General features: G+C 45.3%; 1 protein-coding gene across 2 annotated transcripts; it reads left to right on the forward strand.

The window, feature by feature from the left end:
* Positions 1-9,324: 9,324 nt before the first annotated feature.
* LYN (LYN proto-oncogene, Src family tyrosine kinase) lies at positions 9,325-96,399 on the forward strand. 2 transcript variants are annotated; one of them, XM_083187110.1, is made up of 13 exons: positions 9,325-9,560; positions 59,478-59,551; positions 67,768-67,816; positions 69,447-69,552; positions 71,854-71,952; positions 72,036-72,139; positions 74,075-74,224; positions 76,309-76,461; positions 78,259-78,441; positions 78,993-79,069; positions 86,157-86,310; positions 88,894-89,025; positions 92,106-96,399. In XM_083187110.1, exons 2-13 carry the CDS (start codon positions 59,483-59,485, stop codon positions 92,306-92,308), a joined length of 1,479 nt encoding a protein of 492 aa, XP_083043236.1. In that variant the 5' UTR covers positions 9,325-9,560; positions 59,478-59,482; the 3' UTR covers positions 92,309-96,399. The 2 variants fall into 2 exon arrangements, with proteins under 2 accessions (XP_083043236.1, XP_083043235.1); XM_083187109.1 differs by having other exon boundaries at positions 9,326-9,560; positions 59,478-59,614.
* The last annotated feature ends 8,224 nt before the right edge of the window (positions 96,400-104,623 follow it).

The following is a 104,623-nucleotide window of genomic DNA, read 5'->3' on the forward strand; positions in this document are numbered from 1 at the left end:
ATGCTTCGGGCTCGGTGGCACGCTGCGCTCGCCACACTTTATAAAATCAACTCCACACCAATGTGGATAGTGGGGGTATGAACAGGTTGGGAGGACAAGTACCGCTGCGCTCACCACGCAGGGGGTTTGAAATGGAGGCATTTTCCAGTATGTAAAATGGAGCACTGGCAAATGCGTCCTTTATTGTGCATGAGAGGCACTTGCGCCCGCACCCCCCCCCTTTGTGCACAAGATGCACGCGCGACCGAACCCCTAACCCTGACCGTCTCCCTGAAGCGGACACAGGCAGGGTTGCCGTACCCTGTTGCACAAATTACTGAGAGGCACTTGCATATGAGACGCTCGTGCGTCCCAGGCAGATGGAGCACCTCGCTGTCAGAGCGCCTCTCCGCCAGCATCTGCCAGCGCAGGGGATCTGGTGGTTACCGGTGCTGTATGACAGGCGCTCACTAGGCTTGCCAGGGACACGCTGTATGAGGGGCACTCACTAGGCTTGCCAGGGACAGAGCTGCAGCTCGCGGGGACACGCTGTATGAGGGGCACTCACTAGGCTTGCCGGGGACAGGGCTGCAGCTCGCGGGGACACTTCACTGACTACGCTGGGCTGCCATTGGCCTATGCTGACAGTGTAGCATAACATGGTGCGTGAAACTACACAAGTACCCATTTTTTTTAGTAAACAATGAAAACATGCAAAAACTATTTTAAAAAGTCTCATGCAGGTTTAATATATTGAGAAAGAAAAAGATAGCAAAGGGAAAAAGAAAAGAGGAAGAAGAGTAAAATAGAGGGGAAGGACGATAGGGTCAAGGGGGCCAACCTGACCGGACACAACTATAGCAAGACAACATGATTCGCCAACAATTGGAAATGAGAAGGGAGCCTGTGTGTCGAAAAGCCAAGTTCTAGGCTAGTCAAGTACAAGAGATAAATTCAAGGGGTGATAAGGAGAGATAAAAGCCCAGCCAATCAGCTCCTTACTGACTTTTTTCAAACACAAACTGTAACATGGCAGTTAGCAGGTGATTGGCTGGACGTTTATCTCCTTCTCACCCTTGCATTTATCTCTTGTTAAGGCTTAATACATTTATCTCTTGTTAAGGCTGCCCATCATAGCTACCGATTCTGTGGGTGCTCAAGGGCCCGAGCACCCATGGAAATTGATGAGCAATTAACTTGCTAATTTGCAGCTGCAGCACCCACATCGCCAGCCCTGCCGCCTGGCAAACAGTATGCCGGGAAGAGTGTATTCTGTCCACTCCTTAGTGACCCGGCGGCTGCTGCATAAACGATGCTGCCCAGCGCCATTAACAGAGCTGACAGAAGCATCTTCCCGGCATTCCTGTGCATGGGGGTACGTACAGTTATCATAGAGAAACAGCTGCCGGTCCTCAAGTTATGTGTAAAAAGGTTAACTCTGTTGCCGTAATTTGAATATTGTAGACAACTGTGCTGCATATTGGTATTATTTTGTGGCCACACCCCTTCCCCTTGAAGCCACTCCCATATATATTTGGCTTGAGCACCCACAAGCAAAAACATAAATCGGCACCTATGTGCCCCATTGTATCATCTGTAAAACAGCTTATAAGGATTTTCTTTTATACGGACACAGATGGAACTGGAGGGAACAGTAGTATAGATATCCGTCCAGTCTTTATTGTCCACGTTTTCTCCCAAGTCGGTCTCCGAGGCTCTCTCATGAGAATCTCTATTATCCGGGGATGATGGTAAAAAGAAAGTATATAGGGTAGAAATAAGACCTTTTAGTAGAAGTCCCCTGTAGCGCTAGACCCTCTATAGTTGTGAGAGATCTATGGTTAAGCTATGAAATTATTTTAGAATGAAAATGATGAATTTGTAAATATTGAAATAAATGTTCATGCTGGGTTTGAAAATGTAGTGGGGATATAGAGTTATGGAGAATGTAGGGAATGACGCATTTTGCGTTCTATCGTAATATTGTTTGAAATTTGGAAACCCCAGGCCTCCACATGAGGTGTTTCTACATTACAGTGCGACCCTAGGTCGCATTTCGACCAAATGAATAGTTCAGTGGTGTGTTGAAGATGTTTTGAAAACAAAACGGTACACAAACAGGCAATGTTTGAAATAAATACAATAAACTAGCTAAGCGGTTCATTTTAACGACATTAACCCAGCTGATCCAAGAGATATGACAACCTCCCCAGGTGTTGAGATCTTTCTGGATCTGCACTAGCAATTTTGGTTAGTTGGCTTGGAAAAGTTGACAGTAGTGTTTGGTGATGGAGACTCCTAGGTATGTCAATTGGCGTCTATTTCACAGAAAGTGCAAAGATTGTTCTAAAGTACCTTTCACGTATTGTGGAATTTTAAAGTCAAGGACCTCTGTTTTTTGTGTGTTCATTTTATATCAGAAAGTGCACCAAAATCTTCTATCTCACAAAATAAAAGATTAGACAAAGAATGGGCGGGGTCTGATATCGTAAGCAAAATGTTGTCCGCATACAGTGCTATTTTATATTCTACGGACCCAACTTTAACGCCCTTAATCCCAATATAAACACCTCTATCCTATTATACTGGCTAGGTATAAAACCGACTTGATAAAGATGTACCAGTTTAGGAAGGGGCCCATTCTGCATGCTAAAATTTTTGCATATATTTTGATATCTATGTTTAAAAATTAGATGGGCCTTTAATTAGTAAAGAATTCTGTATTGTGGCCTGGTTTCTGAATTACAACTATACTAGCCAAGGAGGTCAATGGGTCCAAAGATGCACAATCTTAAGAACAGTGGCAATTTTTTTTTATAGTATTGGGGTGAGAACCCATCAAGGCCGAGGGTCATAGATGCCTTGAGTCCCTTAATGGCAGAAATAATATCTTTCTCTGAAATATCTGCATTTAAGTTCAACAGTTGTTTCTCAGTAAGACGGGAGCAAATTACCGTAGAAAGCAGACAAGGCAGGCACGTCCCTGGTGAGTCAAAGAGAGGGGCAGATTATATAAATTATGGTAGTATTTTTTTTTTAAATTGAGTATTTTTTTTATTGGTTTTTTAAACATAAACAAAACAAATTAGCATGGAAGTCCCGACAGAGGCACAATAGTTACATATCAATAAGCACAAACAGTAATTTGTACGTATACTGAGCATTAGGATTACAGCAGTCATGAAAGTGAAAAAATGACAAAGTCTTGGCTCCCTTCACCCATATAATTACAGCATAGTTGCCCGAAGGCGCCATCCAGACAACCAATAGAACAGGATCTATAGGAGCATATTTGTGCAGTGATAAGTTTAAAAAATGTACTGCAACTTCATGGTTCAAAATGAGCTGGCAATAAATTGCCTCCTGCCAAAACCTCCACACCAAATCCCAAATAAACCTATCTAATGCTACTGAAATAAAATCCCCAAAAGAACCCCAAAGCAACCCTCCCCATAAACCCCCACCCTGTATAACCTATCCCCAACTCAGGCATACCTGGAGCCCATCCCACTAACTCCTATCCCACTAACTACACTAACTAAACCAACCCATGACTTAAATTATGGTAGTAGGTCAGGGTTGCCGACTTTCTTATTCTCCTCTCCGGGAGAAGCCCGGAGAGGAGAGTTTCAGTAGCCGCTCAGGGGGTGGGGCTTAAGCGTGACATCACTAAGCCCCGCCCCCATGCTGGCAAACCAGCGAATTCAGGGATCTCCGTTAAGGGGGCGGGGCTAAAATGACGCAATTGTGTCATTTTAGCTCCGCCTCCTCCTCTGTGACCCGAGGATTGCAGCATTTTAATGCCGCGATCCGGGGGTCAACGGGGGTCCCCCCTAAATCCGGGAGGGTTGCCCACCCTTCCGGGCGGCCGGGAGGGGGACCCGATTTTCGGGAGACTCCCGGAAATTCCGGGAGGGTCGGCAACCCTGTAGTAGGTTTGATTCTCAGAGGCTATCTTTTCAGGATCGTAAGTAGTTGTCCGTGATCGTTGCACTCGAATTTTATTAATCAAGCCTGCCACCCACTTTTGCGTGAGCTTACTTGCTGAAACAGAGTCTGCTTTATCCATTTTAGCATAAGTTTTCTGTTTAAGATTTTTCAGAATGTAAGCAGATTTACGTGAAAGAATGGTATTGAGTCTGCCGATAAGGGTAGTTATCTGAGAGAGTAGAGCAGGCATTGGGCACTGTTTGTGTTGCTCTAATAATTGCGATATCTCAGTTTCCAATAGAATGATTTCTGATTGAGCTTGTTTCCTGCGATATGAGTCTACAGGTCCCCATACACGGTCCGTTTAAGGGATCCGTTCGGGACTTAAATAGTACACATCGCATCGCATGCCTTGCGATGTGTAGCTAGTACAAAAAGTATGTGCAGCACATACTTTTTGTACCGTACTATGTGATGCGTCGGAGCGCGCATCGCATAGTACAGAACGGAGCAGGACACAACGGAGGGTGTATGGGCTCCTTACCTCTAATGGTAGCTTTATGAGCTTCCCAGATTGTACCCATGTAAGCTCAAAATAATCAATTATAGCAGATTTGACATCCTGAATAGTGGATGGGTCAAGCAACAAGGTGTCATCAAGACGCCAGGTTCGAGGTCTATGGTGGAAGTGGAATAGGTTTAGAAAAAGATATGTGTCTGAGTGATCTGTCCATGAAAAGGGTGTTATGCCTGCCTGAGTGACCGTAGGTGCAAGTAATCGAGAACCTAACAGATCTATATGGGAGTAAATTTAGTGAGGGACAGAGAAGTTTGTATAATCTCTAGCATAAGATGCCAGGTATCCAATAAAGACCACCTATTCATACCGTCACCTAGAATTCTAGCAATTTGTAACACTTCTGGTGAGTTTTTTAACAGTGTCAGTGCAGTTTTATCAAGGGTGGGATCTAAAACGGCGTTAAAATCTCCACCGATGATAAGGTGACCTTCAAAGAGTCTTTCTATTCATCTAAATAAATCTGAAAAAAGGAGAATTGACCAGCTTTTTCTTAGGGGCAGGAAGCACATTAAAATAAAACAAACCGAAACTAACTACCTAACTGAAACAAAATAGCTAGAAATAGTAGCTAACCAGTCCTCACAGAGGACCTACCTGGGCAGCGGTACAGCGGATGGCAGAGGACTCCTCCATAATGCCGGCACCTGTGATCAGCAGCCTGCCATTGAACCTAACCAGGTTTTTATACCGCTCTGGCATCTATCCGCCGCACTGGAAGTGCGTAAGCGGAAGTGACATCAATGGAACGCACGCTGCACCGCTGTAGAACGCAGCACCATGCCGGTCCTGGAAGTAGCTGCACTAACCCGGCTTGTACAGGAGCACGGATCCCGCAAGTCCAACCTGCTTCTTTTAGGATGCCAGTCACCTTGCATGTCCATGTTAACCAGCCCGGACGCATATAGGGTATCGGTGCTGCCACCCTAGACCCGCTGCCCAGTCACAGCAGCGCACAGCACACCGTGAGTAACACAAAATAAATAAGCTGACCTAACTCAACCTGCTACTACTTAGAAGAGAAAGGAAAAAAGACTGAGGGTGCAAGGGTGAAGCGTACTTATATATGTGGTGTGGGTGGATCCTAGGGGAAAAAACCTGCCTGTCTATAAGGAGGAGGAGGGGTTAAAACCCAAAGTTATGGCTACCATGAAGTAGGAAGAAGTAAAAACTGTTTTTCATGAGAAAATGCATAGGTCTTGCAATAAGCTGAGATGGTCTTGGTGAGAAACCGTGCGAGATCCCAGCCAAACTTTGATGTCTTTTATATTATTTAGAGAGCATGGTTTTTCCCCTTTTAAAAAACGGAGGAGTTCAGCCGGCATCTCACTCGGTTTCCGAACTTGGATTCTATTACATGTGGCCCAAAGTATCTCTAAAAATCACTACAAATACCTACGTATTCAGCTCCCCCCCCCCCCCCAAACATTTTACATTGTGAATTGGAGTACTATGTTTAAAAATAAAACCTAATCATGGGTTGCCCTTTTATACATGAGATAATCTTTGCACTTTGGATCCTTGATTTATTTTTTATTTCCATTTGGCAAGATTTATTACTTCCTATTCAAAATCTCGCTCCTGTTTTTGATCCTAATTTTACACTTATGCACTAAATACATTGCAACATCAATATCACTGATTCTTTATGCAGTATCTGCAGAAATTATATTAATGTCAGTGTCGACAAGATGTATGCTGGTATTTTTAATGTCTACATAATGTTTATGTTGACATTACAGTATGAATATAAGTAACAAGACATTGGTTCCTCCAGCACACTGAGTGGTATTGGTAACCAATCTTGAACACTACATGATAATAGAATTCAGAGATATTGGTTACATATACCTGCGCAGGTGTATGCTATGCCCCCAAGCCACGTCAAGGCTTCTCTGTATATTGGGGGTCCCTAGCGCTATATCTAGGTGCAGGGTGTGGCACCCCAAAAACTATCATAAGCTAGGAAGCCCAGTGCGGCACGCCAGTGAGATACTATAGTGTTAATAATTAGTGATAGGAAGCCGAAGCTATATATAAAGAGAGAGAGAAAATAAAAAATGGAATGCAATTAAATAGGAGAGAGATAGTGTTAGTGAGGGAAAAGTGTTAATAGAATGTAAGGGCATGCCGCACTAAAGCCACCCAGCTCAACCAGTCCAGGGGCACCGCACCCCACACCACCGTTACCCTAAATTGGGTCTACGATTAACCAGCAAAGAGCCACATGATAATGGCTCCTTACTTGATATATCTGAACTAAGAGCTACCTACCTTGGAGCAACCCCAGACTACTCCATGTGGCATATCAGGACACACATCTTCGCCTAATACAAGCTCCCTTCTGTCTCTAACAATATACATACAGATAGTGGTAGATGCTCAAATTAGTTCAGTAATACCATTCAGGTGCATGCAAGGGAGGGGTTAATACTTAGTAAGTAACAAGACATTGGTTCCCCCGGCACACTGAATAGTTTTAGCAACCAATCTTGAACACTACATGATAGTAGAATTCAGAGATATTGGTTACATATACCTGCGCAGGTGTATGCTATGCCCCCAAGCCGCGTCAAGGCTTCTCTGTATATTGGGGGTCCCTGGCTTCCTATCACTAATTATTAACACTATAGTATCTCACTGGCGTGCAGCGCTGGGCCTCCTAGATATAGCGCTAGGGACCCCCAATATACAGAGAAGCCTTGACGTGGCTTGGGGGCATATCATACACCTGCGCAGGTATATGTAACCAATGTCTCTGAATTCTATTATCATGTAATGTTCAAGATTGGTTACTAATAGCACTCAGTGTGCTGGGGGAACCAATGTCTTGTTACTTACTTAGTATTAACCCCTCCCTTGCATGCACCTGAATGGTATTACTGAACTAATTTGAGCCTCAACCACTATCTGTATGTAGATTACAGTATGAATGTCAACAAAATATGCGGAATGAGTCAGTGCCAAGTTTACTAGCGTTTGGAAGCACAGCATTTTTCAGAAGCCATTGTCTTCTATTCAGTTGTTAACCACAGGTTATGCACAGTGGAGGATCACATTGCGGCTTTCACTGCTAATAAAAACATCAGCAACAAATGCATGTCAAACCAGTTTGCCTGTGACAGGGGTTTTGACGCGCAATGTAACTAGTGTAGTATACCCAGCCACAGTGTTTAGGAGCAGAAGACCAGTACTGCTGCAGTTGGACTTAATGTATAAGGCTGGCCATACACACGCAGATTTATCTTCAGATCTGGCTGGTTGGAACAAAAACATGGTTATGGAGGAGAGCAAATGACAGTTGATCATTTGCTTGGAAATGCTGGAAAACTCCCTTAAGAGTATCTATATGAATGGCTGACATTGACATAAGGTTGACATAGCTATGCCATCCATTTGGACTGTAATTGGGGATGGAAAAGAGGCCCAAAGCATGGAGAGCGAAGCGTGAAACTATTTGGGGTTACACTTATGTTGACCTATATGTTTGTTGACCATTGCAATGTCAATCTTTTTATTGTGTGGACTCTCTGTCTATTTCAACATTGACCTTTTGGTGTCGACCTTTTGATTCTCTATCTAGATTCTAGATACTGTTGATCCTTAATTTGGAACCATGTACAAGTAGCTAAACCTATCACTGCATGCGCAGAGTCAGTTTCTGGAATTGGAATAAGGTCGTCCGGGATTATTCCGGACAGTCTGGTAATGAAGACCGGAGTCCGGAGGGGTGGCATTCCCAAACTACACAATGTCCAGAAATAGGCAGCTTTTAACACTGGGCCTTATTCTGGTTGGTGCGGTTCTGTCCGCGTGCGGTCGGACGGCCGATGTTTGCGCATGTGCAGAGGCGTAACCGCGCATGTGCGAACGCCGCGCACGTCCGAATACGGCGTGAATTCTGTACAGAAAACGATCGGTTGGAACACTCCGAACAGGGGGTGGAGAGGGGCGTGAAGGGCTGTTTGGGCTCATTACCATATGCATACACTCCCATTCCCATGAAAACACTTGGCGTACGTATGGTAATGCGGCCCTGATGCACGTGTGGGGGGCGGACATATGACATAGCCGGATGCCAGCTGCCCGCCCATATCCCTGCTTTTGCATGGAGAAATGCCCGAGTGGTCTGGAGCACTCGGTGCTGCCTGACCACTCGGTCCTGCATTCATCTGCGACCATCGAATGATGGGGGAGGTTCCCACAGATGGAGGAGGTGTTCACATGAAAAATCCACTTGCGGTCCGTTCCGTCGGCGTCTTACCGCATTCGGACGATGTGAGCGATCCGTACGGAAGGCGGGGCTAAGAACGCTCGGTTCCTGTCTGAAAATATGCATCCGACCGAATCAACCAGAATAAGGCCCACAGTATCAGTGGGATGGATCAGGAATGAATCAGCCAAGTGACAATTGTCAGCATCATCAGTTGGGGATTTGCACCCACAAGTTAAATTCTCTTGGACAGCTATGTACGCTTGTTGCGGTGGGTACGCCAATGGTTAAACGCCACCTCTATATGTAACGAGGCTTCTGTCTTAACATAGTGATTGATTGATGAAATAATAATTCCCCACATAGTTTATACAAAAAAATACCCCTGAAAATACATACTTACTCCCAATGCTACAATAGCCCTGGGCCCAGAATGTTCCCTATGGTGGCCAGATACTGTATGTGCTTATACACAAAGGATCCCTCCCAAAACAGACAATAAGACAATAATGCCTCTCTTGCACCACCATCACAATTAACTTAATTTCCCTTGGTTAAGAACTTTCCTTGCCCCCTAGCCTGTAAAACCCTATGCAAATTCAGCAGTGCAGCTACACACCAGGAAGTGTAGCTGACAATCCCTACCAAGCCCTGTTCTTGTGATAGAGATAGTTCCTCATAGTGACCGGCTGCAGCAGGGGAAGGGGCGACCGCTGCTGCTCCCTCTCTGTGCCAGGCATTCTCGCTGCAGGACTACCGGACAGGGACACCTCGCCTTCCCATTCCATCCACACCTTGCTGCCTTCTATCCTGGCTGCTCCCGGCCGCTGCAGGGACTCGCTGTAACCAACAGATCGAGGAGTAAGTAGCTGGAGCTCTGCGCCCTCCCGCGTGGTTATTCTGTCTCTCGTTCTCTGCCTGGGCACCTGTTATGCGCCCCTGTGATTGTGCCATTGCTCTGCTGAATGGGAATCCACGTATAACGTGTGCTGCTGGGAGTTGCAGTGAGACGAAAGGGTTAAATGTTCTCTCTCTCCATGGTGGCCATTCGTAACAATTGTGTTGCTCTTTACAGTCTTTGATGCTAATTCGGATTATTCTGGTTGATGGTTGGGAATACACAGGATTTTGTGTAGAGAATGTAGTTGTTTTCCAAATATCTTCTTATACATTTGTGCTTCCATTAGTGCAAGCTGGGATATGTATGGGACAGTATGTAAAGATGGATGGAGGGGACTCCTGTTTGCCAAAAACTTTACTTATGCATGTCAATGACCAAAAGAAAGTCTGAAAAACACCTAACATTGATATATGAACAGTTCCTGGTATACACTTCTTCATGCTTAGTTATGTGTGAAAAGCAGAAGTACAGTCGAGCATAATTTGCCATTGTAAATGACATATAGCTGTACACTAGTACCATATGGCCCGTTTTTACACGATTTCAACCCATCGACTCGATAAATCGTGTGAAAAGTGCCATATCGTATGTGATTTGCCTCCTATTCTAATCCGATGCATCAGATTGGATTCCGAGACCTCCATGGCTGCCACAAGGATTTGTCGGATCCTGCAGCCATGGCTCTGATCACATATGGTACAACATACGTGAAATTACCATATACGGGGTATCGTATGGGATCCTAGCCGCCGGGGGCCCAGAGGGCTCCTGCCGAGGTATCACATGCGAGGTTGCATGCGATACCTCGGTGTAGTGTATGGTGGACATTGTTTAGTGGTCCCTATATTATATGCTTTGAAAACCCTTCAAAGTTTATCCATTGCCTACTCACAATGGAGGACATAATTGTTATTAAATAGAAGTAAGAGAGATGGTAGAGGTATGAGGTGCTGTGTGTCTCATGCATCACTGATAAAAATGGCTACCAGCACTTGTGGGAGCCTGGTTAGGAAGGCTTTCATATGGTAGAATGTGTTAATAAGATGGCTGTTAATAAATTGATTGTTTGAAAACAAAGGGGTTTATATATCTAACATCGCGGACGTGCTGTAGAATTTTTCAGTGACATTGCAGCAGAGATAATCATTTTGTGGGGAACGTTTTTCAACTCTTGGAGAGAGAGGGGAGAAGTTGCCCCATGGTTAAAGCAGCTAAACCCAACCAAAGTTATGGCCACAATATAAAAAGTCCAGTTTGAGCACTTTTTTCATTTCATTCACTGCCCCAGGGGGGTGCGAGCCAACATGCCGGCACTGACAGCGGATCATGTGCGAATGGAGAAACAATTGAATAGGTCTGTTAGGCACCGTCTATTGGCAGCCGGCGCCAACAACAATTGAATCTCGCCCTTGAATCTTAAGTACGCATCAATAACGAGTGCACATCAATAACGAGTGCACATCAATAACGAGTGCACATCAATAACGATCTAGTTTGCGCAATATAGTAAGTTTCATTCATATAGCGCACTTTCTCCAACAGGACTCAAGGCGCTTATACACAAAATTGTTATTCAAAATGTCTTCCAGTGTGTAGCCAGCTTCAGAGTTGCTAAATCCTCCCCTTTACACAATCCTTGCTATGTACTAACCTTCTACAGGAACAGCGCTTTCATAATCTCCATTATGTATTTACAGTTTCTGCAGGGACAGCATTGATTATCCCATGTACTAACAATTTCTACAGGGATAGGTCTGTCTCTCCCCCACACATTGGTAAAGTCTTTTGTTTTGAAAAGCCCCCTTTGCAGTGGGTGCCGGACGGGGTCCCGACAGTCATTTACCCAACGTCGGGATCCCGACTGTCAAAACACCCACAGCCGGGTTCCCGACGGCCACCTTCTATTTTCCCTCGTGGGGGTCCACGACCCCCATAGAGGGAGAATAGAATAGGTGGCGAGCGTAGTGAGCCACCGTGCCCACAGCGTGGCGAGCGCTGCAAGCCCGCAAGGGGCTTTGTTGCGCTCACCATGCTGTCTGAGTCCGGCCAATCGGGATCCCGACGTCGGGCTAATGACTGTCAGGTTCCCGACTGTCGGACCCCTATACCACACCCTTTGCAGTAACCGATACTGGGCATATGCATAGTGTTAGTTTGTGTAATGCCTCAGTGCTGGACAGAGGCTACGGGAGATGGATCCTATCAAAAATCTCCATAACCATATAGCTGATAAGCTTTTTTTGAGTTTGGTAAATAGGGATCAAGCTGAAGTCTCCATGGACAATAATAGTTCCTGTGATCTGTAGCGCTAGTTAGCCTTTTTTCTGTGAAACCTCTATGCTGTTGTTACATAGCAGGTATACATACAATGATGCACAGAATGTACTTCCTGCAAAGGTTTCTGAAAAATACAATAGGCCCAAAACTGATAGCTCATACCCCTTTCACATCGCACAAAATGACCGGGTTCATGTCGATTTCTTGCTGGTTCGACCTGGTAATTTGTGCGATGTGAAAGGGGTTACCAGTTACAGCTAACCGGTAGCAGCACAGCAAGACCAACCCGGGAAAAAAGAAGGGTTGTTACCGGCTCGTTGCTGTGCAGTGTGAACGGGTTAAAGGGGTCGAGCAACCCGTTTCCCGTTCACACAAAGGAGGAGGCAGGGCTTGGAGCACTGCCTCCTCCCCTGCCCCCGATGCCGCTCCCCCGCTCCCCCACATGACCTCAGCGAACTGCCAATATTGCCGGTTCACTTATGCAATTGGGACTGATCCGTTTCAAAGTCCCGGTGCGACCCTGCATTTGCGGTCTGAAAGCGGCATTAGTTGTCGACCTTAATAGGGTCTACCTAACGAATGCAGCCCAAAAGTGTGCCGTTGTCGTACTAATATCCTGCCGCAGTGGAAATTCCCACGCGGGAATTTAATACCTCCCTATATGTTATTTCCAGTATGCCCATTCTTATGTAAATAGTTAATATAACAGCACTATTATATACAACTTCCAGGAGTTTCTCTAGCTCCTACTTTACCTGTTTTACCACATTCTTATCAGGCATTATAAAGAGAAGTAGCTGTGTGTTACATATACGGTGGCACAGATGAAATAAAACTTTCTAAGGCCTTTCCTAAGAAACGTCATTGTCTCTTGGCCTCAATGAGAATCAGGTCTGAGTAAGCCTGTAATGGTAAAAAGGGCAAACAATGCAACGTTATACAAACGATGATGTATGTAAATATTTGCTCGCAGTGCATCAGCCAGTTTCATTTTGCCGAATTCTCTCATGATTGTTATTATTATTAATATTCTTTTCTGTGGATGTGTAAACAACTTTTAAGCAGTAAACTTAGGGGGGTATCAAAGTTTGTAGAGAGGTACATTTGTGAAAGATAAATGACTAGCCAATCAGCTTCTCTATTACATTTTGCAGCCTGTGTTTGACGTTGACAGTTAGGAATTATTTGGTTGGTACTTAAGCTCTTCTAATTTTATCTCTTTCCAAGCTTTGATAAATACCCCCCCCCCCCCCCTTAGTTGGGGTGAGTTGCATACTGACAGTGAGCTATCGGTGCTGCTTGCGCCGCCCCCCCCCCCCCCCCCCCCCAACACTGAATACACCTAATAGTTGTTGTTCCCACTATTTAAGTAATAACCCTATTACACCAAAATTCCAGATCTGACTCGGTATTTGGAACACGGTTCCAAGCCAGGTCGGATCCGGGATTTGCACCATTTACACTGTGGTACTGACCCGCAGTGTAAATGGGGGCGGTGCTTGGAGGATGACATCATCTCCATGCGCCTGGATTGCTGCACCGGAGCGCCGGACCACTGCGCTGGGGGCAAGCCCAACACCAAGGTAAGCTGCTGGGCTGCCCCCAGCCTCCATGCACCTCACTAGCCCCATCCGTAAGGTGATTGGATGCTGCCGCACACAGGCTGCACAGTACAGCAGACAGCAGTGGAGGCTGTGTGCACCTCCACCCAACCTTCATACTGACCGGTTGGGCATCCTCATTGCTGTAAACAGGAGCCGGGTCAAACCTGGCATACCCGATTATGCTGCCCACTACCCAGGTCCTGCCGTTTTCCACCCTGGACCTGGGTAGAAGTCCCATGTAAATGGACACGGGACACGGTGTAAAGAGGTATTAAATGCTTCCGAAATGTGCCTTGATTTCTGAAATTGATGTAACTAGTGCCCGTCTTTGTTATATACTCTAAATCAGGCATGTCCAACCTGCAGCCCTCCAGCTGTTGTAAAACTACACTACCCAGCATGCCTTGCCACCGTTTTGCTATTAGGGAATGCTAAAACTATGGCCAGGCATGCTGGGATGTGTAGTTTCACAACAGCTGGAGAGCCGCAGGTTGGACATTCCTGGTGTAGATGGACAGACAGACATTTGACAGCCGTGTTTTCTTTCATGAAAACATCCCACAATGAATCGAATCCTACAAGTCGGCAAATGTAGTTGGAAGATAGATACATATCAACACTCTCAGCCTGCGTGTTACTATTCTTTGCTAAAACGATGCACGTGTTTATACCTGATTAATATCAGACAATCATACTTATAAAAAGTTGGGGGGATGTGAGCGAGAGGAAAAGTGAGCCGAGCAGGGAGCCAAGCTGGAAGTTGCAAGAAAAAAAAAGCCCATTATAATGAATGGGGAGCCACTGATTGGCTGAGAGCTTTCAGCCAATCACTGACTGCCCATTCATTTTTTTTTTGCTCTCTGTATTCTTGCCGGCTCACTGGTTTCCCCCGCCGCCTCTGTGTCCGCCACCCAGCTGTCCAGCTTCCCTTGCACGCTTGCGGCGTCCACCGCCCGCTGCATCTCTGCGTCCGCCGCCCGGCTCCGGCTGCACATAATATTTAGCAAATCTTATGTGCAGCCGGTCTGACCTCCCGAATCTGATCCGATGCGCAAGGGACCACGCATCGGGTTGGACAGGATGTCTACACATGCGATTTTGGGTGAAATCGGGCTCAAATCATATAGTATATGGGGGCCTTTAGTTCCATAGGACTTGTAGTCAGGAGCTGTAAATGCTGTTGGACTAAGTAATGCCTGTCTGCTCACGCAGCTATGTATGTAGTGAAGCTGTTATTGCTCACATATACAATGGAAGTATGACTTACTTGCCCTGATTTATTGGCTGCACTGATTGGTAATTTTTTTTAGCTTTCGGCACTGGTGGGGGATTGCTGTATGTGGTATAAATGGGTCTCAGTCAAAGTTTACTATTACTAAACAACAAAACATCTCGGTCAAAAAAATAATGGAATGGGGTCCTGAAAATAGTGGCGTAACTAGATCTTTGTGGGCCCCATATCAAAAGTTAGTACTGGCCACTATGTACCACCCGATGGTGAAAAAAGGTATATAGGACGTTACTTTGACAGGGAAGGTGAGCCCCTTTCAGCTGTGGGCCCCATAGGAGCTTCCTTCCCTTCACCTTCACCTTGCCTGCAAATAAGCACTTAGTGCCGATGTACTAAGCTTGAAAAGTGATAAAATGGAGAGTTATAAACAATCAGCCAATCAGCTCCTACCTATCATGTTACAGTCTGTGTTTGAAAAATGGAAGGTAGGAGCTGATTGGTTGGTGGCTTATCACTCTCCATTGTATCACTTTTCACGGCTTAGTACATATCGCCATTAAAGAGCAGCTGTCATCCATATCCAGGGAAATAGCCATATTGTGGGATGGACATATACTCAGGAGAATGCAGCCTATTCATTAAGTTCCCATTGATGGGAATGGCTTCTAGTGTATGTTGCACGCCGTCCGGGTGTCCCTGCACCCGGACGGACGGCGAGCACAGCGTCATCTGACGCTGCAGACGCAGCGTCATCTGACACGGCGGGGGACGCTGCCGAGCAGCGTCCCAAGCCTCGCTCGGAGGCTAAGCGTCGGGGCGTTGCTAGGCAACGTCCCCGAGCTTCCGCCCGGCAGCCAGCAACGCGCGCGCCTGACGTCAGTCAGGCGGCGCGAGATTTGAATAAATAGCCGGCGTCTGCTGGGCACAGACGCCGGTTATAGCTTTATGCACCCTGTGCTACCTGCTATCACTCTCCGGTCCCCTGGGTCTTTGGTCCCAGTTCTCCTGGCTGCAGATCGCCATTGCAGCCTGCCTGGTCTCCCAGCCTGTCAGCTGTGTTTGCCTGTGGATCCCTTGATTCCAGTTCTTCACCAGACTCCTCTGCTGTATTTCATCGTCAGCCCGTGAGCCTGCAGTGGACCCACTATCTCCATCTTCCGTGGGTCACGTAAGTGCTCCAGTGGAGCTCTGGTCTTTATCTCCTTCGGTTCTCTGGCCCTCCGTGGCTAAGCCCCTCCGCGGGCCTGTCCTTGGTTATTCTCTTTTATATTCTTGTCCCCGTCTTCTTGTATATGTTCCCTGGCCCCCGTCTGTCATTAGTGTTCTGTTTAGGCAGGAGTGTCACCGTTGTTCCTGGTCCCTGCTTTGGGAGTCACAGTCCCTTTTGAGTATTCGTGGGGACTCCCTTCTATCCGCTGGTGTCTGCGACTAGGTCGCACTCCCCGTCTTGGCCTGGTGCCGGCAGTTAGGGGCCAGTTTCCAGTTAGGTCCAGTAGTCAGCTTGTCCTCTTGAGTGTTCCCCGTGGCGATCGCTTACCCCTTGTCATCACATAAGACCTGGCTGCATCGGGGTCGGAGCGGGCTTAACTCGCTCCTTCGAACGCGGCGGCCACAGGTGAAGCCTAGCTCCGCAGGGGTTTGCCCTCTGCCTCGGGGACTCAACAGAGAGAGTGTAGGACCCGCTGTGGCCGTCCTAACCAGGCGGTCCCGGCTGTGGGCTCACGCCTTATCATCTCACCGTCTGGAACCCGTATTGTCCCTGGTACCCAGGCCAGGGCACCGTAACATTATAACCGGCCATAAAATTTAAAGACAGACTATATTTGGTCTTATAAGTCCTCCTGTTGTTTTTTGGGTGATTTCGTATTATGAGTACCACTCCCCAGACTTTCTCGGATCAGCTCCAGGGGCTTACCCAGATGGTGCGGGAATTGTTGTTAAAGGTGGCTTCACAAGAGCAAAGGATGAGGCCCCCAGAAACAGGAGGTTCAGACCCCAAGATGAACCTTCCTGATCGGTTCTCTGGGGATCGCAAAACTTTCTTTAACTTCAGGGAGAGCTGCAAATTGTATTTTAAGCTCAAACCGCGCTCTTTCTCGTCCGAGGCCCAGCGTATCGGTTTAGTAATATCTTTACTGCAGGGTGACCCCCAGACCTGGGCCTTTGGACTGCCTTCTGACAGCCCAGCTTTGTCTTCGCTTGACAGTTTTTTCAGTTCCCTTGGGTTGTTATATGATGACCCCGACCGGGAAGCCTCAGCAGAGACTCATCTCAGGGCCCTTAAACAAGGGAAAGACCCAGCTGAGGCTTATTGTACTGAGTTCCGCCGATGGGCAAATGACTGCGGATGGAATGATCCCGCGTTACGCAGCCAATTTCATTGTGGTCTGGCTGACGAAATTAAGGATTGTCTCATTCAATACCCCGCTCCTAAAACTCTGGACAAATTAATGGAATTAGCCATTAAAATTGATCGTCGCCTCCGTGAGCGGAGGTCTGAACGGGGCTCTCTCACCCGGGTGGTTCCTTTTGTATCGGTAACCCCTGAGGAAAGTGAGGAGCCAATGCAACTTGGGGCAGCTCGCATTTCCCCGGAGGAAAGAGCTCGCCGACTGAGTTCAGGACTTTGCCTATACTGTGGGTGCAAGGGTCATATTCTAAAAAATTGTCCCAATAGGCCAGTAAAAGGCCGGGCCAAGTGAACGAAGAGAGGGTTCACTTCGGCCTTCAGCTATTTTCCTCTCTAGATTCGTTACTAGTTCCTGGCTACATATCCTTTCAAGGATGCAATTGGGCTGGGTCAGTTTTCATTGATAGTGGTGCGGCTGGTAACTTTCTCGATGCTGCCACCGCCCAGAATTTGGGGATTCCCCAACTTCGGCTTCCTGTGCCCATTACCCTACGGGGTTTAGATGGAGGGGTGCTCTCCAATGGGGCTATTTTATTCCAGACTCCTCCTCTGCAGTTGACCATTGGTATTTTTCACCAGGAGGAGATTACTTTCCTGATAACTTCTTGTCCTTCTGTGCCCATCGTGTTGGGCTTTCCATGGTTGAGAAAACACAATCCCACCATTGATTGGCATCTGGGGGAAATTACCCATTGGAGTCCCACTTGCCAGCAACAGTGCCTTCAGATCGCACTCCCTGCAAGATCCACCTCTTTAGCAGGGGTCCCTGTCCCTTACCAAGATTTTTTAGACGTTTTTTCTAAGGGCAAGGCCGACAGTTTGCCGCCACACCGTCCATACGACTGTGCCATCCAGTTGGTTCCCAACGCTTCATTACCCAAGTGCAGGCTTTATGCCTTATCAGTCCCGGAGACTAAGGCTATGGATGAATACATCAGAGAGAGTCTTTCAAAGGGTTTTATTCGGCCCTCTAAATCACCTCTCAGTGCCGGTTTCTTTTTTGTAGAAAAAAAAGACGGTTCCCTGCGGCCATGCATAGATTTCCGTGCTCTCAATAAGATTACGGTGAAAAACACCTATCCCCTTCCTTTGATTACAGTCCTTTTTGACCAACTTCGATCTGCTACCATCTTTTCCAAAATCGATCTTAGGGGGGCTTATAACCTCATTAGAATCAAGGAAGGGGACGAGTGGAAAACGGCGTTCAGTACTCAGACGGGGCACTATGAGTACCTGGTAATGCCGTTCGGCCTCTCCAATGCCCCAGCCGTTTTTCAGGATTTTATCAACGACGTCCTTCGGGAATTCTTGGGGAAATTTGTAGTGGTCTATTTGGACGATATTTTGATTTTTTCCCGAGACTTGGACTCGCATAGGACACAGGTACGCCAGGTTTTGCAGAAGCTGCGGGAAAATCAGCTTTTCGCTAAGCTTGAAAAATGCGAATTTGAGGTGACCCAGGTTTCTTTTTTGGGGTATATAATTTCTTCTCGTGGGTTCCAAATGGACCCCAAGAAATTACAAGCCATTGTGGATTGGGTTCGGCCCACTAATTTAAAAGCTATCCAGCGGTTCCTTGGGTTCGCAAATTATTATAGGCGTTTCATTCACGCCTTTTCGTCCATTGTGGCACCCTTGGTGGCTCTGACCAAAAAAGGGGCGGATCCATCATTGTGGAGTCCTCGAGTAGAACAGGCCTTTGAGACGTTGAAGCAGGCCTTCGTTTCTGCTCCAGTTCTTAAACACCCCAACCCCGATCTACCATTTGTGGTAGAAGTTGACGCCTCTGAAGTAGGGGCCGGGGCGGTCCTCTCGCAGAGAGATCCAGAAACACTACAGTTCCACCCTTGTGCATATATGTCCAGAAAATTTTCTCAAGCTGAGTCCAATTATGATGTGGGCAACAGGGAGTTACTTGCCATCAAGTGGGCCTTTGATGAATGGCGTCAGTTACTGGAAGGAGCTGTTCATCAGATTCTGGTCTTAACCGATCATAAGAATCTACAATACATTGAATCAGCCAAAAGACTGAACGCTCGCCAAGCCCGTTGGGCACTCTTCTTTATGAGATTTAATTTCATTATTTCTTATGTCCCTGGATCAAAAAACATTAAGGCAGATGCCCTTTCCAGATGTTTTGTTCCTCAACAAGAAGGTGGGATCAAGTCTGGATCCATCATTCCTTCATCCTGTATCCATGCCGGAGTTAGCCAGACCTTGGAGGGTCTTCTCCGGCAAGCTCAAGGGCAAGCTCCAGCCCAAACTCCGGAGAATAAACTGTTAGTTCCTCCTTCATTGAGACGCAGAGTGTTGGCAGAATGCCATGATACTAAGATTTCGGGTCACCCAGGAGTGTATAAAACCCTTGCTTTATTATCCCGAGTGGTCTGGTGGCCAGGGATGGCCAGGGACAGCAAGGACTTTGTCTTGTCTTGTCCTGAGTGTGCCCGACATAAAGTTCCACGTTCTCGACCATTGGGAGAGTTGTTGCCTTTGTCCGTCCCAGGCAGGCCTTGGTCCCATCTGGCCATGGATTTTATTGTGGGTCTTCCAGTCTCATCACACTGTCAAGTCATTTGGGTCGTCATCGATAGATTTTCTAAGATGGCGCACTTCGTGGCTTTAAGGCAGTTGCCCTCGGCTAAAGAGTTGGCCACGCTATTCCTTCAACACATTTTTCGCCTGCACGGATTTCCCAGTGATATTGTGTCCGACCGGGGTCCACAGTTTGTGGCTCAGTTTTGGAGAATGTTCTGTGCTGCCTTAAAGGTGAAGATCAGCCTAACTTCCGCATTCCATCCACAGGCCAATGGACAAACAGAACGCCTTAATCAGTCTCTTAAACAATATCTGAGGATTTTTGCTTCCAAACTTCAAAATGACTGGGTTAGTTTCTTGCCGTTGGCCGAATTTGCGTATAATAACGCACAGCATTCAGCCTCTAAGACGTCGCCCTTTTTTGCAGTCTACGGATTCCATCCACGGGCTAATTCTCTGGGACCGAATGCCTCTGGCTCTTCTTCGTCAGCTGCCTCTCGCCTCAAAGTCGTATGAAGGAAAGTCCACTTGGCCCTTAAAGAAGCTGCTTTCAGAGAGAAGGTATTCTCTGACAAATCCAGACGGCCTTGCTCTTTCAAAGTTGGTGACTGGGTGTGGCTATCCACCCGTAATATAAAGCTTCACCAACCATCAGCAAGGTTAGGGCCTCGGTTCATTGGGCCTTTTCGGATTGTCAGGAGGGTTAATCCGGTAGCATTCCGTCTTGCTTTACCTAAGTCCCTCAGGATTTCGAGTACCTTTCATGCTTCGCTTCTTAAGCCGGTGGTGTTTTCACAGAGATTTCCTCGCAGACTGAGGAATGGCTCCGCCCCAGTGATGGTGCAGGGGCAACAGGAGTTCCGCGTGGAAAAGATCCTCGATTCTAGACTTGTGAGAGGTTCCTTGCAGTTTCTGGTACACTGGAGGGGATTTGGTCCCGAAGAGAGGTCCTGGGTTTCCGATGTAGATTTGCATTCACCCAATCTTAGGAGGGCCTTTTTTCGGCAATTCCCCGATAAACCTGGTGGGAAAGGGTTGTTAACCCTTCCTCAAGGGGGGGGTACTGTTGCACGCCGTCCGGGTGTCCCTGCACACGGACGGACGGCGAGCACAGCGTCATCTGACGCTGCAGACGCAGCGTCATCTGACACGGCGGGGGACGCTGCCGAGCAGCGTCCCAAGCCTCGCTCGGAGGCTAAGCGTCGGGGCGTTGCTAGGCAACGTCCCCGAGCTTCCGCCCGGCAGCCAGCAACGCGCGCGCCTGACGTCAGTCAGGCGGCGCGAGATTTGAATAAATAGCCGGCGTCTGCTGGGCACAGACGCCGGTTATAGCTTTATGCACCCTGTGCTACCTGCTATCACTCTCCGGTCCCCTGGGTCTTTGGTCCCAGTTCTCCTGGCTGCAGATCGCCATTGCAGCCTGCCTGGTCTCCCAGCCTGTCAGCTGTGTTTGCCTGTGGATCCCTTGATTCCAGTTCTTCACCAGACTACTCTGCTGTATTTCATCGTCAGCCCGTGAGCCTGCAGTGGACCCACTATCTCCATCTTCCGTGGGTCACGTAAGTGCTCCAGTGGAGCTCTGGTCTTTATCTCCTTCGGTTCTCTGGCCCTCCATGGCTAAGCCCCTCCGCGGGCCTGTCCTTGGTTATTCTCTTTTATATTCTTGTCCCCGTCTTCTTGTATATGTTCCCTGGCCCCCGTCTGTCATTAGTGTTCTGTTTAGGCAGGAGTGTCACCGTTGTTCCTGGTCCCTGCTTTGGGAGTCACGGTCCCTTTTGAGTATTCGTGGGGACTCCCTTCTATCCGCTGGTGTCTGCGACTAGGTCGCACTCCCCGTCTTGGCCTGGTGCCGGCAGTTAGGGGCCAGTTTCCAGTTAGGTCCAGTAGTCAGCTTGTCCTCTTGAGTGTTCCCCGTGGCGATCGCTTACCCCTTGTCATCACATAAGACCTGGCTGCATCGGGGTCGGAGCGGGCTTAACTCGCTCCTTCGAACGCGGCGGCCACAGGTGAAGCCTAGCTCCGCAGGGGTTTGCCATCTGCCTCGGGGACTCAACAGAGAGAGTGTAGGACCCGCTGTGGCCGTCCTAACCGGCGGTCCCGGCTGTGGGCTCACGCCTTATCATCTCACCGTCTGGAACCCGTATTGTCCCTGGTACCCAGGCCAGGGCACCGTAACAGTGTATTGTTATGTTGGGTTCTCTTCACTGTTATTTAAACATACAAAATGACTATAGTGTAGGCAACAGCTGTAATAATATGTAAAATCATTTATTAATATTGTTTCTCGCAGTGATACAAACGTGGGCAGTGCCAATATTCATCAATACAGTAGTTGTCTTCCTGCTGCTCATCAACAGTATCTCATTTCACAGTGGTCTCTCGTCTCTTGGTCATGTGCAGTGGAATGCTGCTTGCAAAGAGTTAATATGAAATAGGCATGCTTGAAAGATGTCTGCCCATAGAGCCTGATTTAGGGATGGATAGTATTGCACAGTTGCTGTGTCTTTGTAAGCGGCAGCTGTGCTATAACATGCAAAAGCAGCAGGAGATTTGTAGTAGGGAGATGCTCACTCCAGGCATTTGTGATCCGGTGCTGCATACAAAGATGCAGCATTGGATTATTAACATCGGCCATGTGAGTTACCCTAAAGTTTCTCAGAATGAAAATGTGAAAAATGTGAATTAAAGGGTTTTGGGTATTTTTTTATGAAAACTGCACCACAATCCCTTTAATACATTTCAATAAAATGTGAAAAGGGTTTGAAAATACCCTTTTCCTTATTACTTTAGTAATAAGGCATACGATGGTATGCGCTGAGACGCGATATCGCGCGATATTGTACAATGCCATACAATTTTAAAATTGTATATGGCATACAATGCCATACAATGCAATGCGATGCGATTAAACATTGTATAAGCACCCTAATGGGTGGTTACAATGTTAAATGCACCCCCCCGCCACCCCCCCACTATAAACGTGAACCCGAAGCGTGGCGAGCCCGCGACGGGCGGCGGTACGTGTTTTCCGACCTTTTCATACCCCCACTATCCATCGGCGTGGAGTTGAGAATAGAAAGTGTGGCGAGCGCAGCGAGCCACCGAGCCCGAAGCGTGGCGAGGGGACGCAGATACCTGTGAAGGCCGCGAGGGGACTCCGCTTCGGGCTCCGCTTTGGGCTCGCCACACTTTCAATTCTCAACTCCACGCAACTCCACGCAGACGTGGATAGTGGGGGTATGAAAAGGTCAGAGGACGCGTACCGACGCCCCTCGCGGGCTCGCTGCGCTCGCCACGCTTCGGGTTCACGTTTATAGTGGGGTGGGGGTGCATTTAACATTGTAAGCACCCATTACGGTGCTTAAAAGCACCCTTAAGGGTGCTTATACAATCTTTCATCGTATAGGGGCAAAAATCGCGTCGCATGGCATGCGATGCGATTAAAAAATTGCGCGATGGAAATCGGGGGCGCCGCTATAATACACAAGTACCAAAAATAATGTTGATAAATAGCTCCCTAAAGGGGCATACACACATTGAGGTGTATTCTAAGCATTTTTGCTAAGCTATTTAGGGTAGGGGATTTCCCGGTGGGATCTACATTGCTCACAGAGAGCCCATACACATGCAGAGATGTGTGCTAAGCGATTATACTTAAGCATCGCTATTGCTCGGGTGTTACACACTGAGCGATCTGTGCTTACTTTCCAAGGGACAAAGGGTCAGATGTATCAAGCTTCAAAAGTGATAAAATGGAGAGTGATAAACAACCAGCCAATCAGCTCCTACTTGTCATGTCATAAGCTGGGTTTAAAAAATAACAGGTAGGAGATGATTGGCTGGAAGTTTATCACTCTTCACTTTATCACTTTTTGAAGATTGATACATCTGGCCCCTAGTCAGATCGCTTATAAAAGAGCACAAAATTACTGTGTGTGTATGCCCCCTTTAGTCTTTATTGAATAAATGTATTCAGCTTTTTGTATCTGTCTGGGACAAAGTATGAAGAAAAGTGTAGTGTTGAACTATGGGGTTGTATAGCTGTACTACATCGTCTTACATTTACAAACATCTCCCCAACTGTTTATTTTACTTACTTCTTATTTACTTAATAATGATACACTGAAGGCTTTTATTGTTTGTTTTTTTACATCCTCATTCGCCACAAAACATTTGTGAACCTTTTACACCATTTTCACACTGCAAGTGCAGTGGGAAAGCAGCATTAGATAGGTCTTCCTTCTTGCATTACTTTAACCTGAAGTGAAAGAAAATGAATCTGATACTGCTTTCACATTGCAGAAATGGGTAATGACACGGTATTCTTAAATGGGACTTTAAAACGGGTCTGAGCCTTGAGACCTTTCACATTGCAGGTGAAAACCGTTTTAAAAATCATTTAATACCATTAAAAATTCAACCCGTTTAACCCCCAAGGGACACGTTTCAAGCCATTGAAATAGAGCCATTCACACTGCCTAAAAAACGGCTTTAAAACATGTAGGACTCTGCTTTTTAACCGTGTTGAAATACCGGTTATCTTTAACCGGTAAATCAACTTTGGCACTTTCACATTGCAGCCTTAAACGTTTTAAAATGGGAAAAAAAAAACGGCAATATACCGTTTTAAAAGTGCAATGTGAAAGGGGTATTAGAGGAGATGGTTAAATATTTAACTTGTTTACATTTTTATCACATTGGGCTGTTGTAGGGGGCCAATGGTCTTTGTTATAGAAAAGGCTGAAATAAGGAAATCTTTAAACAGTATGAGAAGTATACAGGAATACAGGATGTTTTGCCCAGTCTCAGTGGAAGTATTAATCTCAGGAAAGCCACCATAAAGAACAATTGAGCCAGTGGTGTAAGTTTGTCCAAGTTGCCCGGAGACTAGATGCATTTTGGTGAAACCCCACCACACAACGTTATATAGCTATCCTGCAGAGGCTGGTCAATTTGTGCCCGGTCAGTCAGTCACTGCCTTTGGCACACCCGAAATCATTAGCAACACACCTGCATTTTCAACCGCCATTGCGAATGATTGGCAGTTAGCGACCCTTTCGCCATTTTCTTACATTCTAGCATGGGGAAATATTACTTTCTGGTAGGGTGATGTCTTTCTCTTGCAGTCCAATGCAAATTTTCACATTAGCGGTCAAGACTGAATTAGGCCCAATGTGTTTTTTGTTTTTTTTTGCAGATATGTTGTAGCAAATTTCATATGGCCATTTTTATCTGATTCCTGAAACTCAAAGTTTTATTACAGCTACACCACTGGGTGTGTAGCTTATATTACCAGTCTTGTGCCCCAGAATATTCTAGTTAAAACCACAAACTTGGGCCAGTACGGACGGTGTAATGGTTAGCATTACTGCCTCACAGCACTGTGCTCAGGGGTTCGATTCCCACCATGGCCCTGTGTTGAGTTTGTATATTCTCCCCATACTTGCGTGGGTTTCCTCTGGGTACTCCGGTTTCCTCCCACAATCCAAGAATATACTGGTAGGTTAATTGGCTCCCACCAATTAACCCTAGAATGTCTGTGCGCATGTACATGTGGTAAGGAATATAGATTGTAAGCTCCACTGGGGCAGGGACTGATGTGAGTGTTCAACTATACTCTGTAAAGCGCTGGGGTATATGTATGCGCTATATAAGAAACTTATAATAAATAAATAAAACCTATATTTTTATTATATTCAAACACACGTCAATGAGTTAGAACCTACTAATAATTTCTGTAGATGTTCGCTGTGGACAGTTACTGTGCTTAAAGTGGAATTGTGTGACATTACCACTTTGTTACTACTATGGTCCTGATTCAGACCTAACTGCTTGGCTGCGAATCTTCAGAGCCCAGCGATCAGGTAAACTCTTTGCGCCCCTGTGCACGGCATACATTTGCAGCTGTGCGCACAGGGGGAAAACCATTTGCAATCACTCACCATCAATGGCCTGGCAACACCAGCTTTTACTGGGGTACTCCCTGAAACCGCCAGTGTACCGCCCCAAGACGCCGGCCTCCTGTCACCCAACTTGTGAACGGCCAGCGGCGGCTAGCCTATACCCTAGCCAGGCTTCCTCCAACCTACATAGAGTGACCTGTAATGAAACCTGGTCTAGGAGTCAGCACTAGAAGACACAATGGGCCTGATTCAACATCAATCATGCGGGGACCAATGGTGCAGCTTTGTGCATGCGTATTGGTGACTATATGCATGTGCAAGGCCGCCGTGAAAACACCTTCGGGACTATGACAGTCGCCGAGGCATTTGTACAGAGGGGGGCGGACAGGGGATGTCAGCCTCTGCCCCGCTCTCGGCCATTTACGAGTCAAAAAAAACTCAACCATCAAATGTTTTTTTCCGGCCGTGCACTCGCATGGGAATGGATGTGTGAGTGGTTCAGGGGGTGGCGGGGGGTGGCCGTTCATTCACCCAGCATCGTTTATCTGCTCACCAAGTAGTGAAAGAAGGCTTCTTAGCGAGCGTACTTGAATCTGGCCCAATGACTGGTCTGCCTTATGAAGTCGAAATAAAAAGGCAATAGCTTGCTAAAGGCAATCTGTACAGTGACACGACTTTATATAGCAAATGGGTGGAAAACCCAATATTTGTCCTGGGCAGTACTGCTTAACTTGATAAGCACAACCTGGCGGCAGTACACATGCAGTGCCGAGAGCCGGTCAGTAGTCATGCACAGTACAGAGTATTAGACATTGCAAAAGTGTTTTTAACTTGCACTGTAGGAATTGAAATACATATGTAAGGGACTAGTTATCCGATTAAACTACATTATTGGTTACCCCCAATTTACTCTCAATATTAAAAAGTGATATCATTTGTGTGTGTCCCGGGAATTTTTTCATCTTTGTTTGGTAGACATGTAGACATGTCCTATTTTGTGGGGGTTTTGTTATACAGTTTGTGGAATGAGAGATTCAGGTCCTTCCGATTTCATAGATATCTTTGAATTTCATTATTGATAAATAAAAAAAAAAAACATCCTGATGATCTCTTATTTAGTTTTTAAGATGATGTAGTTTGGAGTCCAGAAAGTCCTTTATCATTAGCTTCCACTTACTGAAATGAAAATGTAACTTTATTGTAGGAAATATAAAAATTGTAATCAATCTCCTAAACAGAAAATGATTTAGTTGTGGATGAGTAATTTGACTTGGATTCTGCGTTAGAGCATAGGATCATTACAGTGGTACAGTATGATTGATGTGGAAGATAGGTGATGATCAGTCTTGGCAAGCAGCTTGTAGTATCCTACTCCTCTTACCATTCTCTAGTATTTCTGGACTTTGTACTGGACCTTTTCATCCACTTTCTTACTTCCTGGACACTTTTATCCAAGCTACTTCCTGGGGACTTTCATCCACCTTACTTCCTGGACAGTGGCCTTTCCATAGCGGTTTGCAGTGACTCTTGTTTATCTCTTTCAACAACTAGTTAGGATTATCCAATGGATGATTAACTTTTATATGTGAAAAAAGCCATGAATCGTTAATATAGGTCCGTTATATAATATATGGAGGTAATAGCATTGCCTGCGGATGGCTACGTTTCTGAGTGATTGCTGTATATGTGGAATGTACTCTGTCCATGTTCCTCATCTGCATCTCAATGCTTTTTTTTGTATTCCTGCCCTTCCATGCATGGTGCAGTCTAGTGTATAATGTGCTTTTTTTACATTCACCACAGTTTCGTAGACATCCAGAGTTAATTATTAATGTACAACAGACACTAGTTGCTAATTGATCACTACGCTGCTATGAGTAATCACTCTTTCCAGTTTGCTTGCTGTATAATGAAACCCGGCATTGTATTATTATACACTAAAGGGGGAGATGTTGCTGAGCGATTTTATGCACTGGGACCATTAATATACCTAGCAGGCCCTTGAACCCAAGACCAGGACAATTGAGCGCCAGTATTCCTCCCTAGATCTAGAGGAGGCCCCGGCCACATCTCATCGGCCCAGAGGACCGCAGCCAAAGAAGGGGTGAGATGGAGGAGGGAGGCTGATGGCCCAGCGGCATGGTGCGGCACCCCCCCCCCCCACCCTAATACAGACAGCAGGTACCCCCCACGGCCCGCGAACACCCAGTGCCCTGCTGGGGAAGCTCACGGGAGAAGAGGTATGGTTCTGCATCAGGCCAGTAATGTGGACTCCAGCCCAGGGAGGGCCCAAGCGCCATCCGCTGGCACCCCAGTCTCACAGCCTCATTGACTCTCTCTGACTACCCCCCTCTTCCTGCACGCTGGCTCTCCACACCCCCCCCCCCCCCCCCCCCCAGCTGCAGCCAGGGCCCTGACACACTACCTCCCCTACAGCCTTAGGATCCATCCTGCTGTGTGCTGTAGGGAAGATGCCTGTTGAGCCCTTCTGCTGCTGTGAGTAGCATGATCAAGATGGCGCTGCAAATGGCTGCCTAGGAACTTTGCATTCAGCCATATGTAACCCAGTGTCTCCCCTGTCTCGTCTCTGCTTGTATTGTTGCCTGCCTGACTGCTGCGGCGACCAGTGGGGCCGCTGATGGCTGCCTAGGCGCTGGGCTGCTTGGCGGGTATATGTTCCCTGTGTGATAACTGTACTGACTCTACTTGTATTGTTGCCTGCCTGTTGCTGATGGCTGCCTAGGCGCTGGGCTGCTTGGCGGGTATCTGTTCCCTGTGTGATACCTGTACTGTCTCTACTTGTATTGTTGCCTGCCTGACTGCTGAAGCGACCAGTGGGGCCGCTGATGCTGCCTAGGTGCTGGGCTGCTTGGCGGGTATCTGTTCCCTGTGTGATACCTGTACTGTCTCTACTTGTATTGTTGCCTGCCTGACTGCTGAAGCGACCAGTGGGGCCGCTGATGCTGCCTAGGCGCTGGGCTGCTTGGCGGGTATCTGTTCCCTGTGTGATACCTGTACTGTCTCTACTTGTATTGTTGCCTACCTGACTGCTGCGGCGACCAGTGGGGCCGCTGATGCTGCCTAGGCGCTTTGATGCCCAGCAAATATATGTTCCCCGCCTATATAATCCCCAGGATTAGCGTATATATGTATGTGGTTGCATATCTGTGCTGTCACTGTTTAACTGTTACCTACCGGTTGTTGCACAGCGATTCAAATCCAATTCCTAGTATACACAAGTACACCCAGCCAATAAAGCTGATTCTGATTCAGATTCTGATCATTGACAAACAGTTGTAATGAACATTAACAAAAGTTTGACAAGCAAAATGTTGACCTGAGAATGGTCGACACACGAAAAGGTCAACATGAGTTTTGTGGGGGTTTCTCTCTTCACTTTCCATACTTGGACTGTGAGAACAGTAATCTGTGTGAGCGCAGCAGTAGCGGACTGAGGTGCCGGGCCTGAAGCATGGGGAGCGAAGCGCTACACTAATTGGGAGTCCATGTGTTCATGTGTCGACAGACATCAAAAAGCTTGTGTCGACCTTGTCCGTGATGATATTTTGTCAATGTAGACCCTGTGCATGTCGACCACTTGCCACTGTTGACCTATTTGGTGTCATCCTAGTTACTGTCTACCTAGACACTGTAGAATTTATAATCCGGATCCGGAAACCCCTGGTGCTTTGTGACGTGCTAAATGTTGTAACTTTGTATTTCAGCTTTCCCAGTGTTGCATATTGTGAAACCTGTAAGACATAATGACCTCGTCCACTTCTAGTAAATGTCGCTCAGCCAGTAAAAGTACTTCTCTAATTGTTCCCCATCGAATACAGAATAATATGTTAATATGAGATTGTTCTATAAAACGCAATGATCAGCATGGGCCTTATTTTGGTTCATTCTTTCTGACAAAATCCTTCTTAGATGGGCAAAACCATGTGCACTGCAGGTGGGGCAGGTGTTAGTTGTACAGAGAGAATTAGATTTGGGTGGGGTTTTACTTCAAAGTGAGATCTATATTGCAGTGTAAAAATAAAGCAGTCAGTATTTTCCCTGCACAGAAACAAAATTACTCACCCAAATCTAATTCTCTCTGATCATGTTACATCTGCCCCCCCCTGCAGTGCACATGGTTTTGTCCATCTAAGAAGGATTTTGTCAGAAAGAATGAACCAAAATAAGGCCCCATGTTATGAGAGGAGGTTTTCCAATCATGGAGAAAGAGATAAAGTACCGACCAGTCCGTTTCTAGCTGCCAATATACAGGCTGTGCTAGAAAAATGACAGTGGGGGGGTAGCGGTGGTGGGTTTCCTACTGGATGCATGCCTAGAGTCGTTCATAGGGATTTGCCATGCAGGAAATGGGGGTCTGCCATCAATCTCATAAGTGTCCTGGACCCCGGAGGCATTATTCTCATCAGCCGGCACCTTCATGAAGTGGGTGGGGCCTGAGTTAGCAGTGACCCAATCATAAAGTTGTGGTCGGCTGAGGCGACGCAGCTTGCTGATACCTGTAACTGTTGGGTTGCTCTGCTGCTATTCTTGGATAGTACTTTATCTCTCCAAGAAGATGCATTAGCCATCACATTTATTAATATTTGGAAACACCGATCATAGCTCTTATTGTGTTTCTTTCCTCCTTCCTTCCATTATCCCAACATCTGTGTTCTTCTGCATGTGTCCTGTCCATCTCACTGTTCCGTACAACCCCTGTCCTCAATGTCTCCGACACAACAAGCGTACAACACTAAAATGATCACTTTATCTACAGATGGTTCTGTCCATATCCACAAACACGTGGGGGGATTCCAATTGGTTTTTCCCACCGCCGCAAGGTATTTCTATGCCACTGTGGGACTGATGTGAGACGCAGTGATTTCTATAGAAAGCACTGCATCTCTCTTCTCACATATCCAGAGAAAAATATATATCTCTCTGCACATGTTACATCTGCCCCCCTGCAGTGCACATGATTTTGTCCATTAGAGAGAGAATTTGCTCTTGCCATTGAACCAGAATCAGGCCCATTGTCCATAGCAGTTAATCAGCTTCCAGATATAATTTTTCTTTTACAATCATAAGTATAAGCTGAATTTGGTTTCAGTGGACGTCTTCTCTTGTCCTCCTTAGAAGGTTTACTACATCTCCCCATGGTGTGTTTTGCTGCTAGAAGTAGCAGTTAGGAGATGGGTAGTCACTTACCAATACCCAGAGCTACCAATATTGTTAAATACTGTATATCAGTGGTGCCGCAGGAGAATGATATTGTGCGTACACATTGACACCCTCACCAATGTGCCCTCTAATTTTACGAAGGCTGTGTGCGGCAAAAAATTTTGGCTGTGCAACTTTGGAAGGAAATTAAAAATTTTGTGCGTCACTGATATATAACTGGAAAACGACGTTCAGCATTTGTGTAAACTTTACTTCAAAATGATACTACATTTAAACATTCAAAACACAGCACACAATGTAGTTAATGGGTGAAACACACATTAATTGAGTCCAGAACTGCAAAAAGGGACCACTGCTGCTTTGTGCGCTCAGTTGTAATGTCTGTGCGCACACTCGTCGAGTTGTGTGCGCGCGCACGTGCGCACAGCTTAGAGGGAACACTGACCCCCACCCCCCACTCCGTGCATGCAGTCACTGAAGATATTGTCTGATTGAGCTTCCTGTACAGACGAGAGGGGGGGTCATTAATGGTGCGCAGGAGAGTGCGTCATTACAGATATAGTTGGACCACACTGAGCGGTTTGCACTATTTATCGTCAAGAATATCGATCAAGTCCATATTGTTAACAGTATATCGCCCAGTCTGTACCCAGCTGAAGGAGATGGCATCTTCTTCACCGCGCAGGGTATCGCCACCTTTGGGTGGCAATACCCTATAGAAGCCTATGGGCTTCTATCACCGCCCACCGCAGACTCCGACCCCACTAGTCCTGTCCTGTCCTCCAGTCAAACTCCTCCTCCCCCTAGCAGCATGTCACAGCCGGAGGTCCTTCCAGCTGCAGGAGGTAGGAGGAGGCACCGGGGACATCTGCAAGCTACCAAAGCCCAGGGATGTGATGGAAACCCTGCGCAAACCACATCACAGGTATTCTGGGGGCCTCCGTCACCACATTACGATGCTAGGCGCTTATGTAAGTACATATGCGCTAGCATCGCTGCATTGGCACCGCGAGGGGCCGTGATGTATTTTAATACATCCTGCCCTTTGTCATTTAAAAAAATTGATTAGTATTAAGGGGCCTAATGTGTGCCAATAAATCATTCTTCTCCCCATTGTACCGCCTCCAGCCTGAATCATTGACACAAGACAGGATGGTTACTTACATTTGTTCTATTTGCTCCAACCCCTTCCTCTGCATGTCACATCCGAAATCAGGATTTTGCCAGACAGGCATTCTTACAAGCTTCTGGTGCCCACTGTAGCCTCACACTTCTCTTCTTAGCTGTCAGCGGGGTAACCTGCTGTATCTCATATCCACTTCCATGTTCCATGTGCTGTGTGTTCCGAGATGCTTTTCCGCCTACCATTATTGTAAGGCATGCTTATTTGGATTACAGCTGCCATCTTGGTGGTAGCTTTAATCTCCCCTGCCATTAACCAGCCATTTTCACCCACAAAGCTGACACTCATTGGGGGGTGGTATGTACCAAGCAGATGTTCATCCCGCCACCGACCAACAACGCAATGCTCATATGTACTAACATATGGGATGAGTACTACAAAGGGCGACTCTTCCGATAAGAGCTAACCTTTGCGATCCCCGCAGCTGGCTGGACTTCTAGGCCTTGGACCCAGGAGTCCCCACGCTGGTGGCCACCGGGTATGCTGGGAGGGATCCTTGTCGGATCCCTCACACAACAGCACCGCGGAGGGAAGCCCATAGGCTTCTATGGGGTATTGCCAACTACAGCTGGTACAGGTCGAGTATCCCGTATCCGAATATCCGTTATCCGAATTATTCCGAAATACGGACATTCCAGAAAGTGAAACAAAATTTTTTTTTTGCTAAAAACTCACTGGGGACATATGTAACAGCATCACTGGGGACATGATATGTAACTGGCACTATATATGTGCAAGACAATGATTGCTTGGCATTCAAATTCAGTGCTGAGATAGTACACACATTTTGTTTCACGTTTTGAAACCTTGTTTTTTGAACAATTAAAATATGTTTGTGTGTATTTTATGTGGTAATAAAATATATTTGTGTGTATATTATGTGTTTGTGGCCGGAGAGCCCGGCACACGGGGTTAATGGCGGCTACAGCACTGAAGGGGTTAACTATCCGTGCTTGGCCGTTATTCAGAACAAGGGCACTTGACATGTTTTAAACTGTATGAGCAGCACTGAGCTGGGACAGGACCCCTTCTGCAGTGCTGATGTAAGTTGTAGCCTGCTGCTGGGCACCCGGCACACATATCATATGTATTTATGTAATATATGTTTGGCACTGAGCTAGGACTGCATCATATATTGTGTATTGAATATTGAATATTGAGGAATGCATTCTGGACTTACAATGCACTTTGTACATTTCTGGGGGGAAGGAATTTAGCAAATCTTGGTGATGAGGAAATGAAATGCTAATTGGCCCTTCTTGTCAGAAGGTCTGTGAGTGTCCAAAACACAGCAGGGAGTAGGCTCTGTGTCTGAAGCCCTGTGTAAAAGGTGATAAGGAAATTTATGTACTATAGGTGATGGGTCACTGAACCCAGGCCATCCTGTGTGCCAGGTGTTGGTAATGCAGACATTTGTGTTTCTTTATGTAAACATGTCCAGGAGATAAATATCTCCCCTGTTCCTGGAAGTTATATATGCTAAGGAAATTGGACTCATCCTTTGTAGTATGTAATCTTGGTTCGTTATGCACTGGAAGTAACATGTCAGATTGAGATGCAAATTGTAAATGTATGGGGGAGGATCTGACAATGTCAGTGTGTTTTCTGTCTTTATAAGCAGGGCCTGTGAGCCCAAGTTGTTGTACTTCTGCCTGTATCTGAATGCTGTAACAACATCTGTATGCTATATACCTCTGAAAGGAGAAGGGATCTTTTCAGATCCATTGGCAATAAACCATCTTTTGCCCAAGAAGTCTGCTTCATCTGCGACCAACAGAATTAATGCAATAATTCCGTTCTCCGGCTGTTCTGGGTATAGCATCCAGCGTCTCCGAGTCTCCGCTCTGCCAGCTACCAAAGCAGAGGTCTGGTCCGTGACCAGTGGGGGGACTAGTCGACACCAGCAGTGTGTCGACGCAGGTAGTACTCAGGTGCCAGCGATTGGGCCTGAGGAGGTATCCGTGGTTCCAGACGCCACGTAGGAGGAGTCTGGTGGTGGCAGCGATAACCCCGCCCACTGCGTAGTGGGTGGAGTCAGTAACAGGCGGTTACTGACGGTAACAGGGAATCCCCTATTGGCCAGGTCCCGTGAGACCAGGAACCGCTATCTGTGGACCCGAAGGGCGTAGCCAGAGCTAAGGGCAGGCGTCCGGTCACAGAAATTGGTGGCAAGCCGGTGGGATATCCCAGGCGGCTCTTCAGTCACCCGATTGGAGAAGCCGAGTTACTCAGGGAGGAGTAACTGCAGCCAGGAGAACGCGCAAGATGGCGGACTTCAATGGAATGTCGAAGGATGACCTCGAGATCGTGTGTCGGGGGAAGGGTGTGGAGATCCCTTCCAAAGCAACTGTAAACGAAATGAGGGCGGCGCTCAAGCGCTTGGAGGAGTCGAGTCGGGAGGAGGTGCAGCACGCTGATGGTGACCGTGTCCAGGAGGACAGCCACACAGAGGACCTTCATCTGGACCCGGTGAGACTCACAAGCCCCGCCCCCTCTAGCAGCAGCCATGTTTCCCAACATTCCCTAGCAGGGCCAGGATCCCCGCGTCCCAGGGTGGACGGCGCGGATAGCCTAGCGGATCGGCTAGCGGAATTAGGGGAGAGGGCAACGGAACAAGAACGCATGCTCATCATTCGGATGTGGCATGCGGAGCGGGCACCACAGGCTGTGGTACCCCGGGCGCCGTTGTCAGCTGCTACCCACCGAGTGAGACGGATTCAGTTTGCCAAGTTTGCCGACAGCGATGGGGACATTGATGGACATTTGCAAGTTTTTGAGAGGACTTGTAAACTACATGATTTGCCCAAACAGGAGTGGGTAAGACACCTTGTGCCCACCCTGCATGGAGAGGCCTTGGAGGCCTATCGAGGAGTGGCTAATGAGGACTGTGGGGACTATGATGTTGTCGCCAAGGCCCTCCTCCAACGGTTTTTTGTAACTCCTGAGTCCTACAGGAAAAAGTTTAGGGACTTGCCAAAGAATCCTGGCAGCACCCATGAGCAGTTTGCCACCCAGCTGCGGCAGTATTTGGTGAAGTGGGTGCAGGAATCAAAGGCCACAACCTGGGACACCCTGATTGATGTGATCTGCAGGGAGCAGTTCTACCGCAGGTGTGCCCAGGAAGTGAAGGAGTGGGTGCTAGATCGGGAGCCACCCAGTGTAAAGATGGCTGCCCAGCTAGCGGACAAGTATGTGGCAATTCGGTCACAGGGGCTGAAACGCCCAAGTAGCAGCCCACTACAAAGGACTGTACAACTAGGGGGACACCCCTCTTCAGCTCATCGCCCCCCAAAGCAAGCATCTTCCAACCCGGGTGCTCTTGGCCAGCAATCGCCCCGCAGCGTCCCTGCGAGTAATCAGGGATCATCGGAGCCCCACCTGGTCAAGAAGTGCTACAGCTGTGGGAAAATCGGACATCTGAGGATGAACTGTCCCACACTGCCGACACCCCAGATTCGCGCTACCAATCCGAATGCTGGATCCCGGCTTGCTTGCTTGACCCGTGGAGATGAGCCCACAGAGACTGTACCCCCTCCAGTCAGTCCGATGGAGTGTGGTGAGAAGCAGGCAGACTCTGCTGATAGAGTCACCTGCATGGCCATGCGGCCTCTACGGAATATGTGGCGGCACCTGCAGTCGGTCCAAGTGGGGCCCCTGCAGGGGGAAGGCCTGAGAGACTCTGGGGCCTCAATCACTGTGGTGAGCCCCAGACTGATTGATCCTGCTGCAATCTTGCAGGGTCGCACTGCCAAAGTTACAATGGCAGATGGAGCGGAGCGAGAGGTGCCCATGGCCAGAGTCTACCTGGATTGGGGGGCTGGACCAGAGTTGCGAGATGTTGCCGTCATGGATGGCCTCCCAACAGATGTAGTCCTGGGGAATGATCTTGGGGGTGGAATCGTTACTACATTTGCTAACGCCATCGCCTGGAGTCAAGCTGCCAGACTACAGTCCTTACCATCAACACCAGCACAGCCCAGCCCAGAGGAAAAGACCACAGCGGCCAGACAACCGCCAGCACAGCCAACCACAGCATCAACCAGCCCAGAGGAAAAGACTACAGCGGCTAGATCAGCGCATCTCCCCAGCATGCCTTTTGCCTCTGGTGTGCCTACATCCCCTAGCAACGCAGAGGATGTGTGTGCCAGCTTGTTGTATCCTGTGAGGGTGCCCAGCGATGCTCCTGTTCCTAGTGGTCTGCCAACTCCAGCGGTGAGTATGAGTGACCACACTGACCTTTACATGACTGACCCAAACCAGAATGACCCTAGACATCCCAACCTAGATGCCCCTGTAGAGTGTCCCCCTTTAGGAGAAAGTGAGGGGCACTGGCAGGGGGTTCAGGAGGCTCCGCTCTCTGACCCATCCCTGACAGGCATACGGTGCCAAGCTCGCAGCGGCCTTGATGGGGTGGGGGTAGGGAGTGTACCCGGGCAGGAAGGGTTCAGGCCCAGGGTAGTCAGGAAGGTAGAAGGGGATACACCAGAGAGAGTGGGTTCCCCAAGACGTAGGTCCTTTGAGGAGGACAGGAGGGCAGGTCTGACGGTTGTTGCAGACGGGTGCCCGAGAGAAGTGACAGGGGTGCAGTGCCTGGAGGATAGTGTGGGAGGAGACAGGGGTAGGCCCAGACCAGTGATGGTAGAGGCTACCATAGGCTGTCCCCGGCCCACAACCCCCAGACAGGTACTGACCTTAGAAACTGTAAGGCCCTACAGACCAGTTGTCCCTGACTCTAGTTTGGTAGTGACTTCCCTTACAGTAGTGACTAGGAAGGGTCTTCCCAAGACAGTGGACTGTACACCTGCTTGTGAGTTGGCATTCCAGTCGCTGAAGGAGGCTCTGGTACCAGCTCCAGTGCTGATGATGCATATTTATTACCAGGACATTGTGGTAGGGACTATTGCGTCACTGCACGGACTGGGAGCAGTACTGAGCCAGGAGGAGCCAGGTGGGCAGGAGCACCCTGTGGCTTGTGTGAGCAGAATACTGCTATGGTGGGAGGTGGGGTATGCCACAATTTGGACACACTGGGTGGCAATTGTGTATGCAGCCGACCAGCTTTGGCACAGATGGTGCCACTGGCACCCCACTGGGGTGAAGGAACACCCACCTGATGAAGGTTTGCTCCCTACCTTGGGGGAAACAGACAGACTGTTGTTGTGGGGCCTTGGACTTTGACACTGTGGTGACTGTGTGGACTTTCAGCACCAACCGGATATGGCCCACTGCAGTCTGGAGGAACTGTCTAGGCTGGGGGCCAACACCCCCAGGCACTCCCAGTAACCCCCAAATGGGCTGCGGGACCAGGAGCCAAGTCGTTGGGACATGGCCCTCTGGTTTCCCGCTTGAAGGGGGGGGGAGAAGTGTGGCCGGAGAGCCCGGCACACGGGGTTAATGGCGGCTACAGCACTGAAGGGGTTAACTATCCGTGCTTGGCCGTTATTCAGAACAAGGGCACTTGACATGTTTTAAACTGTATGAGCAGCACTGAGCTGGGACAGGACCCCTTCTGCAGTGCTGATGTAAGTTGTAGCCTGCTGCTGGGCACCCGGCACACATATCATATGTATTTATGTAATATATGTTTGGCACTGAGCTAGGACTGCATCATATATTGTGTATTGAATATTGAATATTGAGGAATGCATTCTGGACTTACAATGCACTTTGTACATTTCTGGGGGGAAGGAATTTAGCAAATCTTGGTGATGAGGAAATGAAATGCTAATTGGCCCTTCTTGTCAGAAGGTCTGTGAGTGTCCAAAACACAGCAGGGAGTAGGCTCTGTGTCTGAAGCCCTGTGTAAAAGGTGATAAGGAAATTTATGTACTATAGGTGATGGGTCACTGAACCCAGGCCATCCTGTGTGCCAGGTGTTGGTAATGCAGACATTTGTGTTTCTTTATGTAAACATGTCCAGGAGATAAATATCTCCCCTGTTCCTGGAAGTTATATATGCTAAGGAAATTGGACTCATCCTTTGTAGTATGTAATCTTGGTTCGTTATGCACTGGAAGTAACATGTCAGATTGAGATGCAAATTGTAAATGTATGGGGGAGGATCTGACAATGTCAGTGTGTTTTCTGTCTTTATAAGCAGGGCCTGTGAGCCCAAGTTGTTGTACTTCTGCCTGTATCTGAATGCTGTAACAACATCTGTATGCTATATACCTCTGAAAGGAGAAGGGATCTTTTCAGATCCATTGGCAATAAACCATCTTTTGCCCAAGAAGTCTGCTTCATCTGCGACCAACAGAATTAATGCAATAATTCCGTTCTCCGGCTGTTCTGGGTATAGCATCCAGCGTCTCCGAGTCTCCGCTCTGCCAGCTACCAAAGCAGAGGTCTGGTCCGTGACCAGTGGGGGGACTAGTCGACACCAGCAGTGTGTCGACGCAGGTAGTACTCAGGTGCCAGCGATTGGGCCTGAGGAGGTATCCGTGGTTCCAGACGCCACGTAGGAGGAGTCTGGTGGTGGCAGCGATAACCCCGCCCACTGCGTAGTGGGTGGAGTCAGTAACAGGCGGTTACTGACGGTAACAGGGAATCCCCTATTGGCCAGGTCCCGTGAGACCAGGAACCGCTATCTGTGGACCCGAAGGGCGTAGCCAGAGCTAAGGGCAGGCGTCCGGTCACAGTGTTTATACAGCATAAATGCAAGATACTTCAAAATACATCATTGAAATATTAAAATATTCCGAAATACGGAATAATCCGTTATCCAAAATTCTCCTGGTCCCGAGCATTTTGGATACGGGATACTCAACCTGTAATACCCTCGGCACTGGAGCCACACCAGAAGGGGCTTGAGTGCATTACAAATTGCCATAAAATCCCTGAAAACAGGGTTTTACTGCATTTCTACTTCAGTAGATCCCGGCCAGTATGTTTTTGTCCATGAGTTTCTGTATTTCTAGTGATTGATGTGCTGAACATAACAGGATGCTGTCAGTTTCTGAGATCCTAGTGTTGCGTAGCAGAATAGTGTTCTAAAGAACACTGAAAAATACTATTATGTAAATATAAGATAAAGACGATGAGAAAACAGAGTTTTACTTTTTTTATTGAGCGCGGAAAGGCTTAAAGGGCTTTTTAAACCAAAGTTATAAACAGCTAAACACATGTGGGTAGAGGCTTAACTCTGGGAGGCAATGGAGTTATCTGCCGCCGGGCTCCTGCTCCCAAGGGGTCACCTCTACTCCCCTGCAAGTCTGATTCAGTGAATTGAAAACCATTGACATAGCTTCTTTCCATAGCTCCCCCTCCTACCAGGACCATAGACATCACACTCTCTTTATTTTAAACATTAAAACCATAACATACATACAACAATTGGCCCTGTAATTTGGTAGCACTTTGGGTACATGAATTGTGCAAAGTCAGACATGTCCTATAAATAAAGACGTAATATTAGTAACTGTAAAGTCCATGGTGTTGTAAGTGAGGAAGGAATTATTTTTTAACTTACTGGAATAGTTTCATTTCCTTTAAAATGGTTCAAAGAAATCAATAAGCTTTTCTTATGCGTGTTTGTATTGCTTTGCTTACCTTTCACTTGTTGTACTGTGTGATGTCATAGTTATGCATATGTTATGGCCAAACGGAAATACACAGTGTGACTTGCTCCAATGGATAAGATGATGCCATTGAGCATGGGGGCCAGATGACTCACCGACAATCGGGATTCCGACGGATGATTCTCTGGCATTGAAATTCCGACTTAAATGGGTAGTTAAGGCTGGAATTCAATTACTGCTGGTGAAAAAGGGAGGTAAACTTGGACTTTAACACCCGTGGACTGCTACGCCGGTTCAAGTAGTGTGTTGAGTTGTGCGCCGGACTATTTTTGCTGGATTTATATTTGGCACTGATTTCTCCCCCGGTTTTAGATTGGGATTTGCCATGATTAGTTTGGGATTTGCATTTTTTTTTGGCAGTTTATAGCACATCTATCAAACATTGCCACAAAGTACCGAGGTACAGTGCATGGAACAGTACAAACAATACATCTATATATATTTTTTATTTTGTTAACTAACAGCTTGGCTCTCAAACTGCTGGAATCACAGGGCTTATAGGTGCACTTGAACAAAGCGGGCTAGGGTAAATCGCACCAAGCAGGACAAGCAAAAGAAGTTAACTGAATATATATTATTATAATTTACTATTCTTTAAAGTCGCAGCTCAATTCAAACTGAGTTAAGTGACAGGGCTTATAGTTGCACGTGAACACAGCGCACTAGGGTAAAGCGCACAAAACAGTATACTTTGCCCATATGCAGTCACTTTAGGGACCATAGCTTGTGAGTCTCAAGTCACAGCAGTGTCAATACATTCAGCAGTGTGCCAGGGAGTGACATGGTCCTGTCCGTGGCGCCTTATATAGAATCCAAATATAATAAGGCGCTGAAAAGTGCCTCGATCCAAGTGCAGGTCCAATGTACTCAATCCAAAGCAGATTTTACTCACCTATTCACATGTTTTAGATGAAAACTATTTTCCGCAGATGCCGATTCGATTTATAAAAAAAGTGGAACCTGCATTGGCAGAAAAGCCGTCTGAAAACGGCTGCATTGAATAGGTATGTCCAGATTGTTCGGCAAGCCGCTACAATCCGGACAACATTGAATACCCCCCCTAGTCTGCTTTCTAAGATATGGTTCCCCTATGGGGATTGTGGTGGGATCATGGCCGCCGAGAGGGGGGGGGGGAGGGTACATTTTACCTGGGCCCGGGCCTATCAGGGGGCCCGGGGCCCGAGAACACATAAAAAACATTTTTTTTTTTTTTTATCTCCAAGTGGTGCGGGTTCCTTGTAGCGGGAGTCGGGACTTGGAGCGTGGGCGGCGGTACATCAAAGGAGAGGCCGCGGTGAGCGGGGGGCTTCTTACTATCACACACTGCACTGTGTGTAGTGTGTTGTGCAGGCAGCGGCATTCCACCGCTGCGGAGCTTCCGTGCAGAGAGACTCTCGCGAGATGATGTCATCATCTCGCAGGTCTCCTGCCTGGATCTGCAGACTGCAGCAGCTGGGACCGGATGCTGCAGCCTGCTTGTGGGAGAGAGTCTGACAACAACAGGAAGGGGAAGGTGCAGTGTGGAGCCGGAGGAGCTCAGAGGCTGAGCTCACTGAACAAGTGCTGAGTCTGACACACTGACACAGAAAACACCCTGTGCACCCAGTCTAAAAACAAGTAGTAAGTACACTTGTCTCCTCTCCTCTGCCTGGCTTAATTTCTATGATGTATTTGTATATATATATATAAATATATATATATATATATATATAAAGACTGGGTGATGCGGCACTCCGCTTGTCTGTGCAGCTGTAGATTGGTAATGCGGTGCCCCCCGTGTTTAGCCCGGCAGGTGTCCGGGGTAGATAGGTTCTGGGTGACGGCGGCACTCGATGCAAATAAAGGACCAGACAACTGGATCGTGACCGTGTGGCATATGTATAATGGGCATCACGGTGTGGGGCATATGTTTAATGAGCATCACGGTGTGGGGCATATGTATAATGGGCATCACGGTGTGGGGCATATGTTTAATGAGCATCACGGTGTGTGGCATATGTATAATGGAGCATCACGGTGTGGGGCATATGTATAATGGGCATCACGGTGTGTGGCATATGTATAATGAGCATCACGGTGTGGGGCATATGTATAATGGGCATGACGGTGTGGGGCATATGTATAATGGGCATCACGGTGTGGCATATGTATAATGGGCATCACGGTGTGTGGCATATGTATAATGGACATCACGGTGTGGGGCATATGTATAATGGGCATCACGGTGTGTGGCATATGTATAATGGGCATCACGGTGTGTGGCATATGTATAATGGGCATCACGGTGTGTGGCATATGTATAATGGACATCACGGTGTGGGGCATATGTATAATGGACATCACGGTGTGGGGCATATGTATAATGGGCATCACGGTGTGGGGCATATGTATAATGGGCATCACGGTGTGGGGCATATGTATAATGGGCATCACGGTGTGTGGCATATGTATAATGGGCATCACGGTGTGTGGCATATGTATAATGGGCATCACGGTGTGGGGCATATGTATAATGGGCATCACGGTGTGGGGCATATGTATAATGGAGCATCACGGTGTGTGGCATATGTATAATGGGCATCACGGTGTGGGGCATATGTATAATGGACATCACGGTGTGGGGCATATGTATAATGGGCATCATGGTCTGTGGTATATGTATAATGGGCATCATGGTCTGTGGTATATGCATAATGGGCATCATGGTCTGTGGTATATGTATAATGGGCATCACGGTGTGGGGCATATGTATAATGGGCATCACGGTGTGGGGCATATGTATAATGGGCATCACGGTGTGCGTCATATGTATAATGGACATCACGGTGTGGGGCATATGTATAATGGGCATCACGGTGTGCGTCATATGTATAATGGAGCATCACGGTGTGTGGCATATGTATAATGGGCATCACGGTGTGGGGCATATGTATAATGGGCATCACGGTGTGGGGCATATGTATAATGGGCATCACGGTGTGGGGCATATGTATAATGGGCATCACGGTGTGTGGCATATGTATAATGGAGCATCAAGGTGTGTGGCATATGTATAATGGGCATCACGGTGTGGGGCATATGTATAATGGGCATCACGGTGTGGGGCATATGTATAATGGGCATCACGGTGTGGGGCATATGTATAATGGGCATCACCGTGTGGGGCATATGTATAATGGACATCACGGTGTGTGGCATATGTATAATGGGCTTGACGGTGTGGGGCATATGTATAATGGGCATCACGGTGTGTGGCATATGTATAATGGGCATCACGGTGTGTGGCACATATATAATCATCATCACACTGTGTGGTATATGTATAATGGGCATCACGGTGTGTGGCAAATATATCATCAGCATCACACTGTTTGGTATATGTATAACGGGCATCTCTGTGAGTGGCATATGTATAATGGGCATCACGGTGTGTGGCATATGTATAATGGGCATCACGGTGTGTGACATATGTATAATGGGCATCACGGTGTGGGGCATATGTATAATGGACATCACGGTGTGTGGCATATGTATAATGGAGCATCACGGTGTGGGGCATATGTATAATGGGCTTGACGGTGTGGGGCATATGTATAACGGGCATCTCTGTGAGTGGCATATGTATAATAAGCGTTACAGTGTGGGGCATATGTATAATAAGTGTGACAGAGTGAGGAATTATGTTTTTCTTTTTTTTGTCTCTCCTTTTTTTTAATGTAATGCCCCGCCCCTTTTGTAGCTCCTCCCACATCTCCTCCGCCCACTTTCTGCCCCCGCCCACAGTTCCTGAACCTATTTTCCTACAAAAATAGCACTGCTGTTTCACCCCCCCCCCCCCCTTCCCCCATGGGGGCCCTGGGAAGTTGTTGTACCGGGGCCCAGGATTTCTCTTTCTTCCTGGGTGGGATCACCCAAATGTAAAGAACAGGGCAGGAGTCTTGCAGAGTTATCAGTGCCCAGCTGTTCTATTAGTGGATCCAGCTAGAGCCACCCCTACTTAGGTTTAATAATAATTGAGGGCGGTAGAAAAAAATAAGAAGACTGAAATAGATCAAGCATTTGTTGCTATGGAATATACAACAATAGTGCAGTACTCCATAAGTGTCTATAATAAGAGGTGGTCCGAGAAAAGATTGAGCACATTCCTCTAGGATGCTCGGCCATAAAGAGGACTTTGTGGTGGGGTTAATTATTATAAGTTCTGTGGGTACAAAACAACTTGAAATCATCATCACGCCCTCACTGATGTGCGTAATTGTTGGTATGAGGCTGTTGTGGTGATATTTTGTGTGTGATTATCTTCAGACATAACATTTTTTTACTAAGCCAAAATTAAATTCACATTCATCTTGTGCGTCCATAGGGCACTGGGCCTAATTCGGACCTGATCGCAGGACAAATTTGTTTTCAAAATAGGCAAAACCGTGCTGCACTGCAGGTGATGTAATATGTGCAGAGAGAGAGTTGGATTTGGGTGAGGTGTGTTCAAACTGAAATTTAAAGTGCTGTGTAAAAATAAAGCAGCCAGTATTTACCCTGCACAGAAACATAATAACTTGCCCAAATCTAACTCTCTCTGCATATATTAACATTTTGCCATACCTGCAGTGCACATGGTTTTGCCCATTTTGAAAAGAAATTTGTCCTGCAATCAGGACTGATTTGTTTTTATTTATTTGCCATTTTGCAACCTAAAGGGGCATACACACGGGGCGATTTTCACAACATTTCTAAGAGATCTGACCAGATCGCTTAAAAATTAAGCATAGATCGCTGTTTGTATAGCCTCAGGCGACAGTGATGCACGGTCCCGCATGTCACCATCGCCCGCAGGAAAAGACAGTGCTTGCACTGGCTTTCCTGCTAGATTGCAGAGCTTTGCCTATAAACAATAGGCAAAGTCCCGCACTGCACAGATCACTCAGCACACATCGCAGGGGTGTGTGCTGACCGATCATGCTTAAGCATGTCACTCACTCTCCCTGCACCCGCCACCCCGTAAGAACGGGGCTTAAGGTGTATCACAACTTTTGTGTATTTATGAGACACTTGACCTTCTTCAGATTATACTACCATGAAAGACATGCTTGTTTAGACAATTTGATAGTACAGTGGGTACAGTTTTTGTGTTATTTGTGACTTCTTAGGGTATTATATGGTTTGGGTGAATTTACTGAGATTCCTACTCCTTAGGGATATTGACAACACTCTTCAAAATTCACAATTAGCTGCCTAAATAATATTGTAGTAATATTCAGTAGATAGATGGTCTTTAAATGCCTTGAAATCATTTTTTGTGTGAATTCATTGCAGCACCAACTTCTCAGATTATTACAGATGTCTATTCTTCTCTGCATGGCATTAGCGCAAACCGGACTGCGCAGGACACATTGCCAAGGGTTCTGCTTTTCTACAGACGTGGCGGCATTTGCGCTAAACATAAAAAAAAACTGTAAGGGCTGTGATAGACTTATTATTTTGTTGAGAAATATACTTCTATGGACTGTGAAGAAGAAAAATACATTCAGAATTTGTGTCTATTTGTTCAGACATCACGCAACAATTACTGAATGAATTAAGATGGCATTGTAACTAGATAGATTCTACCACTGGTCTTACCTGTTGATGTGTCTGGGATTTAGGGATCATACTTCTAGACCTTAAAATGAAACTCTTTAATTTGTTTTGTCATAGATCCATTATTACAATGGATCTACGAAATAGATCCATCATTGTGTCCAAGCAGACATTTCTTGGACAGTAGTCAGATTGTATCAGTGTTTCCACTTCATTGCCCACTGTTTAGCTTTCACTAATAATTTACTGCCTGTTTAACAATTAACTATGTTTCCGTCAAGCAATTTTATATCTCAGATATTGTACTTTGGTACTTATAAATTGCTCCAGATCATAAGATCAGTCTGAGGTTAGACACCTCCAGACTGTAAATCTCCCCTCCCATGGTAATTATTGTATTTATGATATCCTAGAATATATTCCAGCTGTTACGGCATATCCTCCAGGCTTACAGTGTGAGCAGCTACACACCGTTCTCACCACATGTATTGCATTAATTAAGTCATTTCGGATAAAGGGAACTTTTTTATTTAGGGTCTTAATTGAAATCACATCTTTTTTTTTTTTTAAATAGGATTCGGATTTATAACAACAGTGAGTACATAAATGACAATAGCAAGCTTGGGTTATACAATAAATTGTGATGCAAAAAACTGTAACATTGGAATCCACAATAATAAACGAATAAGTCATATGCTGCCCATACACTTGTGCGATTGCATTTGATGCGATCTCGGGTTCGATTTCCCTTGAAGCTCAGCATTCGATAAATGGCATGAAAAAAGCATTTTAGTGCATTCGATTTTGCATTCGAGAAAGGGCCAGGAAGTGACCAGAACTCTTCAAGAATCGCACGTCGCCGTTCCGAAAAATCGCATTCGACCGCACGTACAATTCGAGAAATATGTGCAGCACATAAGACCGTGAGACGCGACATTCGAGCGGCGTGCCCGCGCATCACGTCGAATGGTACACATTTTGTGCATACAATCATTCGATTTCTCAGCCAGATGAGGACGAAATCGAAGGATGGTATACAATATCTCACAAGTGACGTGGTTGCCGGGGGGACGGACAGCTGACATCACTGGATGTCAGCTGCCCGCCCACTTCCTTCCGAATGTCTGATCGTGGGCCTTCGACATCATAGCATAGCATGGGAATGGATGTTTATGTAAAATATACATTCGCAGCCCCTGCGAACGTACGTGGCGTGCGAGAGGGTGCGTATCAGCAATCGTAGGGCGGCGTCAACCAGAATAATCCCCAATGACTAGAACACATCTAAATATATTTCAGATTCTTATTCAAAATCATACGGAGATGTGTGACATCAGATCGGATCCCATGCGCTTTCCCATGCAGCACATAAGATAAATCGGAATTGGACAATCAGCAGCACATAGCGGGTGCTTGTTAGCCCCCCACGATGTATCACATCTGATTTCCCTTGATCTCCCCCGGCAGCTCAAATTTTTGCATGTAAGAAATGGCACATCAAGTGCCAAGGCGGACGGAGCCCTCCCGCGGAGCTGCCGGGAGAGTTCAAAGAAAAACAAGTCCGTCGGATCTGTGTATGGGCACCTTTAGAATGATATATCTTATATAATATTTCACTTTGCAATTAAAATGACTGAAATGATCACAAACATTAGGATTACTGGCAGGATGTACTAACAGAGCTCAGAAAACTGCAATCCCCATATGTATCATACTCCAAATAACATTGCCTATAGACGTCCGCCTCCCCCCCCCCCCCCCCTATCAATAAGCACTGGTGTGGCTCTATAATACCACTTTCAGACCGCACTCTAGACACGGGTTATTGCCGGGTAATGACCAGGGTTGAACACGGCTATGTCCCGTGTCAAGTGCAGTGTGAATGGGTGCCTGGGTCGAGCGACCTGTGTCCCGTTCACAGTATGGAGGAGGCAGCACTGTCAGCTCCAAGTACTGCCTCCTCCCGAGCCCCCCGATGACGCGCCGCCGCCCAGCTCCGCCCCATGTGACGTCACCGACTCGGCAATATGCCGTGTCGGTGTCGGAACTTTCAGACCGCATTGCCGTGTTGCTCTGGGGATGGGACCCGTGTCCTAATCCCGTGTGCGACACGGCATTTGCGGTCTGAAAGTAGTATAAGTGTCAGTGTAATGCATGGTACATCCTGTCACATGACCCCTTCAGAGCCTGTGTGATACATTCAGCATGGATTAGTTTATGTCCTATAAAGGATGAATGTGGTTCCTGGATTTTCAGTCGTGGTCATGTTCACAAATAGCTGTGTCAGAAGTTATCTTCCTCTGCAGCTTGTAACTATTTCCTTGGATTCACAAATTGTTAACTTATGTTGTCTTATTTGCCTTCACAATATACTGTAGGCCGGGTGATCCCTTGTCAGTAGAAAATATTTACTATTAGCCACCATGAGCCCTTTTATATTTTGTCAACTCTTCAGTTCTACTCGTATAGTGGGTAACTATCCCGCCCAACAGGATTATTTGCTGCAGCTGAGCTCTATGATATTGTAAGTATATTTTGTAGGTTAGCCTGTTGCCTAGTAACAGTGTATACAGTACGTCTGTTTTGAGCACTTGTTTGATGTACTTCAGAGTGCAGGTCATCAATTCACTAGAAATCAGTGAGAGGTGTAAGGAGGTGGTTCTCAATCTCGGTCCTTAGGACTAAAACCTGTTAGTGTGCCTTGGGGACCAAGGTTGGGAATAGGGATTGCCATTGCCCATCGATGGTTCATAATTATCAATGGTTTATGGCCAATGTAGAATACTTTTGCTAGCGATGAGGGGAGAACCAGATGGCTTCCCTACATCGGTGGCACATCATAGCCAAAAATGTTCTTTGTTCTTTTTTTTATTTTCTCCAAGGTCCCGGTACATGCAGCATTGATCTGCCCCAACACCTGTGAAGCCACGCTTCCAGGATCTAATTGGCCCGCAGGCCAGTTAGTCAAAGAAAGGAGATGATTGTCGATAAGCGAAACCATCAATGGTTATCCATTGCATATTATGTTGCAATATTGCCGTCGATGTTAACCATTGATGGTGACCATTGATGCCTGATATACACAAACATTCTTCATTCATGTCTACTTTCATAGACTAAGCAATGCTATACACACACACACACACACACAATCTCTATTTTCTATGTACATATGTCCAAACGTTTTGAGAAAGACACACAAAGTCTGTTGCCTCAGATGTGGGAGCGCACATCGTTAACAATTTTGATAATATTGAAAGATATCGCTCAGAAGCTCAGAATAGACGATAATATTGAAAGATAACGCTCAGAAGCCTCTTTCTTAGCTATATCTTTCACAATATCGTCTAGTGCGTATGGGACTCACATCCCTCTTTGCCACAGCAATGAACCTAGAGCCTGATTAAGACCTGATTATTGATAGCCTGTGCATGCATCTGTGCCGCAATGCATGTGTGCGGCGCCGTCCAGCAATGAAATACTGCTACTTTTTACTTTTTTTTTAACACTAGCAGTTCGCAAGGGATACAGTCGGTTGGTCGACATAAAGATGGTCGACAGTCATTAGGTCGACTCTGTTGGGTCGACATACTGCAAGGTCGATATGGGACAAGGTGACAGGTCATTATGTCGACATGGGACAAGGTCGACATGGGGTTTTTCACTGTTTTTGAGCCGACATGTGTCGACAGGTGGTATTTCATGCCCTACCATCCACTAGGGCATGGTGGGAGAATAAAATAGTCCACCGAGCATAGTAAGGCACTGTGCCTGAAGCATGGCGAGCGCAGCGAGCCATGCAAAGGGACGCAGTGCACTTAAAACGGTGTCCATGTCGACTGTGTCGACATTTGGGTAAAAAAAACAGTGAAAAACCCCATGTCGACCTTTTGACTGTCGACCTAATGACCTGTCAACCTTGTCCCATGTCGACCTAGACCCCTGTCGACCTTGCAGTATGTCAACCCAATGGTGTTGACCGTCAACCATCTTTAGGTCGACCCAATGATCCATACTTGTTCGCAAGGTGATTGACAGAAAGCTGGCATTTGAGGGAGGTAACTTGCCAGGTAAAAGCAGACGTGCCGAAACGTTTTAGGGAAGGGTGTGTGGCATCAGCTCCAGCCACGATCAGCCTGTTTACATTGCAGCCACCGTGTAAGTCCAGGGCTACACAGAGCCTGTACACACTGGGAAAATCATTACCTGATCACTGGGTGCTGCAAATTAGCAGCCGTGCCTTCTGGTCTGAATAAGGACCTTTTCAAATATTTTGAATCAGGCCCTGCCACAGAAGGACCAGCTGACATTATGTCAGTGATTCTCCAATGGTGCTGACAAGGATAAGGCTGGAGATCACTCTGTCATGCTGATTGAGTTAAGCTGGGTACACATATGTACAATCGTCGGGCCGTTCTTCCGATCTGCGGACGAACGGCCGTTCGATTGTATATATGTGTACGCTGTCCCGATCCCTTCGTTGCGATCGATAAACGGCCAAAAACGCTCTTGGCCGTCCACGGTCGGTCGGTCGCAGGTTCTTTGCTGCTTAATATTCTTCCGACAGGACGGCTCCATATCGAAAGAAAAGTGACATGTGTACGCACGTTCGATCGATATGCAGCCCGTTCCTGCGATCATTCCTCCCAAAAGCAGCACGCCCATGTGGGTGTTGACTAGCTGCGTCATCCCTCCATCAGCGCAGCATGTAAACAACAGGAAGTCTTCTCCCCCGTACTTTCCGCGCCATGCGGTTAAAGAATATTCGTTGTGTGTGCATTCCTTTTGAAATAAATAATCGTTGTGTGTGCATTCCTGACAGATATAGTTATAGATAGATAGATAGATAGATAGATAGATATGTGATGTTCATTGTTCTGCATAAACACTTAACATTTATTAAGAAATACTGACAAAAAATACTGTGAACACTTTGTTTATTTGGGTGGTCGGACCTGAACAGAGTATCACATACAGGTGCTTGCGTTAAGGTGTAGCAGGAACGCCCACCCACCCACCCACCGCCCACTCCTCAAGCTCATGATTAAAAAGGCCCAAATGCACCGATAGACGAACGAACGTACGTACGTATATCCAGTACAGCTAGCAATGATCTGAATAGTCACGGCTCTATTCACTGTACTACACGAACGATTCTTTGTTCCGTGATCACGCCTCGTTTTGGTATGCTCTTTTAAATCCAGCCCATTATGATAATGTTGTGTACATTTTTATCGTGCGAATAGCCAGAACGGGAGAGTGTGTACGGTGGTACAATCTTTTTCTTGCGATTGTTTGGACGGGAGTACATCGGACGTCGCAAGTAAAATTGTACATGTGTACGCGCAGATCGGTCGTATGTTTCGGACGGCCGAACGTGTATTCGGTCGATCGAACGGTCGCAAGAAAAATTAAATTGTACATATGTGTACCCAGCTTTAGAGTAACAGACTGGAAGATTTAATAGGAGGGTGGTGCTTGTGCATTGTTCTTCCTCTGTTATCCATATTTACCTGCAAGGAAACATGTGCAGTCATCATTGCTTTGCACAAAAAAGGCTTCACAGACAAGGGTATTTCTGTTTGTAAGATGACACCTCAATCAACCATTTATCGGATCATCAAGAACTTCAAGGAGAAAGGTGTAATAGTTGTGAAGAAGGCTTCAGGCCATCCAAGAACATCCAGCAAGTGCCTGGACTGTCTACAGCTGTGGGATTTAGGGCACCACCAGTGCAGATCTTGCTCAGGAATAGCAGCAGGCAGGTGTGATATGTGGAGTATGGTCTAAGAACACAGCCATGAATAAATAATGGTACCAAAACATCCTCCAAGAGGAATTTCTACCAACCATCCAAGAGCAGTTTGGCGATGAGCAATGTATTTTCCATTATGATGAAGCACCTTGCCATAAGGCACAAGTAATAACGAAGTAGCTCGGGGATCAAAACATTAGGTCCATGGCCAGGAAACTCCCCAGACCTTACTCCCATATAGAACTTGTGGCCAGTCCTCAAGAGGCAAGTGGGCAAACAAAAAACCCACAAATTCTGTCCAACTTCAAGCACTGATTAGGCAAGAATGGGCGGCCATCAGTCAGTATGTGGCCCAGAAGTTGATTGACGGCATAACAGGGCAAATTGCAGAGGTCTTGAAAAAGAAGAGTCAACACTGCAAATATTGACTCTTTGCATAAACTTAATGTAATTGTCACTGATGAAATGCATGTAATTTTAAAGCATAGTAAAATCTGGAAAAAAAAAAGGTCTAAAAACAATTAAGTACTTTGTGAAAACTAATACTTGTGTCGTTCTCTAAAGTTTTGGCCATGGCTGTACGCAATACAATAGTTTCTATAAGAACTGTAGTACCCATGCTTGTGTTGTGCTCACACCATGGTAAATCTCTATGAGGCTACAGTATATGTTATTTACACATTTGACTCATCCTGATCCTGTGAAGTGTCGGACCTTAATGTTCCTTTCTACTGAATCTTGTCTGACATATGGTTCATCAGCCAGGAGTTCCCTGGTCTTGCTTACAGTACATGTCTAAGAACTGGTTCCGCCTGTTTGATTGGTCTCAAATGACACCTGAGGCCTTCCAGTCTGGTAGTGTAAACCTAATACAGTATATAGGATAGGGAGATTTCCTTTCTTTCTTTGTACATGAAAATGTGGAAATGGAAATCAGACAGTTTGCCCAATAAATATATATGACTGTGTACGTCCTCTTAATTATGATTACCAGTGCAGTAACCAGACTTTCTGGTAACCCCCTTGTCTTTTTTGTCAAGCCTATACTGAACTTGCAGCTATTTCCAGCTATGAAGAGAACTATGAAGAGAAGACGGGGCTAGATTGAGCTTGCTTATTCAGACAATGCAATGTACAGTAAAGTCCCTCATAAAGTAGTCTGACTTGTCTGAAGGGCGAGTCGGACTCAATTTCCCTCCCCCCAGCAGCTCGGCAGAAGGGCTAGATGTGATATTTTTTACATGTGATAAATCGCATTGTGGAGCTGCCGGGGAGTTCAAGGGAAATCGGATGTGATACATCTCAGGTGTAAAATCCAATGTTCAAGTGAACACTCAACGGATCCGCTCAGATGTCAGACACCAGTTTGACCACTTCTTATCCGATTTCTGGGGCCGATCCATCGCAAATCGCACTAGTGTATGGGGGGCCTTGAGGTTGGTGTAAATTGCACACTGATGATGATTAAGTTGCTAATTGGTTAAAATTAGCCACACCCACAGTAATTATACAAACTCTTTAATACTGCGGCTGCGTTTAAAAGGTCACATTACAGTGCGGTGCACACTTCTTTCATACACAAGGGGGGGATTTAGTTGTAGTTTTTTGCACACTGCTAAGTGATAGGGGCATGACAAAGCTATTCAATTGTTTAGCTACATAAAGCTGCTAATGCTGCAAGTACACAGCACAATAAGGAAGATGCTGTTTGGGTGAAATCCCAGCACTTTGTCCCTCTGTGGGTGTCCATGACACCCATAGAGGGAGAATAAATTAGTGTGCCGAGTGTAGCGAGGAGGGGGGGGCGATCCACGTCCTCCCCTTGTCAGGATTTCGGCGGTCGGGATTCTGGCATCGGGGTTCCGACCGCCGGGATTCCGACCACCGGGATTCAATACCAATTCCACCTCAGGAGGGTGAGAAACTACTGAATAGCTGCCTGTACTTTGCGCAAAATAACAATTGTATTCCTTCCATAAAGACTATATATATACTCAGTTGGCAAAGGGGAATCTTGTATGTGTTGTCATACAAAATAATAATCATTTTTTGCTTCTGGTTATAGATGCTCCAAGTCACTTAGGTGATTATTATCCGAACTATCCAACCATTAACTGTAATGTGTTCCCATTTTGTACTGCAATTTGAGTTCTGAGTCTTTCTGAATTCTAGTGGTGATTCTAGTTGACTAAGCCTACCATCGAATGATCTCTCCTGCCGTCGCAAATATAAGTCCGTACAGACTGACATATTTGTCGGCAGCGGGATTAAGACAGTGGGGGCCGCTGACGTCATGTCATGGGAATAGCCAGCATTTTAATGGGGACGCCCATGAAATGCTGGGCGTTCCCATGGGCGACACCCGAGCCTGCCGCCACGCACCCCCCGGCCCACATCGCTCTGTGCTAATGGCTCGGCGATGTTGTAAATCACCGAAGCCGTTCGCAGTCAGGGGTTGCGCCTGCACAGAAATTCGCATGCGCAAACCCCAACCATCAGCGCAGGGGTCGAATTCGGTTCACTCTGTGTGAGCCAGCCTCGGACCCCTACTTTGCAAACATACAACTCAGAGTAGGATGCAGCTTTGAATACACGCCCATGACACGCCCATGACACACCCACAGAACAGAGTTTGTTTCCATTGCTGTAATCCAGAAACATACATTGAGCTGTCACAGAGGAGAGACTGTGATGCATATGACTCTGAATTGCTGGTTTGTATCCATGGATAAACACACAGCCGATGACACAATGCACAAAACAAGTAAACTACTTGCGCCCTGTAGCTATCCAGCCAGCTGGTCTCTACACAGCGGCTCCATCAGAGAAAAGGATTTTCCATCCATCCTTAGCAGAAGAATGACCTATTATTGAGAAACAGGATATAACATAGATGGAAATAAAATACTGCAGGATATATCTGTGTCATCATGCACACTGCCTGCATTACAGTCACCTCTATGTCGTGCTCTCGGGTTCCATTCATTGTCTGTTGGACTGTGATGTAAAATTGTGATGAATTCAAGGATGCATCATTAAAGGATAACTAGAAAGGGGGCTGGGTCTCTTTCGGGGGGAGGGACTAACACTAAGGGGTTACTAATGGTAAGGGGCCTAGTAATTAAATGTTTTAAAGAGCTTGTTCTGCAGTGGAATTGTTCTGTAAGTATAATTTTCTCATGTACAGAGCAAAACTTCCTGTTTCAGTGCTGTCAAGCTTATCTACCCAGCTAGACAAAAAGGGAATTGAAAATATTTTCTTATGAAATATTTGCATGCACGCAGAAGGGTAAGAGGGTAGGGTGTGGAGAAATTTGTGACCTATTTTGCAACGTCTTTGTCGTATTACTGACTAAAACGTGAAACGCAGACGGGATGTATTTTGTGGCTTTCTTCTAAGGCATTAATGCAGACTTGCCAACTCTCTCTCTGAATGTCAGTGAGGCTCCCCATGTCTCTGACTACCTGAAAAGTTGAACTTACTGCCTGTGTTGAGGATCCGATTCTGGTTCTGGCCATTTAGAAGGCTTTAGAGGTGGGAGTTTGGAAAGTGGCTGGCAAGATATACTGGGTCTGATTCAGGGCTGCTATAAAGTAGAACCCTGTGATCATTTAGCCGCCGCCCCGCAAGAGTGAGATCCCACCCATGTGCAAGGTTGCGTATGGCATCGCAGCCTTGCAAAAATTTGAGCATTCATTCGCAACCACTCAACATCGAATCATTGCACCTGTGTGTGCATTGGCTGAGAAACCAGTGGCCGCGATCAAACTGCCTAAACAGGGCCGGAGCTAACATCACAGGGCCTCCCCGATAATGGCTGGGCACACCTGCGTTTGTCATTGTTACTCCCAGGAAATGGCTGGGTGCCTCACACAAATGCCGGCCACCTATCAATTTCCCTGCATACGGCCAGCGATGAAAAGCATGCAGTGACTTTCATTGCAAGGAGAGCTTGCTCATGCACACTACGATCTGTGTGCATTTGTTCGATGATCACTCAGGCTGCAAATTAGCCCAGCGATGGGGTATAAATCGTACCCACTGTCTCTTCATATACTGGACTAGAATGAGTAGTTGACAAAGATCTCGGGACAGGGACGTAGAGTGTAACCTGCAAGCGGTCTTCCCCAGTGACCACCGCAATGAGGTTTACATTTTGCTGTGTCTGGCGAGCAGGTCATGGACCCCTGCCTTGAACACCCACTACAAATTCAGAGGATATACATGTAGTAGGCCAGGTAATGGCCAAATAGGTATCAATTAGAGAAACCGGTAAGTTAATGTAAGGCGGAAACAGGAATACTAAAAGCGAGGAAAACAATTGTGCTCCGGATTTCTTGGACTGTGAATACGGTGAAGCGCAGGAAACACGAACAGGGGATGCCGGTAATACTGGAATATTTGAACCTAGAATTCCGGTGGAGCATTGGATAAATTGACTCAAGGATAATGGTAGCACTGAAATACACAACTGGGGATGCAGTTGAAGCATTGGACTGGGGATTCCAGTGGAGTACTGGAATGACCAAACCACGGATGTCGGTAACACTGGAATAGTGCTGGATAACGTGAACCAGGGATACTGGTTGTACTGGAATGCAGGAACCGGGATGTCTGTAACATTAGACTGTTCGGACAGGAGATTTCAGTGAAGCACTGGATAACTTGAACCCAGGGATCCTGGTGAAGCAATGGAATACTTGATCCGGGAATACCGGTGAAACCCAAAGTAAACTATGATAACCTATGAACCAGGAATACCAGGATACACTCTGTGGACAAAACACCACCACATGCATTGGACATTGGAAGAAATGTTCCAGCACCTTGGACATCATGGAGTCCCCTTAAACACCTCTGGTGACTCAGCCATTGGCTGTAGAAGTCATAGAAAACAAGTGGTCAGGAATAGGCATCAGATTGGCTGTAGGTCTGATCATGGTACCTAAACAGTATGGCAGCACCCATCTCCGGGAGCCGTCAGAGAGGACCCTGCCGGACCTTGATGCTGGTTCTGTCAGATGCCCGCCTCCAACCTCTGCCTGACATATGTCGCCGAGAGAACTGGCGTGTCCAGACAGGAAAGTATCGGGGTTTCAACTTTGCTCTCTGTAACTCTGTGATGCCCTGATAGCCCCTTACCCCCATATGTAGCTTCACTTGCCATTGCTTCAGGCAATGTGTCTTTCTCCGCTGCACTCACCACAGGTTACAATCATAGTCCTGGTGGATAGTAACTCAATCAAATGTTGAAAAAACATGGAAAACCACCAAAAATCTTGTGTCAACCAATGATCATTTCGACCTTTATTACCTGTCAACCTTAAACGCTGTCATCCTAATTTGAAAATTGAGGACCAGTACCAACAAACATCCAGTGAGACCGGTGATTTTTGCCAACATTTGGACCAACCACTTGGACTCTCTCTGGACTTATCCCACAGCCTAACCCCCTAACCAGGGGCGGTAACTATCCACTATACAACTGCTACACTGTTTGGGAACCAATAGGAACAGACTCTCCATTATTGCTGCCTCATTGTGGAAGTAAGCATTTGTCACCCATTGTTTTTAATTATTCCTTTTTTATCATGGTCTCATACCCTGATGTATGATTTTATCTAGTGTTTATTAAATATATTGTGTACAGATCATCCAATTCTCATTGTCCCATTTTTCTATACATAAAAAAAAATTACCTCCCCCTTTTTTTCTCCACGGTCATCCTTTTACCTATTAACCTTTTGACACACCTTGCAGCTTGAGCATACACGTGCGCTTTAGAGCTGCGCTCATAGGTCTTGCTTTCACAGTCTTTCTGAAATGCTTTACCTGTAAGGAGGGTATTCAATGCTGGCAGCAGATATTTCCTATACTTGAAAGTATCGTCCAGGACCTATTCAATCCTGGTCGTTTTCGGACGGGACTCACCACGGCTCTTTGAAAAACCAAATCTCCATTCCCGGATATGGCTGCTAACTTTGAGAATTAGCGGCAGTTTCCGCAGAAAAAGACGTGGATTCGCTGATCTGACTTCTGAAATGTTTACAAAAGTTAACAAAAAGAACATTGATTAGACTGAATGAGAATTCCATCTATTCTACGAAAAAACAGACAATATTTCCCAGGATCGGATATATCTGCCGGTATTGAATACCCCCCTGAATGTCTAAAGATTCTTCAATTGTATGTAAGTACTGTAGTAGTAGTATACAGAAGATAAATAGGGATAATAAATATAATTTTGCAAGAACATGCCTTTCCCAGTTCGAGTCCACGTGGATTTTAAAGTATGAAAAAGATTTTTAAAAATGACGAACTTTTGCTTTTATTGACTTTTGACCTAGATACTGTAGACCAATGAAGTGGATACCGAATACTTTTTAGGTACACAAATTGGTTTTAATATACTGGTTAAAACTAGAGTTGTGTGAGTTCGGATTTACTCGGTTCTCAAATCCAGATCTTATTGGCTATCCAAAACATGTGACAGCTGATAGCCAATAAGGATCCGGATTTAAGAACCGATTAAATCTCTAGTTAAAAGTCCATCAAAATGACGGCTTCTGCAATGTACTTTCACTTTGAGTTGTGACATTTTTTAGCCCACAAACTCTCCACTCCACCCCCAGTCGCTATCTGCTACTACCTCCAATCTTTGTCTTCACAGTTCTGTCTCTCCATATGCAGCAAGTTTGAAAGAGAAAAGTGTCCCTGCAAAAATTGCTTTCACTTTCTGTTATGACATCTTTTTAGCACACAAAGGAGTAATTTGGTCTGTTGAGTGGCCTCAGTGGCAGTACTTCACCTCAAAAAGGCGAGGAGTAGTTAGTCATAGATAGATAGATAGATAGATAGATAGATAGATAGACACAGTGGCGTAAGTTCGTTCCAGTTGCCCGGAGGCAAGATATATATTGGTGCCCCCCTCCTCCCCCACACACACACACAATCCTATATAAACTTATATAAAATATATATTTCTGTTCAGAAATATAGATAGATAGATAAATAGATAGATAGAGATAATATTTCAGAACTCAGCCACAGTAGCAATATCTTTGGCTTTTAAATGACTAATTTAAACTTCCAGGGGGAGGAGAGGTGCCCCCTTGTGAGCAGGAGCCCGGCGGCAGATGACTCCATTGCCTCCCAGAGTTCTGCCTCTGGACAGACAGACAGACAGACAGACAGACAGACAGACAGACATATAGATAGATAGATAGATAGATAGATAGATAGATATCACACATTTTAAACAAAGATGCAAAAAAAAGCAGGTATTTATTACTGTAGGAGGTCAGTATGAGTCTAGGTTACAGGGCATTATCAGTTGCCCAGTCTGATACAGTTAGTAATGTATATGAATATATAATGTGTGAAATAGAGCAAGTGTAGTATTGCTGAAAGCAACACAAAAGACAGCTAGATGGAATGTCCAGGCAAACAGCAGGAGTAACTTTCCCTCAGGTGACAGCATTTTCCCCTTTGACACACCCACATTCTACTAACACAGAGGGCCTTATTCTGATCGGTGCGCCGGATCCGAATATGCGGCCAGGACCGTGCGTGCGAAACCCCGCCTTCCATACGGATCGCCAACTCCGTCCGTACGCGGTAAGAAGCTGGCCGAACGGACCGCACGTGTATTTTTCACGGAATACGCCTCCTCCAACTCAGGGAACCTCCCCCATCATTCGATGGTCGCAGACCATCGAATGCAGGACCGAGTGGTCCACCAGCTCCCGCAACCTCAGACCACACAGAGATTTTTCCATGCAAAAGCAGGGATCTGGGCGGGCAGCTGACATCCGGCGATGTCATATGTCCGCCCCCTACACGTGCGTCACGACTGCATTACCATACGTACGCCCAGCGTTTGCATGGGAACGCCCATGAAACGCGGGGCGTTTGCATATGGTAATGAGCCCAAATAGCCCTTCACGCCCCTCTCCACCCCCTGTTCGGAGTGTTCACATTTCATGCGGGATTTGGCCGTACGCCCCGCTCGCACATGCGCAGAGACGCCTCTGCACATGCGCAGACACAAAACATCGGCGGACCGACCGCACGCAGACATTACCGCACCAACCAGAATAAGGGCCAGAGAGAGATACAGCAAGCAAGTCCATGCGTCCAGAAGCAGTGCACAATGGCATACACACTGATTGCTAATCTGTGTTAATTTCCACTGGTGCGCCAAGATTCCCACCGAAAAGCATGGAAGTGTGGTGCAACATGGTAACTTGTGGAAGGGTTAGAATTAAGGGCAAGGAGTTTAAATGACCCATTAGCATCTGTCTGATGTTTGTCTTACAGTATGTCATCATGTGACTATGGCCAGGTATAATAATCGCTCTGACTCAGACACTTATAAGATTGGAAGTGTTCAGAACTATACTGTAAATCATTACCTGAATGACTGTGTGTAATGTCCAGAATAAATCGTTAAGCAGTCTTTGAAGATAAATACGTCATTGAACCACTTTCCATTGTGGTCACCTGCTTCTGATGTGCCCTTTACAGACCAGTTTGTACAGTACATGAGTATTTCCTGTTAGTAATGCTGCCTGCTATAATATATCCCAGCAAGTTTGTAGAATCCTTCTAACTGCTCTTCATTTTCTTATTTTGTTGCAGAAAATATGGGATGTATCAAATCAAAAACGAAAGACCGAGGACCGGGCTTAGAAAACGATTTGAAGAACTATCCAGTACGTAAACCTGACCGAACTATTTATGTACCAGATCCAACGTCCAATAAGCAGCAAAGGCCAGTAAGTAGATAGACAAGGAGAGAATACATTCAGTAGCGCGGTTTACACCTCACATTTCTCTTCCTCTGTGCAGTAGAATCTGGCAATTTCTGGCTCACCAGCGTTTGTTGATTGACTTTCGGGAGTTGGAATTGGCATAGTGTACCTCTCTGAATCAGGCCCAGTGGGGCTAATTCAGATGTGGTTGGCGTTGCTGTAACTGCTGCTGCTTTTATGGATGCAGCAGTGATAGCTGTATATGGTAATGCAGAAGAAGGAACTTATTACAAGCAGATAGCTCCTGCTGTATATGTGTCGGATCACTGACTCAAGATCGGATCACTGACCATCATTCAGCTTGCGGCACAGATGGTGACTCGAAAGCCACTCATCACAGAGGCAAGAAAACCTCTGTCCAATGACTGAGATCCCTGGCCTCTTCCCTCCCCCTAAATGGTGTCGATATGCCTCCGTTTTGAGTGGCGGAGGGTGTCGCCACCCCATCCACATAAACTGTGGCAGATTATTAATCTCTGTCAGTGCTGCCGCCCTTCTTCCTACAATGTAGCATCCATTGGCTTGTGTGCAATTTAGATACAATCTCGACCGATTGTATGTAAATCGGCCATGTTTTGGGCCATTTCGCTGCCCTTTTGATGCTATCCCGATCCGATGTGCGGGTCATTAGGTCTTTTCTGAGATCCTGCTGCAGGTAGGATCTCAGAAACGACTATTGTAGTGGGTGCGGGTCGCGATCGCGATCACATCAGGTTTTTTTCTGTGCGGGTCGGCGGCTCCTTCAGCTCGTGAGCGGGTGGTACGTTCCTGTGACGACCAGCTCACGAGCAGGATCGTGCTGGTGTGTACCCAGCATATCACTTGTACCATTGAAGATTGCAGGATGAGGAACATGAGGGAGGGAAATAGAATCTGTCACTGTGAAATCCTTACTGTGATAACAGCAGGTTATTTATATCATTCTTGGGGAAGTACTTTTTTTTTTCTCTAGAGAGCAACCTAAGAGTCATTTATAGAGGAAAAGCACATTGTGCATTTCTGAGTAAGTGTTCTGCGACTTGCATAATGTCAAACTGGAAAAAAAGTCTGAATTTAGAGGGTTATATGTTTTGTAATACAGCTTTACTTGTATGTTTTACACCTGTTATGGATATTGCACTATTTTTTTGCTGTGAAGGGGTTTGATCAAGTATAGAGGGTTTTTTACTCTATAGGTCAAATACATATACAGCGATATTTGGTCACGACGTACAGTTAGTTATACACATAAAACTCTAGGGTAGTGGTTCTCAGGACCCCCCAACAGTGCACGTTTTCCAGGTCTCCACACAGAATCATAGGTGAAATAATTAGCTCCACCTGTGATCTTTTAAAATGTGTCAGTGAGTAATGAGTGCACCAGTGCACCTGCCGGATGACCTGGAAAAGGTGCACTGTTGGGGGTCCTGAGGACCGAGGTTGAGAACCACTGCTCTAGGGGGTATGAAGTGGAAATGTTTGATGGTGGTGGATGCATGGTGTCAGAGTTCCAACAGTTTCTCCATCACTAATAATATAATTTCCTTAATATGTCCCTGATGTAGAGGAGCATCCTGGGCTCTACAGATTTGTGACTAAGGGGGGTATTCAATCTTTTTCCGACAGTGGGAAAGTCCATAGATCAGCACAAATGGATGCGAACAACTGCATGAAATAGAAGTGTGCCGATATTTCTGACTTTTGGAAATATTAGCACACATTGAATACCCCCATAGCCCCATACTCACTAGACAAGATATCGGTCAGAAGGGCCCTTCTGAGTAATATCTTGTACTTTCTTGTCTAGTGCGTGCACTCAACATCATTAACAATGCATACTCCAGCTCATCAATGATGAACCCCTCCCTCATATGTTCAGTACAGACGATGGAGGACCTCGTTGATGAGGACCATGCTGCAGCATGGTCCCCGCTCTCCCTGCCGGCATCTTCAAGTGTGTATACAATTGCTGATTTCAGGTCCCCACCCCCACCGCCGCCAATATCGCTTTGAACACACATACAGTTATTTAGTATTGTCTCCCTGTTTTTCCTTTAGTTGTGATTGCTTGCATATTACCAAAGAAAGTCATTTATATGTAGTGTTCATGTTATGCTGTTTAAGCGGTTTTAAAGGTCAAAATGCGCCCTGCCCCTCTAGCAGCGCCTTGCTAAAACAACCTGCTACCTGTCCCATCCAGTGTCCACCCAGCAACGCCGTAGATGCCCGGCAGTGACTTTGGCAGGGCCAGGTCCGCCCCCTTTTGTGACGGCGGCGGCCATGTCTGCCCCCTTTCAGGATGTCGTCGGACCGGGCCTACACACAATGGTGATGTCGGCGGGCCCGGTCCGCTTCCCTTATGCTGCCAGTGTTCAGCACCGCCCTGCCCAGTTCCTTGAAGGAAGGAACACTATATATATGTATTTAAAAGCCTGAGATTATATATATCTGAAAAAAAAAATTCTAATTCTTAATAAATCACCACCATCTTATGCTCCAAGTCCCTGGGTCAGATAAATTGTAGAAGGATATTGTATTACCGTCCACTTTGGTTGTAGACCATGGTGTTCTTGTTCCTCCCAGGGGCTCAAAGCCAGACATGTAAGACTGAGTTGTTGTCATGAAATGAGGGAGTGCACTGCGGCTGTGATCAAGCTAAGCGGAGGCTGAAGTCTTTTTCCAAATAGAGTGTAGGTCCAATGTTAGTTGATATCATCTGAGGCTAGTCTGGATCAGTCCAAATCATGCAATATGGGCAGGATAACTAACGCGTTTCACCATCTCATCGGCTTTCTGATGGCAGTTAGGAGCTGATTCGCTGGTACTTTATCCCTCTTTACTTTATCACTTTTAAAGGCTGGCAATTTTTTAGTAAGGGAATATGTAATTTTTAGGTGCAATTCTTTTTAATAAGGATATTTAGCAATTTTTTTTGCGCTATGTTAAAGGAAAAACAGCATGGGTATCCCCCTCACAAGCATTACCAGCCCCGCGCTCTTTCAGCCGATCCTTGGTTCCTTGTACTTTTAAAACCAGCATCGGGCTTTTGGACCGGTCCTGGTCCCAAAAAACGGGACAAAAGACGTAGGTGTCCCCCCCGTATTTTTTAAAACAGCAGCGGGCTTCACCAGTCAGTAAGGTAATGCCACAGCAGGGGGACACTTTTATATAGGTTCCTACAGCCATATGCTCCCAACTAGTCAGCCCTGGCCAGGGTCCCTGGGGGAGTTGGGACCCCTCCCCTCAGGTGGGGGAACTGAAGCTTAAGGTGTGCTATTTTTAAAAATTGCACCCTATTACATATGCAATTTTGCATGTTTTCCAATGGAGAACATCTGGATGCAATTTTCGATGTGTGATTTGTGGCGGTCAAGAGCTCACATTTTGCTTGATTCAACCGCCTTATGGATAAGCTCACTTATAGTATTTTTTCAACTCTAAATGTTCCCTGAACTAAATCCTTTCCTTCTTAATCTCATACCCCTTTTACACCAGAGGTTGGACCCGGGATATTGCCGCTCCAGTCCGGGGCAGGGCATGGTGTAAATGGGCTGAAAAAAAATAACACGGGTACTGTTCCCCGGGAATCTGACCTGGCAAATGTTCAGGGTCGGACACGGGGCTTATCCGGGGCTCAGGGTGGTGTAAATGGTCATTATCCGGGTTATTTGGTGGGTAGAGGGGCGCGAAGAGCTGAATGGTGCTTCTGCGGCTATGGCAGATGATGTCATCTGCTGGAGACCCGCACAGGGCGCATGTAGCAGCGCAGCAGCAGCAGCGTTACCACGCTCTCTCCTTCGGCACAAATATTGGTGTCGATATCTAGACCTCTCAGCCAAGAATTGTGCTCTGCTCCTCCAAGTGTGAAGCAAGTAGCACAGGGTGAGAAGCTGCTTCAAACTCTCAATTGCTGAAAAGTACAGCATAAACTGCAACACAGCCACTCTGTCTGCCATCTTTTCTGCAATGCTGGGAGCAGAACCCACTCCCTCCCTTTTCTCTTTCTTGTGACCTCATCTCAAACAGCCCAAAGGTCCATTTCTAATGACACCAGCAAGGAAAGACAGGGCTGATCCGTTTTCAGTGTGAAAGGGCCTTACCCGGGAATAACCCGGATTGAATTGCAGTGTAAATGGGGTCTGAGGCAGGGCATGCCCTGGCAATTTCCCGTGTTCGATTTCCCGGGTCCTACCCGGTATTCTGGTGTAAAAGTGGTATTAGTACTTTGCTTGGGGCCTGACCTAGCATTACTAACCCTATCAAAACCTGTTAAATAAAGCTAATTTCGATGAATCTATTATGGTACCACCAAAGTACTTCTAGTGTAAAAGGGAAAGGTCAATCCAATCATATGTTTGAACCCCGTTGATACAATTGAAATGTAGATCACAAATGCTGCCTCCAAATATACGTCTGCTCACTTTCTTCTGGAACTTGACATGAGAGAACATAGTTAGCACTGTAACTGATCTGAACAGAAGGCACAAACCAGCCCCAGCAGACCCGTTTTTTACAAAAACGCATAGGTCTGGGAACTTGTGCCAGATTTCATGTGTTTTCACCCAAAAACGGGATGTTTTTCAGCTGAAAAAGTGCTATCAATGGATAGCCCAATAGTGGCCATCAGGCTAAAATTGCTATATTAGCGATATCTAACCCCGCTGCAAATAAGATACACCACCACCCCCAGCCACCCCCATACTGTATGCTCCCTGGAAGAAACAGCTGTTTCATGACGGAAGGAAACCATGTCTTCATCCTGTTTTGGCTTTCATAGTAGCTGGGCCACATGGCCTAATTAAAGTGCTTGGAACTTAATCAACTGTTTAATATGACAAAGAGAAACCCTGCACTCTCAGGACCACCGGCCTTATCTATTTTAAAAAAGAATACCCATGCAGAAATATTTTTAGAAGAAATGTTTCAGATTTCCCCCTAAAAGAGGAACATGTTCCTCTCGTACAGAGGAAGTGTGATCATTTTATATTTGCTTTGCAGTAAATAATTGTAAAAAAAAAATTGCATTATTTACTGTATTTGAGAGCAATTATTTCCCTTGGTACACTGCTGGTCAATACACTAACTTCATGGGAACTTGAGAAGACAGTGGTTTTCTGACACCCATCCTGCTTATCCCCCCCCCCCCCCCCCCTTTCCCACATCCTAAAAACCTGACTTCCTGAATCATTTGCATTTACAAAAAAAACCTGTTGTCTCCAAGTAGCAGATTTCTATAGAAATGTCTGGAACGCATTTGGTTTGCTGTTTTTGTGTGGCCTTAAAAATGTTGCTGCATATTCACCATTACTGATGATTAATGTGGCTGGGGCAGCACAAAGCGATGCTTGTCTCCCTGGTGATGCTGACCATGCAGAGACAAACATAGTGTAACCTTAAGGATGACCAGTTGGGGAATGTCTGCGCACACCTTGCTATGTCGCACATTTACTGTACACTGAACTGAAGGCCCAGTAACTCTTTCCCAGGGCCATGCAGAATCCAGGGCTTTAGGTCTGTGGGGGCCACGGACAACAAAATTGTCGTCGTCCCCGTTCGGATGGAGGCAGCAACCCTGATACCTGGACAGCGTGGGATCTAGGCAGCAGGGATCTGGGCAGCAGGGATCCCTGCTGCGCCGCAGACGGGGTCTGTGCAGCGCTGGGGAGGCAGCAGGGTCCCTGCAGAGGATGGGCAGTCAGCAGCGTGTTCCCATCTGCCGCAGGGACCCCGCTGCTGACTTCCCACCTGCCGCAGGGACCCTGCCTCTGACTTCCCATCCTCCACACGGACCCCCTGCCTGCCCCCTGCTGCCCGACCCCACTGCCTGCCACCCACATGCCACCACCGCAGCAGTGACAGCCAGAAACAGTCAATATAACGTTTTTCTAAATCCTGCAAACATTTTTGCAGGATTTTTGCACCTTTCCTTTGTCTAAATCTTTCTGTAGCAAGTTAGAAGTCTGCTTTGGGTTTATACCCCTACAAAGCTTAGCATCATCATCAAGTATGGACACCTTACAGTCCAAAGCTTCCTACAATGTAATAAATAACCCTGATAGAAAAGAGTGGGCCATATGGTCCATCACTAATCATTTTATCTCGCCTTCAGTATTTTCCATATATATCTACCATATTCTACCTCTTACATTACTGACTAGTAATCTAATCATAGTTGCCATAGCATTTTATAGTGTTATATTCCTTATTTTGCCTTTTTATTTTAGGCTATATTTTCTGTATCTCTTAATTTTTTAAGACATCTGATGACATTTTTTTTAATCTTTTTTTTTTTATTCTGTTCTTATTATTTATATTTATTGCAGTCATATTTTTACTGAAACTGCTGACTAAATGTTACCAATATTTAGTTTACAATTAATTGTGGGTCTACGAATAAGAGCACTTACAGTATATCTCCAGGGCACCAAACGTGCCATTTTTGTTTTTTATAGCTTAAAAAAGCGCTACTATTCTTATGAAATCTGTATTATATTGACAATCTCATTTCATAGTGAATCTCATTTACTGAATACACTAAGGGCCTTATTCTAGTTCACTCTTTCTGACAAAATCCTTCTTAGATGGACAAAACTATGTGCACTGCAGGGGGGGGGGGGGGGGCAGATGTAACATGTGCAGAGAGAATTAGATTTGGGTGAGTTATTTTGTTTCTGTGCAGGGAAAATACTGACTGCTTTATTTTTACACTGCAATATAGATCTAACTTTGAAGTAAAACCCCACCCACATCTAACTATAGGGGCATACACACGTAGAGATCTGTGCTAAGCAATTTTACTAAGCAATTTTGCTAAGCAATTTTTCTGGTGTTAAGATCTCCCACGGAGAGCACATACACACGCAGAGATTTGTGCTAAGCAATTTTGTTAAGCAATTTTGCTTAAGCAAAAAAGGCAGGGTAGTGGTTCAGAATGAGAGATTGCGATCAGTATCTCTCATTCTGTACACACAGACAGATTTGCAGTCATTTGCTAAGCAATTTGACTAGATTGTGACTGCATGCACTGACTTAGTTAGCAAGAGATATTTAATCTCTCGGAGCATACACACAGAGAGATCTGTGCTTACTTTCTAAGCAATCTAGTCTGATTGCTTAGAAAATAGCACAGATTTGCTCCGTGTGTACACCCCTTAGCTCTGCAAAAGTAACATCTGCCCCACCTGCAGTGCACATGGTTTTGTCCATCTAAGAAGGATTTTGGCAGAAAGAGTGAACTAGAATAAGGTCCTAAGGTCCGATTGCACTATGGGATTTATTGGGAAGGTCATATTCTGGTTGCAAAAGCCATTTATACATCACATATCTAACACCTTTGTCAGTGCCAGTGTATAGGGACTTGTAGTATAGGTACTTTAAGAGGGTGCCGGATTTTTAAAGCATTCTAACTTTGCAGCACTTTTTCCAAATCTGCCTAAAATACTGTATAGTACTTACAAATACAAACACACAACTGTCTGTGCCTCTCCCACCTAAACAGGAAGTTTGTAGCGGCGGTGCAGAGACCCTGTTAGGTGCATGTAGCATACAGCAGCGTATACTGTAGGTAAATAAGGAAATCTAAAAAATACATTCATGAAACTCTTCTCAATACTATTTGTAATTTGATTTCAGTCACATACCAATTAGGATGCAGAAGTTTGTCTAGCATTCCGAAAAGCAAGAACCGCAGTATAAACTGGACACCGCACTAATTACATCAGTATGCTGTGACTCACATGTCTGTCCTTTGACTTATCTATTGATCCCCATTTATCTAATAGTTCATTTTCCTCTTTTGCATCATGAGTTACACAAGAATAGGTGTTGGGTTCGCATTATATGAGTGTATGTTAATAAAACAAACTTTGAAGATTGTAAATGCTGAGAATAGTTTTCACGATAAACTCGTGATCAATAAACAAGTCAAATGGCCCTTATCTGGTGTCAACTGTATACCAAATACCTTTGCCGATTCTGTCATAAGAGTAGATACCATTCTAATATCATGTATGTTCGTCATCTGGCCCTGTACTTATTGAATGTGGAGGCAAAATATTTGAGTCCATTCAGATTGTCTCCATTTGTATTAAACACAGCTCTTCCATTGTACTTACCCATGATGTTTTATTCTCTTGTAGCCACAAAATGCAGGAAATCTACTACCTGGGCAACGGATGCAGCCTGGAGGTACGGTATGCTCATATTATTTTGTCTTGAAATATAACATCTATATTAATGGTTCCCAAATGTTATGCTGTGGCACCCCAGGGCTTGTAAAGGTGCCTCGTTTTGGTGGTCCAGGACCAAATCAAGTTATTTATGGTCAACCTGATAGGTAAAACCAGTGGTGGTAAATGGCGGCGGCCTATCATAAAATATGTAGACAAACAGAAGTCCAACCCTGTCCACCATCATATAACAAGCTAGGATGACATGCTTAGGCAACCTGCGGACCTCCAGCTGTTGTGAAACTACACATCCCAACATGCCTTGCCAGAGTATTGCTAGTAGTAAATGCAAAAACTGTAGCAATGCATGCTGGGATGTGTAGTTTCACAACAGCAGCTGGAGGTCCGCAGGTTGCCTTTCACTGCTCTAGGGTGCCGTTATTTAAAAAAGTTTGCAAACAACTGATCGATACACAGGTAGAATGAAAATACCAATACAGAGTCACATACAGTAATAGATTTATCTGCCAGCACATGAACAGTACTTGCCCTGTTGCCCTGTATGGATTGTGACCTTGAGTGTTAACAATTGGGGCAATTCAGGCCTGATCGCTCAAGTCCCAATTGGCTCCCCCTGGGGGATGGTGAGAGTTTGCGCGAATATGCGCATTTACAAACCCCGGGAGCGAAGGGCTTTGGCAAGTTTCACGGTAATGCCCATTACGCCTCACACCATAATGCCCATTACATATTCCATCACACACCTTGATACCCATTACACTTTGTCTCTCACCGTAATGCCTATTACACATTATGCTGCACCCAGTAATGGCCATTACATATTATGCCACACACCATAATACCCATTACATATTACATCACACACCGTGATACCCATTACACATTGTCACTCACTGTAATGCCTATTACACATTATGCTGCACCCAGTAATGGCCAATACATATTATGCCGCACACCATAATGCCCCTTACACATTATTTTGCACTCAGTAATGCTCATTACACATGATGCCGCACACCATAATGCCCCCAGCAGTGCCCCTTACACAGTGCCCCCAGTAGTGACCCTTACACAGTGCCCACATTAGTGCTCACCGACGTGGCCCCGTGGAGAGGAGAGGGCAGCAGTGTGCCTGCCACCATGGCCCTGTGTAGTTCACACTCAGCTCCTATGCTGCTGATTGGCTCACACCAGTGCCAATTATTTTAATTTGAGACATGGCGCTGGCTCATAAACCAATCAGACCTCGTGCTCCAGCAGCCAATCGCTAACGGGGCTGCCAGTCCGTGAGCTGTAATAGGCTGGTGGGCCAGCGACATATTTAAAATGTCCGCCATTGCATGTGTGAGCAGCAAAGGAGCTGAGCACATGCCACACAGGACCTTGGAGGCATGCGGCGGTGAGTGGCCATGCACTGCGCCCACCCAGGACCCAGAACTTTAGGCTGCAGCCTGAGCAGCCTACTGGTTGATCAGGCCCTGCTGACCATGTTGAGATGTTATTTTCTTTGGGAGCTCTTGCTTTCATTAGGACTAGTTGACCTCATTTATGCAGGTGTTTCCACTTTGCTGATGCATGTATTTGATTTCTACATATTACAAAACCACCTTGTTTTGAATTGTTATCAGAAACAGAGGAGAAGGGGAATATTGTAGTCGCATTGTATCCATATCAAGGGATCCACCAAGATGACTTAACCTTCAAAAAAGGAGAAAAGTTGAAAGTTCTTGAAGAGTAAGTGTTGTTTATGATCGGAGTGTTGACTTGTTTTACTCTCATTTGTTATAAAGAGCAGTTAAGCCAGAATGTAAGTGTGGATCATAGTAGACCAGCATGGCCCCATCATTACGCTATACAGGATTTGACAAAATCGCATTTAACCCCCCCCCCTCCAAAAAAAACCCCAGAGGTTGTCCAAAAAGGTGTATATTATTATTTTCAAAGTTGCAGGTGCTATTAGATGAGCAACTGTTGTCAGAGTTAGGCTGCGTACATGTTTGCTATTTTATTGTTTCTATAGCCAACAAATTATATATCAGCTGTACTATTGCCCGTTCTGTACACCCAATATATCCAGGAACCACACCACTCACAGATATCACGTCCGCTGAGAGTACGGCTGATATAGAGATATCTTGCAGATATATCGTTACACCTGCGGGTGTACAAGGCTTTGAACCAATCAAACCATATATTAGCCATAGACTCCATTACCGTGTCCAGCAAAAAGAGCAGGGTTCGTACCGGTTCATTGCCGGGTTGCTGTGCAGTGTGAAAGGGTTAATCGGGTTGATCGACCCGGTTCCCATTCACACTGATGGAGGAGGCATTGCTTGGGGCAGCGTCAGCTCCAAGCACTGCCTGCTCCCCCCCATCCCTGATAATGCTCTGCCCTGACCCCTCATTAAGTCAGCGAACCAGCAATATTGCTGGGTCGCTGAAGGGGCCAGAGAGCAAAGTGCAGGGTCGCTTCGGGACTGAACCATTTCCCAGTGGGACCCTGCATTTGCAATCTAAAAATTGAGTCTAATTTGTAATTTAAGAATTGACCTCTAGTTCAGTATATAACCTCATTAGATAGCTTCAAATTACATTACGTTGTTCTCCCTATTAATAAAATCTTCTTGTGACTCATTTTGTTTGTGAATCACTGATAAAACATCAGTAGTAGTATTATTAGAAGTAGTATTATTATCTTTTTTTTATTATTTTTTTTTTTTTATGAAGAACATAATTACTGCTGTTCCAAAGAGGGAAAGTACAAGCACCAAGGGAAACTGAGCGATCAGTGGTGCTGTAACTGCAGGTTGACAAATCTTTGAAACAGTATAAACAAACCAACAAAGTAGGTAGACAAAGGAGAGGGTTAGGTAACGTGTGTTGATGGAAAACATGGAGGTGAGTCACGGGGAAGGCAGGCAGTTCAGCATTCAGTGAGACTGTAAGATTGCGTCAGAGTCACTGAAAGTGGCTTCTGAATAAGTGCTACATCTCCCCCAGGATGACTAGAAGCAAGGCTATAGCTAAGGATAATGATGAGGAAGCATAAATAATTTATTCCAAATATGTATTTATTATAGTAAATGTTTATTTGTAGTATTTTCAATTCTAAAAATAACCATGGATGATTTTGGCGTTCTGCGTCTCGCCTTCATTGCTTTTCCCTTGTTACTGTTTATATCCTCCATTCCAATGTATTTCTGTAGTTTTCCCAATGAAATGTAATTCAGTTTGATGCATTCAGCATCCAAGGGATGGGATGGCGGCAGACACAATACCGTCACCGGCATCCCAACTACCGCCAGGAGACTGATACCTAAATGTCAACATGGAAGAGGTTGCCTGCATCCCGAACATAGGTATACGGGAGCGATAGCAGTAGGTCGGGAGTAGGGGTTATGTTTACTCGGCGGGGAACAAGGGGGACGGTTAGCGACTGGGAAGCAGGGTTAGGCTGTGTGGGTGGGTTAGGGTTACGCTGTGACAAAGGAATGGGGCACGGGGAAGGTAAGTATATTTACCTGACCCCCATTGGGATCTTGGCGTTGGTATTCTTACAGCCAGCATCCCCACTGCCGTTCATTTGTATGTATCCCAATTCTGTCTATGCTAACTAACAAGCCTAAGGTAGAACCACATGGAAATTGATAGCTTGTGTGTCACTAACTACACAGGGAGTGGTAATGTAACTGTGCTCACCCAATGAAATGCTCATTGCTGTTGTTTTAAAGGGATACATATGATATCCCAGCAGTGAGAATACTGGTGGTCAAAAGACCGACCTCGGGATCCCAATACAGAGCATCCCAAAATTAACTCCATATGTAACCCTCGCAACGTTCTTCTGCTGACAGTCGGGATACTGGTATCAGTATATTGAAGTCATCCTGACCGCTGGGGTGCTAACCGCATCCCGTTTTAACAGTATCTGGTTATTTATTCTCACATTTAAATATAAGTCTGATGTGTTTACTATAATTTAATCAATAGCATCTCTAGACAACCAGACATCATTGTAATGACTCTTCTCTGCAGGCATGGAGAATGGTGGAAAGCAAAATCCTTGATCACCAAGAAAGAAGGATACATTCCAAGCAATTACGTGGCCAAAGTTAACACGCTAGAGACAGAAGAGTAAGTTCCGGGGTTTTATACATTTGTTTTACAAAACTGATGGTCCCCAAATACTCATGGTCATTCTAATGTTTATTTCTCAGATGGTTTTTCAAAGACATTACCAGAAAAGATGCAGAACGACAACTGTTAGCCCCTGGAAATAGCCCTGGTGCCTTCCTGATCAGGGAGAGCGAAACATTGAAGGGTTGGTTATTTTAATGGCATATTTCTTGTTGGCCTATAAAATGTCAAATTTGTTTCTATGTGTGCGCATATTTTGTATTCGCGCCTTAACAAAATTGTAGAAGGTGATGTAGATAACATTCTGTAAATGGTATTTTCTTCTTTTGCGTTGGAACTGGTTACAATATAAAGGATTGGCAGTCAAAAGGTCGACATGCATACAGTTAGAAACAGAATGTCAACGGAAACAGAAGGACGATGGCAGACGCATGAAATAATGCAAAATGAGCATGGAATTAAGCGTAATATTGTGCGTAATAGTTAAAATATATAGGAAAAAGTTGCACATGGTATGAAAAGGGTCAGTGTGGAAGGAAACTGGAGGTAAAATGATGCTTTTAGGCTATACGCCTGGAACGCTTCTTGTTTACAGTACTGCATGCTACATAGTCAAACCAAAATTCTCAAAATGCCCAGTATTGATCTTATTGATTTTTCTGGATTATTAAGAGATTCTTAAGGTCATACCTGTTGCAATATCAGCCGAGTCAACTATTATGATCACATCCTACATTTGACATCGGCGTTGCGTAGCACATCTGGTGTTCAATAGGCCGTCATGGGTTAAAGGGACAATTTAGCTAAGTTGCAAAAAAGGATGATTATCAGCATTTGAGTCAAGAGTGGTGACTGAACAAATTGCACGATTGGAAATAACCTACGTGGAAACTGCTGAGCACCACATGCCATTGATTTGAGAGGGTGAACTTCATCTACAAAAGTACGAGAGGACCAACTGACATTTAAAGTGAATCAATGCACGATCAAAATGAACCTAGGGTCTACCAGACTTGTGTCTATAAGGACAGTTCAGCGAACTCTGATGCATATTGGGCTCCGAAGCAAATGGATGGTCACTGCACCTTTGCTAGAGAAGGTGCATTGGCTGAAAAGTATTTCATTTGGATGGCAGTATCGGAATTAGACCACCACTGATTCACAGGTGAGAAACATCGGCGAACAAACACACTGCAACCATTGCTGGAAGATTGCAAGCTGGAGAGGGCAGCATTATGGTCTGGGGAATGTTTTTGTGGAATTCTCTGTGCCCACGCACTACGCACTGGTTATAAATCTATCCTTGCAGATCATGTACACCTATACATACTAATTCCCTGTCTCGAATGGGATCTTGCAGCTTGTTCGACAGTGGTTGGACCAGCACAACCAAGACTTCCAAGTGTGGCCCCCTAATTCCCTGGACTTGAACCCAACTGAGCATCTGTTGGATCACCTAAATCGTGTTCGCTTTATGGATCCTCTGCCCCACACCCTCCTGCAGCTGTGAGATCCACTGCAGTCAGCATGGCTGTAGATATCTATATCAACTTACCAGCACCTTGTTACCCCCCACTTGTCTATTTGCTGCACATGGCAGGTACTCTGGCTATTAGCTGGTGGCCATAATAATGTGACTCGACTGTTTACAACGTTTATGTACTGCTGAGTAAATATATCAAACCTTAGAGAGCAATAACTTATGGTAGTTGCCGTAACCAACTGGCTTTTGGCTATTATTTATCTGACATAGTCTATAAAATGACTGATTAGAAGCTGATTAGAGTTTGATACCAGTACATCTCCCTTTTAATTCGGAGATGTTTTATGTAGGGGGTAGATTTATTAAGCTCGGTGAAGTGATAAAGTGTCTGGTTTTTATCACTGGCCAATCAGCTCCTACTTGTCACTTTTCAAACCAAGCCTGTAACTTCACAGTTAGGAGCTGATTGGCCGATGATAAAAACCCAGACACTTTATCACTTCAACGAGCTTAGTAAATCTACCCTTGAGTTCTAAGTATTGAACATCAGACTGCACTTATAATATGCAACTTCTAAACTACGTCTATTCTAGTAAGTGACTTCTAACCTCTCGTTATTTTATTTTTCGCTATTAGGCAGCTATTCGTTGTCGATACGGGATTTTGACCCCAAGACCGGTGATGTCATTAAGCACTACAAAATCAGGACGCTCGATAATGGTGGATTTTATATCTCTCCCAGGATCACTTTCCCATGTATCAGTGATATGATACAGCATTACCAGAGTGAGTTTTTCTACTTCTGATTTTATACGATTTAACTTTAGTTCTTTATGAGCTTATGATCTTGACCCCTGGGCATATATTGTCATAAAAAACGTTTATGGTGTATGTTTCGTTTTCGTTATGGATACTAATGTTTGCACTGTTGGTGCTCTTTGCACACAGTTATAGCAGATGTATTACTACTAGTGGCAAGTTGGAATGGATATAGTATTATGAATAAATATTTCTGCTCTGGTTTCTGCAACATTATGGTTCATCACTTATTTTAGGGACTTTTGTTAGTGTTTTTTGTTCTAGGAATTCCAGGTGACATCTATGGGCAGTATTCAATGAGAAAAATTCTCCGTGTTTTATGGAGAATTTTTGCTTTTTTCGCCCTGGACGGAGCATTTTGCTCTCCAAAAGTGAACCACCCTATTCAATGTGAAATATTCGCCGTCTTTCTAAGTGATTTTCGCCGTCTCTCTCCGTGTAGAAATTCTCCATCTTTTGATGGAGAGCTGGAATGTGAACTTTTAATTTAAAAGGTTTTTTTTTTTTTATTTTGGTGTCAAAAAATCAGGTTTTTTTTTTCTGTGAAGGGGCATGTTATTTTTATTCATGTGCTTATAGCACATGAATATATATTTAATTAAAAATATATATATATATATATATATATATTTTTTTTTTTTACACAGTGCAGCCAGCAGGGGGCTGGAGCGCTCGAGCCGCTCATTAGATATTCATATATTCACTGCACCCGATAGTTAATATGCACGTTCGGGTGCAGTGAATACTGGGTCCCCCGCTGGCTATAGGGGGGGGGGCAGCCTGTGCTGCCTGGGTCCCCTACCCTCCACATATGTTCTGGGGCATCCAGGGAGACTTTAATCTCCCTGGATGCCACCGTCCCACGGCTCCCTGTCAGCTCCAATACGTTGAATAGTGGGAGCAGGAGGCTCCGGAACACGGCGAGTGCATGGCGAGAGAAAAAAATCTCTCGCCATGCACAGAGAATTTTCTACATTGAATACTGCCCTATGACTGAGTTTTATATGAGCAGTAAAAATGTGTGTGTGTGTATATATATATATATATATATATATATATATATATATATATAAAATTGGTTGGATAGAGGTGTAAGCGACTACAGATACCTGTATACTAGACGTAGTTCTCTTTAAAACATATAAGAGTTATTTTATATTAAGAACAAACAGTATGATAAAAATTACATAGAAAAAACAGTAATATGAAAAATGCGAGTCTTTGTAAAAAATGCCTACAGGTGATACCGCTAAAAAAGAAGGGAAATAAAAAACGTTTCTATATGGAGTATAAAAGCATAACTTATCTATTAGGAGGAGTCAGCAGGCAGTACCCAACGCGTTTCGTCAATGAGACTTCTTCAAGGGTTGAAGAAGTCTCATTGACGAAACGCGTTGGGTACTGCCTGCTGACTCCTCCTTATAGATAAGTTATGAATCATCCCAGTCCTCCTGGAAATGTGTCCATAGTAATACATGCTGTAATCGATTTAGGCTTAATGAGTTCAACACTGAAAGTCTACCTGTAGATCACATATTTAGTCCTTGTGACCTTGATTATCAACCCCAAGGACATGACCACAAATGGCTTGCACCAAACACTCTAAAACAAAGAGATCAGAGCTGGTAAAATGTTATATCATTTTATTCTCATGTGGACCAACATCTGGTTCTATAGCATAATAGTTTTTCTTTACATTTTTATCTGTTAATATATTTTGTTTGCGAAAAAGTATTCTATTTAAATAAGTATGGTATCTACGCTCATCATGGCTGATGGAATTGTAAAACATAACCTACTGACCTTAAACTAACATGATTATGTTTCTGGCTCACTGAAATTGAATTCATTTATTTAGGAAACGCATACATGAATATGGTGTGCTTGTTTTGACAATATATTACAGTAAAAGTCTACTTTCACTTTTTAACTCAATAGTTGTAAAGTCTTCATTAGTCTGTTGTCCTAAGCAGTTATATTTCTGTCATATAACCAATTACAGCCTAGTTTGTGGTCATTCGAATGTTCTTCATACTTGGTATTCTTTTTAGAACAATCGGATGGTCTATGTAGGAAACTTGATAAGCCATGCTATAGCCCAAAACCACAGAAGCCCTGGGATAAGGATGCTTGGGAAATTCCAAGGGAGTCCATCAAACTAGTGAAGAAACTTGGAGCTGGTCAGTTTGGAGAAGTCTGGATGGGTGAGTATTTGAGACATACAGTTCTCTAACTAAAATGTGTTTTTATTCTATTTGGCAACACATAATGGGGCAATTGGCTTAATGGATTTGTAGGTACCATTGTATGACATCTGATCAGTAATGACCACATGTTGACCACATGTTAATTAGAGCTGTCAGTTGTGTTGGTACTTTGCAGAATGATCTTCGAGACTTGTGGTTATGGGGTTGATTCAGTTATGAACAATGCAGTGTATCGCCTAAATTTACTTATCTTAATATACTCTAAAATGGATGATTGAATGGCATAATATGTTTTTTGAATTGTTCACACTAAATGGACATGACAAGCCATTGGGCCGTATTCAATGCGGCCGGCGCGGGGGTTAAACAAGTGATCCTCACCGTTTTACCCCTGTGCCAGCCGCTCACCCTATTCAACGCACCGGGGATATCCTCAATGTCAGGGGACAGTGAGGATTTCCCCAAACAACAAGGCTCGCGGCTACTGCAGGGAGCCTGCTGCATTTAGCCGTAAGCCTCGCTGTTTTAGAGGCCGCATATGACGTTTCCCCCTTGCTCCAAAAAGGAGGGGGAAACGGCTTGTGCAAGGGGTCAGTTGAATACTGACCCTGCGAGCTGTGACAGCGAGCAGGCAGCACTGCTCACTGTCACAGCGAGCAAAAAGCACTGAATACACCCCATTGTCTGAATCTACCATAGAGTTCAAAATCTAAATTATCTGAGTAATAATAGATAACACAACTTAAAGTAAATCATGAAGACTAATTCTAAGCTAACTCAAAGAGCTAAAATTACATAGGCAAAAAAGGGGCAAAGTACATCTGTATAAATTAAAATTAAATTTACTGATGGTTTAATGGTGAGTGTACTGTGTAAAGTTATCTTCAGTATTAGCTAAAACATGGAATGTAAAAAGTCAGAGGGTTCTAAACATTTACAGCACAGGAAATGACACGGGCAGTTTTTGAAATAGGGTGAAGCACAAATTTCAAGATGTTTCCTCTTGTTGATGTTATGGAGTTTGACATTCGGCATGAGAGATTCCGCTGTCTGTTAATGTGCAAACTGGGAATTATGATGCTTATATGCAAATTTGCATCTCGTACATCAGCTGTTTAGATTGATCTTTTTCTGGGATGATCATAAACTATTAAATTATCATGGTAACACATTAATAGGGTTGCAGTGTAGTTCGAAAAAAAAAGTCATTGCAGACATTGGAGTGGCTGGATAGGAGAGAGATACTGCTTTGAGAGGACAGACGAATTCCCCTCTCTACTCGTCATCCTACTTTTGCCCCATTTCTACATCGTGATTGATTTTAAAAAAACATTTTTTAGTCGGTTCAAGAATTAAAGAAGAACCTTTCTTTTTAAGTTGAAGCTTATTTCTACCGAGTCATTTTTTGTTATACCCCTGATGAAGTCATAATTGACGAAACGCGTTGGGTTATTGGAATGATGGAAAATATGACTACATACTAATGAAATTTTGCTGAAAACGTCTGTTGTTCATTTTAATAAATTGTATGAAATGACAAAAAAGTGTCTGTTATACACCTGTCTATTGGTGGTGGTGGTGACACAAACTAAGGCGCACTCTATATATTCGCTCTATATATATATATATATATATATATATATATATATATATATATATATATATAAGGTACCCAAATAGAATTAGTTTTTTTGGGGGGGAAATTTTTGAATTATTTGCTTTCAAAATATTTTACGGTTAATGAATTTTGATTATTTTATAAGAACTTCTGTTTTTTATTAACTTCTGTTTTAGGTTTCTATAATAATAATACAAAGGTAGCGGTGAAAACTCTGAAGCCAGGATCCATGTCCGTGGAAGCTTTCATGGAGGAAGCAAACTTGATGAAGACCCTCCAGCATGACAAACTGGTTAGGTTGTATGCTGTGGTCACCAAGGAGGACCCAATTTACATAATTACTGAATATATGGCAAAGGGTAAGACTACAACACAGACATACATGTACTTCCAGAAAAATAGGGCTGCCATTGTTGCCAAAGTGGCCTTAGTCAAAATATATTCTCCTTGACATGCCCAAAGCCAACATGGGTCCTAATAAGAAGCAGGCATGGTCATGATGTGTAAAGAGGTAGAGCTTGATGCTTTGAGAGTTTCTGCTCCAGTCTGAAAAATGTTGGGGTCAAAGCTCTTTGTGAGACCCGAGGCCAATCATGTACAAACTATGGCTCTCCAGCTGTTGTGAAATTACACATCCCAGCATGCCTTGCCATATTTTTACCACTCCCTCATAGCAAAACTGTGGCAAGGCATGATGGGACTTGTAGTTTCACAATAGCTGGAGGGCCATAGTGTGGACATGCGTGCCCTAGGCACAATACTTTATATTTCACACTCTTCCCTCTCAGCACCCATGGATATGCCATAAAGGATGACTAATGTGAGATGGAAGGCTCATTACAAACATTTTACTTACAGTCTTAATTGTTTTAATTATTTGAACTATCTTTCTTTCTTTCTTTGCTGGTAGGAAGTCTGCTAGATTTTATGAAGAGCGATGAAGGCCCTAAAGTACTTCTTCCAAAGCTGATTGACTTCTCTGCTCAGGTAAAACCTTTAGCTCCATGCAGTATAAGCGCTTCGCTGTTTTTGCCATTGATTTTTGGTGGGAACTGGTTTCTGATCTTAACCCTTTGAGTGCCAAGTGAATTTGTCAAAATAGGTGCCAAGCAAACATTTTTTATTCATCATAATGACCTGTAATGTTTACCTAATATAGGAAATATCATCTTTTTTTTTTTAACACGTTTTTTAATTTGAATTTATATAACAAATGTGAGTGACGCTGGCATATTTTGCACATCTCTCGCAGAGATGTTGGCACTCACAGGGTTAAGTGGATGTGTTTCCTTATGTTGGTGCAAAAAAAGGTTGTATAATGTCCTAATTGATACACAGAGACAAACTGTGTACCCAGTTATAAAATCAGTGCCATGAGACAAGATGGTTTCTGAAATCACCTACAAAAAGTTTCTCTAAACCTGGTTTTCTTTTTACTTTTCCTGTGTAAAAGTGGAGTTGCTAATGCTTACCTCCTTTCCCCATTCTACTTTTATCTTCATGCAAAGCTGTCCTGGCAATTATCTAACCATTGTGCCTAATTTCATCAGGGTAAAAGTTTGGGGTCTTGCAGTATGATGGCTGACCTAATGGCAATAGATGTGAGTGACTGGAGCCAGGGTATGACTTCAATAAAGCTCAGTTCAGAAAATAACTGACATCTGACTCATGACATCTGTGCAGCATTTAGGGCGGGATGTACTAACGGGAAAATGCGGTAAAACCCCCGTTTTACCGCATTTTCCTATGTATTAAAACCCCGCTGCCACGTCACCGCATTGTAGGGTATCGCCACCTTTGGGTGGCGATACCCTATAGAAGCCTATGGGCTTCTTTTTGCCGCCCGACGCCTCCGCTGAAAAACCTGCCGACCCCCCTCTCCCCCTCCCTCTGGCTTACCTGGTCCAGGACCTCCTGGACCCGGAAGGTAACACCATCCTACCCCTAGTGACACAGCCGGACGTCCTTCCGATTGCAGGGGGGAGGAGGTGGTGCTGGGGACATCCTGCTTAGCTGTCCCCGGCGTGAGGGATGCAGGAGGGGGCAGGGAGGTGACGGATACCCCCTGCAGCCCACATTCCAGATATCGCGGGGGGCCTCTGTCACCGCATTGCGATGCCAGCCGCATGATGTATATTAATATATCCCGCCCTTAGAAAACAGCGGTAAGCTCAGTTTGCTGTTTATGACTATACCAGCATGAGAGGGTCTGCTCTGCGCTGCGTTTGCAGTCGTGCACAGGGATGGGACGGGACGGTGGAGCTCTGCAGGACGAAGGTTACCTGCCCACTGGGCTCCGGTCTGAATCAGGCCCATTATTACAAAACCAATTGATGACTGACAGATACATTACCCTTTGTTTGCAGTACAGGAAACTGTTTACAGTATATACAACTCCTACTGTATGTCTGTTTGGAGAAGTGAGCATAGTCCAGTGCTGTCTCTGAGCATTCACATCTGAGTCTTGTGCCTGTGAGACACCATTTGGCATATGAGTAGGTTCCAACTGAAACCCTGTTTGTGTTGTGCAGAACAAAAACCGGACTCACTGTCCTGTGTAATCCCTTCTGAAGATGCAGCCGCAGATGCCGGGACAATGGCTTCTCTGTTCTGCTGCTGCGGGCCAACCAGGAAGTAGCTATAGGCATGCAAATCTACACATGCATCTGCCAGGAGAAATGTCCTCCTGCGCTGATCATGGGGACAGGCTTATCTACAGTCAGGCTAGGGAAATAAACAGGGGAATGGACGTTGCCCTTTTTATGAGCATGTTAATCTGGGTAATGTGTTAAACGTAGAATTTTTTTTTATATTGCCAATGCCGAATTCATTGTACAACTTTGGCATGAGGTAAAGTTGCAACCTCTGCCTTCTCTGACCATATTCTGATTCACGTATCGCATTGCTGCACTGCTGTGACACAGTATAGTGTAGCATCCAATTTTGAGCGGTGCACATAGGGGCGTATTCTGGTTGATTCGCTCGGATGCGAATTTGCATCCTTGCGAGTGAACCAGATCCCACCTTGCGAATGGTGGTACGCCGGCCCACCACTCGCACGGCACGTACGTTCGCACTGGCTGCTAATGGAAGTTTTACGTAAATATCCATTCGCAGCCTGCGGGGTAACACCAACATCATTCGATGGTCACCTAAGGTTGCTCAGGAAGGCAATGTAACAAAGCAATGAAGAAGGCAAGTCAGATGCTTGGTTGCATAGGGAGAGGTATCAGCAGTAGAAAGAAAGAAGTAATAATGCCACTGTATAGGTCATTGGTACAACCTCACCTAGAGTACTGTGTTCAGTTCTGGAGGCCATATCTCCAGAAGAATATAAATACATTAGAGACTGTACAAAGAAGAGCAACTAAAATGGTGCATGGCCTACATCACAAAACGTACCAGGAAAGACTAAAAGATCTTAATATGTATACTTTAGAGCAGAGAAGGGAAAGGGGGGACATGATAGAAACTTTCACATATATCAAGGGTTTTATAGGTGGGAGACATTCTTCACAGGAAGAGGAGCAGCAGAACACGAGGACATGCACTGACACTAGAGGGAGGAAGATTCAGGGGAAATGTGAGGAAGAATTACTTCACAGAAAGAGTAGTAGATAAGTGGAATAGCCTCCCAACAGAGGTGGTAGAGGCAAATACAGTAGTACAATTTAAACATGCTTGGGATAGGCATATTGATATCCTTACAAAAAAATAAGGATCAAATATGGTTTGAGGTAACCTGTTTAAAAAAGGGGCAGACTAGATGGGCCAAGTGGTTCTTATCTGCCGTCAAATTCTATGTTTCTATTGCTAAGTGCGCATTTGCTTTATGTGCGCCATGCATCTGTGGTACATCGCGCATAACATGACCCGCAGTAAGAGTGTGTCTATGATATCCGCAATTTGCAGCACACAAATGTTTCTGGTTGAACTTATTCTACCCAGATAGAAACACGCAGCATTCCTGAAGATGGTTACATACCTTGGGATTAACCAGCAATAGCAGGGGAGAGGGAGGAGGAATGGGGGAATGGTATGTGGTCCCTGGGTCGTCTAGGTCAACAGTCAACAGGTCAACCACTATTGGTCGACATACCATAGGTCGACAAATGAAAAATTTCAACATACCTTAGGTGGACATGGTCAAAAGTTTGTCATAAGCAATATGTCTACATGGAAAGGTTGACATTAAAAAGGTCAACATGGACACTGTATAGGTGTACCGCGTCCCCACGCATGGCTTGCTACAGTCGCTATGCTTTGGGCACACTGTTATAATCTAACTCTATGGCCCCTATTCAGATCTGATTGCAGTACAGATTTGTTTGGAAAATGGGCAAAACCATGTGCACTGCAGGTGGGGCAGATGTAACATGTGCAGGGAGAGTTAAATTTGGGTGGTTTGTGTTGAAACTAAAATCTAAATTGCAGAGTAAAAATAATGCAGCCAGTATTTACCCTGCACAGAAACAAAATAACTCACACAAATCTAACTCTCTCTGCACATAATACATCTGCCCCACCTGCAGTGCACATGGTTTTGCCCATTTTCCAAACAAATTTGTTGTTTGATCTGCGATCAGATCTGAATAAAGGCCTTTGTCCACTTGTTTTACAAAAGAAAAAACGTAAAAAAAACTCATGTTGACATTTTCCATGACGACACATTGTTCGCGTCAACCTTTTGAACATGTCGACATATGGGGGGTGTCGACCTTTTTGACCATGTCAAACCTAAGGTATGTCTGCCTTTTTCATGTATCGACCTATGGTCTATCGACCAATAGTGGTCAACGTATTAACTGCCGACCTTATAACTGTCGGCCTGACGATCGCATCCCATGTAATCTCTTACAGGCTGCAGAGAAAGTGATAACAGCTCTGCTAATTAAAAGCTGTCAGATTTAACGCTTCAATTTTTTAAAGACAAAAACGAACCTGATTTTAAAAATATGATTAATCAATCGTAGAACCGTTGGCCTGCAGCAACACCCAGGCTGGTGCATTCTCTATGAGGATAGGGAACCTAGAACCAATCTTAGGGGCTGATTCAGACCAGTTTTTTTGGGTTCGAATTCAGCCAATTTCCCCGATGGTCCGGAACTGCGCATGTGCGAATATGCGCACGCGCAGACCCCAGGAAAGGACGGCTTTTAGCAAGTATTACACCCGCCGAGCCATTCACTCCATAGTGGGAGGGAAGGAGGTGGGCGGCGGAACACCAAGCATTTTGTGGGCGTCCTCATAAAAACGTTGGGGCTTCCCCTGGGAATGCTCGGGGCTGGCGGCTCACGTCACATGACATCAGTGCCCGCCCCCTCTTCAGCCATCTCCAACGGTAATAACAGTCAATTTAGATTGAAATCATTCGAAGGATGGCGACCATTGAATAATTCCTCTCCCCTTCAGCCGCATGCGAGGGTATGTGTTCTGGTACGCATGATAGTGAAGGGAGAGAGAGGGGGCGGGCGTTTGGCGGGCAGTTCTGACCTCTTCGCTAGGCTGCAAGTATACGCAAGCCTAGCGAACAGGTCTGAATAAGGCCCTTTGTGGACTCATTTAGCATATGGTGTTGCCTATAGTAACCAATCAGATCATGTCTATAATTTCTATATTGCATTCTAGAAAATGAGAGACAGTATCTGATTGGTTTGCTATGGGTAACATCACTACGTGACTGTTTGAGAAGCATTTGTAATCCTGCCACCAGGAGTCAAGGGAAACATATTGATTCTGAATAATGTGTATTTTATCGGAATGGACGATTCAACATTTTGCTTGAATTTAACTAAATCCCAATGTTTTACAGTTTGTAGGCCTTTATTAGTATCTTTAAATAGTCACATGATCAGATTCTAAAAAGCAGTCATAGAAGTGAGCGCCGTCTGTTGACCTTCCAGGTGGAGGAATGCCCACACGCACATGTACTCACTGCGCTCAGGGCTCACCGTACCAAACCGACATCAGCAGGCGCACTGGCAACGTTGTAACTGCAGCTACAGGAAACAGCAACTTGAGCGCAGTATTTTTAAAAAGTTCTAGGAGTTTAAAGGTAGCTGGGGTATATCGCATCTGACCTTCATCAAAGGGTAATGCTCTTTAGGATCAGAGAGTTGATCAGAGGTACAGCAGCGCTATCAATCCTAAATAAAAACTAGACATTTGTACAGTTTTTAGCAATACTTCCTCTTCAGTGTTCTATGAGATGGGGGTTCTGGCGTGTTTCTTGCTATTTCTAAAACCGTAACCAGAAAAAGGAACTGAGACGATGGAAAGAATATTGACAGCAAATTGCGACAGAACTTAGAGAGAGGAAGTGACAAATATACTGAAGACAAAGCTGCAAAAGCTTCAGTAAAAGCAATGTAGTCCCATATCAATAAGATGTGTGTTGCTGCTCCAGGGTACGGTGTTGTTAATCTAAATAAAAATATTGCCAGTGCGAAGTCTTGACCGGGGCTAGAATATTTATATTATGTCATGGAACCCTATGGGGTAAATTTGCTAAGATGGATCTTAAGATATTGGGCCTTTTTCTGGTTCACTCTTGGAGGCAAATTCCTTCTCAGATGGACAAAACCATGTGCACTGCAGGTAGGGCAGATGTAACAGGTGCAGAGAGAATTAGATTTGGGTGGGGTTTTACTTCAATTTGAGACTTATATTGCAGTGTAAAAATAAAGCAGCCAGTATTTTCCCTGCACAGAAACAAAATAACTCACCCAAACCTAATTCTCTCTGCACCTGCTACATCTGCCCCCCTGCAGTGCACTTGGTTTTGTCCATCTGAGAAGGAATTTGCCTCTAAGAGTGAACTAGAATAAGGCCTATTGATCCGTAGCAACTAAATAGATCCTACTGTTTTATTTAGAGAATAGATTTTAGAATTTGCTTGGCTGTACCATAGCAACATGCCGTTCAATAGAACTGCCACCCCGGGCGGTTCAAGGGAAATCTTATGCAACTTCTTGCTCCAAGAACTCGCACAAGTGTATGGCCAGCTTCCGATGAAGTTGTTTTATAGTTGTGGCTGATGGACCAGGTACTTTGTGATTTAGGGCCAGATGTACTAAGCTTGAAAAGTGATAAAATGGAGAGTGATAAACAAACAGCCAATCAGCTCCTACCTGCCATGTCACAGGCTGTGTTTGAAAAATGACAGGTGGGAGCTGATTGGTTGGCGGCTTATCACTCTACATTTCATCATTTTTCAATGCTTATTACATCTCGTCCTCATTGTCACAGAACATTTGTGATTGCAGAGAAACTTTGAACGCGATATTATTAATGTATGCCCCAGTTCTGCGGCACAGTTGCGATAATTTATGAACATGGCACGTTTTAGTTCTGATTGAAAATCTGTTTCGCCAAATAGAATGTGCCGCAATAGAACGTGGGGTTATCTGTGGCACAGGTGTATACCCGCATTCTGCTGGAGGATTATTACACATTTGTGGCACCTCTTAGCACAGCTTAGTAGAGGAAATCAGTGTTCGTAGTAAAGCAAGTATTCATACATGCTAATATGTGCAATGTTAAGTGCAAAGTAGGCCAATCACTGATCTTGCTGGAGGCACCGTGGCACAGTGCCTCTCAGCACTGAGGAAGGAAACCTAGGGTGAGATTTAATAGGATGAGAGATTTAGAAAGTGAGAGATTTGGTAAGAAATCTCCAGTTTTTTTAAAGCGGCAATCATTTACCCTGCAAAACCAGTTTGATCTTGCAGGGTAAATGATTGCCGCTTTAAAAAAACCTGGAGATTTCTTACCAAATCTCTCACTTTCTGAATCTCTCATCCTATTAAATCTCACCCCCGGTGTACATGTGTGTGTATACATGTGGTAGGGAACATCAGGGGCTGATGTGAACGGCCAAATACGGTATTCTCTGTAAAGTGCTAAGGAACATGTAATTACTATAATAAATATATAAATCTGTCCTGACCACATCCAGAGCAGTCCAGACCATTGCCCTTTTAATCCAGATCACAGACTCTGGCCTATAAAACCTGGACTGTATTCCGCTCAATTCTTTGTATTTTTGTACTTAATCAACTAACCTCTATTACAGATTGCAGAAGGTATGGCCTACATAGAAAGGAAGAACTATATCCACAGGGATCTCCGGGCTGCCAACGTGCTGGTCTCTGACTCTCTAATGTGTAAAATCGCTGACTTTGGTCTGGCGCGAGTCATTGAAGATAACGAATACACAGCAAGGGAAGGTAATGTTCTCACCTTTTGTAAAGCAGAAAATTCTGACTACAATGAAGCATTTTTAATCTTCCTCAGAAGTCTACCAAGGAAGATTTACATTTAGAGAATAAATATTTCGAATCAGTTTTCTCATCCAGCTAAATTAATTATTGGCATTAAAATGAACCTGTCACCTATACGCAGGTTATTATGCTGTCTGAGCTGCTGCGGGTTCACAGAAACTAGCGACCACACTGAGAAAAGTCATTCATTTATACAATGTTATGTATTCTCATTATGTACTCAGCCTAGATAGCTGCATTCACTGTGCTTAGAGAATCTGTTCCGTGTACTAAGGGCCTGATTCAGTAGATGCTGATTCAAATGCCCACGCATATTCACGATGTTCGGACCTGTTCGGTGCATGTGCAGGATGAATCCGGAGTGATTGCAAGGAGTCCCTTTATGATTTTGCCTGATTGACAGGCAGAGGTGTTCGGAGGCGGCAGGCATTTCCAGAAATGAGGGCGTGTTGTCCCGTTTTCCAGGAGTCTTTTGGCCAGTGTCTGTGCGTCTGGCCGCACAAGCCAGTGACCATCTGCGGGAAACGCTGTGTTGATGCCAGGCTGGGACACTGGGATCGGAAGGGCAGCAAGGAGATGTCTGATGCCTTCTTCTGCATTTGCAGACTCAGTGGATGGATATACAAAGCTGCTTGTGTGCGGTTTTGCAGATCCATCCACTGCTGAATCGGGTGCTGCTGTTCCATGGTATAATAAAGGCAGCGGTACTTGTTTCCTAGCACGGCCACAATCGCGGGCATCGTGTACCTTAAAGTTAAGGTACACGATGCCCGCGATGGACCCGATTTCCTTTGAAATCAGGTCCATTTTGCCGGCAAAGGCGAAATCGCGGGCATCACGTCGGTCGCGACCATTAACATTGCCCCCGATGCGACCGACGCGATGCCCGCGATTTTTTCCATAGGCTTCAATGTTAAAATAATTTTTAACATTGAAATCGGGAGCATCGCGTCGGTCTTGTGCCATTATAAGGGCACAAGATGAGATGGACTTGATTAAGTCCATCTCACATAGGAAACAATGTGAAATGGGCCAATATGACCGAGCCCGAAGCGTGGCGAGCGGACACGTATACCTGTGAAGTTATACGCGTCCCCTCGCGGGGCTCGCCACGCTTCGGGCTCGGTGGCTCGCTGCGCTCGCAAAACTTTATATTCTCAACTCCACGCCGACGTGGATAGTAGGGGAATGAAAAGGTCGGAGGACGCGCACCGCCGCCCCTCGCAGGCTCGCTGCGCTCGACACGCTTCGGGTTGGCGTCAATCGTGGCGTGGGGTTCAGGGTGTAAAATTAGGGGTCTAGGGAATATTTTACATTGAATCCAATGTAAAATCGGGTCCCAGGGACCCTATTCACATTTGATTCAATTTAAAAATCGGGTCGGTCGCATTGCATGCGATTTGGTCGCATGCGATGCGTCCGACGCAATTTTTCCGACACGACCACCCCGATGGAAATCGGAGTGACCGTGCTAGGAAACAAGTACCAAGGCAGCTATTGGCAGTAACCATACATGTTATAAGATGCATAATGCATTTGGGACATTTTTATTACATTATTGCCCTCATGTTTTGCAATGCAGTAAATACTTACCGAACATCTTATTATTTTCTTGTTCTTATGTTATTCATGTACAAAATGTAAACTAAAAAAAATACAATGGAAAGAATGTACTGCTGAAATGATGCACCTGATATGAAATGAGTTAGGGGGGTATTCAATCTTCGGGTCACGGCAGACGAGCTTGCTCGCCTGCCGTGACCCAGTCCCGTTCTCGGTCAGCTCGACCGAGAACATGCAGGCGGGATTCAATGTCCTGCCTGCTGCGGGACGAGAAGGGGTCGTGGCCGCGAGTTGCGGCCGGGAAGTGACGAGATGCAGCCAGCAGCTCGTCACTTCCCGGCTGTTCTCGGCAGAACGAGCCCGACAGCTAGAGATGCCGGGCTCGTTCTGCCAGGAAACCCTGTTCAATGCTGTCGGGGAAGACAGCATTGAATAGGGCCCGTCGAGCATCTCCCCCACGGGAGATGCTCGACGGCGATTGAATATCCCCCTTAATCTCTGGTGAGCCCATCTTTTTAAGAACTAGGCAGCCAGTCCTCTATATACATGAGAGCAGTGTCTGATTTTACATAGGGGCTGAAACACTGCACCCCAGGGACACTGTCCTCCAGTACTGCCAGTCCAGACTAGTGGTGAACACTTTCAGTGTGAAGCCACTCCCCTGCTATTTTGCTTGTCTTACCTATTGGCTTCTAGTGGCTGAAACAAATGCAGTACTGTACTAGAACTGATTGCGCATTTGTAGTCCACCTGCTCTGATAAAGTAAACCTTACGGATTAAAATAATGTGGTTTAATGTGTGCCTTGATCGCTAGGAATTTGTTCAGTTTACAAAGCGCACATCAAAGCGCTTGAAAACAAACCTCAGTTCCGTAAAGTTTCCCCCTAAGACTGTCTGATCACATTGCCATGGAAACTATACTGGTGGAAGAGCAAGTTGTTTGAATGCCATCTTTTCTTTTTCAGGTGCAAAATTCCCCATCAAATGGACAGCCCCAGAAGCAATTAACTTTGGATCATTTACGATAAAATCAGATGTGTGGTCCTTCGGCGTTCTCCTATATGAAATAATTACATATGGAAAGATCCCATATCCAGGTACATATGAAAACATTTATACAGAGACTTGTGCTGTTATTATACCTAAGTAATGACTAATCCTAGAGCACTTTCATTCAGAGGGTGAAGTATACTAAACAATCACAACCACAAACCAATTGTATTGGAAATTGTCTTTAGATTTGAAATAATGGTAACTATGCCTTGTCCTAGCAACCATAACCTCAGTAACGGTAAGAGGCTGTTTTCGTTTGGTCACACCTTTCTGTACTCTGTTGTGGCTTGTACAGAACAAATATAATACACACTGCTTACTTAAACAGATTAAGTTACATTAACATTTTATAGAAGTAATCTTAGATTAGCTAAAGCAACTTCTGCCATTGTAAATCTTTAATTAATTGTCCCACACAATTCTGGCAGGAAACATCATCTAAAACTGGGCCATAGATATAGGGATAGGCTCCGAGATAGGGATGCCAATCCCGGGGCATTTTTTCAATCCCGGGAATCAGGATTGAAAAATACTCAATCCCGGGATTGGAATCCTCAAAAGAAAAATGCCCCTGTCCCCCAAATGTACTTACTTGGGGGAGGGGGGCAGGCAGCGGCAATGCACACCTGTGGTGGAGTCACGAGGAGAAGGCCGGCAACGGGTGTTACAGGCACCGGAAGCATTCGTCAGGAGGCAGTCCGCGGGTATGTTGTGTCGCCAGGAGCGCTAAATGGGACTACTACATTCTGGGCTCAGGAACAGGCAGATTAGACGCTACCAGGCATTAGACTGCACATGGGCGGTCTAATCCTGAAATTCCGGAATTGGATACTCCAATCCCGGGATTGAAATCCTGGACTTTTTGGGTCCAAATCCCAGGATCCCGCAGATCCCGGGATTGGCCACCCTACTCAGAGAGACAGGATCAGTGCCAAACTGGATGAGATCTAGCAGCAAGACACTGGTGGCCTTTCTATTGGGGTCTGTTTGTGTTTGTAAGATGTCCCACACACGCACATACCTCCCAACATGACCCATTCCAGGAGCGACAAAATGCTCTATCCCTGGGCTTCCTTGCCAGTGAAAGTGGCGCTGTGGCATAGTCCAAACTGTAAATAGTTGAGACACATCTACTGCTATCCCATACTCTGCCATATATCGCTGGCCGGGACTCACTGGCAGTTGGTGGGGCTCCTCTATTTGAATATTGAATTGTGCTGCAGCCCCACCTCTGCAACTGCCACTGGCAAGGCAGCCCAGGATCCCTCTTCCCGGCTGTAAATGCATACAGTGAATGCGCAGAACCAAATTTTATACATTTTCGCAAGTCTGTCCTATATTATATCTTAGGCCGTAAGCTGGCTCTGATAGAATTGACACTTTTCTAGGTGGCTGTGACAGGCATCCAGTTTTTGTGAGCCTCCTGGCCATTCCAGGGAGTAGGCAGGTATGCATCTATACGCAATAGATGGAACTATTTTGTGAGCTGAACCAATCAGTTTTCATGACTAGTTCCTGGTGAATTGATGAGCTGGCTCTTGGCATTACATTAGTGAATCTGGTCTATATTAAACTAATACTCTGTAGTCTCATAGTGGCCGATCCTATATGGTCCAAGGGTGCGAGGTGCCATTTGGGTGCCGTTTTCAAGTGTTTTGCAAGGCTGAAAACTGCATCCGATTCAGCCAGATCTTGCACCCTTCGCTGGGTCAAATTCTCTTAAAATTGCTCACACCCCTATGGAGGTGCAAGCACTTTGAAGCAAATTCAACACGCCGTAAAGTGAGCCCGGTGCCGTGATGATTCACACTAACGAATCATCCGCACACAGTAGGATCAAACGCATAGACTGTGGTCGTGCCCACAAAACTATAGAGTACTCCTGTCCTCTAGTAGTTGCAGAATGTGCCTGCTGATGGTAGGGGCTGCTCAGTACGAGTGGTACAAGGCCGGATTACAAAGTATATATACAGGGATTTACCAAGCGCTCATTTATTTGTGAGTATGTAAAGTGTATCAAACAATACAGTGTGTGGTGTTGTAAGCAGGAATAAACACTATTGCTGTGTACACACGATTCGATTCAGTATCACTCTGGTGGGACCCCTTTGGGGGTATCGGGTTATAACGTGATACCCTATAGGGGTCCCACCAGAGTGATACTGATACAGGCGCTTGCGTACTTGGCCTAATGTGTAAACCAGCCTTGGTGGAGAAGTATCAAACCTTATGCTTGGTCCACACCAGGACGAATTGGGCTCAAATCCCCCGATTTTGATGTGTCGTGTGACCGATTGTATGTAAAAAGTCATTTACATTGGATTGGGTACCGATTGTGTGCAGATCCTGTACTCCAATCCACCATGAGACCATCATACGATTCCGAAGGAAATTGTTTCATGATCGTCCCATGATCATGTTCGTCCTGGTGTGTTCCTTACATTAGAGAGAGGCAAAATGGTAATAGAAACCAATAAGCTTCTGATTAGCTGGTTGCTATTAGAAATGTCTCCACTTTGTCTCCATGCTTTGATGCATCTCCCTCTTAGTGTTTACAAATCTTAGTGTTGTAAAATTGTGTTTCTTGATTCATATCCGGTTGTAAAAGATAAGAATAATTCAGTTTGTATCAGTTCATCTTATATGAAATATTTTAGGATTACAGGGGAAACCCTGTTATATGTTCAGGCCTCTGCAGCAGTGCAAGACGTCCCTCTAGTAATAAAATCTGCGGAACATGTACAGTTGGAACTAAACGTTTCCTTTAAGAATCGACTTTTGGTTCTTATCTCATCCTCATGTTTTGATTTGCATTTTGAATTTCTTGAAAATAGATCAGAACAACTAATCCCATGTTATTTTTTTGCCATCCAAAATTCGGATTTAAAATCCAAATATCGAACTGGGAAAGATTCAAAAGGAGACTCGGTTCCAACCAGACCTGTAAAATTCGGGGGGATTCATATTCTTGAAAAACCAAAGTCACATCTTTCGTTGGAAATATATAACTTGGAGTTGAAAAATATCCTTTAATTTTTAACTGAAGAGAGGGCCAAGAAATGATCATGCAATAATACTGTCTGCTGAGATTGTCTTGACGTTTCTTTTTTCATTGCTATTTCAGGGATGAGCAACGCCGACGTGATGTCGGCGCTCCAGCGTGGATATCGTATGCCACGCATGGAAAACTGTCCCGAGGAGCTGTACGATATAATGAAACAGTGCTGGAAGGAGAAAGCGGAAGAGAGACCCACATTTGATTACTTACAGAGTGTGTTGGACGACTTCTACACAGCTACAGAAGTACAATATCAACAGCAGCCATAGCCCATGGACAAGTCCCCCCTGTTGTATTATAGAACTGACTGAACAGGTTATTCCAGTTCTACTTTTGCTAGAGCATCTGGAGAATCCGCCACTGCTGAATAACCACATCCAGAAATGTGCTCTCTAACCGTGGCTGTCTGATTTCTGTGTCATCGGAATATGTGTGGGTACATTTTACATGGACTCTTTGGCAGCAGATTCTTAGAAACTATGAAGAAATGTGTACAGAATGGACTGCAATCTCTGAGTATTTAAAAGCTAAAATTAGCTAAGACGTTAATGTGCACAGGCCACCTAATCACAGCTGAGGCAGCCATTTTGAGGACTGTACCAATGTGTTTAGGTGACAGGTACACCAAATGGAGTCCTTGGATATCACTGTTCCATAAATATAGCCAGCTTAACAGATTTCAAATATTTGCCGTGAGGTTTCCCCTTTCTGTAAGAGCATTGGGTGTAGCCCACAATATAAAGACAAGCGTTTGCTCTACACACTGTATACAAGTTGTGCTTACATTGTCTTTGTGTTGTTAAAGTCTACGCACAACATCAAATAAAAAAATATGTTTTACAGTAGCAAGGTCAGTAGCGCAGTGTGCTAACATCGCACAGATAACACATTTACTGGCTAGAAAAATCTAAAGGTAAATATTTTATTCTCAGGGATTTTACTTAAAACATAGATCATTAAATATACCTGAATATATACAATAGCCAGTCTTTATTTTTAGCAAGTTGGCTTCTTGCAGCTTAAAAGGGAGATTGAATCGTAAATGAGACTTATTGCATAGACACAGACAGTAGTACCTTATGGTCTTCGTTATATTTTATTTGCAATATTTATAATGCACAGATAGTAAATTGTAATTTTTCAGGAATGTGGCCAAAAAAATTACAGTAAAGGTCCATATACACTAGGTGTCTATGCCCAGCGTGTATGGACAGCGATGATCGCTGTCATCGCTGGGGGTAATGCCACTCAGTCCATACACACTGAGCGGCTTTCCCCCTGCCAGGCGCCGTCAGCGGGGGAGGACGGCTTTGCATAGCGCAGAGCTGTGCAAAGCCGCTCATCTGCAGGTAATACCAGTAGATGAACGGCTTTCCCGGCGATGATGCGGGAGCGCACAGCAGCGTTCACCACTCATCACCGGGTCATACACACTAGGCGGCTTTGAGCTGAAAGCCGCTCAAACATGCTGTTTTGAGCATCTCTCAGCTCAAAGATGCCCAGTGTGTATGGTTCTTAAGATTTGTGATGTTACACTGAGCTGCACTTTTAGTTACACTTTTGTGAAATATTGTGGTGCAAAGATGGGCACAGAGACTGTGCACCCCCTTGTTCCGACAGCCTGCGCACATTGCGAATTACACAACCACAAGTCTGACAATTCCACTGGAACCAATTTGTGATCAGCACAAAAATGTATTGTACTTAGAAGAAATGTCTACTTTTTATATTAGAACTCGCAATAAATAAATGAAGGCTAAAAAAGTGTAAAACACAAAGAAGAAAATGAAGATGAAACAACAACCCTGCTTAATTTATCTGTTTCTTGTTAGGACTTATTTAATATAATGTGGAAGTGAACCTGACAATCCATGTTATTGTGTGATATCATCAGACTCCCTACTACAGATAGTAGAGAACAGCAATTGTATTGTTCCTGTAATAGTATAGACATTGTCAGATCTGATCCACGGTCATTACAAATTTCAAGTCTATGGTTTCTGCCTGAACTTGTTCCTATTTCCTGGGCCATCGATTCATAAAAGGTCCAATTTTCAAGTGGATATATTAAAATTTGTGTAAATTGCCTTGCACATTTCAGTGCCTTGCACACTTTTGGCCCTTATTCTAGTTGAATCGGATGGATGCGTATTTCGGATGGGCACCGAATGTTCTTAGCCCCGCGTACCGTACGGATCGCTCATACCGTCCTCACTGTGGTAAGATGCCAAGCGAATGGACCGTGAGTGGATGTTTTATGCGAACACCTCCCCCATCTGAGGGAACCTCCCCCATTCTCCAATGGTCGCCGACCATCGAATGATGGACCGAGTGCTCCAGAACACTCAGACATTTTTCCGTATGAAAGCAGGGATATGGGCGGGCAGCTGACATCTGGCTATGTCATATGTCCGCCCCCCACATGTGCGTCACGGCCGGATAACCATACGCACGCCCAGTGTTTTCATGGGAACGCCCATGAAACGCGGGGCGTATGCATATGGTAATGAGCCCAAACATCCCTTCACACCCCTCTCCTCCCCCTGCTCGGATGGTTCCGACCGATTCTTTTCTGCACGGAACTCACGCCGTGTTCGGACGTACGAGGCATTCGCACATGTGCAGAAACGCCTCTGCACATGCGCAAACACCAAACATTGGCCGTCCAACCGCACACGCAGCCATCCGACTCAATCAGAATAAGGGCCATTGTGTGGTATTCAATTGTTATATCATTCCCGATATTCAATTGATCTATTTTTTTGAGCATATCGAGCTCGGTAAGGTCAGGTGTAGATATGCATTTGCACTTTTCAGCTCACCGCCCCCTGGGGATAGTGAGCTGAAATGTTGGTGGAAAACAATTGAATTTCGCCTTTAGCCAGTATAAATAATGTCTTGTAAGTAGGTGGCCATTGAGTGGGTACATCAAGCCATTGTGAATGGAGAGTGATACGCTGCATCACTCGTTTTATCGGTAGGATGGAAGAACCTTAAATCACGGTGTACAGTGGAGAAAACCAATGCTCGCGCAGAAGCCACCGTGCATGGCTCTTTGCTGTACCATAGATCATTGAGGGCAAGTTTCAGGTCAACCTAGGTAAGCTGATATTTGGCATCTAGAACGGGGCAATGGCAAACTGGTGGACATGATAGCCACATGACGTAAAATAAGGGGTGGTTTGCCCAAGCAGGAGATGTTTCATGCTTCACAATGAAATTTATAGACTGAATAACTTTACTTTAACTATTGTTCAGTTTGAAAGTAAGACTCAGCGAGGCATTCGTAAGGCAATGGTGGTTTCATAATTGGGTTGCAGACCTGGAGCACATGTTTATGTTCTGCAAGCTAAAGAGTTATCTCACGCTGTGACCTTACTTATGCATGTAAATATGACCTGAGCCCTTATGTGAATATACTGTAATCATTGTAAGATGTTCCATCTATTTATAAGCATGAATATACTCCATATTATTGTTTACTAACCAAAGCTGAATTCACACATATGATTCGAAGGATCTACAAGTTTTACTGTTTCCTTATCAACTTTGTAATGTAAATCTATTTTAGTAAAATTATTTTGTTATTGCTAAATACATTTTCCTTGTGGTTAATTCCTATGCTACAGTTCATAAACGGTTGTTTGAAGTTTTGTAGGTATGAATGACAAGTTGGGAATGTTCCGTGCACAAATGTTCACCACTTTCTTTACTTGAGCTGGTTTGTGACAGATATGTTGTCTATAATTTAAACTATGTTTTAGATGTCTCTTCTATCTCTATGCGGACTGGTTGCCCGGATCTGACGTGGGAACCATGTTCAGGGTGGTGATTGGCTCAAACCAGAACTGTGCTTGTGACAGCTGCCACTGGGGAGGGAGTGATAACAACCTCACTGCATCCTCTGGATTGTACTGTTTTTTCCACAATCCATGTTTAATATGGGGCGGCTGTAATCTCTCCTTGCCCCTTCCCTTGTGACAGCTTGTGATTGGACACCTTCCCAGATGGACAACGACCTCGGGGTGGGAACTGTAGTACTCACTTGACAGCTGCTGTGTGCTGTCCTCTGAGTCCTGGCACCTGCGTCTCTGCACGTTACATCTGCCCCACCCATTTGTACAGATTTCACCAGATTTCTCGGCCTGGTGCAAACGGGCCCAAATCGCTTGTGTATGGGGTCTTTAGGTTTTTCCCCCACACATAACTGTTTTATTAAAGTTTTCATTGTCATTTCGTATCGTGAAAATGAGTATTGATAACATGCTGATATTATAATATGGAACGCATACATTTGCATGGGATATTATATATGATGCTATACAAAAATATTTTAATTAAAAAGAATCTTAAAATGAAAGTGTGACTTTTAGTATAGCGAAATGTACACTATTACAATTCATCTATGTGTTCTCTTCTAAACAGTTGATTGATGCTAGGATAGTCATTTAAAAATGGAATCCGGTTTCTAGGTTGACAGTTAATAGTGTTGACACTATATGGTCAACATGCATATGGCTGACATGGACCAATGGTCGACATATGATCAGGCCAACGTGATTTTTTTCATGATCAGGCCAACGTGATTTTTTTTTCAATTATTTCCTTTTTGTGAACTTTTTTTTATGCTTTTCCATCCACATGGACTCCAATTGAGAATTGTGAACGGAAGTGACCCGGTACATTAATTTTGGGTCCACTCCTAAGCTCGAACCCAGACTTCGGTGAATCTAACTGCTGAAGTCAACAATTCCATATCAAACTTTTGATTGTGTAAACATTTTGCCTATGTCCTTGATGGTGAACCATGACACTCCAGGTTTTTTTTAAACCTAACATCGCAGCATGCTCTGCTTCAGATTTAGCATGGCCAAAATAGCGAAACTGAAGCAGAGCATGCTGGGATGCGTAGTTTAAAAACATCTGGAGTGTCATGGTTAGTCATCAAGGGCCTATGTCGTACTTGTCTATGTTGACCATTGAGAGTCAACCAAAACTGTTGTTTAGGTCATTCTTTTACCATAACCATTTACAACCCATGCTTACAGCTGTTATTAGTTAGATATGCATCATGTATCTAGTCATTTGTGAGCTACTTATTAGCCTGCTTGTGTACAATTGTAAGTTGCATGTGACTGTACTAGAGGCATGTGCGGCACAGGCATTGTGGAATTGGGAAAATATACTTTCCTACTACCAACTCACACCACTTGTGATGTTATCAGGGCTTTGATGATGTAACAGTCATGTCTTCCAACCCGCTCACCCAGCACTTACCTTTCTATGGGCAGCCCGCTCAGGTAACAAAGTTCCTTGAGATCTGCATGTATCTAAGCTACCCATCCAGACATCGATGGAGCCGGGACACAGCGTTAGCGGCTGCAGCACTCTCCACTGTCCTTTGATGTGGTTAAGGCAGCGGGAAAGGAAGCAGACAGCTGTGATGAGGCCCCTACTATGGGGTATATTCAATGCGGAGACACACAGGTGGCGAGGGGGTTTGTACGAAGAGCATGGCCTTTTTTTGCCAAGGGAAAGCCATCCTCACCGTCCAACCCCCCTCACCGTATTCAATGTTCTGCCAAAATCCTCGCCACCAGAGGATGGTGAGGATTCCCTTAAACAGCAAGGTTCGCCGCAAATGCAGCGAGCCCGCTGCATCTTTTGGCAAGCCCCAACGTTTTGATGGCCACACTTGCTGGCACTTGAATACTGATAATTACCTGGGGGGGGGCGCAGGGGTGCTGCAGCCCATACGTAAAAACCACCACTGCCATCACCACTGTGTTTCACATATGTATGACGTTTCTTTATGCTGGAATGAAAAAACATAACACTTTACTATTCCGAATCTTGGATGATAAAGTATGAAGAAGTCCAAAAATAAATAAAAACTCATACTAACATTTTCATGTATCAACCTATTGCTTGTGTTAAGCTTTTGACCATGTCAACCAAGACATTGGCCCTTATTCAGATCTGACCGCAGAAATATAAATTGCAGTGTAAAAATAATGCAGCCAGTATTTACCCTGCATTTATATCTGCCCCACCTGCAGTGCACATGGTTTTTGTCCATTTTGAGAACAAATTTGTACTGCGATCAGATCTGAATAAGTGGCTCACTTCAGAATACCTTGCCTGAAGCGCTCACAATGTTGTTTCAAGTTTCTGCGCTGTGACTGAGCCTGCAGTTCCTCTGCGAAGTAGAGCAGATCTGAGGCAAGACAGAAAGCTGTGATTCGCATCTGTGGTGCTAATGAAAGTTGATGATGATCATCATAGTCACACGACTGTAGTACCCAACCAGATGGCCCACCTTATGGGACACATGGCACAAGGGAGGCACTGAAACACAATGCGGTCAGGGAAGGCTTCAGAAAGTTCCACTGCTTAGCACCCTTACATGGACAGTTGGACAGAGGGTGTATGTGGTGACGGCCCAGCAGGGTTCTAGTGGGTGAGGCATGGAGAAGCTGATTGCTGTACTGCTCTGCTCAAAAGGGTTAGGAAAAATAAATCAACAGTACAGCAATCCTGTGGGCCTATTTTGATGGGGGGCTTGGAACTGCAGCTTCATCCACCCCATTTTTAATCCGACCGTGTTCAAACCCCTTCACATTCTTGTCAAAATGATTGAACTCTAGTTTCCTGGATGCAACAAAGTCCTACAACCATTCATTGATATATTGACCAGAAGGGAAAAAAAGTATTTTCTGAGCCTCTGTGTACTGTATACTGGTGCACCATGAGCCCTCAAATCTAGGTGTGGGACACAGCCTTAAATATTCATCCTGACTCTTGCTACTTTCTAAACCAGGCTTGTCCAACCTGCGGCCCTCCAGCTGATGTGAAACTAAACGAAACAAAAACGATCAGGCGCGAAGGTATAAACCATTTCATCCTTAAAGCTACTGCTAGGCTCATCTTACTCTCCAAATGTTCTGCATCTACTTCACCTCTTGGTTACGGACTACAGAGTCCATTGCAAATACCTCATTCACCTGCAAAGCCCTCACCATCTCCGGCCTATTGCACTTCAGATCCTGCTGTTAGAACATTTTGTCCTTTATTTCCTGCTATGGGTGCACTGTGTCTGTATATGTACCCTGTAAGGCACTGTATGGTCCAAAGAATTTGAAGTGGCAGTCTAGGTCCTATAGCAGAGGTTCCCAAACGCGGTCCTCAAGGCACCCCAACGGTCCAGGTTTTAGGTATATCCATGGCTCAACACATATGGTTAAGTCACATGTGGCCAAGCATGGATATACTTAATACCTGGACCGTTGGGGTGCCTTGAGGACTGCGTTTGGGAACCTCTGTCCTATAGAATTAATTTCCAGCCTCAGTCCTCAAGGCATTAAGGGCCTGATTCTGGTTCACTCGCAAAAGCAAATTCTCTCTCTAATGGACAAAACCATGTGCACTGCAGGGTTAGTCATAGACCATCAATCCAGGGCACCCCTGCAAGTATCCTAAGATACCCCAGGATGCCAAGGCACACAGTTTGGGAAACCATGATTTAACCAAACGTGCCGATGCCTAGAGATCAGTAATCCCTGCACTGTTCTGCACACCGATTATATATCGGACTTTCAATTGAACGGCGGACAGATTGCTGGTCCGTTGGCCAGTGTGTACCAGCAATAGGTCTGTTAATGACATTGTTCACATGCAAATGGCCTGATTCAGACCTGAGTGCTCATCTGCAAAGTTGCAGATTACGGTGAGTGTCTAGCGCCCCCCAGACACACAAAACCCCGCCCCTCGCAAATCTGCGAGCGAATTGTGAAAATCCGCTATCCTATCACACATCCATAAGTAATTCACAAAAAATCTAATGGGTTTCCCAGTCTGTGCAAATGTGAGTTAGTCTGAGCCTTCCACAGCTCTGTGACAGAGACCGGCTGGTCGAAGCCGATGCAGACGTCACAGAACCTCACTCAAAAAGCCTGGGCATGCCTGCATTTTTTTCTGACACTCCCAGAAAATGGCCAGATACCACCCCCCAAATGTCAATTTCCTGGCAGTCAGATTGCATGGGGGATGGCACTTAGATCCATTCGCTATTTCTGTCGCTATTTTGGTTCTTGCATGCTCAGTTATTCGATAATCGATCGGATTACGAGTTCTCACAAAAGCAATCAAGTCTGAATATTGCATTGGCTGTGTAGAAGAACCAATATATAGGATCATTCTGTGCATATGGGCAATCTGCGGACCACCCATACACGTTCTGCATGAGCAGCCGTGACTTACCCGTCAGCCTTTTTCCAGAACACACTGATCAGTCTGCAGATCAATTGATCTGCAGCTATATCTATATAGGTTTACCCAGCTATTGTATGCCTTGAGGACCACAATTGGGTGCCTCTGCCCTAGACTACCAGTTACCAATAATTATCTGACACGAGTTTCCCTATACCTGCCATTACAGTCCTGCTTGTAAGGATATTTATGTTTGAGCACAGGTGACAATTAGTACTTTAGTCAATTAGGATATGGTCATTAAGTCAATCCTCTTAAGGTTGACATGCATTAGGTCGATAGTGTTCCCTCTAGGAATTTTTGGGGCCAGGGCGCTGCTGCACTGGGGCAGCGCAATGGGGGCGGACCGGGCCGGCCGCCGCTTAACTAAAGGGGACGTGCCCGGGCCGCCGCATCACTAAAGGGGGCGTGCCCAGGCCGCCGCATCACTAAAGGGGACGTGCCCGGGCAGCCGCATCACTAAAAGGGGACATGCCCAGGCCGCCGCATCACTAAAAGGGGACATGCCCAGGCCGCCGCATCACTAAAGGGGACATGCCCAGGCCGCCGCATCACTAAAGGGGACATGCCCGGGCCGCCACCATCATGCAAGGGGGGCGGACCTGGCTCCGCCGAAGTCCCTGAGCTGCCGGGGAAGCCTAGATTGCGATGCCTGGAGCTTCCCCGGGCACACCAGCAAGACAGGCAGCAGGCTCTTTTAGCGGGGCGCTGCTGCAGGACAAGGGGGCATTTTGCCCTTTAAAAATCCGGCAGGGTGCAGAGCCCCGCTAAAACAGCCTAGCGGGAACACTAGTCGACCACTGAAGGTCTTAGGTTGACACCTGAAATAGGTCGACATGACTAAGGTGGACAGGGTTGGAAGATCAACACAAGATTATGTCGACAATGGGAAGGTTGAAATGAGTTTCTCTGGGTTTTTTTTTTGAGCCGACGTACCTACAGGTGGTACTTCATGCCCTATCATCCACTACAGCGTGGTGGGAGAATAAAATAGTGTAGGCACCGTGCCCGAAGCCATGCAAGGTGACGCGGTACACTTAAACGTGACCGTGTCAACATTCGGGACATAAAAAAAACCTGGAAAAGCTCATGTCGACCTTTTGACTGTCAACCTAATGCTTGTGTCAATCTTCCGACCCTGTTGACCTTAGCCATGTTAACCCATTTCAGGTGTTGACTTAAGGCCAGTCGACCTTCAGTGGTCAACCCAATGTATGCCAATCTAAATTTGGTCAACCCAATGACCCATACCCAGTCATTTGATTCAGCCATCATGACTTGATCATGCATAGCCTTAAATCCTGGACTGTAATAGAGTCCAATGTGCTGTACATCATGTAACAATACATTATATCATCATATGCTAGAATTCCCAACCTTTTTTCTCTCCCGTACCCCTTGATTAGGCTTTTCATTGATGAGTACCCCTCCTCTCAATTTAAAATATAGACAGTACTTATGAGTGGAGTGGAAGTGTGCGGTATGTGTATCCTTATGCATGACCTTATATTAAGGAGTAGCGGACAGGAATCGTTCCCTTCCGTGTCTGCCCGCTGGTTGTGTATTGTCTCCAGGGTTCCCACTTACACCTGTAGGATTAATGCCGCTGCTTCCTCCACCCGTGTCAGTGCAGGGCAGATGATCGCTGATGTCTGAGGGCAGCACAGGTAGCTCCCATTGAATTGCTGGTCAGGCAAAAGCACAATGAGACGCTGATGACACTGAAGACAGAACCATAAGTGACACAACATGGTTCTTCTCCATAGCAATGGGTCTTCCTTGCCATCAAAATACTTTTTTTCATCTTCCGCCATTACCAATATTATTTTCAAGTACCCCCAACTGGTCTGCAGAGTACCCCCAGGGGTACTAGTACCCCAGGTTGGGAACCACTGTGCTAGATCATGTACAGCAATGCAATATATTGATACATAGATTCACGCCCTGTTGCGATAGTGAGGATTTCATGCTGACAAAATCTGACCCCAATGTTGGATTCTTCAAAAAGAAAAAAAACTCTAAAAAAGTAGTATAATTTCTGCCTGGGAATATTTTTGATCATATATATTATTTCTAGAAGGTGAGTTTTGGCAACGATCCCTTTTTCTCCCTTCATACTTAACCAAAATCGATAAATGGAGGTACCATTTTACAGATTAAATTCTCCGCTTCTGACAAATTGTTCATTTAGAATTGTACATTGTATTGTACGTTTAAAAATCAAATTTAAAAATGTACTTTTGGCCCTCGAATTCTTTCCCCGAATTCACCAATATGGCACGGCTAAGATGGTCAGTTTTGCGCCTGACAAATAAACAATGCTTACCAATGAACCGATTCTTCCATCATCCTACTACAAACCACCAATCCTGCTGAAATGTGAAATTTTCGCACAGGCCACCTAGTTTCTATTATATTCCAAAGACATTGCATTTTGCTTGACACATTCCATTCAAGCAGTTTCAATACACGTTCTATTGAACTTGTACACTAGCACCATCTTGTGACAATTCCTTTAACTGCGAGCTATCCAGTATTATATTCCAAAAATTCAAAATAGCACAAACTGTTCAATTTTACAACTGAACAGATTACCAAAATGAAGGCAAAGGAGTCTTTTTGGAGGTCACAAGATAGGTAAATAGAATTATTGGGCTGGACATCAATAATGGCCCAATACACATGGCCGACTAATCCTAAGGACAAGTCGGACCCAATTTCCCTTGAGCTCCCCCAACAGCTCACATACAAAATTTGTCACTTGATGTATAATTTAAAAAAAAACATACAAAATAATGAATGGCCGCTAATTGGCTGAGGGAGCTCTCTGTCAATCAACAGCCTCCCAATTCAGGCAGTTGCTTATTGGCTGATGGAGCTCTCTCAGCCAATCAGCTGCCACCCATTCTTTTTTTTATTAGAGTTTCCAAATATCCTGCATGCCGCCCACTCTGCAGATAGGTGTATCCCAGCGGTGCGGCACTGCTGACGGCTGCACATACAATTTATCTTATGTTCAGCTTGTCCAACCTCTGACTCGATCTGATGGGCACTAATAACTTAATTAGTGGGATGCCTGTAAACTCCAATTCAGTATCAATATTATAAAGTGCTTTTAGTCGGTATATCTATGCAGCTCCCAAAAACAATACTGAAGTGAGTATTGCACTTTAGATGATAGTCTCAATCCAAGGTGTTTTTTTGAATAAACGGTGCAATCCAAAACTTCAATTTATGTCAAACAGCTGCATGTGGCATTATTGTACCTGTAGTTCCACAACACTGGTCTCCCTCTGCTAGGCCCCCCAGGTCTAGAATGGTAATCACATCAGTTCTTATTACAGCTCAACGGGTCTGGCCGCACAGACAGAGGAGGTGGAGGTGGATGATGGCGGCACAGATGGATCTACCTCCGTGATATCTGAGGAAACCGTCAGAGTGACGTGATGGAGAAACCGGTCAAGAGTGGAAGTTTGAGAACTGTCCTAGAGTACCCAGCTATACACCTCTCTATCACCCCAATTCTGAGGAGGCTGACCGCATTACACCTGTATTATCTTCATCCCTCCACCAACCTAAATTGAGACTGCGCCAACCTCCATCCGGTGCCCATCGGGGAACTGGCGTGCGGTGCCGAGGTTCGCAATTTGCCAAGCGGCTCACGGAGGTAGATGCCACCATCATCCACCTTCTCCGGAATAGGTTAGCAATGGAAGAACACCAACAGAGTATAGAGTGAAAGCATCCAACATAGAAACATCAATTCTTTATTTTTTTTTTTACGGCTTCTCTCCCAATACGACTCCAGGTACTTTAAACATCGTTGCATGGGATGAGGCAGTAATCATGGGCGCCCTCTGTTTCTGTACTATGTAATTATTCACATCAGTCCCTGCCTGAGTTTGGAATGTACGTTTCCCGCCACACAACATGTAATGGGCATTATGGCATGTGGCATAATGTGCAGGGGTGTAGCCAGGTGTCATAGTGCCTGGAGCAAGGGTAGGTTTCATGAAGTTCCTTGCCAGGGAAAGTTACATGCTCACCGCCAGGGGGCTTTTGTATCCACCCATGTTCATGCATACAGATCATAGCGCACATGCCCGAGGCCAAAAAATAAATCACTGTCTGCAATCCCCACGCAGTTTGACAGGAAGCTGGCATTTGGGGTTGGGAAGTCTAAAAAAGGGCAGTTGTGTGACGTCCGTTCAGTACATGGTGAGCAAGTTGCGAATGAATTTGCAGATCCCATGCAATCGGTGAGCCTTTGGCAGACTTGCCCCAGGTGGGATATCACTGTCTGCAAAGGGGGTATT

This window comes from Crinia signifera, chromosome 5 (genome assembly GCF_055691185.1).
Source record: "Crinia signifera chromosome 5, ASM5569118v1, whole genome shotgun sequence".
NCBI classification, from domain to species: domain Eukaryota; kingdom Metazoa; phylum Chordata; class Amphibia; order Anura; family Myobatrachidae; genus Crinia; species Crinia signifera.

Excerpts from the sequence above, each read along its gene's own strand:
- LYN (XM_083187109.1), top strand. The coding sequence starts at position 59,483 with ATGGGATGTATCAAATCAAAAACGAAAGACCGAGGACCGGGCTTAGAA. Across the intron at positions 59,615-67,767 it reads CCAATAAGCAGCAAAGGCCA|CCACAAAATGCAGGAAATCT; the intron begins GTAAGTAGATAG and ends ATTCTCTTGTAG. Across the intron at positions 76,462-78,258 it reads GTTTGGAGAAGTCTGGATGG|GTTTCTATAATAATAATACA; the intron begins GTGAGTATTTGA and ends CTTCTGTTTTAG.